Raw genomic sequence first — 116,034 nt, forward strand, 5'->3', positions numbered from 1 at the left:
CCTTCTTTTCCACCTCTCTTTTCTGCACCTCCAGGATGCCAGTCAAGCTTGGATGAGGAAGAAGGAGGCATCTCAGTCGAAGAACGAATGGCTCGCAGGGCGTTCAACAAGCAGGTATTTCAGAAACAACTCTTTTAGGGAACAGATGGTACTGCAGATACGTGGGCTCTGGAAGAAGAAAGAAAAGTGGTGATTGGTAAAGTTGCCTGGAATGTAATAAAAAAGGGCTCCCCACAAGCTTGGGAAGTTACTTTGAGAAAGAATGATTATAATGATATGCTGAAGCCATCCATTGAGCAGTGACTACCACTGCTTAGTTATAGCATATTAGATTAATTCAACTGAAAGGTCACTTTCAGAACTCTGCTCCCCGCCCGATCACTCATACACAAAGCAATACAAATCCTAGATGAAAATACCAGGATATCTAAAATAGATTTTATGCTATGCATTTTCCATTCTAAATTTTTTGACAGTTCTACCAAGTTCTGTAATTGCAATTAATTATACAATTAGTTCCTTTGTACGCTGACTGCACAATTTTGCAATCAGTGGCACAATGGGTTAAACCAGTGGTTCTCAACCTTCCTAATGCTACAACCCCTTAATACAGTTCCTCATGTTGTGGTGACCACCACCAATAATATTATTTTCATTGCTACTACATTACTGTAATTTTGCTACTGTTATGAATCGTAATGTAAATATCTGATATGCAGGATGTATTTTCATTCACAGGACCAAATTTGGCACAAATACCCAATACACCCAAATTTGAATACTGGTAGGGTTTGTGGGATTAATTTTGTAATATGCGAGTTGTAGTTGCTGGGATTTATAGTTCACCTACAATCAAAGAGCATTCTGAACTCTACCAACGATGGAATTGAACCTAACTTGGCACACAGAACTCCCATGACCAACAGAAAATACTGAAAGGGTTTGGTGAGCATTGACCTTAAGTTTTGGAGTTGTAGTTCATCTACATCTAGAGAGCACAATGGATCTGGACAAAACTTGGCATGAATACTCAATATGCCCAAATATGAACACTGGTGGAGTTTGGGGGAAATAAACCTTGACATTTGGGAGTTGTAGTTGCTGGGATTTATAGTTCACTTACAATCAAAGGGCATTCTGAACCTCACCAAGGATAGAATTGGGCCAAACTTCCCACTCAGAACCCCCGTGTGACCAACAGAAAATATTGTATTTTCCAATGGTCTTTGGTGAGCCCTCTGACACCCCTCGCGACTCCCCAGGGGTCCTGACCCCCAGGTTGAGAAACGCTGGCTTAAACCCTTGTGCCAGCAGGACTGAAAGGTATGTGGTTTGAATCCGGAGAGCGGGGTGAGCTCCTGTCTGTTGGTTCCAGCTTCTCATGCTGAGAGAAGCCTCCCACAGGATGGTAAACATCTGGGCATCCCCTGAGCAACATCCTTACGGACGGCCAATTCTCTCACACCAGAAGTGATTTGCAGTTTCTCAAGTCACTTCTGACACAATTTTTTTTTTTTGCTGTAATAAGGATTCAGTATTTTATATTCATACATGGCTCCATTTTTTAAAATGGAAGAAGTGGACAAAATCTTGGCAAAATCTGAAAAATAGAAACCTAGATCAAGAAATGCAATTTGGAATGAAGCACATGCTGTACAATTGTATTATGGATAATACAATTCCAGATAATTCATCCTCAGACTAAACATCAATATTGTACTAAAGTTATCTGCATTGCATTGTCTTGTTTTGTGGTCTCACCATCATAGCAGTCTGGCGTCTTCAACACACCATCAAAGCATTGGCTCTCAGCCTCAAAGCTACAGGTTTTGTTTTGGCCGCGGCAGAAAAACTTGACAGTTTCTCCATGATGGACCAGACCAGACGGGATCTCATTGATCCAGAGCTTGTGTCCGTTGTAGATCACCCGACTACGCTGGGCAGAGATTGGACAACGGGCTGGAGCAAGAAAAAAAAATCCTGTTAAATTAGTGCAATAGATCTATTATTATTTACCTCTGAAATGGCAAACACAGAGGGAATAATATATGGGGTTGAGTATGTAAATTAAGGGAGTGTTATTAAAAGGGTATGTGAATTTAGAAGGGGTTACCTCTGCAATGGGGTAACTGGGACCAGCTTCCGTTTTCCAAGCAGACCACTCTCTCGGAGCCATCTAAGTAGAAGTCCTTGTTGCACAAGTAATAGATCACGGTTCCCACTGGGTGTTCAGGCTTGTGCACAGCAACTAGGGTTGCATGAGCAATATTGGGTGGTTGGGAGCAATTAACAGCTAGAGAGAGAAAAACAAGTAAATTATAGATGAGTGTGGGAACACACAAGCCTGTGGACAGATGGAAAGAAAATGCGGTTAAGGCTTTTTTAAAAAAACCCTTTTTACAAACATACCAAAAATTGGACTAGCAGAAGCAAAATCCTTCACAGAGATAATTGATCTAATCATTTATCCCTATCAGTTAATGCAGTGGTTCTCAGCCTCTCTAATTCCTCATGTTGTGGTGATTCCTAACCATAAGATTATTTTGTTGCTACTTCATAACTGCATTTTTGCTACTGATATGAATCATAATGTAAACATCTGATAGGCAGGATATATTTTCATTCACTGCACCAAATTTGGCACAAATACCCTATATGCCCACATTTGGGGTTTGGGGGGGGTTGATTTTGTCATTTGGGAGTTGCTGGGATTTATAGTTTACCTATAATCAAAGAGCATTTTGAACTCCACCAACGATGGTATTGTACCAATCTTGGCACACAGAACTCCCATAACCAACAGAAAATACTGGAAGGGTTTGGTGGGCATTGAGTTTGTGTTTTGGAGTTGTAGTTCATCTACATCAAGAGTGCACTATGGACTCAAATAATGATGGATCTGGACCAAACATTGCACAAATACTCACTATGCCCAAATGTGAACACTGGTGAAGTTTGGGGAAAATAGGCTTGACACATGGGAGTTGTTGTTGCTGGGATTTATAGTTCACCTACAATCAAAGAGCATTCTGAACCCCACCAACAATAGAATTGGGCTAAACTTCCCACACAGAACCCCATGACCAACAGAAAATACAGTGTTTTCTAATGGTCTTTGGTGATCCCTCTGAGACCCCCCTGTGACCCCTCAGGTTTAAAAAACGCTTATCTGGAGAGGCGGGGGAACAAGTGAACAAGGCAAGTAGTGCGTGCTTGTGGATACAGAAGGCCAACTGTACTTACGACGGCAGGTTGGGGCTGCGTGTGACCATTCTTCATTCTCTTGGCATAAGAGTGTGCTGGCTCCTTCCAGCTGATATCTGCAACATATGAAAAAAATTAGCATTGATATTAGGAAAAAGGATTTATTAACTTTTAAAAAACCTTTTCTACCACTGATGTTCTTCTGCAAAGCATAGAAGCAAATAGCTGTCAGTCATCAATTTTAAAGACAAAGCATCTTTCACAATGAATGATATTTCTGTGAATGACAGGAACTCCCATGAAATGAGTTAGAAATTTTAACAGACCAATCAGTAACCCAAGATGATAGCACCATCCATCCTAGATGATCCTTGTATGTATGTTACAGGATATGAGTTATGGGAGATGGTGGAGAGGCAGAGAAATAAAGAAACTGTCTGGTTGTCCCTTTTGGTCAGAAATGTGGTGTTAATGGGAGCAGAGAAGACATCAGCTCGTAATGCAAGTAATACATGGTAATGGAGAATATGTGTGAGGATCAGGATTCAGGGTGCAGCCTTCAGTGAAAAAAATTAAGATGATGAGGTGCTGTTCTAGCAGCATTTTCTCCTGAAGGTTCATCTGCACCTGCGGCTTCTTCTGAACATGCCAGCCACAGATGCAGGTGAAACATGAGGAGAAAATGCTGCTAGAACACGACCATACAGCTTGGAAACCACACAGCACCCCTGTGATTCCAGTCATGAAAGCCTTCAACAATTGAGGATGATAGTAATCGACTTACCCATAGTTACACTCATAAGTTACTTCTTTTCCTACTTTGTAGGGGCCACCTTCATAGAATCCATTTTCAATTTCTGGAGGAGGTTTGCAAACTGATGAAAGATTAAGAATGTCTGAGGGATGAGAGGAAAGGAGAGACATATTAATCTATGGCAGCTATTAATGCATGGTAGAGCCATTTGAGGAAATATTGGGTGTATGTTGGTCATTTGGTACAGGTGTTGGATATTAGTGATGGGTTTGGATTGGTTGAAGGTTTGGGGCAAGTAGTGATTATCAAATGGATGGTCTTGGGAAGAAGCAGTTCATTACCTTCACAGGGTGCAGTGAAACTCCACTTTCCATCTCCTTGGCAGCGACTCATTGCTACATCCTGTCCATGATCCATTATAAATCCAGGGTGACATGTCACCCTCATGAAGTCCCCAAACATATTGGATTCCTGGGCCACCTGTGTCTCAGCGTTGTCTATCATCACTGGCCAAGGACAACTCAAACCTGAAATGAACACAGAAGGAAAGATGGTGGAAAACAAGATGACTTAAAGATCTTTGGAGCATTAAGAGCAAGGACCTGGCAGATTACAGCATAGGAGACTGAGATAGAGTAGTGATTCCTAGGATTGGGTAATCTGATTGCAAGAGGAACTGGGAAGCAGTATTTCTGTCATGATGAAATATGATATATGGTTTGAATCAAATTGTATGAAAGGTGAATGAATGAGAGCTAATAATATTGGAGACACTATTTTGAATATCAAGGCCTGCATTGACTAAATCATTAACTGCCTGGTTGCTGAACTGTAATTAAAAGTTGCTGAACTGCTGACATTGATAAGAACTGTGATAATGATTAACTGTTGAAGTTTTGGGGAAAAACAACATGTTTGCATTATCAGAAACAATGGCTCTTTTAAGTTAAGGAAATGTTTACAAGATTCCTTAAGTTAAGAAGAAAGTAAATACAAGGCTGCTTATGTTTATCAATACCAATTAGGAAAAGTCTATATCTGCCAGGAAACTGAGATGGAAGCCACAATACACCTATCAGGCCAACAAGTGACCATCACTCATAAAAACACTGAAAAACACAGCAGAAGAGACTTAAAAGCCAAAAATAAAAAATAAAAATAATATTACAACGCATGCACAAAACCACATATATACACATATACACATACATATACACACACAAAACACGTATACACATACTGAGCCACAGCAACGTGTGGCAGGGGACAGCTAGTATATTGTGCATGCATTGTAATGTACTTTTTTGTTTTTTGTTTTGGCTTTTTAAGTCTCTTCTGTGTTTTTCAGTGCTTTTATGCATGGTGGTCACTCGTTGGCCTGATAGGTGTATTGTGTCCGAATTTGGTGTTGATTCATCGAGTTATGTTAATCCCACGAATGAACATTACATTTTTATGTATATAGATGAGATATGGTCAGAGATGTTAGGGTAAGAAAGAGAGATGAACCTGGGAATTACAGATTCATATGGAATGAAAAATAATGGCTACGTGCTTGAATGTTTGGCCTGGAAGAAGTGGCATCTGTTTTAAAATCCATAGATACTGGATTCTATGTATGGTGGTTTCTGTATTCGATTAGGACAGAGTTAGGTGGAAATCATAAATACAACTGGATTCCCAATAAATATGAGTGTAAGTAACTGAATGTGGATGAGATGATTAAGGTGAGCTGGCATGAAGTCGTTGTCCCTTACACTTACCTGTAGGGATGCAGCTCAGTCCACAGTCCCCATCACATACACAGTTCCTATGTTTGGAGCAGCTGCGGCGCTCACAACTCCTTTGACATATGTGGCCCGTCAGTGCTGCAAAATTCTTCTTCCGAGGTGGACACTTAGGGTCTTTCATATTCTTGACTGGAAAAGTAAGCAAGGATGAATAGAGAGATGAGATCTGAGGGTGAGAATGAAGGGTGGTGTACAAGGGATTTGAAAACAAATGGCATTTTTGCCAAGTTCATTTTGTATCCCAATAATCAATATTTTTATATGTACCATTAAAAAGCAGAAATTAATACATGATTTTTTATATTATAACTCATTTTTATTTTGGGCAGCTTTATTTCTTTCTTTATAGTATTTATATTTTGTCCTTCTCACCCTGAAGAGGTCTCAGGGCAGATCACAATGCATACATGTGCGGCAAACATTCAATGTCATTTTTTAGGCATACAGACAGATAGACAGATAAAGGTATTTTTGGCATTTCCACTTCGGTGCCTGGAGATTATGCTGGATTTTGGCCGCGGGGTATGTGTGTGTGTGTGTGTGTGCTGTCGCTTCATCCACTATGATGTCATTTTGATCATATTTCCTCCTTGCTCTTTGACCTTCGCATTCACCACTTTAAACAGTCCCTAATTTCTCTACTCACAGCTCAGCTGTTTTCGAACTGCTTAGGTGAACAGTAAGCTAGGCTTAACAGTTGGGTGCTCAATCTGACCCAGGTTTCAAACTTGCCACCTTCCAGTCGGCAGTGATCTATTGCAGCAGGTGGTTAACCAGCTGTGCTACAGCCCATCCCACAATTAATGATTTTACCCTGGCGATTTAGTATATATGTATTTTATTTATATGTATTTTAATCTTGTATTGTTGTATGATATTTTAACTTGTATTAGTAGCATTGAATCCTTGCTGTAAGTAGGTCTGAGTCCCTCTACAGAGGCGAGAAGATGGGATATAAAAGTTTTAAATAAATAAATACATTAATAAATAATGTTATTGTGAATTTATTAAGTTCTTTTTGGTACTCATTCAACTAACTGTACAGCTCTCCTCGATATAAAATATTTAAGAATTATATCTATTTGTCTGTTGGAAAAACTGAGGTGGAAGAGGATCTCTGCACAGCAGTACAACCAGTTTGTTGTCTCAGTTGTATCTTTACATACAGTGTCTGCCTTCACTATGACCAAGAATGATCTCTGGGTTTTCCAAGTGAAGCAACAAAATATCACACACCATTTTACAATGCCAGTGTATATAATGGGTCTTGAACATCCACAGATTTTGGAGAGAGAGGGAGAGAGACAGAAGCTGCTTAATTGACAATTAGCTATCCTATAATGTTATTCCAAAATCTGGCACCTGGGTAGGTCATCTCATTATGGTAAATCTAGTCCTGCTTCTCCCTGTGGTGAATGAGAGCATATAGATGTCTTGCCTCATTTCCTCTTAAAGAGTGTTTCCCAAATGTCCCTCTAATTTTTAAGCCGTGTCTCATTACCCTTGCGGTGCCTCCGATTCCTGACATGTGAGTCTGTCCATTTAGGCCCACTGATAAGGAAGATATCAAGATGAACTTTAATCTGAACTGAAAACCACAATGATCTTTTACTTCCCCCAAACTATTGCAGAGCAACGAACTACTACTTAAATGTATCTGTTGAACCTGGGTTTAAAACAGTATTAGATACAATTACATAAAAATAAATAATAAACCTCAAACAAGCAAATGATGCAGTGATTTTAACCCAAAGACTGCACTTGGAATATATTCCATATGGAAAGGCAAGGGATTAAGAAAACTCTCTGTGTATGTATATGTGTTAAAAACTTGAGATTCAGGTTGTCTTAAGAAAAAATCATTTCATGCTATTCTAGGTCCCCCCTAGTGGCGCAGCAAGTTAAATCGCTGAGCTGCTGAATTTGCTGACCAAAAGGTTGCCGGTTCGAATCCGGAGAAAGGGGTGAGCTCCCACTGTTAGGCCCAACTTCTGCCAACCTAGCACTTTGAAAACATGCAAATGTGAGTAGATAAATAGGTACTGCTTTGACGGGAATGTAACGGCGCTCCATGCAGTCATGTTGGCCACATGACCTTGGAGGTGTCTATGGTCAATGCAAGCTCTTTGGCTTAGAAAAGGAGATGAGCACCACCCCCCAGAGTTGGACACGACTAGACTTAATGTCAGGGGAAACCTTTACCTTTACTTAGGCCCTTTCTACACTGCCCTATATCCCAGTATCTGATCCCAAGTTATCTGATTTGAACTGGAGTATATGAGCCTCCACTGCAAGATAATCTGGAATCAGATTCTGTGATATAGGGCCAGTGTAGAAGGGGCCTTAGTCTACCAAAATGAGCTGTGCTACTGCCAATGGCCACCAGATGGGGAAAATATTCTTGGCATTACAATATGCTTTCTAGTTTTATATACAAGACACTATTTATGACTACCTGTTATGCCTTCACTCATACATATACTGTTTACTTCATTCTTTTAGCCTGCATGATTCAAAGGCTCCATGGGAGTATATAAAAATAACACTGGCAATTATATTGTACTTTTGTATGGATTAAAAGTAAGCTATTTTGGCTATGAATATAACAAACAAACCAAAGAGCCATAGTAATAGTAGTAATAATAATAATAATAATAATAATAATAATAATAATGTATTTATATTCTATATTCCGCCCTTCTCCCCAAGGGGACTCAGAGCAGATTACAGCATATAAATACACAGGCAAAAATTCAAATGCCTTGTTACAATAAAATACAAGACACAAATAACACAGACAAAGGCAAAGGTGTCTCCTTTCATTTCTGGTTCTAGGGGCGGTGCTCATCTCCAGCTCTGGGGGAAGAGCCCATCACCATTTCCAAGCTGAGGAGCCTGCGTTGTCTGTAGACACCTCCTGGTCGTGTGGCCAGCATGACTGCATAGAGCATTTTTTTGCCTATTCCTACTGAGATGGAGCCCCCAGTAGCGCAGTGGGTTAAACCCCTGTGCTGGCAGGACTGAAGACTGACAGGTCGCAGGTTCTAATCCGGGGAGAGGCAGATGAGCTCCCTCTATCAGCTCCAGCTCCTCATGCGGGGACATGAGAGAAGCCTCTCCCCGGATTTGATGTTTTATCATCCCACAAGGATGATAAAACATCAAATCATCCGGGCATCCCCTGGGCAACGCTTGCAGACGGCCAATTCTCTCACACCAGAAGCGACTTGCAGTTTCTCAGGTCACTCCTGATACGACAAACCCCTCCCCCCCAAAACCAAGGTGGTACCTATTGATTTACTCACATTTCCGTTTTTGAACTGCTAGGTTAGCAGGAGCTAGGGTCAACAGCAGATTTGAACTGCCTACCTTCAGGTCAGCAGTTAAGCAGAACAAGGGTTTAGCCCCATGATGGTGAACCTATGACACACGTGTCAGCACTGACACGCATGGCTATTTTTGATGACACGCGGCCACATGCGGCCACATACAGAGAAGTACACCTTAAACTGAAAAGTCCCAAATTTTGTCACTGTTCTTTCTGATTTACATTGGGTAAACTGACCTGTTGTGCAAAACGTTCATTTGTGCAAATATGGAATTAGCTCAGCCTTCTCATCTGAATCTTTCATGAAAAATGAAGGGCAAAAAAGACCAGACTTCCCCAGAAAAATATTTTCTAGAAACCTGTTTGTAATGCTTATTATTTCCAGCCATTGGGTATCCTAGCTAGGAGGGACAGGAATTGTAGCCCACAGCATATCAGAAAGACAGCAGGTTGGTGAAAGCTAAACTCAACATATGGCAACTGCCAATCCTGCTGATCCGGATAGTGAGATCTAGTTGCATTGATTGCCTCTTGTGCAATCCCACAAACAAATTACAGTGCTGCTATGTCGTTTCTGCAATCCCATCTAGGTGACAGAAAATTATACTTTTTCATGTTGAGTGAGTGGGAGATGGGTAGAGTTTGTTTGGCCTTCCACAGAAGTGCTTAGTTGAATGAAAGGTGTTTGGCTCTTCCTCAAATCTGTTAAACCACTGCAGCAAACTAGTGACAACTGCGCATATGTAGTGCTAAAAATAAACATGAAGAGTTGGAAAGCACTGTTGTCTGTATTGTAATAGATATACTGAATCTACTTAATATTTAGTTAGACAGGCAGAGATAAATTGAGTTATATAATGTATACCCTCACCCTCCCCACTAAGGAGTTATAGTTATTACTGGATGGATAAAGACAAAAAATGAGTGTATGGTCATAATTATGTGGATAGAAATTAGAAAAACAGTGCAAAGAAGCAACTTCAACTACAGGCTAGGCAGGCATGGGCAAACTACAGCCCTCCAGGTGTTTTGGACTTCAACTTCAGTTCTTTTAGACAACATGTCTAGAGGAAGTAATTTCCAAACACTGGTCCTCCAAATATTTTGGACATCAGCTCCCAAAATCTCTGACCACTAACCATAGTGGCTGAAAATGCTGGAAGCTGAAGTCCAAAACACTTAGTGAACCAGAGTTTGGGAATAACTTCTTTAGAAAAGTGTATCGAAATGTATAACCCATCTCACCTGAAAATGCAGAAGGGATAACTAACTACACTTACAACAGATAAGTCATTATTCTGACCAGGCCTGTAGCAAGGGGGTGGTTTTAGGGGTTCAACCCCCCCGAAATGTTTCAGATTTTTTTAAAAAAACCTGGTTTACTCACGAATTTTAACTGGTTAACCAAATCCCCATGCTAAGTCTATGAGATGCAAAAAAATTAAGAGTGCCTCCAGAACTGTAAGCACTATCTCAAGCAAATATTGACAATTTATTCACGCTGTCATTACTTGCAGCAATAGCCGATGTAGTGAAGCAACCAAGTTGTGTGTATGTGTGTTGAATGCTCTCATTAAGGAGGCCAGACTTGGTGGAGGTGGTTGACAGGGGTGGAGCTGTGGGCTATTGAAGGTTGCTCTGCCTCTTTGCTTCAGTGTGAGCTAGGAGGCAGGTTTCAAACCCCCCCCCCCGAAATTTTCAACCCCCCCCCCTGAAATTTTTACCCCCTCTCCCCCGCCAAAATTGTCAACCCTCCCCGGAATATTTTTTTCTGGCTACGGCCCTGATTCTGACCATTCTGTACAGAGAAAAACTGAATCCAAGCCCAAGACTTTTGTTGTTGATTCGTTCAGTTGCTTTCGACTCTTTGTAACCTCCTGGACCAGCCCATGCCAATGCTCCCTGTCAGCAGCCATTGCCACCCCCAGCTCCTTCAAGATCAAGCCAGTCACTTCAAGGATACCATCCATCCATCTTACCCTTAGTTGGCCCCTCTTCCTTTTTCTTTCCATTTTTCCCAGCATCATTATCTTCTCCAAGCTTTCCTGTCTTCTCATTATGTGGCGAAAGTACTTCATCTTTGCCACAAATATCCTTCCCTCCAATGAGCAGTTGGGCTTTATTTCCTGGAGTATGGACTGATTTGATCTTCTCATGGTCCAAGGCACTCTAGAATTTTCCTCCAACACCACAGTACAAAAGCATCTATTTTCCTTTGCTCAGGCTTCCTTATGGTCCACCTCTCGCATCCATAGGTTACTACGGAAAATACCATTGCTTTAACTATGCACTTTTCTAGAATGGGGTTGAGCTGTAGTATATGTTACCCAGTCAACTCACCAAGATCTGAATCTAAAGCTTTAGCCCAAAACTCTAAAATGGAAGGAAAGCTTGGAGAAGATGATATCTGAGCTGGATTCGGGCCGCTGTTCTTTTCTTTCATGTTTCTTGGCAGGGGGTTGGATGGATGGCTCATGAGGTCTCTTTGAACTCTATGATCTTTGCCACAAAAACTGTCTAATTTACATTATGGAATTCCTTGTACTCGTACTTAATGATTTTGTCTAAATGGAGGAAGTGTTTGGAAAAATAAACAAATCAATGATTCCACCCCTTTCATCTGATTCTTTAATGAAAAATATGAAGAAAAGAAGGAATAAAAATGAACAGATGATAGCGCCCCTCTCCATCTTTAGCCTTTTCCCTCGAGACAGCCTATCATTTCCTCTTGTGGCTTGTTTAGTGATGTGCGGTTGATACGGCTGGCATTTTACTGCTTAAAATATTTAGGCAACACGGTTTTAGAGCTGTGCCTTGGGAGTCGGTTTTCTTTCATTCGTTTCATTAAAATATTTATATCCTGCCCTTTATCTCCAGACTGCAGGGCAGTAGATAATCACACCAGTTTAAACAGTTTTAAACAATATAGCACTTAAGCAACAAAAGGAATGTAAAGAGACTGAAGTAACATTGAAAAAAGTTAGTACATTAAAGCACACTTAAAAGGTTAAAACAGTTTCAAGTCATGTACATCTTCAGTTGAAATTAAACCCCTTTGGTCGTCCCATCTGAACCTCCGATCAGATACACTACCCTACTTTTCCATCTCACCCAGGGTTTTAAAAATTCTATCCGTTGTACGTGGCCCTGCCCACTCAGCTCAATGTTTTTGTTATTTACTACCTCTGAGGATGCTTGCTATAGATGCAGGCGAAAAGTCAGGAGAGAATGCCTCTAGAACATGGCCATATAGCCCGAAAAAAACCTACAACAAACCATTATTATTGTTGTTGTTGTTGTTGTTGTTGTTGTTGTTGTTGTTGTTGGAAAAAACAGCTGAGGGCCACCACTGAGAAGGCCCTGTCTCTCGTCCCCACCAGTCATGCTTGTGAAGAAGTTGGCACCAAGAGTAGGGCCTCCCCAGAAGATCTTAACCTCCAAGATGGTTCATAGAGGAGATACGATTGAATGGGTAAACTGGGCTAAAACTGTTTAGGGCTTTATAGGCTAAAGCCAGCACTTTGAATTGCGCTTGGTATCAGACTGGCAGCTAGTGGAGCTGATGTAGCAGGGGAGTTGTATGCTCCCTGTACGCTGCTTTGGTGAGCAATCTGGCTGCTGCCCGTTGGACCAATTGGAGCTTCCGAACAGTCTTCAAAGGCAACCCCACATAGAGCGCATTGCAGTAGTCTATTCAGGATGTAATCAGAGTATTGACTACTGTGGCCAAGTCTGACTTTCAAAGGTACGGTCACAACTGGTGCACAAGTTTTAGTTGTGCAAAAGCTCCCCTGGCCACCGACAAACCCTGGGATTACAGGCTCAGCGATGAGTCCAGGAGGACTCCCAAGCTGCAAACCTGTGGCTTCAGGAGGAATGTAACCCCACAGGCTGTAACCTTATACCCTTTTTGGCATTGCGACTGACCAGGAGTGCCTCTGTCTTGACTGGATTCAGTTTGAAGTGTTGAAGTGTTCTTTATTTTTGTGACACAAAAACATATTCCTTTTCTTCCCGTGTTATTTCTGTCTCTGATAACATTTCTTTTTTGCCAAATAAGTAATGTCCTTGAACACATTCATTTGGTTAATTGAGGTATACCTACTGAGAGTTGTTTGCATCACCATTGCTAGCAGTATCACCATTGATGCTCTGGCACACCATTTCAGAGACAACCCTATGCTATGATGAGTTGTTTTGATTCAGTAGAATTTGCTGGGTTCTGTGAATCATAGTTTTGAGATAGAGATGAATGGATGCCCCGGTGGTGCAATGGGTTAAACCAGTGGCTCTCAACCTGGGGTCCCCAGATGTTTTTGGCCTTCAACTCCCAGAAATCCCAGCCAGTTTACCAGCTGTTAGGATTTCTGGGAGTTGAAGGCTAAAAACATCTGGGGGCCCCAGGTTGAGAACCACTGGGTTAAACCCTTGTGCTGGCAGGACTGACGACTGACAGGTTGTAGGTTCGAATCCGGGGAAATCACAGGTGAACTCCCTCTGTCAGCTCCAGCTCCCCATGCAGGGTCATGAGAGAAGCTTCCCACAAGGATGGTAAAACATCAAAACACCCCTGGGCAATTCCAGACGGCCAATTCTCTCACACCAGAAGTAACTTGTAGTTTTTCAAGTTTCTCCTGACACATACACACACACAATTAGAGATGAATGCCAGGTTGGGGATGGGAGTTTAAGCACAGTAGTATAACCCCAAAATGTGTAGATGGACCTTGTTAGTTTTTCTCCTGACATTAAGTTCAGTCGTATCTGACTCTCAGGGTTGGTGCTCATCTCCATATCTAAGCCGAAGAGCCGGCGTTGTTACTAGACACCTCCAAGGTCATGTGGCTGGCATGACTGCATGGAGTGCCATTGCCTTCCTGCCAGAGTGGTACTATTGGTCTAATCACATTTGCATGTTTTCGAACTGCTAGGTTGGCAGAAGCTGGGGCTAACAGCGGGAGCTCACACCACTCCCTGGATTCGAACCTGCAACCTTTTGGTCAGCAAGTTCAGCAACTTAGTGGTTTAATGCACTGCACCACTGGAGGCTCTATGGATGGGCCATAGATTGAGAAAAATACCTACTTCACATGTCAAATGTCTCGTGGCCAACCTTTGACACCTCAGGTTGGAAGGATCAGAAGGACCTCCGCAAGACTTGATGGAGAAATAGTTCATTCTAAAGCAGAGCTTGGAACAACAACTTCCAGAATCTCCCACATGTCATAGCCATGCCTTATGCTTTGAATGTTAAAATGTAAGGCAGCACGTGAAAGGACAAGTGATTAAAATCCAGGAATATAAAGAATAGCAGGAGAAATAGCGTGCAGAAGAGGGACTCACCTCCCGTTTGTCCGGAGTCCTCTAGGAGTAGAAGAGAAGGAACCACGAGCATCAGCAACACTGCGGCAAGTCTGATCATGATGCCTGGAGAGACCCAATGTTGAGTTCCTTGGAGGAGTTTGAGAAGGCAAAACGACTGGATTCTCTGGGAGTGTTCAACAGGTTCAAGGAAAGTTTGGGGATTGGAGTCAAGAAGTTGTGATGTGCGTCTGAGCGTGAGAGAGAATATTCCAGATTCTGCTGCTCTGCAGGGGGAAAAGGTGAGATGTCTAGGTGATTCCCTGGAGAGTGGGATGCTGAGGCTCGTAGGTTTTGCCTTGAATGTTGGGACAGCCCGATAACCAGGATTTGAGTATCCCTTAGACATATATAGCCACCTGTCACATCTTGTGTCCGAGGTTGTTCATTAACAAGGTCCATAGCGAGACCCTGCCAAAGGGCAGCTTGTCTCCCAGAACTGTCACAGGGAACTCTGAACCTCCAAGTCAGAAAACAAAACTCCTGTCAGGAGGCCAGGATCTAGTAACATTAAACCCAAGAGCCATAGGTTTTCATGGACCTTCTTACACACACACACACACACACACACAGGCTCATCTCAGTGCTTACTCAAAACAGACTTCTTTAAAATCCTGCACGTCTCTATAGTAACCTGTGAGCACCCTCCCATTCCTTTGCTTTTCCAGGGAATCCGGAACTCCCTGATTCGGCTTCTTCCCAAACATCTATTTATTATCCCTGTTTTCCAACCAGAAGGTCCTATTAAAACAGGTTAAATATCTGTTTTGCTGTGAGTTTTCCAGGCTGTATGGCCATGTTCCAGAAGTATTTTTTCCTGACGTTTCGCCTGCATCTATGGCAGGCATCTTCTGAGGTTGTGAGGTCTTTTGGAAACTAGGCAATATATATAGGTTTATATATCCGTGGAATAATGTCCAGGGTGTGAGAAAGAACTCTTGTCTATTTGAGACAAGTGTGAATGTTGCAATTGGCCACCTTGATTAGCATTTAATGGCATTTCAGCTTCAAGGTCTGGCTGCTTACTGCCTGGGGGAATCCTTTGTTGGGAGGTGTTAGCTGGTCCTGATTGATTCGTGCCTGGAATTCCTCTGTTTTCTTGTTTTCAGCATATTATTTGTTGGGTTGTTTCATCCCTGGACTGCACAAGTCTCTTGTGTTATTAACCACTCGAACAAGTAGAAGACCTAGGATATCTGCAACATTGATTTAACCCAGACTTGGATTTGGTTTTAACTAGCGTGTTTAATCTATTGTTTTAATGAATTGTTTTAATGTTTATATGGTAATAGCATCGTACGGTGCTTGTGTGAGACGCCCTGAGTCCCCCCTTGGGGGAGAAGGGCGGGGTAGAAATGTATGAAATAAATAAATAAACGACCATGTCAGACTATACAGAGAAGGCTTTGATATCCACAAGCATGTGGACAATTTCAACAGAAAGCAGGAAACCATGAAAATAAACAAAGTCTGGCTATCAGTATTTAAAAAACTCTAAAATCAGGATAGTAATGAAAGAACACCATTCAGAAAACAAGGGAATTCCAGACATGAAACAATCAGGGCTAGCTAACACCTCCCAATGAAGAATTCCCCCAGGCAGGAAGCAGCCAGACGTTGAAGCTGAAAGGATCTTCAAGATTTGGCTGCTTCATGCCTGGGGAAATCCTTTGTTGGGAGGTGTTAGCTGGCTCTGATATATAAACCCCGCTTGCCTTGGTCCAGAAGCATTCTCTCCTGACATTTCACCCACATCTAATGCAGGCATCCTCAGAGGCTGTGAATTCTGTTTGAAACTAGGCAAGTGAGGTATATTTATATATCTGTGGAATGTCCAGGGTGGGAGAAAGAACTCCTGTCTGTTGGAGGCAAGTGTTAATGTATGTTTTTGAGGGAAGTCTAAAAAGCAGCCAAGCCTTGAAGCTGCAAGGCTATTCAATGCTAATGAAGGTGATCAATTGCAGCAGTCACACTTGCCTCAAACAGACAAGAGTTCTTTCTCCCACCCTGGACATTCCACAGATATATAAACCCCGCTTGTCTTGGTCCGGAAGAATTCCCTCCTGACGTTTTGGCCACATCTATGGCAGGCATCATCAGAGGTTGTGAGGTTTGTTGGAAACTAGGCAAGTGGGGTATATTTACATATCTGTGGAGTGCTCAGGGTGGGAGAAAGAACTCTTGTTTGTTTGAGGCAGGTGTGAAAGCAGCCAAGCCTTGAAGCTGCAAGGCTATTCAATGCTAAGCAAGGTAGTCAACATTCACACTTGCCTCCAGCAGACAAGAGTTCTTTCTCCCACTCTGGACATTATTTATTTATTTATTTACAGTATTTACATTCCGCCCTTCTCACCCCACAGGGGACTCAGGGCAGATTACAATGTACATATACATGGCAAACATTCAATGCCATAGACACACAACATATATAGACAGACACACAGAGGCTATTTAATATTCCAGCTTTTTCATGAGGGTATTCTTGCCACCAGGGGAGCTGTTGCTTCACCGTCCATTTATGACACTGATGAAGTACTTCCTCATTCTTTGCATGCTTGCTGGAGATTTTTATGGCATTGTAAATTAGCCTCCCCGCATAAGCGGTAACTAAATTTCCTACTTGACAGATGCAACTGTCTTTCGGGCTGCAAAGGTCGACAACAAGCTACACAAATAGGTCGGAAGCTCACTCCGACCCGCGATGGCTTCCAACTCATGACCTTTTGGTCTGTAGTGATCTTAATGCAGCTGACTCCCAGCCAGCTGTGCCACAGTCCCCGTGCATTATTTCACAGATATATATATATATATATATATATATATATGTATACCTCACTTGTCTAGTTTCAGCAGACCTCACAATCTCTGAGGATGCCTGCCATAGATGTGGGCGAAAGGTCAGGAGAGAATGCTTCTGGAACATGGCCATACATCGAGGGAAAACTCACAGCAACCCAGTGATTCCGGCCATGAAAGCCTTGGACAACACATTGAAAAAAGAGGGCTTTGCTGGGGAGAGACTCCTGAGTGGTGGTTCTTGAGAGTGGGTGCCTCCTCGTTCCCAGTCATTCCCCTTTAAACCCGGACTCCTCCTCCTCCTCTTCTTCTTCCTCCTCTCCCCCCCCCCCCTCCAATCTCTTCCTCCTCCTCCTCCTCATCTCCGCCAGCGAGGAGCAGGCTCAGCCGAAGCCCACAACCTGTTTGTTGCTCTCCTTCCTCCGCTCAGCTCCCCACCTGCCTCTCCTTTCCTCTCCTCTCCTGCCATCTGCTCTTTCCCTCTTCTCCTCACCTTCCTCATTTCGGTTCTTTTCCCCCTCCCTCCACTCACCGCCGCCTCACCCAATCCATCCATCCCTCTATCCATCCATCCACACCCTTCTTTCTCCATCTCCTCTACCTTCCTCTGAATCCTTTCAACTCCCGCCTGCCCATCAACCTTTCTCTTCCTTCTTCCATCATTTCCCTTCTCTTTCTACCTACCTGCCTTATTTATTCCTTCCTTCGTTTGTCTGCCCCCTTTCCCCATCGTCCTTTCTCCAGCAGCCTTCTCTTCTCCTTCCCCCTTTCCTTTCTCCATCCTTTTTCTTCCCTTTTCAGTCAGTTCCTCTCTCTTTCCACCTGCCTTCCTCCTCCTTTCCTTCCATCTCTCATTTAATTGGGTTGCCTCTTTCCTTATCCTTCTTTCTCCGGCTCCTTCACCTTTATTTGCCTATCCTTTCCTCCCCTTCTCCTTTCATCTCCCCATTCTTCTCCTTCTTCCCTTTTCTATCAGTTCCTCTCCTCTTTCCACTTTCCTTCCTTCTTCTTTCCTTCCATCTCTCCCTCTATTACTTTGCCGCTTTCCTTTTCTTCCTTTCTCCAGCTCCTACACCCTTTTTTGCCCATCCTTTCCTCCCTCTCTTCCCTCTCCCCATTCTTCTCCTCCTTCCTTTTTCTATCAGTTCCTCTCCTCTTTCCACCTGCCTTCCTCCTCCTTTCCTTCCATCTCTCCCTCCATTACTTTGCAGCTTTCCCTTTCTTTCTTTCTTTCTTTCTTTCTTTCTTTCTTTCTTTCTCCTGCATTCTTCTTTGCCCATCCTTTCTTCCCTTCCTTCCTTCCTCCTTTCCTCTTCCTTCAGCTCCTCTCTCTTTCCACCTGCCTTCTTCCTCCTTTCCTTCCATCTCTCCTTCAGTTGGTTTGCTTCTTTCCTTATCCTTTTTTCTCCAGCTCCTGCACTTTACTTTACCCATCCTTTCCTCCCTCTCATCCTTTCTCTTTTCCTCTTCCCATTCTTCTCCTTCTTCCTTTTTCAATTAGTCCCTTTCTCTTCCCACCTGCCTTCCTTCCATCCATCCATCTCTTCCATCCCCTTTCCTCATCTTTTTTTGTCTCCAGTCCCTGTATCCTTCTCTTTGAGCATCCTTTCCTTCCTCCTCTTCCCATCCCTTCTTCCCTCTTCATCCCCCTTTTTGCTTGTCTTTCCTGGGCACTTGGGCATCTCTGCCAGGGGGCACCCCACCATGGCACTGCTGAGCTCCCCGACTGAGACTGAGTGCTTGACCAAGCCACTTTTCTGCCGGAAGGGGGCACTTCGCCAGAAGGTCATCCATGAGGTGAAGAGCCACAAATTCACAGCCCGCTTCTTCAAGCAGCCCACCTTCTGCAGCCACTGCACGGACTTCATCTGGTGAGAGAAACCCCATCCTGGCATGCCACTTCTTTCTTTCCACCGAACCCCTCTCTCCCTCCCTCCAGCCCTCTGGCTTTGACTTGATCACATTTGAATGCTGTTTATACAGACTGAGCATCCCTTATCCAGATTTCTGAAATTGTCCAAAAATCCAAAATTCTCCACATAGGTGGCTGAGATAGTGGAACCTGAAAATCTCCCAAACTCCCAAATTGGTTCTTCACATGGGTGGCTTTTTATTTCATATCAGGGGCGACTTGAGAAACTGGTGTGAGGGAATTTGCCATCTGCAAGGACCTTTCCCAGGAGATGCCCGGATGTTTTGATGCTTTACCATCCTTGTGGGAGGCTTTTCTCATGTCCCTCCATGGGGAGCTGGAGCTGCCAGAGGGAGCTCATCCGTACTCTCCCCGAATTCAAACCTCCAACCTGTTGGTCTTCAGTCCTGCCAGCACAAGGGTTTAACCCATTGTGCCACATGGGTGGCTGAGATAGTGGGACCAGACATTCTCCAAAACTCCCAAATGGTTTGATGTAGTGGCAACCTTAGGAGCCCCCGATGGTGCAGTGGGTTGAACTGCTGAGCTGCTGAACTTGCTGACCAAAATATCGGTGGTTCAAATCCAGGACAGTGGGTTGAAATGCTGAGCTGCTGAACTTCCTGACCAAAATGTTAGTGGTCAGGCTGTTAACCCCAGCTTCTGCCAACCTAGCAGTTCAAAAACATGCAAATGTGAGTAGATCAATAAGTACTGCTCACACAAAAAGGTTGGCAGTTCAAATCCGGGGAATGGGGTGAGCTCCCGCTGTTAGCCCCAGCTTCTGCCAACCTAGCAGTTCGAAAACATGCAAATGTAAATAGATCAATAGGTGCCACCCCCACAAAAGGTCGGTGGTTGGAATCCAGGGAGTCGGGTAAGCTCCCGCTGTTAGCCCCGGCTTCTGCCAACCTAGCAATTTGAAAACATGCAAATGTGAGTAGATCAATAGGTATCGCTCCCACATCGCCGGCTCTTCGGCTTAGAAATGGAGGTGAGCACCACCCCCCAGAGTCGGACAAAACTAGACTTAATGTCAAGGGAAAACCTTTATCTTTTAGTGGCAAACTTTGCTTCTGATGTTTCACTGTCCACAGGCTTTGTTTCATGCATCAAATTGTTAAAAATATTATGTATAAAATTTCCTTCATTCTATGTATATCTTATTACATACATAAAAGGAAATACAGGTGTTCCAAAATCTAAAATCCCAAACACTTCTGGTCCCAAGCATTTCGGCTAAGGGATTTCCAATCTGCTTCCCCACTTCAACAACCCAATGGTCCATGTCTGTACTGAGAACAGCCTTATGTATACTCAAATCTACCTGCCTATGTTCTATGTGTCAACACACAGCTGGTTCAGAACAGAACTCAATATCTTTGGGTTTTATTTTGAAAAACTTTTTTTTAAAGTCAGGTTTATATGGATGTGAACATAGTCTTGAGCCATGCTTGCTGAATTATCTCAAACCAGAATGGTGCTTTGTAGGATTTCTAGTGGAGGAATGTTCCTCTTCTCTGTAACAAGTGAAACACAAAATGAATGATGCAAAAGTATGTTTTCTGCCCATCCTGAGCTGACCAGCAGATTCTCTCTAGGTCAGGCATGGGCAAACTTTAGCCCTCCAGGTGTTTTGGACTTCAACTCCCATAATTCCTAACAGCCTATCGGCTGTTAGGAATTATGGGAGTTGAAGTCCAAAACACCTGGAGGGCTAAAGTTTGCCCATGCCTGCTCTAGCTTCAAAGCTCCTTATTGACCCAAAGGCAATGTCTTTCCTAGCATTGTTGTGTATTTTCCAGGCTGTATGGCCATGTTCCAGAAGTATTCTCTCCTGACATTTCGCCTGCATCTATGGCAGACATCCTCAGAGGTTGTGAGGTTTGAAAGAATGCTTCCAAAACATGGCCGTACAGCCCGGAAAACACACAACAACCCAGTGATTCCGGCCACGAAAGCCTTTACAATGTCTTCCCCACCTTTTCAGATTTTCTGTAATAAGGAAAAATGATGGAAGAATCCGTGTGTGAAACGTAGGGAAGGTTGCAAATCGAGGAGTATGTTTCCTGTACCTCTCCTGTGATGAGGCAGGACAATTGCACAACTTACAAAAAAAATGTCCAGAGGCAAGTTCTGCCCTCCTTCTTAACTCCGAGGGAATCGGCACTGTGGATTTGTCCTTACTTTGCCCCCTTACTGACAATGCCAAGGTTCAAACTGAGGATTTTGTACATGCGGCTGTATTAAGAGTTTCTTTCCTATCATCTCTACTGACATAGTATAATCCTGTTGTTTTAATCCATTTCTCTGAAGCTCAACAGATAATAGGTTGCTTCTCTATAATCCTAAGAATATAACCCATAACTGTCCTAGTCTTATCATCCTTTAACTCCCTGTCAGTCCTTCTCCCTTTCTAGGTTCTGTATATAGAATGTTTCCATTAGCCACATAATGGCCTAGCAGGTTCAAGGTCTGGCTTCTTACTGCCTGGGGGAATCCTTCTGGTAGCCAGAGGAAACCATGAAAATGAACAAAATCTGGTTACCAGTATTTTAAAAAACCCTCTAAAATCATAACAGTAAATTAAAAACAGGGGAATTCCAGACAAAAAACTATTAAGGTAAAGGTAAAGGTTGTCCCCTGACATTAAGTCCAGTCATGTCTGACTCTGGGGTGTGGTGCTCATCTCTATTTCTAAGCCGAAGAGCCAGTGTTGTCTATAGACACCTCCAAGATCATGTGGCCGGCATGACTGCATGGAGCGCCGTTACCTTCCCGCCAGAGCAGTACCTATTGATTTACTCATATTTGCATGTTTTCAAATTTCTAGATTGGCAGAAGCTAGGGCTGACAGGGGAAGCTCACGCTGCTCCCCGGAAACAAACCTGCGACCTTTTGGTCAACAAACTCAGCAGTTCAGCACTTTAACCCACTGCGCCACCGGGGGCTCCAAAAAATCAATTAGGGCCAGCTAATTACCTCCCAACAAAGGATTCCCCCAGGCAGTAAGAAGCCAGAGCTTGAAACTGCTAGGCTATTAAATACTAATCAAGGTGGCCAATTGAAACATTTACACCTACCCCAAACAGACAAGAGTTCTTTCTCCCACTCCCATTCCACAGATATATAAACCTAGTTTCCAACAGACCTCACAAGCTCTGAAGATGCCTGCAATAGATGCAGGTGAAACGTCAGGTGAAAATGCTTCTGGAACATGGCCATACAGTCCAGAAAACGCACAACAACCCTTATGAAAGCTTCTTTTTCATAATTCATTACCCTATACCAGTTCGGTATTTTGGAGCAATAACCCAAACAGAGAACTCGGAAAGAGAAGAAAGACCAAAGGTTCCTCTGCCTTGTTCTATCATCCTATCTTTGTCCCCATCATTGTTTTGTTTCTATCCTAAAACCATGTATGTATGTTGTATCCTGTCCTTTTAGTAAAATCTCAGATGTCAAGGAAGGAAATTCTGCAATCGGAGATGAAATGTGTCAGAATATGTTATGCAAATTTGCTGTATTTGCATAAGATGCCTAGTTCTGGAGAATTCATCACATTTTTTTGGTGATTCAGCTGTGGAAATCATTAGAACTTTTATGGGAACAATGTGACGATGGATGGGGGTGAGCAGAAGGGAGGCGTGGAGATATGACAAGACAAACTCGCTTACTTTTTCTAACGTAGACTGCAAAGCCCAAGATGTCGAACCCCACACTAGAAATGGCCCTGAATTTATTTAGCCATCGCCCCTTGAATCCCTGATTCTTATCCTTGATCAAGACCTGATGTTCTAAGAAAAACATTATTGATGGCACGTATCTATCTCTTTAGAATTTGCACTTTTTTCGTGTCAGGAGGGACTTGAGAAGCTGCAAGTTGCTTCTGGTATGAGAGAATTGGCCACCTGCAAGGACGTTGTTCAGGGGAAGCCCTGATGTTTTACCATCCTGTGGGTGGCGTCTCTCATGTCGCTGCATGAGAAGCTGGAGCTGACAGATGGGAGCTCACCTTGCTCCTCGGATTTGAACTGCCGACCTTTCGATCAGCAGTCCTGCTGGCACATTGCACTACTGTGGGCTCCTAGAATTGGCACTCTCATGTCTAGATACATTCAGCTCATCTGAAGAGATATCCTTGGTCATGACTTTCTGTTCAAATGTTTTTTTGTTCCCAATTATCCCAAATTTAGGACTTTTGTCCCATGGTGCCTAATTCTGAGGCCAAGAGGTATGCTGTGTAGTAGATTTGCTGTGTTTGTAACCTGTCAAATGATGCTCCATCTCTCCATTCAAAACATCCATGGGGAAAATGTAGAGGTCAGCTGAAATCACGGGATAAATGTGGATATCTTGTCATTTAAATATATATATATATTACATAAACAAATACATTGTTGGAATATAGATCCCTGCTGCCTAATAGTATTTGCAGCTTTTTATATTGCTCCCTGGCAATTTCAGCTTTCATGGTGGGTATGACGCTCACGAAATAACAACACTATGCTTTATACTTCTAAAGAACGGGCCATTATTATTGCCGTATCTCTCTCTCTCTCTCCCCACCTCTGCCTTTCTTGCCCTCTCTTTTGAGACCATATTAGAGGGTTCCTATTTGCTGCCTCCACAAGCTCCTTTTCGCAAACATATTCTTTTTCGACCCATTCCTGAAGGCAGTAGGAGTGATGGAAATTTGATCCGACACACAATTTTGCCATCTCAAAGAACAAGCAAGAAGCCCGCCTCATAATACATTTTTCTGCTTATTATGAGCAGAGATTCTGAAGCATGAACAATCTATAAAAACCCTACTGCAGGAGGTGGCAAACCTTCAGCTCTGAGGATACTCTAACAACATTCTTCAAGGATTCGGAGTGGATAAATTGCTATGAACAGACAAAGAGAAAATTGTATTACTTCTGAGACTGAGTAGAGAACATAAGAGCTCAAGGAGGAAATAATTTTTTGGTTACAGTTTCCTAATCGCATAGTTCCCTCTTAATTACTTTATACCTGTATGTACGCTTATCTGTGACCATTGTGTTCCTCCAACTCCACTACTTTCAACCATTCATTGGTTACCTTATTGTCAGATCAAGAGCTTTCCTCCCAACACCTGTTTGATGATACCTTTCTTACCTCTTTCAAGTCCCTTCCAAAACCTCATATTTTCCATGATGTCTATGGCACAACCCTGTAACTCAGCGTTTCTCAACCTGGGGGTTGGGACCCTGGGGGGGGGGGGGGTTGCGAGGGGATACCAGAGGGGTTCAGTTCCCTCGTTGGTGGTGTTCAGAATGCTCTTTGATTGTAAGTGAACTATAAATCCCAGCAACTACAACTCCCAAATGTGAAGGACTATTTTCCTAAAACTTTTCCTAAAACTCCACCAGTGTTCACATTTGGGCATATTGATACTTGGTATTGGTACCAAGTTTGATCCAGATCCATCATTATTTGAGTCCACAGTCCTCTCTGGCTGTAGATGAACTACAACTCCAAAATTCAAGGTCAGTGCTCACCAAAACCTTCAACTATTTTCTGTTGGCCATGGAAGTTCTGGGTGCCAAGTTTGATTCATTTCCATCATGGTGGAGTTCAGAATGCTCTTTGAATGTAGGTGAACTATAAATCCCAGCAACTACAACTCCCAAATGACAAAATTAACCCCCCCCCAGCCCCACCAGTATTCAAATTAGGGCGTATCGGGTATTTGTGCCAAATTTGGTCCAGTGAATGAAAATACATCCTGCACATCAGATATTTACAGTACGATTCATAACAGTAGCAAACGAAAATAATTTTATGGCCGGGGATCACCACAATATGAGGAACTGCATTAAGGGGTCGCGGCATTAGGAAGGTTGAGAAACACAGCTGTAACTGCTTCCCCTCCTAAAGCTAAGCTTCATTGAAAGGGCAAGGAATCTATGATACTCCAAATTTTGTTTACTGGGACCGATGAGCCCTAGAAGATTCCAGCAACATCTGGCGTGTCACAATTTCTCTCTGTTTGCTTTTAAACATGCGACTAAAATCCAATGCTTATTTGCACCTAATCACCACCCTCCCTTTTTTGTGTCAAAATTTAGACTTTAATCTCCTTACAGTAGAGACCTGTCTTCTTTGCCTCCATTGCAAAATGCCTTTAAGTCTGACTTATGATGACCCTATGCTTGGCAAGATTTATTCAGAGGAGGTTTGCTACTGTCTTTTCTCTGAATCAGGGAGAATATTTCTTGCCCTAAGTCACCCAGTGAATAGGTTTCAAACCCTGGTCTCATAAATCCTAGTCCAGTTTGTGAGCCACTGCACATTGGCTCAAAACAAGTAAACAAAAATTATCCAGAATAAGGAATCAAAGGTTCAGGAATGTTGTGTAGTCCTGGAATCTGAGAGTGTAAACAAACAGAGACTATTTCAAAGCCAAATGCAATCTAGCTCAGGCTTTAATATGATGGGGATTGTTTGTCCCTTCTGCTTTTACTATGATGCCAGGACTGTTGTTAGGTCTTTAATATGGTGGGAAATAAATTTTCCCTTCTGCTTTTATTACGATGCCAGGACTGTCATTAGGTGGGTGAAACGGCCAGCATTGGTGGCAGATTCTGAGTGTCAGGTGTCGCAGTGATGCCTTCGCAGGACAGAACAGTGTGGACTACATACCCAGCTAAATACTGTTCAGAATAGCTGACTTTCCTCAGGTGTGGTGGAAGACACTATCTCTTGACAATACTGAATGAAGGTTTAACACTCCGCTCGGCTTCTATATATGTTGAAAAGGACACCATCTTGTCTTTCATCTCAGGCAGCCAAATGTCTTGGGGCTGCCGTTGGGCATCTTTATTCCAGGTCAGGCTGTACCATTCCCTTCCCCACAGGAATGCCCCATTAACAGGGCTGGTCCTACCTACTGCTAGGTAGAATGAGGCAGCTGATGTTAGGTAATACGAAAGGGCATCAAATTATTAATGTATTACTATTGTGTTTTTACTTTCAGGTAGAGGCACTGAAGGGATTTTCTTCTTCAGATGTCAAATTAAACCAGGGATTCCTCCATTTTTGGTCTGGCAGTTAAATGTCTTGAACTGTCCCTGCTGATTAGAATTGATCCTAACACTATTGATACTAATAAACAATATGTAAAGCACAAGTATCCAGAGAATGCAGTGCCCAAAAATACAGATGTGAGCACTGAACATAGGTGGGTTTAACAAGAGTTTAGACCCCCATCTTGAAGGAGGATGGATGTGTTGATTGGTCTGAGCTATGAAAGTTACTTTCAGTCCAGAGGTAGTTTTCACCTGAATAAGAGTTACAAAGAATTGGAAATAAGGAACCAACTGCAACACAATAGTTGATGAAACACATCAATTTATGTGTTGTCAAAGGCTCAAACAGACAAGAGTTCTTTCTCCCACCCTGGACATTCCACAGATATAAAAACCCCACTTGCTTTGTTTCCAACAAACAACACAACCTCTGAGGATGCCATACATGTGGGTAAAACATCAGGAGAGAATGCTTCTGGAACATGCCATACAGCCCGGAAAACCCACAGCAACCCACATCAATTAGTATTCTGTTTGTGAACTTCTCAGGGGCTGCTGGCTGGTTGTTGGAGGAAGGAAAATCCTCCTCTTTGGATCTATATTTTTGTGAAAAGGCAGAGAGGAAACAGGTTGGTTTCACAGAGAATCTCAATAATATAAAGAGATTCAGCAAATGTTGCTGCATGGAACAATTCAGTATCCGAGTCAGCCAGCCATGAGATTTTCCAGGATGTTCCCTCCCTATTCCTCTCCTCTTTCTGTTTTCCCTCCCTGTCAACAGATATTTGGTGGCTACTGAATCATGTTCTGTCCTCGTTGCAAGGTTTACCTCTTGCTTTCTGAGTTTTTTTTACAAGGGGAAAAAGGTATTTCTGCACATCTTGAGAGTTACTCCACACACTGATACCTACCCCTTGCATTTTCCAGGGTGGACGGGGCTGTTTTTGCTACAGAGCTTTTCATATGAACCACCTTAATTTGGTATTGAAGGGATAGTGATAGGTTTATCCACATATGGATGGATTTTGGAATGCAGGATGATCATTAACTTACTGGAGATACAATATTGCTTATATTATGGGTATATGCATGCATGTGTATTTTGTTTTAAATTGCCTTCTCATCCTTTCTCACGCATGGTCACCCCCTTCATCCTCATAACAGCCTTGTGAAATCAATTGGCTTATGAACCAGCGAATGACCCACTGCTCATATTATACTTTCCAGATAATTAGGAATGAAAATACATAGCTCTCCATTGCTAAATCCAGTTGAATTAGAGAAGGGATTCTGTAATTTGGATAAAATTGAGATTTCACTACTGCTGCTACCTTTCTCTTTTAATTCAAAAACTGCCAGCATTCAAAACACTGCTCTACATGGTTAATTCAGCAGAGGGAGGGGAAAAGAGAGGAAGGGGAAAATCACTGCCCTTCTGAACATGAGGAAGAACTTCCAGACTGGGAGAGCCGTTCAGCAGTGGAACTCTCTGCCTCGGAGCATGGTAGAGGCTCCTTCTTTGGAAGCTTTTAAACAGAGGCTGGATGGCCATCTGTCAGGGGTGATTTGAATGCAATATTCCTGCTTCTTGGTAGGGGGTTGGACTGGATGGCCCACGAGGTCTCTTCCAACTCTTTGATTCTATGATTCCCAGTAGTCTCAGGCAAAAGCAAACTGCTGTGGCATCTCGTAGAATATGTGTTCTTCCTTATTGCATGGCTACATGTGTCCGGTTTTCATGTCCAAAATACTGGAGGATCCATGTGTCATGTTGCCTAATTAAAACCATCTCTCCAAAGTTTGTATTTACCACAAGAAACAAATATTAGAAGTAATAGTATATTACACTATAAGACTAAGGAGAGAGGGCAATTTTCATTGGATATGTTGTGTACTCCTCTTCTAAGAAGGAGGTGGTAGAATAGGAGGCCGAAGATGTAGTGATTTAGGGCCAAGTGCTGAGGAGGAAGAAGAGGGCAAGTTCCTAACTCTCAGGAACGCCGATGGGCAGAAGAAGAAAGGAGAAAGTCAGCTAGAATTGCTGCAAGGATGCTGAGCAATCAGACCCCGCCTTAGGAATGCCTGTGCTGGGAGCTGAGGGCTATAAATCAGCAGTAAAGCAAGTGGTCAATGCTGGCAGCAACCATTCTACTCAGTGCTTCTGTGCTCCGGTTTTCTTGCTTGCAGCTCCAGCAAGTGCCTCACAAAGACTTTTTGCTAAAGACTCCGATTTCATGTCTGCTGCTAGACTTTTGTTTTGCTTTTGGGATTTTCCTTCTGCTCCTTTGCTGCTGTTTGTTAGAGTATTATCCTTTTGCTGATGTAAAGCTTTTTTAGTCGCTTTAACCCTTGCTGTAAGGCTGTTTCTGGGGCAAAACAGCACAGGGTAAGTGCTTATTGTATTCATATGTTTTTGTATTTTGGCGTGTTGTTGTTTGCATTTCGGTTTTTATTTTATTGCATTTTATTTTATTGTAATTTGTTGTTTGGGCTTGGCCTCATGTGAGCCGCCCCAAGTCCCCGTTGGGGGAGATGGTGGCGGGGTATAAATAAAGATTATTATTATTATTATTATTATTATTATTATTATTATTATTTCCATATAACTGGATTGTACATTGCGTCCCCTTGGCTAACCTTGTTCCTTGTGTAGCTGCCCAGCAAAATGGTTTGTGATTGTGTAGCTGCCCAGCAAAATGGTTAACGGTACTGTTCGGACAAGCAAGCAGACAACAAATAAAGACTCTTTCCAAGGAATAATCCTGCATGGTGGGGAGAAAGACTGTTGGAAGGGGTGTCAAACTCTGTTTGAAGTCATATGAAAAGGCAGCTGTGTGCCAGCTTGTGGGGAAACCTGGAGCGTTGGCACCCGCACCCCCACAGCATCAGGCGTTAGTGTCAGGCGGAGACAAAATATGCTAAACCCCTCATCTCTGCTTGTGACTCAGAGGGCACCACAGTCTTTATAATAACTAGCTCTCATGACATTTCTGTTCCCCAGTGGGGATGGGTCTGTCAGGGTCTGCTGCACAGGCATCGTATCTCAACCTGATACTTGTTTTGTTCTTTTTAAATGTATGAGTTACTTCCATAGGCTAGTTTATGAAAGTAAACTTACTACTACTACCACTACTACTACCACTACTACTATTTATTATTATTATTATTATTATTATTATTTGTAATAATAATAATAATAAGAATAAGAACAACACTTTATTCCTATTTTGCCCTTCTTCCCAAAGGGACTCAGAGTGGATTACTGTATATAAAGCAGATACAGGCAAACATTCAATGTTACAGTCACATACAATGAGATAAACAAACACAGACAAAGGCAAAGGGCTTCTCCTTTTATTTCCGGCTCATCTCTGGCTCTGGGGGAAGTGCTCCTCTTTATTTCCAAGCTGAAGAGCCTGTGTTGTCACCTCCTGGTCGTGCGGCTGGCATGATTTCTTGGAGCATCTTTTTGCCTTTTCCCACTCACATTTCTACTCACATTTGCATGTTTTTGAACTGCTAGGTTGGCAAGAGCTAGGGCTAACAGCAGGAGCTCACCCCATCCTGCGGATTTGAACTGCCAACCTTCAGGTCAGCAGTTCAGCAACACAAGGGTTTAACCCATGCCCCACCGTGGCAGTAGTTATACCTGTCTTTTCTTTCTTTCTTGAGATCCAAACATATAAAAGACAGTAAACATAACAAATAAAATAAAAAATACTATATAAACATTACAATATAAATATAGCAATACAGCACAGATTGGAAGTTATTAAACAGTTAGCTTTGTGACTTTTAGCTCTCTTTTCCCAGTCATGAAGATATAACCAGAAAGAGTGGTAGTGGTTTGAGTGGCAGATGAGGAGACCCACATTTGACTATGGAAACCCACTGGGTGATGTTGACAAGTTACATTATCTCAGTCTTGGAGAAAGGCAGTGGCAAATCTGCTCTGAACGAATCTTGTCAAGGAATGTTCCCATTTGGGTTAGTATAAGTTGGAAATGACTTGAAGACACACCTCAACAACTAGATTACCTGACAACTGTAGTTTAACAGGGAGGGACGTCACTTCTTTTGTAAGGTGACTGAAACTTTAATAGTTATTGGAGTAAGATCTCAGAAGGATGCTCTGGTTTTGCCTTTCACACCTCTCTTATAGGTTAAATCCTTGTGCCAGCAGGACTGCTGACCAACAGGTCAGCGGTTCGAATCTGGGAAGAGTGGGTTGAGCTCTCTCTGTCAGCTCCAGCTCCCCATGTGCAGACATGAGAGAAGCCTCCCACAAGGATGGTAAAACATCAAACATCTGGCGTCCCCTGGGCAACATCCTTGCAAATGGTCAATTCTCTTACACCAGATGCGACTTGCAGTTTCTCAAGTTGCTCCTAACATGAACAAAAGCCCTCTTATACTTATACTTATACTTTTATATCACAAGGCAACACTGTGGTGGGATGATGGTGATTCTATTCCACTTTATAAAAAGACCCCCTGTCACCACAGAACCCATATTTGTAATCTCTTTGGTGACTGGGAAAAAGTGCTAAGTCCTCCAGATAATGTTATGGTATGCTTCTCACAGTTGTTATAGAGTTATGTTGAAAGTACATTCCTAGAGAACATACCTCTCAGGGAATTTCTACACAGTGTGGAATGTAACTCACCACATTAAAACAGTGGATGTGGCTGTTAATGAGACATGATGCATTATCACAAGATGTCTACGCTCTACACCACTGGAGAAGTATACTGTTTAGTCGGTATTGCACCACCTAACATCCATCGGGAAGTAGAAGCCTATAATGAAAGGACCAAGGCATTGACATTTCCTGCCCATCCTCAGTTCAGATATCAGCCAGCAAGCCAATGCCTTAAATCAAGAAATAGCTTCCTAAGATCTACAGGCATACTCGCAGGAACACTTCAGCAAGCAAGAGTCCAAAAGTGGCAAGTTAAAACCCTGAACCTCAATCAGTGGCTTATGAGAAACTCCTTTCTGGGCACACAGAAGACTGGGCGACTTAGAAAGTGTTGAATAGGCTGCGTTCTGGCACCACGAGATGCAGAGCTAACCTTAAGAAATGGGGCTACAAAGTTGAGTCCGCGACATGCGAGTGTGGAGGAGAACAAATCAAAGATCACTTACTACAATGCAGCCTGAGCACTGCCACATGCACAATGGAGGGTTTTCTTACAGCAACACCAGAGGCATTTGAAGTGGCCAGCTTCTGGACAAAATAAATTTAGTATAATGCCAAGTTTGTAATTTTTTTTGTGGTTTCTCTATACATTATAACTCAATTCACTTCTGACATGATTAATAAATAAAATAGGGAATTTCTAGATCCTATGATATACTATCATACAAATCTAGCAGTTCAAAAACACACAAATGTGAGTAGATCAATAGGTACTGCTTTGGCGGGAAGGTAATAGCGTTCCATGCAGTCATGCCGGCCACATGACCTTGGAGGTGTTTGCAGACAACACTGGCTCTTCGACTTAGAAATGGAGATGAGCACCAACCCCAAATCGGACATGACTGGACTTCATGTCAGGGGAAAACCTTTACCTTTACCTATGATATACTGGGAGTGGTCAGATAATTTAATGGTGTTTGGCCATGTCCATGGTTTCAGGTAGCTATAGGAGTTCCCGGTGATGCAATGGGTTAAACCCTTGTGCCGACAGGACTGCTGACCAACAGCTCAGTGATTTGAATCTGGGGAGAGCACGGATGAGCTCCCTCTGTCAGCTCCAGCTCCCCATGTGAGAACATGAGAGAAACCTCCCACAAGGATAGGCATTCTCTGGGCAACTTCCTTGCAGATGGCCAATTCCCTCACACCAGAAACGACTTGCAGTTTCTCAAGTCACTCCTGATACAAAAAAAATGTAACTGTGGTCCAGACTGGAATGTATTCCCAAAGATATAATGCTCTTTCTATTTAAAAAAATCAACTAAGAGGCAATTATTCTAGTTACACAGTATAAACGGGAAAGTAAACAGTGTTCTGACAGTTACTAACCAACTACACCTACAAATGTCTGCTGTCATGCGGAAGATGGGAGTGAGCTTGTTTTCTGACTAGAACACAAATAAATAGAGGCGAGATTCCCACCTCAACGTTAAGAAGACTTATCTTGCAGGATGGAGGACTGTCCTTTTCGGAGGCTTTTAAAATAGAAGTTGGATGACTGTCTCTCAAGAGTGCTTTAGTTTATGTGTTCCTACATGAGGTTGGACCAGGTGGACCTTGTGGTCTCTTCCAATTCTTATGATTCAGTGAAGTTCAGCTGCAGAGGAAGAGCGAGCGCAGTTCCTATGAGGATGACTAAGATTACAGTCCTAGAAATGAGGCTGACTGCCTTTTGTGAGGCTTGTTTCAAGTACACATGCATAAGACTGGATTATAAAAAGAAGAATGGTTTGCTAGAGGTTGGAGAAAAGAGGAGCACATTCAGTCGGGAACAAAGAGGAACGGCTGGCTCATTTTTTCTTGGAAAGATAGAATCTGAGTTATCACACACTGGCTTGACCCAGCCTTTGAAGTCTTATTGAAACCAAATGTGAAACCCTTAGCCCAGATTTGTTTTTGATCTTAAGATAACAGGTGTGCTCCGTCTCCCAGGAGACTGGTTTGCCTTACCTTACAGTTGCTTGAAGTTGCTCCCCCTTGCATTTTCTCCCAGGGTTGCTGCAGCTCTGCAAGAGCCCTGAAAGTTAACAGTTTTAGAGACTGGAAAGCCAGCCTGCAGGCCTCTTTGCAACTATTGGCCTAAAGAGCAGTTCTTTGGGTTTAGAGCCCGCCCCTTCTCCTGGGCTTGAGATCTCCATTTTGGAATCTCCCCTGCCTCTTTCAGTTTAGAGCAGCGTTTCTCAACCTGGGGGTCGGGACCCCTGGGGGGGTCGTGAGGGGGTGTCAGAAGGGTTGCCAAAGTCCATCAGAAAACACAGTATTTTCTGTTGGACATGGGGGTTCTGTGTGGGAAGTTGGTGGGGTTCAGAATGCTCTTTGATTGTAGGTGAACTATAACTCCCAGCAATGTCAACTCCCAAATATCAAGGTCTATTTCCCCCAAACTTCACCAGCGTTCTCAAGGTCTATTTTCCCCAAACTCCACCAGCATTCACATTTGGGCATATTGAGTATTCTTGCCAAGTTTGGTCCAAATCCATTATTGTTTGAATCCATAGTGCTGTTTGGATGTAGGTGAACTACAACTCCCAAACTCAAGGTCAATGCCCACCCAATCCTTCCAGTATTTTCTGTTGGTGATGGGAGTTCTGTGTGCCAAGTTTGGTTCAATTCCATTGTTGGTGGAGTTCAGAATGCTCTTTGATTGTAGGTGAACTATCAATCCCAGCAACTACAACTCCCAAATGACAAAATCAATTCCCCTCCAACCCCATCAGTATTCAAATGTGGGCGTATCAGGTATTTGTGCCAAATTTGGTCCAATGAATGAAAATACATCCTGTACATCAGATATTTACATTACGATTCATAACAGTAGCAAAATTACTGTTATGAAGTAGCAACAAAAATAATGTTATGGTTGGGGGTCACCACAACGTGAGGAACTGTACTAAGGGGTCGCGGCACTAGGAAGGTTGAGAACCACTGGTTTAGAGGAAAGACTTCAGACGTGTTGATGGTCAGGCAGGTAGCTTTGGAAAAACCATTGCAAAAACTATTGAGTTAATATAGATAGTAATTGAGTATTAAGCTATATTGAGATATCATAGATAGCTTAATTGAGAAGATTGAGTTATATAGTTATATAGAGAGAGATTTCACTGCTTTGTCTCCAGAACTAACCTTAAGCTATAGATAGGGAAAAAACCTGCTTTTTTCTAACCATAACAGCTTAGGGTTAGGGTGAAAAGATTCCAGGATCTTCTCTACCTTCTGGGGAAAAGTCAACTCAGTGACAGGAGGAAAAGAGAAAGAAAGAATATCTCTGTGGTTTCATCTATTGACTGTTTGTTTGTAACTTTGATAAGCTGTGCCAAGTTTGCAAGGACTTTGAATAAATAAATATCCTTTTTAGATGTTTAAAACCAGTAATAGCCTCAGTTGCTGAGTGTCTCAAGCTTCTCAAGAAAGACACCCGCAGTTCGCTCAGACATAGAGAGAAGCACGTTGCAGTTTTATTTTTTATAGCATCTGGGTGGACGGCACAAAGTGGAAGGGCATATATGGTTGATGAGGCTTCCTCAGCCAAGCATGACGATCCAGAACTACTGCTGTGAATTGGTCTTTCAAGTAAATCCGAAGTCACTACAGATGGGTCCATACACACCGGGGTGAATCACGCTCTTTCCGACTCCTGCCAGATAATGAGCAAGTCTGTTGCATTATGCACTAGCTGATGCTCCTGAGCCATTTTGAAGGGCAGCCCCATGTAGAAACAGCACATCAGAAAACAAAATGAGAGACTACTGTTTGTATTAGAAGTGGCAACGAAACGAAGCATCTCTCTCGATACCATTTTATTTCTCTATCAAAATGCCCGTTCTGCACCTTGTTAGACTGCCAACACAGTGTATCTAGACTCTGGATATTTGCTAGATTGTGTTGGAGAGAGAGCAAAAAACGTGACTTGAAGGGACAAAAAACCTGTGCAGGTTTTAAAAATATAGACATTTGGAAAATGTACATTATCATGCTATAGTCCTGAACCCGAGAATGTCAGTGGGAAACTGAGAAACTGACAGGTTTTCACATCCCTATTGTGCATTTCAAATCTATGCATCCATCACTTTATTTATATCCCATATTTCTCATAAACAGGAACAAATCAGCCTACAAAAAGCATACAGTTATAATAAAGGGAGATGTAGCTGAAAACATAAGAACTGTGAGATTAAAATAAAAACAGAGTGAAAACTGCGGAAAATATAGAGTATGTCCTTTGTATCCACAAGGGATATGTTTTCAGACTTCATGTGGATTCCTAAAAACATGGATAATAGCAAACCCTCTTGAAATGAAAGACTTCTGACTCATAGAGTCATGTTAGAGGCTCTAGAACAGTGTTTCTCAACCTTCCTAATGCCATAAAGTTCCTCATATTACGGTAACCCACAACCATAACATTATTTTCATTGCTACTTCATTACTGTAATTTGGTACGGTTATGAATTGTAATGTAAATATCTGATATGCAGGGTGCATTTTCATTCACTGGAACAAATTTGACACAAATACTAAATACTCCCAAATTTGAATACTGTTGGGGTTGGGGGAGGGTGTGTGATTTTATCATTTTGGGAGTTGTAGTTGCTGGGATTTATAGTTCACCTGCAGTCAAAGAGCATTCTGAACTCCATCAACGATGGAATTGAAGCAAACTTTGCATACAGAACTCCCATGACCAACAGAAAATACTGGAAGGGTTTAGTGACCATTGATCTTGAGTTTTGGAGTTGTAGTTCACCAACAGCCACAGAGCACTGTGTACTCAAACAATGATGGATCTGGACCAAACTTGGCACAAATACTCAATATGCCCAAATGTGAACACTGGCGGAGTTTGGGGGAAATAGGCCTTGACATTTGGGAGTTGCAGTTGCTGGGATTTATAGTTCACCTACAATCAAAGAGCATTCTGAACTCCAACAATGGAACTGAACCAAACTTTGCACACAGAGCTCCCATGATCAACAGAAAATGCTTGGAGTTTTTGGTGGGTATTGATCTTGAGTTTTGGAGTTGTCATTCACCTACAGCCAGAGAGCGCTGTGGACTCAAACAATGATGGATCTGGGCCAAACTTGGCACATATACGCAATGTGCCCAAATGTGGACACTGGTGGAGTTTCGGGAAAATAGACCTTTGGGAATTGTAGTTGCTTGGATTTATAGTTCACCTACAATCAAAAAGCATTCTGAATGCCACTAACGATAGAATTGGGCCAAACTTCTCACACAGAAATCACATGATCAAGAGAAAATACTGAGTTTTCTGATGGTCTTTAGCGACCCCTCTGTCACCCCCTCGCGACCCCCAGGTTGAGAAATGCTGCTCCAGAAAATGCCTGAAGGGGACATATTTTGTTGGACATGGATCAAGGAAACCACCAATACAGGAGTTATAGTGTACTTTTAAAATTAAGATTGAAATTAATACAGCACCTCAATGCCTTCTCTACTTAAAAATTAATTCCCAAAAGCTTGCTGGAGCAGAAAGGTCTTGACCTGCTGCTATGAAGACGGTAAAGAAGGAGCCATCCTATCATCCATAGGGAGGGAGCTCCAAAGTGTGGAAAACGTCACAGAGGCAACCATATTCCCACAAAACATGGCTTGAAGGCAGTAAGAATTGCTTCCTCTGCACATCTTAGATCCTAGACAGGCTCGGGTGGGAAGATATGGTTCTTCAAATAGACTGGACCAGCCTGACCTGAGTCTCAGGGTGCGTCTACTCTGTAGAATTAATGAATTTTGACACCACTTTAACCACTATGGCTGAATGCTATGGGACAGTGGGATTTGTAGTTTGGTGATGCGCCTCTCAGGCAGAAAATGTTACAGACTTTATAAAATTGCAGGTCCCATGATTCCATAGCACTGAACAATGACAATTAATGTGGCATCAAACTGCATTAATTCTACAGTGCACTTACTTACTTAGGCGATCCCTCGTTGTCCGAATAGGATTGTTTTCCAAGATCGCCGTATTGGCGATGGGTACGTAGGTGACTGTGGAGCCCTATTCTTGACCTGCATTTTCTCTCGCAGTAAGAGCATCAGTTTCCAGGTGGAAGGCGGTCCCGGTCGGGGTTGGTTTGATGTGCCTTCCTCTTGGCATGTTTCTCTCTTTCGCCCTCCATTCGCGCTCCTTTAAATTCTACAGCATTGCTGGTCACAGCTGACCTCCAGCTGGAGCGCTCAAGGGCCAGGGCTTCCCAGTTCTCGATGTCTATGCCAGAGTTGTTAAGGTTGGCTTTGAGCCCATCTTTATATCTCTTTTCCTGTCCTCCAAGATTCTGTCTTCCTTTCTTGAGTTCAGAGTAGAGTAATTTCTTTGGGAGACGGTGGTCGGGCATTCGGACGATGTAGCCGGTCCAGTGGAGTTGATGGCATAGGAGCATCGCTTCAGTGCTGGGGGTCTTTGTTTCTTCCAGCACGCTGATATTTGTCCATTTGTCCTCCCAAGAGATTTGCAGGATTTTTTAGGAGTTAACGCTGATGAATCATTCTAGGAGTTGCATGTGATGTCTGTAGATAGTCCACATCTCACAGGCATATAGCAGGGTTGGGAGGACAATAGCGTTATAAACAAGCACCTTGGTATCCCTATGGAAGTCATCAAAATGTGGCATCAAACTGCATTAATTTTACAGTGTAATTGTACCCACAGTCTTGTACTCATACCACTGATGGCCTATTGCAACTGCAGTTGTTCTAAGGGTTATGGTCAAAGTCTAAGTGGGTACTGAGAGCACAATGAAATCAATAAACAGCCTTTTCCCACACAAGGAGCAAGCTGCAGAACCCTAGATGTAAATATAAACTCCCTGGGGTTCAGGGCAGCTGTGCCTGAATTTGCAGAATGAATCAAAATGCAAAGCCGTTGCTAAGCAGAAGTCAGCATTGCTAAAAGGGTGCATGGTTCATAGGTAGGTTTAGCTGAAACATAGGAGATCACACCCTCTAACATTTTGCAGAAGAAATCCAGGACAGCTGTGGCCAAACTACATCAGGGTGCGGTCAAGCTGGGCAGAGCAAAAACACACCAGCCAGGCCAAACTGGGACAATTTGCTTTTTCCTGAAACTACTGGGCAAGGTTTCATACCACCTTTTCTATCTCCTGCTGCTTAATTATTTGATTGCAAACTATCTTAGTACTTTGATTTCAGGTTGCAGCAATTGAGGATAACTGAGTATGAAAGGAGAAAGTAGGCCAGTGTTTCTCAACCTGGGGGTCGGGACCCCTGGAGGGGTCGCAAGGGGGTGTCAGAGGGGTCACCAAAGACCACCAGAAAACACAGTATTTTCTGTTGGTCATGGAGGGTTCTGTGTGGGAAATTTGACCCAATTCAATCGTTGGTAGGGTTCAGAATGCTCTTTGATTGTAGGTGAACTATAAATCCCAGCAACTACAACTTCCAAATGTCAAGGTCTATTTTCCCCAAACTCCACCAGCACTCATATTTGGGCATATTGAATATTTGTGCCAAGTTTGGTCCAGATCCATCATTGTTTGAGTCCATAGTGCTCTCTGGATATAGGTGAACTACAACTCCCAAACTCAAGGTCAATACCCACTAGACCCTTCCAGTATTTTCTGTTAGTCATGGGAGTTCTGTGTGCCAAGTTTGATTCAATTCCATCGTTGGTGGAGTTCAGAATGCTCTTTGATTGTAGGTGAACTATAAATCCCAGCAATTACAACCCCCCGCAGGGCAAAATCAATACCCTCCCCCAATCCACCAGTATTCAAATGTGGGTGTATTGGGTATTTGTGCCAAATTTGGTCCAGTGTATGAAAATACATCCTGCATATCAGATATTTACATTTCTATTCATAAGAGCAGCAAAATGACAGTTATGAAGTAGCAATGAAACTAATTTTATGGTTGGGGGTCACGATAACATGAGGAAGCGTATTAAGGGGTCGTGGCATTAGGAAGGTTGAGAACCACTGAAGTAGGTGGACAAGACAGAAGTGGATGACTGAGGATTAATTGGGCTGTACCTGCCAAACTGAGACAATTGGAGAGTATGGGGTCATTTAAACTGTGTGTTGTCCAATTTCCCCAGCTTCTTCTAAAATGGGGAAGGAGGGTGTGTGTGTGTTTGACTTCCCAGTCAGCTAGGGCAAAAGCAAACTGCTGCAGTCCATCCAGCCTTGTGTGTGGTTTTCCTCATTAATAACTTCTGCCATCTTAGCCTCCTGTGATGTTTCTTGGCCACATGTGTTCCAGTTTTCGCTTTTGAAATGTTGAAAAGGATGTGGTTTGATCTGCAGACATCACAAGCAAGGGAAACCTTTCAAGGCATGGAGAGAAATGCTATCATCTTGCTTCAGAGCAAGCTGCTGTTAGAAGCAAGCAGGTCAATGAGACCCCCCCCTCCCCCCCGCCACACACACTTCCACATCTATTTTAATACTGTTTTCCAAGATTATGTGTGCACTCCAGCAAAATTCAAATGTGGGGCACACATCTGGCAACATGTAGATTTGGAAATACAAAAAATGCACTTCTGTATCCTAACACACACCTGCCCCTATTTTTAAAAGAAGACAATTAATCAACATGGTAGGAGGAAATTATGTTAAATCCACATGAATCCCCCTTTTTCCCTGAAGGGTGAAGTTGTTGAATGCATGATGATATCAGTAAGTATGAGACTAACATTTTCCATTTCCTTTGTTGTGCAAGCCAGCTTTTTCACTTGTCTCCAAGGCTCTTATTAATCTTGAATATAGGCTTGAGTTTGAAATAACAACAGTAACAAGGCAGTAAGAAGCCAGGCCTTGAAACTGCTGGGCCATTAAATACTAATCAAGGTGGCCAATTGAAACATTCTTGAACAGACAAGAGTTCTTTCTTCCACCCTGGACATTACAGAGATATATAAACCCAATTTTCTTACAACAGACCTCACAACCTCCGAGGATTCCTGCCATAGATGCGGGCGAAACGTCAGGAGAGAATGCTTCTGGAACATGGCCCTACAGCCAAAAAACTCACAACACCCCAGTAACAACAACAATCCTGCTTTTCTCTCTAGACTGAGACCCAAAGCGGATTCGAGACCCAAGGCTGGAAATATTAGCCTTTCAAATTACAACTCCCAAAATCTGGGTTGTTGTAGGTTTTTCCGGGCTATATGGCCATGTTCTAGAGCAGGGGTCTTCAAACTAAGGCTCGGGGGCTGGATACGGCCCTCCAAGGTAATTTACCTGGCTCTCATTCAGGGTCAACCTAAGTCTGAAATGACTTGAAAGCTCACAACAACAACAACAACAACAACAACAGCAACAACAGCAACAACAACAATCCTATCTCATCAACCAAAAGCAGGCCCACACTTCCCATTGAAATATTAATACGTTTATATTTGTTAAAATTGTTCTTCACTTTAATTATTGTGTTGTTTTTTAAGTGTTTTTGTGCAGCCTGCATAGGAATTCATTCATTTTTTTCAAATTATAATCCATCCCTCCAACAGTTTGGGGGATTGTGACCTGGCCCACTGTTTAAAAAGTTTGAGGACCCCTGTTCTAGAGGCATTCTCTCCTAATGTTTCGCTTGCATCTATGGCAAGCATCCTCAGAGGTATTGCCATAGATGCAGGCGAAACGTCAGGAGAGAATGCCTCCAGAACATGGCCATATAGCCCGAAAAAACCTACAACATACCAGTGATTCCGGCCATGAAAGTCTTCGACGGTACTCCCAAAATCCATTATCCTGCACAGCATTGGCATGGTTAAGGAATTCTGGGCATCATAGTAAAAAGATAAATAAATAACTGTACCACACACACACACACCAGAATAAGCTATGGACTCTCACAAATCTTGTTGCCTAACAGAGGAGACACTCGTCTAGAATTTGTATAATGTGTATAATGTGTATTAAGGGAGCTTCCTTTATCACAATACAATTGCAATGATAAGAAACAAAGACTTCCCCTTACCAAATGATGTGTCTGCCTACACTCAGTTTACACTCTACTATCATTAACTACCTGATTTTTATATCTTTAATGTGACAGATAGGAGTAGCATATTGGAGAGTGTTTGCAGTTTGTAGGAACTTTTAGGGAATTATGAATCCCTTGAGGTGTTACTGCACTGCAAATCCTAGCACTTCTCACCATTATGGTTGCCAGGTATTCCTTATCACAGTCATGGGCAAACTTGGGCCCTGCAGGTGTTTTGGACTTCAACTCCCATCATTCCTAACAGCCTCAGGCCCCTTCCTTTTCCCCTACCACCGCTTAAGCGGCTGAGGGGGAAAAGGAAGAGGCCTGAGGCTGTTAGGAATGGTGGGAGTTGAAATCCAAAACGCCTGCATGGCCCAAGTTTGCCCATGCCTGCCTTATTATAAGGCACGCTCCTTAGTCCAAGGGTTTCCTCAATATCTGACAAGTGTCCCTTATTGTAAGAAGTGTCCCTTATTTGAAAGTTGGGAAACTTTCCCCTTTAGACAGGCTGAAAAAAATTCCATATTTTGGGGGTGAGGACCTTCATTACATTTTTGTATCACATCATGTATGGCAATGGACACTGTGTTAATTTTACAGATACACAGTTGGATACATTCATTGAAATCAATATTTTCATTTGGTGTTTCGGAAGAGCCCAAATTTCCTACCTTTCTGATGGTCAATCTTGCCTGCCATTAATTTCAGCATTGCTAGTTTGATAACCTGGAAGCAGTACTCACCGTTACAAATACTGGTACTGTTTTCATGTCAGGAGCAACTTGAGAATCTGCAAGTCGCTTCTGGTGTGAGAGAATTGGCCATCTGCAAGGATGTTGCTCAAGGGACGCTCAGATGTTTATCATCTTGTGGGAGGCTTTTGTCAAGTTCCTGCATGAGCTGGAGCTGACAGACAGGAGCTCACCCTGCTCCCCGGATTCGAACTGCCACAATGAGAGTTGCATTCCAGCAGTATCGGGAATGCTTTCATATGATAGTCTTCAATATATTGTTGAAGGCTTTCATGGCTGGAATCACTGGGTTGTTGTAAGTTTTTTCGGGCTACATGGCCATGTTTTAGAGACATTATCTCCTGATGTTTCTCCTGCATCTATGACAAGCATCCTCACAACCTCTGAGGATGCTTGCCATAGATGCAGGCGAAACATCAGGAGAGAATGCCTCTAGAACATGGCCATATAGCCCAAAAAAACCTACAACAACCAAAATAGTCTTCCTTTCATACGAATATGTGAAGGGTGTGTGCGTCCAAATCTTATTTTGGGATGTAACTCTTATTTAATCCCCAGATCCTCACTCAATCATCTTCTCCACTTTTATGTCAAATAAGGAATTAAGATTTGCAAAATTGGAATTGGGAAGGGAACAGCGTTCAGCCTTGTTAATCATCATTTAAGTGATCTCGAATCCCTGTGCCTACATTGCTTCTCTGTGGGAAGAAAAGCAGCGGATGGAAAAGCAGCGGCTGCCAGATGTTCTCCTGTCATGAAGCACCTAGCTGTGAAAGTTAAAGTGGTTCTGACAGAAAAAGAGAAGTTGGCAACCCTGCCGAGGGTCTGCGTCGTTGCTCTGTTCTCCTCACAGAATTCAAAGCCTGCAATTCTGGGCTATATCTCAGCATCCATCCTGCCCTCCTCCTGCTCCGTCTTTGTCCTCCCATTTGAAAAGCTGCTAAGCTGCAGCGTAGCTTTGATCCAGTCCTGGAACATAAAGAGACGAGGAAGCTCAAAGACATAGGTTGGTATCTCTAGGGAAAAGAATAAAGTACAATAAATACCAGCCAGAAACAGATAAACCATCCTTTTTCTTTTCCTCTATCCTGCCTCCCCCACTAGTTTTTCTTTCCTCAAGGGAAAGCAGAATGCATGTATGTTTTCAGCATCTTCCCTTCCATGCCTCTCCAAACATTTATTAAACCTGATGGAATGGGGCCCTGTTTTTCCATCACTTAAAAAAAATATCTCCCCACAAACTCTGGGTTGATTTTTCTCGTTGTTTTCAGATCTGAGAAGAAGCTTTCTCTCTCTCAAGTATAAATGCTCAGCAATTCTCCTTGATGCAGCATGTATTTAAACTAATCTTTCTTGTCCACAGCCATGGGGATAAACATAAGTTATTTGCTTCCAGTTCCTTACCCAAAAAAAAGTTTCCTTTTAGAGTTTTGTTGGGTAAATTAATCCAATCCTACAGTCAGAAATTTTGAGTTGGGATGGCCTGAACATATGAGGGTGGCCAGCAGCTTAAATAAAAGAAATTAAAATATAACATATGGCATTTGTAAATAACAGCATGCAAGATCTGTAAATGCAGTATGGTATTTGTAAGCGTAGTATGTATTCTTTGATCTATTCAGTTCCACAAGGAAATAAGTGCAGGTTGAGTAGTCCTAATCTGAAATGCTTGGGCCGGTGGTTTAAACTGCCTGCTGTAGAAAATCATCTGACCAAAAGGTTGGCAGTTCAAGCCCGGGTCGAGCTGAGCTCCCGCCATCAGCCCAGTTTCTGCCTCACCTAGCAGTTCAAAACAGTAATGTAAGTAGATATATAGGTACCGCTTTGGTAGGAAGGTAAAAGGCACCCTGAAAAATATGCCGGCGAAAATCTGACCAGGAAAGGAGTCCATGGACGACAGGCTCCTCAGCATGGAAAATGAAATAACAGCACCTTCCCATGGCTGAGTTGGACACAGCCGGATGACAGAGATGAAAACAGGGAAGACTTGCCTCTGTTTATGTACTGTCTGTCTCTGTCAAATGCATAATGGCACTGAATGTTTGCCATATGTGTACCTGTAATCTGCTCCGAGTCCCCGCAAGGAGATAGAACAAAATATAAAATTATTATTATTATTATTATTATTACCAGAAGTGTCATCCACATTTTGGATTTTGGAATACCTGCATATATATCATGAGATACACGTCTCTTGGAGATGGGACACAAGTCTAAAGACTAAGGTTTCATGTACCCATGTATGATTCCACATCAAGCTGGTTTCAGGAAAGGGAAAAGCTGCACAACACAAGTTTTGAACCTGACTCAGCACATAGAAGATGGTTTGAAATGAACTGTCTTCATAGACCTGTCAGCAGCATATGATGCTGTCAATCATTGCCTTCTCCTGAGAAAAAATCACAATATTACAAAGGATTACCACCTCACTTGCTTCATAGGAAACCTGCTACAAAACAGGAGCTTTTTTGTTGAGGTCCAAGGTCAGAGAAGCAGATGGTGAAAACAGAAGAATGGCCTGCCTCAGGAGAATGTGCTTGCTCCATCAATGTTTAACATTTACACAAATGACCAGCCACTGCCAGAAGGGACAGAGAGTTCCATCTACGCTGATGATCGTGCCATCACTAATCAAGCAGGATGCCTTGAAATGGTTGAACAGAAGCTCTCCGAAGCTTTAGGTGCTCTTACTGTCTATTACAGCGAAAACCAACTGATTCCTAATCCATCCAAAATGCAGACGTGTGCTTTTCACTATAAGAACAGACAGGCATCTCGAGCCCTGACTATTACCTTGGAAGGAATCCCATTGGAGCATTGCAGCACACCAAAATATCTGGGAGTTACTCTGGACCGTTTTCTGACTTATAAGAAGACTGCTTGAATATCAAGCAAAAAGTGGGAGCTAGAAATAATATCATACAAAAGCTTACTGGCAAAACTTGGGGATCAGAACAGATATAGTGAAAACATCTGCCTTTGCGCTTTGCTACTCTGCTGCTGAATATGCATGCCCAGTGTGGAATACATCTCACCACGTTAAAATGGTCAATGTGGCTCTTAATGAGACATGCCACATTATCACAGGATGTCTACGTCCTACACCACTGGATAAATTGTACAGTTTAGCTGGTATTGCACCACCTGACATCTGTTGGGATGTCGCAGCCAATAATGAAAGGACCAAGGCATTGACATCTCCAGCCAGCCTTCTGTTTGGATATCAGCCAGCATGCTAATGCCTTGAATCAAGAAACAGCTTGCTAAGATCTACAGAGATGTTCGCAGGAACACCTCAGCAAGCGAGAGTCCAAAAGTGGCAGGTTAGAACCCGGAACCTCAATCCATGGCTGATACTGGATGAGAAAGTCCCTCCTGGGCACACAGAAGACTGGGTGACTCAGAAGGCACTGAAGAGACTGAGCTCTGGGACCACAAGATGCAGAGCTAATCTTAAGAAATGGGGCTACAAAGTGGAGTTCACGACATGTGAGTGTGGAGAAGAGCAAACTACAGACCAACGACTACAATGCAGCCTGAGCCTGGCCACATGCACAATGGAGAACCTTCTCACAGCAACACCAAAGGCACTTGAAGTGGCCAACTTTTGGTCAAAGGAAATCTAGTATAATGTCAATTTTTAACTTTGTTTATGTTTTTAAAAATACATTATAACTGTATCTTCAATTCGCTTCTGACGCGATAAATAAATAAACGTACCTTAGACAAATAGCCTCAAGAAAAATATTTTTATAACAAAATGTGTGTGCACTGAACCATCTGAAAGCAAAAGTGTTACTATCTCAGTCGCCCACGGGAACAATTTTGGATATTGGAGTATTTTAGATTTTGGAATTCTGTATAAGGGATGCTCAACCAGTATGTGTACAAGGAGGCCATATAAACCCTGGTGAGATCCAGATCTGCTCAGTACGGGATGTATCCAAGCCCCATGCTTCTCCCCTATGGCTAGATGCATGAACTTGCCATTAAATAGTTTGGTGAGGCACTTGAGATCTCTGGCTGAGGGTTCTTAATGTTCCACCTAAACTGCAAATTCCAGGATTCGATAGGTTAGCACTGTATTTGTGTAATATGGAAGGACTCTGGAGTATACGTGATGCTGGATTGCCTGCCACTTTCTGCCCAATTGGACTCATGGATGTGCAGTCTCCCAGTGAGCTATGTTACATGGCAAGAGGCAACAATAGCAAAGATTTGCCCTACTGAAAACTGGAGAGCCCCTGTACTTTTAGTGGTTGTATAGAAGAAGGAATCTCAACTAGATAACAAGTAATACCTAATGGAATTCCTTTGTCTACACAACCTTTAAAGGTAGATGGGCCCTCTCCGGTTTTCACTTTGACAACCCTAGTTCTCTCAGGACTCATTTGCTTTTGTTTTGGATGGACCTGCAGCAAATGGTTTGTTCAAGACCTCGTTCTTCTTTCACTCCCGAGAGTCGAGGAATCCTAAATACCAGTGTTCACCCTTGCCTGACATACTGCTTTTTTACTTATTTCAAAATTACATTTACTGCACTTCCACTTGCCAGCTGAGATTGCCCTCTCCCCCTCTGCAAAACAACAACATATAATTTAAAATCCGGCACGAGATAAAATATGGGTTTGTTTGTTTATGGCACAGCAGGGATATTATTTACAGCTCTCTCTTCTAGCTTCTTGATTTCCCCCCTTCTTCCTTCAGCGTTCTGAATTGTTCCTGTCATAACCTGCTTGACTAGCTTATTCCTTCTGTGCATTTTAAATTAAATCCCGAAGTCCTGAACCATACGGAGTGGGGGAAAAACATTACAATTGGTATTCTGATAATAGCTAAGAAAAGTGCAGATATGTGTTTCCTCATGCATGGTGAAAGAAGTTTAATTAACTCCCCCAGCATCTATCAAAGCTCAGTGGAACACTAAGAAACTATCTGTCAGTTGCCAGAGATGATAGTAGGTTGGGGAGGGGGAAGATTTGACTTGCAATGCCCACATATATAACTTGGAATTGTGGTTGTCTATAAAGCCCAGATGCTCTTACCAGGGGCTGCTACCTACTATCCAACCTTTTAGAGTGGTCCTTCCACATTTGCTGCGTTTAGGGACACAGGATGCCCACAAAGTGGAAAAATGTGAATAAAGCCCCCACTATTTTTTTTCATCCAAGAGAAAATTGTAGATAATAATACTTACTTACTTAGGCGATCCCTCGTAGCTCGAGGATGATTGTCTTCCAGATGTGGTGTCTTGGCAGTGGGTCCATAGGTGGCTGTGGAGCCCCATTCTTGATCCACAAGTTCTCCCACAGTGAGGACATCGGTTTCCAGACAGAAGGCGGTCTCAGTCAGGGTTGGCCTTCCTCTTAGTGCATTTCTCCCTTTCGCCCTCCATTCGTCCCTCTTTGAATTCTGCAGCACTGTTAGTCACAGCTGACCTCCAGTTAGAATGCTCAAGGGCCAGGGCTTCCCAGTTCTCGGTGTCTATGCCACAGTTTTTGAGGTTGGCTTTAAGCCCATCTTTAAATCTCTTTTCCTGTCCACCAACATTCCATTTTCCGTTCTTGAGTTTGGAGTAGAGTAACTGCTTTGGGAGACGGTGATCGGGCATTTGGACAATGTGGCCAGTCCAGCGGAGTTGATGGCGTAGGAGCTTCAGTGCTGGTGGTCTTTGCTGCTTCCAGCACGCTGACATTTGTCCACCTGTCTCCCCAAGAGATATACAGGATTTTTAGAGGCAGCGCTGATGGAATCTTTCCATAACAACAACAACAACAACTTTATTTTGTATCTCACCTCCATCCCCTTTGACTTGGGGCGTCTTACATGGGGACAAGCCTGATCAACACAGTTAAAATATAACACATTAAAATTCATAAAACAGTGTCCTAAACTAATATAAAACAAACAACAGCATGACACAGTATAAAAGCAACCGGCAAGCAAACAACTGGTGGCCTGAAGTAGTAAACGGTTTCTGGGCTCTGGCAGGCAGGCTGGTGCAAATCAGTTGTGAGGACATGGCTGATGAATAAAGTACAAATGCAAGATGACAGAATTAGGGAATGGAGGGCAATATGAAGTAGAACACTATATCTCTGGGTGGGGAACAATTGTAAAGTGCAAAGGACTAGATTTTGGGACATAGCTGGGGACCAAATTTTTTTCTGGGGAATTGTCTAATCAAAAGCACAGTGGAACATCCACATTTTTAGATCTTTGTGAAAGATGGACAGGGTGGGTGCAAGCCTAATCTCCCTGGGGAGAGAGTTCCAGAGTTGAGGAGCCACCACCAAGAAGGCCCTCTCTCTCATCCCCACCAACCGTGCTTGTGACGGGGGTAGGAGTGAGAGGAGAGCCCCCACAGAGTATCTTAGAGATTGTGCAGGTTTGTAGGGGAAAATGCAATTGCAAAGATAGTAGGTGCCAAACCATTTAGGGCTTTATGGGTGATAACCTGCACCTTGAATTGAGACCGGAAACTTATCGGCAGCCAGTGGATCTTCAAGTAGGACTGTGTGACCAACTTCTATCAGAATGGCTATGAAGTACCTACAATCCCTAGAGATGTCTTCTTTCTAGAAATCTATAGGTCCTCTAGCACAACACTAGAGGAAATTCCTAGAAAGGACACATCTCTAGGTGTTTGTAAGTCCATAAAATCAAATCCACAGGTCAGACCTGTAAATAGGGAAGGCTGACTGTCTAGATGAAAACCAGGACACATGCAGCCGAGCAACGTCACATTGTGGTCAAAATGGCAAATGTTGTTAATAAGGAAGAATAGACAAGTAAGGCTTCCGCAGTTTGCTTTTGCTTGAGTCTCCAGGGAAGGGCACAGTTCTACTCTCTTCTTTCTTTTCCTGAGTTGATAGAATACAAACAACTTTGGCACTTTTGCAGTAATTGAAGTAAGTTGAGGACTACGACCTTGGAGGAAAGTGAGAGGAGGAGAAAGAAAGTGGGACATTGTAAATACAGTTAAAAAAATGGGACAATACAGGATCAATCTGGGCTTTTCCTACCAATCTGGGACAATTGGGGAGTGTGATACCATGGACTCCAGCAGTCTGTCCACACAGTAGCTCATCAGATATGTCTGGAAACCCCACAAGTAGGTCTTAAGCAGGTAGCATCCATTCTTTTGTTTATATTTCGTGGCAGATGCATTCCTTGGCAGGTTACTGTCAACCCCAGGTGTTGTTGTGAGTTTTCGGGGCTTTATGGCCATGTTCCAGAAGCATTCTCTCCTGACGTTTTGCCTGCATCTGTGGCAAGTATCCTCAGAGGTTGTGAGGTCTGTTGAAAACTAGAAAAATTGGGTTTATATTTCTGTGGAATTTGCAGGGTGAGAGAAAGAACTCTTGTCTATTTGAGGTAGGTGTGAATACTGCAATTGATCTACCTCAAATGCACCTACCTCAAACAGACAAGAGTTTTGTCTCCCACCCTGGACATTCTGCAGATATATAAACCTCACTTGCCTAATTTCCAACAGACCTCACAACCTCTCAGGATGCCTGCCATAGATGTGGGTGAAACGTCAGGAGAGAATGCTTCTTGAACATGGCCATATAGCCCCAAAAACTCACACCAACCCAGTGATTCCAGCCAGGAAAGCCTTCGACAATATAACCCAAGATAAGCTCTTAGGTTTCTGAGAAAAACTGAAGAATTAGTATGTGGCCTTGGAAGTCCAAAGCTGTCACGACTTGTTAGCAATGTTAACAATGTGTAACCTTATCCTCTCACCATGTGTTAACTTACCTGTGAGTATGGTTCACTGCACATGTTCAAGAAAATAAGGATTCTGGCATTGGTCACACATCCGTAACCACATTCAAAGTAATGAACTGGTATGCTTTGACCCATCATCTACTCTGGATTCCAGCTCATATTTATACAGAGTATGACTGTAGAAGACAATTTTATTCTGTTAATTAATCCATTGTAAATGGTTCTGGTTCCATACAGACATGGTGCCAAAGATCTCCTTTGTTTTCCAGAGGATTTGGCACGTCTAAATTCCATACATCTTCCATGTGGTCTAACCATTGCCAGAGATTCTCTTGACAATCAGGTGTATCCTCCATTTCCTTGTCATTAATATGTTTGTGAATGCCACATTTGAGAAATGTGCGGGCTTAAACTGGCATCCTACGCTTCAAGTGAGCTAACAACCTGCTTCTTTTCTTCTTCTTTTCTTTCGTTTCCTGCAGGGGAATTGGAAAGCAGGGGCTGCAATGCTTAGGTAAGAACCTTCTTCTCTCATTCCTCACTGAGTTGGTTCTTTGGTTCGTAATTAGAGCACCACACGTCATGAAAGTACAAACGGAGCTATGCACCAGGATCACAATGGGAAAATGAAATAGAATTTCATATAAGGGAGGTTGTGGGGGCTGGAGCTACACCCCCTTTGCCTTATGAGTCCAGATGGCGGCGGAGGGATTGCCCATAGCAAGTTTGTGCTCAGGGAGGCAACATGCTCGACAAATGCTCCAAATGCTCTTGGAAGCACTTTCCAATAGGCTTTCATCCACAGAGAAGGGTGTGAGGTCTCTTGGGCTCGGAGGAGAAGGGTTGTGGTCTCAAGTTCTGTTTGCTCATAGGAAGGTTCTCATAAATTCAGACCTTTCTTCCTTGTGATTTTTCCTCCTTTTCCCCCTGGTGGTGCAGTGGGTTAAACCACTGAGTTGCTGAACTTTCTGACCAAAAGGTTAGCGGTTCGAATCCAAGGAGCAGGGTGAGCTCCTGCTGTTAGCCCCAGCTTCTGCTAACCTAGCAGTGTGAAAACATACATATGTGAGTAGATCAATAGGTACCGTGGAAAGTAATGGCACTTCATGCCATCATGCTGGCCACATGACCTAGGAGACATCTACAGACAACGCCAGCTCTTTGGCTTAGAAATGGAGATGAGCAGCACACTTCTGCCAACCTAGCAGTGTGGAAACATGCATATGTGAGTAGATCAATAGGTACCATGGAAAGTAATGGCACCCCATGCAATCATGCTGGCCACATGACCTAGGAGACGTCTACGGACAACGCCAGCTCTTCGGCTTCGAAATGGAGATGAGCAGCACCGCCCAGAGCCAGACATGACTAGGCTTAATGTCAAGAGAAGTCTTTGCCTTTACCTATAGAAGTTGAATGTCCTCCCATCAGTACTGGATGTAGGGAGCATTGCCCATGTGGACTCCAAGAGCCAACATTTTTTAGTGCCAAATACCCCTTAGGGTGAATTTAGACACATTCTTCCATTCGCTGGATCTTATTTTTGAGCAGGAAGTGACCTAGAAGGCCTATCCTGGGGCTATACTGGTTTAAAGGGCCAAAATGTGGTGAAATAGTTGAATTCTGGAGGTGGAGAGAGTATGTCATTAGGGTACCAACTCATTGTTGTGTGTCCTCAAGTCCTTTTCCACAAACGGCATCCCTAAGGGGAAAGTATCATGAGTTTTTCTTTGCAAGGCTGATTCAGAAGGGGTTTGTGATTGCCTTCCTCTAAGGCTGAGATGTTGTGAGTTGCCAAAGACTATTGAGCGGGTTTCCGTGGCTGAGTTGAGGATTCAAACTCTGGTCTCCTAGTGTTCTTGTATATTGAGTAGTTTATGTTTACTTTTCTAAACTCAAAAGCAAAGATATGTGATCCTCATTTGGATTTCAGAGCATATAATCTGAATTCAGAAACTGGATTATATGGCAGTCTAGATGGGTAATAATAAAAATTGAAGCCCCTGGTGGTGAGATGGGTTAGACCCTTGTGCCAGCACGATTGAAGATCGACAGGTTGGAGGTTTGAATCTAGGGAGAGCATGGATGAGCTCCCTCTGTCAGCTCCAGCTCCCCATGCGGGGACATGAGAGAAGCCTCCCACAAGGATGGTAAAACATCAAAACATCCGGGCATCCCCTGGGCAATGACCTTGCAGATGGTTAATTTTCTCACACCAGAAGCTACTTGCAGTTTCTCAAGTCGCTCCTGACACAAATAATGATAATGATAATAATAATAATTTTATTTTTATCCCGCTTTTCTCCCTAACGAGACCCAAGGTAGCTCACAACATAATACAATACAAATCAAAGCACATTTAACATAAAGAAGTCAAAAATCACACAAAGCATAATAACGTCCAGAAATAAGATATAAACAAATATTAAGCTATTTATTTATGTTTTTGCAAATATTTATTTATGAATGTCTATTTATTTATAAGAAATAAATATAATATAATAATAAATGATACATAAATAAATAGCAAGATACCATGGGGGTGGGCGTGAAAAGTTTTAGAGAAAAGATACCTATGATAGTAGGGACAAAAAAAATCAGGCCTTTATTATGGATGAACCTGATATTTAAAATAAAATAGGCGATTGAAGGACTGCCTGGTAGTGCTTCCTAGATTCATCCAAGATCCCAGTTTTAGAGGCAGAGCAGAAGCAGAGATAAGCCAAAGATGTATCTTGTCTGTATACTTCTATTACTGTGCCTGAGCTCCAATATTTGCTTGGGATTTGCTCTACCATTCCTCAGAAATATTAACCTACATCTCTAAAATATGATTAGGTGGTAGGTGCTGGGAGAAATCTGAGTTCAAATCTCAGGCCAGGCTCAGAGCGCTCTGGCTTTTGGATCAATCAGCTTTTCTCTACCTCGCCTACCTCGCAGGGTTATATATTGGTCAGGGAAAAACACACATATACTCAATGCATTGTTGAAGGCTTTCATGGCCAGAATCACTGGGTTGTTGTGAGTTTTCCGGACTGAATATCCATGTTCCAGAAGCATTTTCTCCTGATGTTTCACCTACATCTATGGCAGGCATCCTCAGAGGTTGTGAGGGCTGTTGGAAAGTAGGCAAGTGGGGTTTATATATCTGTGAAATGTCCAGGGTGGGAGAAAGAACTCTAGTCTGTTTGAGGCAAGTGTGAAAGCAGCAAAGCCTTGAAACTGCAAGGCGATTCAGTGAAGGATTCACACCTTCCTCAAACAGACAAGAGTTCTTTCTCCCATCCTGGACATTCCACAGATATATAAACCCCACTTATTTCCTATATATTTTTAAAATTTCCTATATTTTACCCTGCCTTTCTCACCCCCGAGGGGGGACTCACTTACCTGGTTTCCAACAGACCTCACAACCTCTGAGGATGCCTGCCATAGATGCAGGTAAAATGTCAGGAGAGAATGCTTCTGGAACATGCCCATACAGCCCGGAACACTCACAACAACCCACATATATACTCATCTGTCCACCTTGGAAGAAGGATGGGAGAAAAAGATAAGCTCCTGGATTTTTGGGAGAAGTGTAGCAAAAGAGCTGAGAGTTAGGACTGGGACGCTATTTACTGAGGCGGAGAGCTGGATTGTGTGTGTGCTGGGCTGCTTCTAATTTCCCTAATTCCCATTTTAATCAAGCATTTCACACACATATGGCCCTTGAGCCAGGTTTTATTGTTTCACTGAACTAGATTCCTTCATCTATTTTAGGGCTGTGAAATGTCTCTCCCATTCTTCTTGTGTTTCATATACACTTCTGGCTCTTCCTCTACCCTTGTACCTGACACTTCAGTCCAAATTTACCTTCGCATTTGCACCTACTTCCAGTTTGCTCGCTCACTCCCTATTAGAATATATATGTGTATGTATGGGGGGGGGGGGGGATAAGCGAGAGAAAGAGAATAAGGAAGGGGGAGTGAGAGAGTGGGAAGAAGCTATATAATGATGCTGCACACCTACATTGGCATATGGAACACACAGAGACATATATATCTGTTTCCAAATGAGTGTAGCAATGACTTACTTAAACACACACACACTTGAAAAGTCAGCGCAAAATCATAGTGTTGTATCTAGATGGTCCTACTTCTCCTACCTTCAGAGGGATGCAGAGGAGATATGCACCAAGATTGCACAGATGAAAACTGACTGAGAAACATCAGGCTGCGGTCAAAACAGCAGACGTTATCAATGAGGAAGAACATTGCAGCAGTTTACTTTTGCCTGAGCCTTTTGGAAAGGGCTAGGTTGGTTCTGCCCTCTGTTCTCCTGCATACTTATACACCTAGGATTGATGTACACTGCCATATAATCCAGAACATCTGCTTTGAACTGGATTGCATGGGCCTACACTGCCACATAATCCAGTTCAAAGCAGATAAGATGGATTTTATATAGCAGTGAGATTCTACTGCCAAACCGTGTACTTAATTCACATTCAACAGTTAGTCTGATGGGACCCTGAAATCTCACTCTTCCCACAATGTATTGGCATAGGGATGGATCAGTCAGGTGTCAGTGCTAAAGAACAAGATGTTCAATTATGATACAAAGTTATTTGTGCTCTATTTTTGTTGTTGTTGAGGCTATCCAAAAGATACGAGACCAGAAGTATTTTGGGTGAATATGTCAATATGTGGATTGGCTCTTTTGCTGATATTTTCTCTAGTCTAGCTACCTGGGGCACAGTCCCAATGCCTAGAGGTCCCTGGCAACTACATTATTTGATCCCGTGGAACAATGTGTACTCCTGCCCTCCCAAACGTTATCTTTAGCATGGTTTTGTTTGCAGCCTCCTGATAGTGTGTTTTCCTGCTCTCAGATGTCACCGATCTGATCTTTGATCAGGTCTCAGAAAGTGGAAACAATGACAGGCTTTGCCAAACTCGGGGCAGCCAGCATTCAGGACAAGGAAATCCAAATATGTAAAACATGTCAATATGACAAAATCCAGAAATTTAATTTTTGGAAATTTAATTTTTTTGGAATGTACCTTCCAGAATCCTGGAAGTTAGTTTTTTTAGGAGAGCAGTAAGCCAAAAAATGATTTTTTTTCCAAGCATTTCTACATGTGTGTATGCGCAATCAGTAATCAGAGCAATCAGAACTGTAAGATCTGGGGCATATCAACACTGTAGAATTAATGCAGTTTGACATCATTTAGGACAGTGGTTCTGATCCTTCCTAATGCCACGACCCCTTAATATAGTTCCTCATGTTGTGGTGACCCCCCCGCCCCAACCATAACATTATTTTCGTTGTTACTTCATAACTGTCATTTTGCTACTATTACAAATCATAATGTAAATCTTGGATATGCAGGATGTATTTTCATTCACTGGACCAAATACCTGATACGCTCAAATTTGAATACCGGTGGGGTTGAGGAGGGGATTGATTGTATCATTTGGGAGTTGTGGTTACTGGGATTTATAGTTCACCTACAATCAAAGAGCATTCTGAATTCCACCAATGATGGAATTGAACCAAACTTGGCACACAGAACTTGCATGACGAACAGAAAATACTAGAAGGGTTTGGTGGGAATTGACCTTGAGTTTGGGAGTTGTAGTTCACTTACTGTGAACTCAAACAATGACGGATCTGGACCAAACTTGGTACGAATGCTCAGTATGCCCAAATGTGAACACTGGTGGAGTTTGGGGAAAATAGACTTGATATTTGGGAGTTGTAGTTGCTGGGATTTATAGTTCACCTACAATCAGAGGGCATTCTGAACCCCACCAATGATAGAATTGGGCCAAACTTCCTAAACAGAACCCCTATGACCGACAGAAAATACTGTGTTTTTGATAGTCTTTGGTGACCACCCTGGCACTCCGTCATGACCCTCCCAGGTGTCTCGACCCCCAGGTTGAGAAACACTGACTTAGGAGTTGTAGTTTTACAAGAACTTCAGCCTTCTTTACGGAATAGTGCTGTGCCTCACCAGACTATGACACCAATGATTCCTTAGTGTTAAGCCATGGCAATTAAATTGGTGTCAAACTATTCTACAATGTAGATGCAGCCTTTAGACAAGGTTGATGATATGCAGCGGGAAGCATGAAATGGGCATTCAGGACAGGAAAATAAATATCCCAGGAAAAGAGCTGGACAGACATAAAGGGCTCATGGTGTGAATAATGTCATGCATTAGAAGGCTATAAAATGCCAGGTTATATTCTTCCCCAGAGATGAGCAGTGTGATTTCCAAAACTAAGAGCTATCCGTTTTGTCTGGACAGGGAGCAGCAAAACTGACTTCTCCGTGCCATGGAGCTGAGCTAAAATCTGTTTCTGTCATCTGTTGACAAGGACTAGTGGAATTATACAGCTGTCTTCATGTATCTGAAAGGCTGTCATGCTGAAGATGGAGCAGACTTGTTCTTTGTCACTCCAGAGGGGAGGATTAGATGCCGTGTTGGAAATCGCAGGAAAGAGAATCTGGGTTAAACACTTTCTAGTTGTGTGAATTATTCAGTGTTGGATTGAACTGCCTCAGGTTACGACCGGCGTTCTCCTTTATGGGAAGTCTTTCAAACTACAGTTTCCGAAATCCCACAAGCAGTGTGACCACCCACCTTTGGCCACGTGTGCTAGGGAATGCTGGGAATTACAGCTCAAAAAAAAAAAGAATAATCATTTCCAAGCTTAGTTTCTATAGCCGAGGCCCCTTTTCATACTATACAGTTATAGCCTTAGTATTCTCTTTTCCCTGATATTGTAGTATCCTTTGAAATCCTGGGATTTTTTAGTTCATCAAGGCACTGGAACTCTGAGAATTCTCAATGCCCCAAGCAAAACTACAGATCCCAGGATCCCATAGGATGGAACCATAGCAGTTGACGAAGAATCATAGTCATACAAAAGTGCACTTAGAAGAAAGGTCTTATTTTTTAGACCAATCTGCACATGGCACTGATTCATGTGTCATTCCTTTAGATAATTTTTGCATCGTTTTCTACATTAAAAAAAGTATTTTGCATTTTTCCTTGGAGTTTAAGGCTCCATGTCCTGTCTGTCCTTGTCTAAGTGGGATTCCTAGGTAAGTAAGAATTTGCATTCAGGTTTTGCAAATTCACGTTCAAGAGAAGAGATAGACTGACTCCTTAATTCTTTCATTTTCATTGAATTTCAGCCTTAAAATATTGGGATTTGTAGTTTGGTGAGGCACTTGCTCTCTTTGGCAGAGAAGGCATTGCAAAACCACAAATTCATTATTCCTTAGCATTGATCCATGGTTGTTAAATTGGTGCCAAATTGCATTAATTCTATAGTGTAATTAAGTGCACTTGGGACCCTCTGGTGGTGCAGTGGATTAAACCGCTGAGCTGCTGAACTCGCTGACTGAAAGGTCGGCGGTGCAAAGCAGGGTGAGCTCCCGCTGTTATGCCCAGCTTCTGCCAACCTAGCAGTTTGAGAACATGCAAATGTGAGTATATCAATAGGCACTGCTGTGGTGGGAAGGTAATGGCGCTCCATGCAGTCATGCTGGCCACATGACCTTGGAGGTGTCTGTGAACAGTGCTGGTTCTTCAGCTTAGAAATGGAGATCAGCACCAACCCCAGATTTGGACACAACTAGACTTAATGTCAGGGGAAACCTTTACCTTTACTAAGTCTCAGGTTATGGCCTGGAAATCTTGGAACCTGGCACAATTTGAACTGACAACTCTGTACATGTGTGTACATGGGGCAATTCTCTTGCAAATATACTTCTTAATTCATGCACATTTGTTTCCTAACATGCATAACCATGTGAAATGTAATCAACTCTAAAATGGGATCATTCTAAAAATTAAATCAGGCACCTGGAAAACAAATGGAGGGTGAAAGAGAAAAACGTTCTTGCTCATCCATTGCCAGGCATAATGCATAAACACCAACTTGCCAATGCAAATAATTGTAATTGGTGGAGGAGGATGCATGGCAGGGGATTGGACTGGATGGCCTTTGTGGTCTCTTCCAACTCTAGGGCTGGATCTACATTGACCTGTAACCCAGGATCTGATCTCTGATTATCAGATTATCCCAAATTATCTGGCAGTGTACACTCATATAATTCAGTTCTAAACAGATACCACCAGCTGCAGAAAATCTTGCCAACTGGAAGGTCGGCAGTTCAAGTCGCAGATCGGGGTGAGCTCCCGCTGTCAGCCCTAGCTTCTGCCTACCTAGCAGTTCGAAAACAGCAATATGAGTAGATCAACAGGCGCTGGTTTGGTGGGGAGATTAAAAGGTGCCCATGAAGACATGCTGGCAATTCAATCACTGACAACAAGCTCCTCAGCATGGAAAATGGAACAACAGCACCTCCCCATGGCCGGAGTTGAGCACATCCTCTAGATGCTGGAGATAGAAAAAGAGAGGAAGACTTTACCTCTGTTTATGTACTGTCTCTCTTTGTTAGCTGTATTATAGCATTGACTGTTTGCTGTATATGTGTTTTGTAATCCGCTCTGACTCCCCTCGGAGAGATAGAGCAGAATATAAATAAAGTTTATTATTATTATTATTATTATTATTATTTTACCGACACAAAAACACAGTATGTCACAGCAAACGAGATCTACATGCTGGATTTCATATCACAAAATCACAAGTCGAACACTTCCCAAGCATCTAGGGCTGTGTGATGTATTATTATTATTATTATTATTATTATTATTATTACTGACGAAAGGTCGCAGGTTGGAATTTGGGGAGCGGCGTGAGCTTCCGCTGTTGGTCCCAGCTTCTGCCAACCTAGCAGTGCAAAAACAGGCAAATGTGAGTAGTAGTACCGCTCTGGCAGGAAGGTAACAAAGCTCCATGCAGTCATTCTGGCCACATGGCCATGGAGGTGTCTATGGACAACGCCGGCTCTTCAACTTAGAAATGGAGATGAGCATCAACCTCCAGAGTTGGACACGACTGGACTTAATGTCAGTGGAAAACATTTAACTTTGCCTATTATTATTATTATTATTATTATTATTATTATTATTATATTGTATAGATCAGAGTAGATCTAGACCTAAAGTTGGAAGAGACCACAAAGACCATCCAGTCCAACCCCCTGCCATGCATCCTCCTCCACCAGTTGCAGTCATTTGCATTGGCAGGTTGACGTTTGTGCATTATGCCTGGCAATGGATCAACAAGAACGCTTCTGTCCTTCACCATCTTTTCTTTTTTAGGTGCCTGATTTAATTTTTAGAATGATCCCATTTTGCATCTCACAAGCAGATTCTCGGTGGAGGGTTCTCCCCCTCTTCCTTGACTTGTCTTATATTCTGGAAAGCACATCTTCAGCTCTGTGTCCAGACCTGCCGGTTGCTAAGAAACCGCAGTACGGATGCCGCTAAGATCGCTAAGCAACCCCCCCCTCCCCTTCTCACTTGCCACTTCCATCAACACCTGCCAATCAATTGCAGTTCCATATTGTATTTTGCTTTTCCAACTGTGCATAACTCAAGCCAGCCGCAAGCATCAAAGCAGCCTTGTTCTTGCATCTGTTTGGCCTCTTGCATCCATTCACCGGGCCTGGTACCCATATGATCAACTGTACCCCATTGAATAGCTCCCCTCCTGTTCCATGTGTTGTAGGTCTCAGCATCCACCTACCCAACCCATATTGCATTTCCTTTTTTTCTGCTGGACATCACACGAACACACACTCTTCTCTTTCACACACTTTCGTTCGGAAATCCATTGCCATGGGAACCCAGAGCAATAGAGTGAAAGATAAGGATCCGGGAGAAAGTTGTCAAAATGGCTCGTAGAATATCAGTCGTGGCCTGTTCTTGTGGTTTGAACAATAGCTTGATAAGGAGGGAAACGGCAACGAAAATCATCCCCATGGGGTATTATCTTCTGATAGGACATAGCAGTTGAAGCTATGTCGTCTGCTTCTCTTTGTAGATCAGATACATGCTAATTTGAACTGGTGACAACTGACAATTACGTTGGCCACTTTGAGGGCTATTGTGGTTGTTTCAGCGGGATGCAGAAGTGAATAGACAAGAGCAAGCAACGTAGGAGATATGCATTGTCGAAGGCTTTCATGGCCGGAATCACTGGGTTGTTGTGTGTTGTGTGTAGCCATGTTCTTGAAGCATTCTCTCCTGGCGTTTTGCCTGCATCTATGGCAGGCATCCTCAGAGGTTGTGAGGTCCCCATTTTCCTAGTTTCCAACAGACCTCACAACCTCTGAGAATGCTTGCCATAGATGCAGGCGAAACGTCAGGAGAGAATGCTTCTGGAACATGGTCATACGGCCCAGAAAACACAAAACAACCCAATATAGGTGATGCCTTTAGCCTGATGGGTTGTAGAATACGATGCTTCAAAGAAAGGCTTGGGATGGGAGGAGTGGAAATGTTTGGCACGAGATGCCAAAGCATCCAGGACTCGCAGGGTCTCTTTGCATGCACTCTTGTGCAAAAGTCTTTCCTGTCTCCCTCCTTCTGACTCGGTTGGATCCCTCTTCCCTGCTGAGCTGGGTACTTGTGGATTCGTCCCCCGCCTGTTGCCATGGAGACCCATCTTCCAAATCTCGGGTCTGGATATGCAGAAGGCAAGCGAGAGAGAAAGAGGAAAGGGAGGGGAGAGCAGTCACCCCCTCACCCTGCTCCCACAGATTCACACCCACAATCTGTTTCCCTATTCCTCAAAGCCCACTCCACTGCCTTCCATTGATTGGACTTAACAGAAAGCCCCTGTATCCATGCTTGAGAGTGAGAGCCATATGTTTGTAGGATCTGTTTTGATATATGCAAAATATCTTCCATACAAACATAGGGTGGATCTACACTGTAGAATTAACGCAGTTCAATACCGCTTGAACTGCCATGGTTCAATGCTATGGGATGCTGAGATTTGTAGTTCGATGAGGCACCAGCATTATTCAGCAGAGAAGGCTGAAGAGCTTGTAAAACTGCAACTCCCATGATTTCATAGCAGTGAGACATTGCAGTTAAAGCAGTGGTTTTCAACCTGTGGTCCGTGGAACACAGTGGTTTGCAAGAACAAAAATATGGTCCGCAGCCTCACCATTACTGCACCGTTGCCTTGAAACCATGTGGCAATTAGAGCAACTGGTCTCGCAAAACCCTCTGAGCTGACTACCCACAAACGATTACCACTACCACATCAACTCTAGATTATTAAGGGTGAGTAGATGGTGACTCCTGGATGGCATATGTTCTGAATCGGAAACTAGCGCTGATGTGGTCTATCCAATACAGTTTTCTGAATCTGCACTCAAAACAACCAAACCGAATCTAAAGTTGACCAAAAACTGATTCATAACCCTTTTGGTACTAATGTTGGAGAGTGGTTCCTAGTCAAAGTGATCCTTGTTCAAGTGGCCCCTGGTCAAATTGGTCCCTGGTTTTAAAAAGTGTTAAAATGATGTCAAACTGGGTTACTTCTACAGTGTAGATGCACTCATAGACAGGTTCTTTTTATGATTTTAATGTGTATTGTCATTTGTATTTGTATGTTTTGTGTTTAATGTGGCATTGAATTTTGCCAAACTGGAAACTACTCTGTGTCCTCTTCGGGGTTGAGATACAGCGAGGTAAAAATGCAGCAAATAAATATATTGTTGAAGGCTTTCATGGCCTGGATCACTGGGTTGTTGTGAGTTTTCTGGGCTGTAAGGCCATGTTCCAGAAGCATTCTCTCCTGATGTTTCGCCTTCATCTATGGCAGGCATTCTCAGACCTCACAACCTCTGAGGATGCCTGCCATAGATGCAGGTGAAATGTCAGGAGAGAATGCTTCTGGAACATGACCTTACAGCCCAGAAAACTCACGACAACCTAGTAAATAAATAAATATTTCATACGTGGCATGGTTAGTTTGCAACCCATATTCTTTAAAGAATTTCCATACTAATTTCCATATTATTTCAGAAACTTTCCAGGGTCCCTTTCCTATTAATAAATTTGTATGTATTAGTTTCTCTTTATCAGAGGAATAGGATCCAATACTAATGTCTTAAAACACCTTACAAAACCAGTTCTTTCAACTTTGAAGGTTTACAACATGACACACACAGCACACAAAATGCACACAGGATCTTTAAGAATTCACATGTTATACATTGGGTTCCCAACTCATACCTTTCTCAGTGTCAAGCAATGTAGCCCTAGATAACAGCGCCTGGATTATATTATTGACATTTTATAAAATGTAGAATATATTGATTGAAACACTGAGAAGGATATGGGCTGGGAACCCAATGTATAACATGTGAATTCTTAGTTATCTAGGGCTCCAGTGCTTGATTTGTTGCTCTTTGTCAGATATCAAGAGGATCTAATGCAGAGTTTTTCAGCCTAGGGGTTGGGACCCCCGGGGGTTGTGAGGGGGTGGCAGAGGGGTCACAAAGACAATAAGAATACACAGTATTTTCTGTTGGTCATGGGAGTTTTGTGTGTCAAGTTTGGTTTAATTTCATCGTTGATTATAGATGAACTATAAATCCCAGCAACTACAACTCCTAAATGTCAATGTCTATTTTCTCTAAATTCCACCAGTATTCACATTTGAGCGTACTGAGTATTTGTGCCAAGTTTGGTCCAGATCCATCATTGTTTGAGTCCACAGTGCTCTCTGGATGTAGGAGAACTACAACTCCAAAACTCAAGCTGAAGGCCCACCAAACCCTTCCAGTATTTTTTGTTGGTCATGGAAGTTCTGTGTGCCAAGTTTGATTCAGTTCCATCGTTGGTGTTCAGAATGCTTTTTGATTGTAAGTGAACTATAAATCCCAGTAACTACAACTCCCAAATGACGAAATTGACCCCCGCCCAACCCCACCAGTATTCAAATTTGGGCGTATCAGGTATTTGTGCCAAATTTGGTCGAGTGAATGAAAATACATCCTGCATATCAGATATTTACATTAAGATTCATAATACTAGCAAAATTACAGTGGTGATGTAGCAACGAAAATAATTTTAAGGTTGGGGGTCACCACAACATGATGAACTGTATCAAGAGGTTGTGGCATTAGAAAAGTTGAGGAACACTAATAGAAAGCAATACCATATTCCACTCCCTCTCAGACTGGCATTGAATACCTTCCAACATTTCAGTGTGTGGTCAAAATTTGTTGATAAAGAGGAACAGATGGGCAATATTCCTCCCACTCCATCTCGATTCTCCCAGTTGGGTTTATTGAGCTAATTGAGTGCAAACCACTTCTACAGTTTGCACTCAGTTGGTGTTAATTGGAGTAAGCTGAGGATAAAGGGGAAAAGTGGGAGGAGGTGAGCGAAACCAGGACATTTTAAAGGCAGCTGAAAAGGCGGGACAACAAAGGATCAATAGGTCCAGTCCCTGCCACGTTGGGACATTTGGAGGGTATGACATTGAGCAGGGATAGGCAGGGTGGGATGTCTGGGATCTTCCTTATTTTAGCAATGCAACTGTAGTTATTTTATGTTTTCAAAGTGCTTTTTATCGATTGCGTATCACCTTGGGAGCCTTCGTAGGTCGAGAAGAAATAAACGAATGCCTTGAATAATAAATAATACTTGTGCCCATGAGTAGGCCTATAAATCTTTTTCGCTGTGCAGTCAGGTCTGCCACAAGTGCTCAGGTGCATATAATATCAGCTTCTACCCCACAGGACCATTTCAGGCAGGCCCTGTGCCAATAGTGAGGAGGTAATATAGGTATTGCATCTCTCCCTTCCCACTAACCCCAGGCTTATGAGTGATAATGCGATTCTAATTGGCTGTAGTGACTGTAAATGCCAAAAACCATATCTATTATCTATAGATAGTATAATTATCTTTTAAGAGTTACATTAATAACTGTCACCAGCAATTTAATACTTACACCGATAAATGTCACCAGTATCCCAGATCTTCTGCTAACTTATGGAGACATAATAAGTCACATTTCTTGGCTAGAGCCCCCAAGCCTGTCTTAAGAGCCAGTGGCTAGATTAGGTGAAGCCTATTGGTTTATCTCCTGATAAAGCAGTGGTTCTCAACCTTTCTAATGCTGTGACCCCTTAATATAGTTCCTCATGTTGTGGTGACCCCCAACCATAAAATTATTTTCATTGTCACTTCATAACGTAATTTTGCTACTGTTACAAATCATAATGTAAATATCTCATATGCAGGATGCATTTTTATTCACTGGACAAAATTTGGCACAAATTCCTGATACACCCAAATTTGAATGCTGGTGGGGTTGGGGGGAATTGATTTTGTCATTTGGGAGTTGTAGTTGCTGGGATTTATTGTTCACCTACGGTGGGGGCTGAGTTTGTTTCGGGGGGGGGGGGGTTGAGTATGGTGATCAGATCATGATATGAATAAACATAACAGTTTAAATAATGCACCATTAAGGCCTTTTCGCGACCCCCCCCCCCCCGGGCTACATGCCTGTCCCCATCAGACGTGTTTGCGAAGCCTGTGGGACCGAGAGCAGGGCCTACCCAGTAGATCTTAAATTATGAGGTGGAACATAGAGAGACCTTGAGAGTCACCTAGGCTGCTGACTCTTAAGGTGGACTGCTTATTTATTTATTTACATAATTTATATTTCGCTGTTCTCACCCCAAAGTGAACTCAGGGTGGATCACAGAACATATACTTGGCAAACATTCAGTGCCATTAGTCAAACAGGACAGACAACAGATAGACGTATAGGTCGGCATTTCCCCCACAACTTCGGCGTCCTGGAGGTTGTGCTCAATTCTGGCCACAGGGGGTGCTGTGGCTCCATCCTCTATGGTGAAGAGCCCTTGATCACAGACTTCCTCTATTCTTTGACTGCCATCATTTTCTGGTACTTCCTTTTTATGGTGCTGTAAAATACCTCCCTGCTTAAGCGGTGCCTAATTTCTCTACTCAGCTCACAGCTGTCTTCAAACTGGTTAGGTGGATAGTGAGCTGGGCTGAAGGTTGGGTGCTCACCCTGACCCAGGCTTCGAACTGCCAACTTTTCAATTGGTGTGAACTTTTTGCTGTTGGTGATTAACCAGCTGTGCTAAATTTATTCTAGTTTGCAATAAGACTGTATAATCCTACTGAATGGAGACCACTTTGAATTTCTAACTCAAGGTTACAAATTGATAACTGAATGCCAGCCTGTAACTTTGTGTGATTTTATTTTTTAAAGCTGCTTCCAGTCCCAAGAAGGTGGGATATAAATCATCATAATCATCAATGTAATGATAGTAATAGGAAAGGGACCCTGAGACGCTATTGTCAGCTTGAACAGATGTTACTTAGTTTGATGGCTTGATTTAATGGAAGGCAGTTCTTTTGTGTTTTGTGCTGTCGAAATCATGGTCTTGACGTAGAATTCTCTTCAATACAGAACAAGATTTTTTTAAAAAAACTTCCTTTTATTCTCAATTTTCCTTTCATCCTGACTTTTCCTCTTTCTCTTTCCTCTCCTATGTTATAGTTATCCCTTCCTCAAGTGTTGAATGCCAGCTTGTAACTTGGTGTAATTTGATTTTTAAGCTGCTTTCAGTCTCAATGAGGTGGGATCGAAATCATCATCATCAACATAATGGTAAAAATAGCAAAGGGACCCTGAAAAGCCACTCCCAGATTTTATTGGGTTTGGTAATAATAATAATAATAATAATAATAATAATAATAATAACTTTATTCTTATATCCTGCCTCCATCTTCTCAAAGGGACTTGGGGAGCTTACATGGGGACAAGCCCAATAATAATAATAATAATAATAATAATAATAATAAGAAGAAGAAGAAGAAGAAGAAGAAGAAGAAGACGACGACGACTCTGGCATAAACTAATAAAGGTGGTCCCAGTGCTGATCGGCACACTTGGTGCAGTGCCTAAAGTCAGTTACTCTGCATTTTGCAAAGGCTTGTTCAAAAAGCCACGTCTTGACTTTTTTCCCGGAATGTTAAAAGGGAGATGGTTGATCTAATATCTATAGGGACGCATTCCACAGCCAAGGGGCCACCACCGAGAAGGCCCTGTCTCTTGTCTTTGCCAAACGTACTTGTGACAAAGGCGGTAACGACAGCAGGGCCTCCCCAGACAATCTTAAGGTCCTAGGTGGTTCATAAGGGGAGATGCGTTCAGATGTGCAAGTTGGGCCAGAACAGTTTAGGGCTTTATAGGCCAAACTTGGCTTGATTTAGCATTTAGTTTTTGTGTTTTTTGCAGTCAGATTTCTGATACGTTTATGGTTTTGATGCAGAATTCTCTCTCAAAAAGAATAACAAGACTATTTTTTAAACTTTCTTTTATTCTTTTTTGTCTTTTTATCCACCTTTTCCTTCCTTTTTCTCCTTTCCTTTGTGAAATTTAGCACCCCCAACTATCCCTTTCCCCCTAATAAACTTTTCTCCCCTTCTGTATTCCCTTCTCAGTGTGCAGCTTTGTTGTTCACAAGAGATGCCACGAATTTGTCACGTTCGAGTGTCCTGGAGCTGGGAAAGGACCCCAGACAGATGTAAGTGGCACCCATACTGGGCACACTGGGACTTTGGGGTTCTCAGAGAGACGAGTGCAGTCTTAATGGGAAGAATTTTGTGGGTGGGGGTTGGGAACCAAGCAGCACTTTGGGTCTCTCCTCCACTCCAGGTGAGCGTCCCGGTTTCCTTGCTATTTATACAGCAGACAGAGGGAGCAGATATCTTCATGCAGCTCAGTGTCCCATTTCCCTTGTCCTTGACCTGGAATTCTAGGGAAGGATGACAGAGCTGGCTTGTCTCATCTGTCTTGTTCCTTCGATGGCACACATTTGCACAGCCAGCTCTGGACATGCCCTCAGGCATAGCAGAAGCACAAGTCATGCGACTTCAGAGGCCTCTGTGGTTGTGATCAGAGCTTCGGAGGAAAGAGTTATTCGGCAGATTTGTGATGTGGTTATGTTGAAATCTGCTTGGGAAAATGGGTCGTTTGTTTTTGCATTTACATTTCACATGATGAACTGTTTGCAGCTGCTCTGTTTCCCCCACTGTGATATCTCCTCATATGCATGTTTTTGTCTTCCAACATTTCAGAGAGGAAGACCAAAGCAAATGTGTCCAAACAAGCTCAAAATGTGTTCAAAATGGCAAAAAAATGTTAAAGAAGAACGCGCAATTTAGGATAGGTTGCACCTATTACTTTTGCTTGTGTATACAACAGGTTTCGGCAAATTTCAGCCCTCCAGGTGTTTTGGACTTCAACTCCCACAACTTCAACTCCCGGTAGGCGGTTAGGAATTGTGGGAGTTGAAATCCAAAACACCTGGAGGGCCAAAGTTTGCCCAGGCCTGACATACAGGGAAGGGAAATATTCTTCTCTCTTCTTCCTCTCTTGAGTTAACTGAACACAGACTATTTTTGATTTTGAATTCAGTTTGCAGCAATTGAGATAAGCTGTGGACAAAAGAGGAAATTCTGAGGAGGAGAGAGGAACTGGAGCATTATAAAAGCAGCTGCAAAAGTGGAACAACAGAGGACTAATAGCAATAGTCCTTCTCAAATCCAGACAGTCAGAGAGTATTCATTCACAACAAAACCACTACTGTCTAGAAGTTGTGAGAATGGAAGTGAGGAAAAGTCCCTATTATGTCTGTACACTAGAGAATAGATCCAGGTCTCATCCTCATTGTGATTTGCACCTGTGATTTTCTCTTTTTTTATAGGACCCTCGAAGCAAGCATAAGTTTAAGTCCCACAGCTACAGCAGCCCAACCTTCTGCGATCACTGTGGTTCCCTTCTTTATGGGCTGGTCCACCAGGGAATGAAATGCACCTGTGAGTAAAGCTCTCCGCGGAAGCTGTGCAGTCCTATTGTATCACAAAGGCTGGCTATGCCATGGGCAATCCAGAAGGGAATTTATTTATTTACTTACTGTATTTGTATCATGCCTTTCTCAACCCGCAGGGACTGAAGGCAGCCTTACAACAGGCAGCAATTGGATGCCAAACATACATGTATCAATGCGCAATTACAATGAAAACCAAACAATTGAAACATAACATCAATTAAAAACACATCATCCAAAATATAATCCAGGGCCGTTCCATTTATCAACACATTAATTCATAGTCACTGAATTGCATTGCTCCATTTATCTGTCAAAAGCTTGGTCCCAGAGCCACGGCTTAAGTTTTTTCCCCTGAAGATCAGGAGAGAAGGGGCTGATCTGATTTTGTTGGGGAGGGGAGTTCTACAGACGAGGGGTCACCACTAAGAAAGTCCTGTCTCTCATCCCCAGCCTGCGAAGGAGCTGGGACCGAGAGCAGGTCCTCTCTGGATGATCTTAATGTATCTCCCTCTACCTTCGCCACCTTCACAAGTGTGACTGGTTGTGAGAGAATTGGCCGTCTGCAAGGACGTTGCCCAGGGGACGCCCGGATGATTTGATGTTTTATCATCCTTGTGGGAGGCTTCTCTCATGTCCCCACATGAGGAGCTGGAGCTGATAGAAGGAACTCATCTGCCTCTCCCCAGATTTGAACCTGCGACCTGTCGGTCTTCAGTCCTGCTGGCACAGGGGTTTAACCTGTGTGTGACTGGTGGGGACGAGGGACAGTGCCTTCTCAGTGGTGGCCCCTCAGCTATGGAACTCCCTTCCCAAAGAGATCAAGTCAGCCTCCTCCTTCCTATCCTTTCTGAAAAAACTCAAAACATGGTCGTGGGACCAAGCCTTTGAGCAGTAGATGCAGCAACTAGACTGAGAGTGATTTTATATGATCGTCAATGGACTGACTTTGGAATATGATTCTAAACTGGAACCAGAATTCAGAACTTCAGCTTCATGCATCTTATTTTGCAGTTGACACACACACACTCATTGATTCCTTGCCTGCTCCAACAGAGAGTACTAACCAACCTAAGTCAAACTACAAATTCTAGGATTCTGCAGGATAAAGATATGACATTTGGAGTGGGATTAAGTCGGTATAACTGTGCAGTGTAGATCTTCTCTAGGATGTTCACAACATGGGAGAAATAATAATACTAAGCCAGCTTTTCTGTATCTTAGCATCCTACATATGTTTTGGACTGAATTTCCCATCACCCAGTCACCATGTCCCAAACCTGTGGAGCCTGGGGATTATGGAGATTGTAGTCCAGCACACCTGAATTTGCTGGGTTTGGAGGAGGTTGGTTGAGTATCACCATTACTCTCGCGTTGCAGATGCCTTAGTAGTTGGGAAAGCTGTATTAAACTCCCTTATTCTGCAGTGGTGGTTGAGACACATCTGTGTCTCTCTTAGAGCCCTTTAGAGAAGTGCTCTATAAATGTCAATTAGTCCTACAAAGTAGACTGATAAGGCGTTGATGATATTATGAAGGATGGTGGCCTCATTCTTGTTAAAATTAGTTGTGATTTAGGCTGGATCGTATATATATATATGCAGCGTGATGAGCTGGAAGATTCCTGAGGTGGTAGAATGGAGTGTACCACTTCACACTGCAGGTGGGAGATGGCGATACAGTTGTTGAATATTTCCCCAAAGAGACAGTGTGAAAAAGAGAAAGCAAGTGCATTAAGCAGAAAGATTCTTGCTATGCAGTTATACCCAGAAGGTAGTTGTCTATTTGACAAAAGTTTCTTCTTTGCTCCTCTCATCTGCAATCTGGAATGCTACAGTCAGCTCTCCCAATTTTTACTTTTTTGCACATACAGAAGAACTGTTTCATGCAATTAAATCGGATTTTGTAATGATTAATGTCAGCTAAACTGATGCCCATATGCACATTTGCTACAGCCATATAATCATAGAGTTGGAAAAGACCTGAAGGGCCATCCAGGTCAGCCCTGTTGGGTTTCATCTCTACACAGGTATCTTCTGTCATCAAGTTTCCAGACCTCAGTGAGTAGATAGATAGACCAGAAATATGATTAGGCTGTGGGATTCCTCCCCCACATTTCTATGCATGTTTACCAAAAAGGGCTTTGTCTTTCCTCCTCCTCCTTGCCACTGTCTCCTTCCCCTTTGAAGATGTAGCACTGCGATCTCTATGAAGGAACTTTCTTTATAAAGTATTTTTATTGCCCTGGGCCTGGCTATGTGGCCATTTTCCATTTTCCAGTCTCTTCTGCCTTTTTTTTCTTTCTAGTGAGGATGCACATTTTGCCTCTCTCCCTAGGCAAAAAGTAGCTGCATTGATTTTTTTTGTCTTTTTATCTTCTTAGAAGATGAGATTTAGTAAGCTTGTTAGCTCCAAGACCTTTTCTATCAAGAATGTATTTCTTTTACTTTAATAAATACTTTTTTACCTAAAGTTCTGACTCTGCAATCCGTTCCATCCTATGACGGGAAAACGTATCCTGGCTAGTTGTAAGTTTCTGCTGGTTATGAAGTTTGCTTCAGGTATTGTGCTATATTTATGGTGGAATCACCCCAACTGAGGGTTATTTTTGAGCTTAACAGCTCAGATTCCCCAACAAGCCACATTCCGTCATGCAAGAATACACAATCAAAGCACTCCTGACAGATGGCCATCCAGTCTCTGTTTTAAAAACCTCAAGAGAAGAAGATTCCACCACACTTCATATTTCACTCTTGAACAAAGCTTACCATTATTAAATTCTTTTTAATATTTAGGTCAGGCATGGGCGAACTTGGGCCCTCCAGGTGTTTTGGATTTAAACTCCCACAATTTTTAATAGCCGGTAGGCTGTTAGGAATTCTGGGAGTTGAAGTCCAAAACACCTGGAGGGCCCAAGTTTGCCCATGCCTGATTTAGGTGCAATCTAGAATTTAGGTGCAGTCTAGAATCTTATTTTTAGCATTTTTCACACTGTGTGGAGGGTGCTGATGTTGGCAAGATGGGAAGTGGGCAGTGACAGTCTTGGGCTTACAAATGGGAAAGGCTGATGTGTGGGACTTCTTGAAACTAGGGCTGGATACAGTAACGCTAAGCCGAATGGTGGCCTGCGTGATGTAGCCAGTCCACCAGCCTTTGGCTACTTGTCAGTGGCAGGTTTCTGGTACGGAAAGAAAGAAACTGTTGTAGCCACTGGGCATACATCTGGTTCCAAAGCCTGGCACAATGAGAAAACAGAACCCCTTGCTAATCCATCACATTGGCTCTTAGAAAAAGCTTTGAGCTATTGAGTATGTTCATAAGCAGCAGCTTATTAATATGCTCTGTCTTTCTGCTCCCATAGATTTAAGGTAAATTGTTGCAGTCATTCCTCCTAGAAATGGAGAACAGTCCTCAATGAACTTGCCAAATTTGATTAAATGTTCTCTCAAATAGGCATAAAAACACAGCCAGAATCGATCTTGTCTCTCCAGTGAAATGTCAGAAGGGGTAGATGTAATGTCTGTCGCGCCGCTGCATTTTAGTTGATTAATTCTCTGAATCTGAGTCCTGTAATCCATTTTATCAATTGATTGGAAGAAACCATTTTTAGAATATTTTCCTTGTACCTCCAGCGCCTAATTGGATTACTGATGTTCAAGCCTTCCTGTCCTTGAATGTTCTGAATTTCAATATCTTCTTCTGAAAGGATGGTAGCAATCCCACAGAAGTATGACTTAAATGCACTTTTCCTTTTGTTGATAAATAATTACATTCAGAAGATTTGTTGACAAGCTGGAAGGTGTCCAGAGGAGGGCAACAGAAATGATCAACACTCTGGAGACCATGAATCCCTATGAGGAGCAACTTAAAGAGCTGGGTCTGTTTAGCTTGCAGAAGAGAAGGTTGAGAGGAGACATGCTAATGTATAAACATGGGAAAGAGTGTCATAAGGAAGAGGAAGCAGGCCTGTTTTCTGCTGCCCTGAAGACTAGGACTCAGAGCAATGGGTTCAAATTACAGGAGAGGAGATTCTATCTGAACACTAGAAAGAAATTCCTGACTATAACAACTGTTCAGCAGGGGTACTCTCAGCCTCGGAGTGTGGTAGAAGCTTCTTCCTTGGAAACCTTTAAACAGAGATTGGATGGCCATCTGTCAGGAATACTTTGATTGTGCTTTTCCTGCATGGCATGTGGTCTCTTCCAAGTCTATTATTCTATGATTCTGTGTTGGTGGCCTCTGACAAATTGTCCTCTGCATTCAGAGTTTAGCATGAAAAAGATCTTCCATAGATGTGCTCAGTTTATATCCATGTAAATAAGTATACATCATAATAGTATGGAGCCCCCGGTGATGCAATCAGTTAAACTCTTGTGCTGGCAGGACTGAAGACCAACAGGTTGGAGGTTCAAATCCGAGGAGAGCACGGATGAGCTCTCTCTGTCAGCTCCAGCTCCCCATGCTGGGACATTATAGAAATCTCCCACAAGGATGGTAAAACATCAAAAAACATCCGGGCATCCCCTAGCAGACGGCCAATTCTCTCACACCAGAAGTGACTTTCAGTTTCTCAAGTTGCTCCTGACACGTGAAAAAAAGGTATTTATTTATACAACATATGTACATATTGCAACGGGGAGGCATTATATCCAAGGTGAAACAGTGAAAGAGGAATGCTTCTTTGAAATTGAAACTTCTACCCATAGATTTCCTAAATCTTGCACTAAAATATTTTTTAAGAAACTGCTGCCTGAGGAGCAGTTTCTTTAAAAGTCAGTTAATCCAACCAATTCATTATTTAATTAAATTTGCAGACCTAATATGAAATTTTGTTGTTGCCTGATCCCCTCTAACACCTTTTGCCCTTTACAGGTTGTGAGATGAATGTGCACAAACGTTGTGTCCATTGCGTGCCTAGTTTGTGTGGGGTGGACCATACAGAACGCCGAGGGCGCCTGAAACTCAACATCGAGACATTTGGGAGTGATGAGATCCGTGTGACCGGTAAGTGATATCCAGTTTAGCTGAATCGAGATAGGAATAGGATTCCCTGCTTCCATAGGAAGTCTTGTATCTTCATTAGATATCTTGCATTCTAGGGATTTTTGTGTGGAAAGATGGTCTATCTATCTGTCTATCTGTCTATCTGTCTATCTATCTATCTATCTATCTATCTATCTATCTATCTATCTATCGTGGTTCTCCAGCTATATAGAAAGATTGTAGATCTATTCTAACTTTTAAATAGCATCTCACAATGGTTCTGTATGCTCAGGTATTTGATGAGATAAACGAAGAACTTTTGCTTTCATGTTGCTCATTATTGCCTCTCATATTGAAGTATGTGTGATAGGGATGATGCAAGGCCATGGCCAACCCTCCTTACTGTGTAGATTCTTCATAAATAGGTTGTTGTCAATCATGTATCAGAAGTAGAAAACCTATGGCCTTCCAGTTATCTTTAGCTTGAAACTCCCATCTGACTCAGCCAGCATGGCCAATGAATAGGAAAGATGGCAACTTGAGTCCAGAAACATCTTAAAGATCCTAGAGAAGTGGTTCCTAACCTTTTTTTGACCAAGAACCAGTCTCCAACATTAGTACCAAAAAGATTACTAATCAATTTTTGGCCAACTTTAGATTCAGTTTGGTTATTTGAGGTGCTGATTCAGAAAATTGCATTGGATAGACCACATCAGCTGTAGTTTCTGATACAGAACATACGCCACCCAGTAGTTGCCATCTGCTGACCCACAGAAAACCATATTTATTTATTTTTATTCATTTAAAACTTTTATATTCTGATCTTCTCAACCTCTGTAGAGGGACTCAGACTGGCTTACAGCAAGGATTCAATGCTAATAGTACAATCTAAAAACATCATATAATAACGAGTTAAAATACATATCGATTAAAATTACAAAAATTACATATTTAATCATCTAGAGCTGATGTAGTCCATCCAATGCAATGCTCTGAATCAGCACCCCAAATAAACCCAGAAAGATGCCTAAAAACAAAGACACCAAGACGCCCCCCCCCCCTTACGCCACATGCTCAAGGGGAAGGAGGTGGAGGAGGAGCCATCAGGAGGCTTGTTGTTGCACCTTTCGTGGGTAGTCAGCCTCTCCCCTTCCAACATCCCTGTTGCCTTGTCACTATAAGAGGGTTTCGCGAGACCAGTCACTCTCATTGCAAGAGTGTAGTAATGGTGAGGCCATGGACCATATTTTAGTTCTTGCGGACCACTGGTGGTCCACAGACCACAGGTTGGGAACCACTGTCCTAGAGCCACAACTTTGGTCTATGACGTCCATATTAAATTGTGCTGTACAGTTGACTGTGGATTCAATCCAAAGGGGTTTCTGAGCAGAAAGCACAGGGTTGAAATATAATTTGTCTGAAAATTGTTAGCATTGAAAACATGGAAGATGAATTACACCCTGAGTCTACAGGAATTAGGAGTTGGCAGATCTGTGTGGGTCAAGGGCATGGTTTTGAGCAGTCATTGGGTTGGCATTTTTAGTGAGAAGAGGAACCCAATGAGATTTTTTAACTGGGAATTTTCCTCTTCATAAACATGTTATCATTTCTCAGTGCCAGAATCTGACAATCCTGGATGAATGGGTAGATGGAGAGATAAGATAGATAGTTCATGCAAACGAGGCAGGGTGTTCAAAGAGCTTGGAAATATTATTTCAGGGAGCTGAAGGGTCCTTCCACACAGCCATATATCCCAGAATATCAAGGCAAAAAATCCCCCATTATCTGAGTGTGGACTCAGATAAACCAGTTCCAAGCACATATTGTGGGATTTTCTGCCTTGATATTCTGTGATATAGGGCCGTGTGGAAGGGCCCTTAATTTCCAGAAACCCAAAGCCAGCAAAACTCCAAGTAATTTCTGGCATGATGAAGCCATTTTGCATCCCAATCTGATAATACTAGTGAAATAGTAGAGACTTCCAGTGATATGAAATTGGAATTCTGCACAGTTCTTTTTATTGTCACCTCATCACAGACAGGTACTGAATAAATTATATAAATACTCATTCAATTTGCATATTCCATGCAGACTGTTCTTCATATAAAGGTCACAGGATTCAGCTTAATTTGCCTATGGCACTGAGCCTACCTCGGTGAAGAATATTTCTGTATGTTTATGCACAAATGAACATCACTCTATGTGCCTTTTTTCCACACAATTCATTCTGTATATTCCTCTCTTTTTTTTTTTTTGCCTTTCTGTCTCAAAGTAACAGTGCTATATAATTACAATAACAAGAAAACAGGTTGGGCCAAGTCTTCTTTATTCTTAGAGTAGACATATTGAAATCAATGGGGTGTAAGTTAGTTGTTGAGAGCCAGCATGGCATAGATTTTGATTCCTATTTCAGACCTTGAGCAAAATGACTTATCTGAGAGGAAGGCAATGGCAAACCTCCTGTGGACAAACCTTGCCAAGAAAAGCCTTGGAGAGGATGGCTGTAAGTCAGATGTGACTCAGAGGACCATAAGTCAGGCCTGAAGGAACACAACAACAAAACTATACAGATTTAATCATCTGTGGTTTAAAATGTTATTTTTTAATTCCAGAAGAACAAATCTTGATTTTGCCATTTTATATAACCGATAGCGTTTTACTATATCATTCTATATAATGGAATTTGGGCATCCATGTATCTATGGGGAGTCCTGGAACCAAAACCCAGTAGATGTTAATGAATGCCAAGTTATTATGAGCTTAAGGCCTCTTGATATTGTTAGGGAAATCTACCCTAAAATATGGCAGAGCATCCAAAAACAAACAGGATACAAAAGTTGAGCATGAACTCACTAGCAAGCAAAGCATGAAGTGCTGTATGATGTGGTTGTAAAGAATTCAGAACTTAGGCATGCAAGATACAGAATCCAATCTTAAAAATCACAAAACGTTTATCTATATAAATAAAAATGTTATGTTCGTTTGTGGGATTAACATAACTCAAAAACCACTGGACCAATTGACACCAAATTTGGACCCAATACACCTGTCAGGCTAATGAGTGACCATCACTCATAAAAACACTGAAAAACACAGTGGAAGGGACTTAAAAAGCCAAAAGAGCAAAAAGATGCTACAGCACGTGCAAAAACGACTCCCTCGCCAAACAAAACACACAATAGCATATCCACACTCTCTTCCTAACTAGAGCTCCCAGCATCTCCTAGACAAGGCCCTTTAGGAGGATTATCCAAATGCACTGCTTCAAAGATGCAAGCTTTCTACTACTTGGATTTCTTTGGGAGCATCCCAAATCATGCATATTTCTAATTTCCTATTCCTGGACTGCAACTCCCAGCAATCCTCCAGATATATAGATTATATGGAGATAGATAGGTAGGTAGGTAAATCGATCTGGAGGACAGCTAGGAGTTGCAGTCCAAGAATAGGTAGAGAAGGAAGAAAGGGGAGAAAGAGGAATGGAAAGAAAAGGGAGGGAAGAGGGAGAGAAGGAAGGAAAGAGAGAAGGAAAGAAAAAAGGGAAGGAAGGAAAGAGGGAGGGATGGAAGGAGAGAAAGAAAGAAAGAAAGAAAGAAAGAAAGAAAGAAAGAAAGGAAGGAAGGAAGGAAGGAAGGAAGGGGGGAAGGTTGGCCACAGCAACGCTTGGTGGGTACAGTTAGTTTACAATAATAACAAACAGCAACTGCATTTCTTAATAATCAAGAACTGGGTCTGAGCTACTCAAACACCCATCTCTATTAAGGTTTTAAGAGAGGGACAAAATACCAATCACTACATCTCTCCTGATACACATGCAGAGAGAGATCTCAAAGAACACAGCACATACTCTGTGGAGTAAAGTGTAAAAAGGCAGAAGTCGGATTAAAAAAGGTTGCAGTAGAAAAGTATTTTCAACAACCAATCAGAATGAGAACAGAAAAAGAGAGAAGAAATAAGATATATTCTGTTAATCAGGGGACATGGGGGAAGGGAAACCCTTAGTCTATAGTAAATTAACTGCTCCTCATTGAGGTCTTGAGACTTGGGCAGTGAGGGGTTGAATCCCAACAGATTTCAGTATGTTTACTCTCCTTATTACTGAGCCATCTGCCACCCATTTTTATTCTCATGTTTATGATTAAGAGTCAGCTCAGAAGATAAGGCTGACTTGCTTAGGAAGCCACCTTGATGTTTTCAGAAGGGAAGAAAGTCCCAACAGGTAGCAAACTGCAAGGGAGCAATTGGGCTGGAGCTGGAGAGCTGTGATGATGATGGTAGTGGTGATGATGATGATGGATTCAGTGGAGGTCGGCAGCAAGGATGCTTGGCTTCTATTCCAAGCTGCAGAACTTGACATCCCCCGCCTGTGTTTTTCACACCTTCTCTTGCATGTTTTCTCTCTCTTTCTTTTCTCCCTCATCCAGGAATCTAGCATGTAGGTGGTGGGAAGAAAGCCATCACTGCAGTTTTCATGACAGAAGGGGATTTCCTCACCCATCCCTTTACTATCTCCTTTATGTCCTCTCCCACCCCACCACTCCGCATATGAAGGCGGTAGCAATTGCTGCCGCAGAAACTTTCTTGGCCCGCAGCAGGTGGCCAGGGATGGAAGCCAGGAGAACCTCCTCCCGCCGCCTACAAGAAAATGCAGGAGGCCTGTCTTCCCGCCTACTCATGTGTTCCTCTGATACTAACGCTGCTGGAAGCTAATATTCTGTTAAAAACTAATACTGTTTTCTCTCCCCCCCTTTTTTAAACAGTTTTGGAAGCACTGAACTTGATCCCGATGGATCCCAATGGGCTCTCGGATCCCTATGTGAAAATCAAGCTCATTCCCGACCCTAAAAACCAGACGAAGCAAAAGACCCGAACAGTGAGATCCACACTCAATCCAATCTGGAATGAAACCTTCATTTTGTAAGTGCAGGTGTTAGGAAGAGGATGGAAGCTGGAATTTTTGAGAGGTTTATCTGTTGATGCTCTGTGACCCTATTCTTCTATCCGACCAGCACCCTGCAGCCAGGTGACATGGAACGGCGGCTCTCCATTGAGGTGTGGGACTGGGACCGGACAACCCGCAATGATTTCATGGGAGCCATGTCCTTTGGGGTCTCAGAGCTTTTCAAGGGCCCTTTGGAAGGCTGGTAAGAGGACACTTGGGGGTCAGAAGCAAAAGTGGAAAAGAATGATTGGCAGCTGATGGGACACCAGTGGTTCATTTTCTCTCTCTTTCCCCCTCCGTCTTGGTGTCTTTTTGGGGTTTTATCTGTTTGCTTGGATGGCTCCATCATCTATCTATATCTATCTATCTATCTATCTATCTATCTATCTATCTATCTATCTATCTATCTCTGTCCTATCTATCTATCTATCTATCTATCATCTATCTATCTATCTATCTATCTATCTATCTATCTCTATCTTCTGTCTAATCTTACCCATCAAATCTCTCACTTTTATTTCCATCCCTTCTTCGCTCTCCTCCCACCTCCTTCTTTCCCTGCTGCCACTTTCTTCTTCTCCTCCATCCCTCCATCCTCTTGTTCACCTCCCTTCCTCTCCCCGCCCGGTGTCCCTGTCTGCGTTGCTGTCCCAGGTACAAATTGCTCAATCAGGAGGAGGGCGAATATTATAGTGTCCCTGTGGCTGATGCAGAAAACTGTGGGCTGCTGCAGAAATTTGAGGTAACCTTGTGGTTTTCTGGACACTCCTCTGGTTCCCCACTGTGTGCCAGCCCAGCTCCACCACAAAGCCCATACTACTTCACAGCTGGGGGAAAGGGATTGCTGCTGTGAGGAAAGGAGGAGAAGGGGTGGAGGGAGCACCTACAGACTGCTTTGCCTTTTAGGAGCTGGTGTAGGAGGGCAAGTGGGCAGCCTGGCTTGCTAAGTGGTGTTGAACCTGAGAGGGGGTGGGATGGAAGTTGCCAGATCATCACTCTAAGTCTTGCTGTTTTTGACTTTTCAGGCCTGCAACTTCCCTCTGGAGCTCTATGAGGTATCTACAGTTTCTTCAATTCCTTCTAACTTTTCCCTGGTACAACAAGATGGGGTGGAGGAGATTTTGCACTTGCTGACCAAAGGAATCAGTCCTGGAACCGTTTTCTAAAATAATAATAATAATAATAATAATAATAATAATAATAATAATAATAGACTCTGGCACAAACCAGTAAAGGTGGTCCCAGTGGTGATCGGCACACTGGGTGCAGTGCCTAAAGACCTTGGCCTGCACTTAAACACAACTGGGGCTGACAAGATTATCATCTTCCAGCTGCAAAAGGCCACCTTACTGGGATCTGCACGCATTATTTGCCGATACATTACACAGTCCTAGACACTTGGGAAGTGTCCGACGTGTGATCCAATACAACAGCCAGCACAATGATCTTGTTTGCTGTGGACTCATCTTGTTGTGATACTATGACTAATAATAATAATAATAATAATAATAATACCTTATTTCTAGACCACCATCTCCTCAAAGGGACTCAGGGCAGTTTACACACAGAAAAAGGCAATCATTCAATGCCTCAGGTGAATACAAAGGTATCAAAATAATACACAATAATGCAACAGTAATAACAGTGAGTTCAGAATTAAGCATTGTCATGAAAAATAAAACAAAACAATCCAATAAGTAAGTAAGTAAGTAAGTAAGTAAGTAAACTTTATTATGGTCAATGACCCAATCATAACAGAGAGACCCAGTCCCGCCCATCCATGTCAAACCCAAGGGGTTATATGCTTCAAACTTCAACAGATTTTAAAATCTAGACTAAAAACCATATACAAGTAGTTATTAAAACCCAACTCAACCCACAAGATCACCCAAAGGCAGTCTAAAGGGAGGTAAGACATAGTTAACCAAAACATAAGTAAACATTACAAAAAATACCCTAAAAGCAATATTAAAAATGCCTGACACCAGTGTTCATTTGAAATGTAATATGGCAGTCATATAGTACAGGTGGAACTAGCCAGCATTCCAAGTAGGTAAAGTGACTTAGTCCTCCTCCTCTCCATATGCTATAGTGCATAGGTGCGTTTTGAGAAATTTCTTAAAGGAGAGAAGGTTGGGGGCTGTTTTTACTTTTTTAGGGAGGGAGTTCCAGAAATGGGGAGCAATCACAGAGAAGGCCCACTCCCTCATTCCCACCAAACAAGCTTGCGATAGAGGTGGGACCGAGAGGAGGGTCTCCTCCATTGACCATAGTGCACGGGATGGTCTCTATAGGGCAATGGTTCTCAACCTATGGGTCCCCCAGATGTTTTGGCCTTCAACTCCTATAAATACTAACAGCTGGTAATCTGGCTGGGATTTCTGGGAGTAGACAAATAGCCTGGACCTGAACCGTTTATCGTATTAATACCCTAAAGGTCAAATCCCACTTGATCTTGGAAGCTAAACAGAATCAACACTAGTTAGCACTTGAATGGGCGACTGCTGATGAAGATTAGATTGTGTGTGGTATTTCAGAGGAAGGAACTTACACTACTATCTATAACCATCTCTTGCCCAAGAAAACCCTACGCGATTCATGAGGTCACCATAAGTCAATAGACAGCTGGACAGCAAAGATAATGGAGATGAGCATCCCTACTTGAGACCAGGGTTTATAGACATTGCAGAATGTATCATTTTTAGAACAACTTCCCCCACTTTTTGCTCTAAACCAGCTCAAGGTGTTCACATCTCTCCTCACCTTGTCCCTGTTCTTCGTTCTTTCTTATTGTCTGCTCTGCAGAAGGTTCGGCACGGCCCCATCCAGTCTCCATCTCCAAGCCCTACAGATTCCAAGCGTGGCGGATTCTTTGGTATCAACCGCTTCCACATCTCTGACTTCAACTTTCTTATGGTGCTGGGCAAAGGCAGCTTTGGCAAGGTGGGTTTGCTGTTTGACAACTGAGCAGGCGGTTGGTTAGAGGATGGATAGGTTGTTATCTGCTCAGGCAGAGATTGAGAAACATTCTTCTTTCAACTTTAAGACACCCAGAGGCAGCATGGATATTGGTAGTAGGTTGGATGCTGCAGGGAGCATTCTTGTTGGGAGATGTAAAACAACAACAACAACAACACTTGGTTTATATTCTGCCCTTCCCACCTTGAAGGGAATTCAGGGCGGATCACAGTACACATACACGGCAAACATTCAATGCTGCTTTGTATAGACAAAACACAGACAGACAGAACAGAAGGAGGTGCCATGGAAGGTTGGGCTTGAGTTCAGGGGGTGCTGTTGCTCTATGATGAAGAGCTGTCAGGACTTTCTCCTTCCTTTTGGTCGCCCAGCATTTTCTGATCTTCTTTCTTTATGACGTTGTAAAACTCCTCCCCCGCTTTTAGCAGTGCCTAATTTCTCTAATCACAGCTAAAGTTGTTTTCGAATTGCTTAGGTAAACAATGAGCTAGGCTGACAGTTGGCAGTTCACGCCAACCCGGGGCTTCAAACTTGCAACCTTTTGGTTGATAGATCTTATAATTGCTGATGATTTACCAGCTGTGCTAAACCTCCAGCCCATGATTTTGTATCACAATTGCATCAGTTTAGTTCTGTCTGTGACTGTTCCTTATGACATGACATTGTTGCTGTCATTGTTGTATTCTAGTTTGATTATTGTGGAATCAAATCTTTTCTGTATTAGAAAAATATCTATGAATGGTTCGCAATAATGCTACTGTCCAACTACTGCTTCTTGTTCGATTGTAGTTTTGATATTATTAGTCAGGTAATCAGAGAAGGTCCCCTAGTCGTGCAATTCTACTGCCTTGGGTGCTTGCAGCTGATCTAAGTGTGAGAGAATTGGCCGTCTGCAAGAACGTTGCCCAGGGGACACACGGATGCTTTACCATACTGTGAGAGGCTTCTCTTGTGTCCCCGAATAGGAAGCTGGAGCTGACAGATGGGAGCTCATCCCACTCCCCAGATTCGAACTGTCAATCTTTTGGTCAGCAGTCCTGCCGGCGCAAGGGTTTAACCCATTGCACTACCAGGGGCTCCTAAGAGATGATCACAGGAAAGGCAGACGAGCCAGGCTCTCTGTGTTTCCTTGCCTAGTTGAACACAAGACCCAAGACTTTGGGATTCTCTCTCCACAGGTGATGCTGGCGGAGCGCCGTGGAACAGATGAGCTGTATGCCATTAAAATCCTCAAGAAAGATGTGATCATCCAAGACGACGATGTAGAATGCACCATGGTGGAAAAGCGAGTCTTGGCAATGGGAGAGCGTCCCCATTTCCTAACCCAACTGCACTCTACTTTCCAAACTGTGGTAATCTCTGGCCACCTAGTGGCATTTCAATTGTATCTTGCCTTTATAATTCTATGATGAATTGAATCACTATTTATCAGCAATGTAAATCTCCACATAAGAGAAAACAACTTAGAGAATGAACAAACACACTTTCTCTAGTTTTTGAGGGTGCATTCTAGGGGTGCAATTCTTTGCTAATTTTCTTCTTGAAGGAGGTGATTTGAGGAATTTTTTCTCAAGACATGAAATCCCTCAAAAACATCAATTTTAGAAGACTACTTGCACTAGGGGACAGCTGCTAAAAATTCACATGCGGTATTTTATGCACAATACAGTATTTTTGGCATAGGAAACAGTCTTTTCTGTGCATAAAATACTATTTCAACACAGAAATGCTATGTTCTGTTTAGAGAAACACTGTTTCCTGTGCAAAACTACTATGTGTGAATTTTATGCATAATAAATCCTGAATTATGGGGATTCTCTTCAGTACAGGATGCACCTTGTTAGTGTTTCTGGCACTGATTCAGAACATATTTTGTAACAACAACAACAACAACAACAACAACAATAACAATAATAATAATAGACAAAGAAAAAACATGGATGTGGCTCACAAATGGAACTCTGAAAAAGGAGACAGAGGGCCTGATTCTGGCAGCCCAAGAGCAAGCTATTTGAACCAATGCCATCAAAGCCAGAATTGAAACGTCGACAACAGATCCCAAATGTAGACTCTGCAAGGAAGCAGATGAAACAATAGATCACATCCTGAGCTGCTGCAAGAAGATCACGCAGACAGACTACAAGCAGAGGCACAACACCATTGCTCTGATGATTCATTGGAACTTGTGCCACAACTACCATCTGCCTGAGACAAAGAACTGGTAGGATCACAAGCCGGAAAAAGTTACAGAGAATGAACACCCCAAACTCCGCTGGGACTTCTAGATTCAGACAGACCGAGTTTTGGAGCATAATACTCCTGACCTCACAATCGTGTTAAAAAGCAAAGTATGGATTGTTGTTGTCGCAATCCCAGGTGACAGCAGGATTGCAGAGAAACAACTGGAAATGCTGACATGATATGAGAATTTAAAGATCGAACTGCAAAGACTCTGGCACAAGCCAGTAAAGGTGGTCCCAGTGGTGATCGGCACACTGGGTGCATTGCCTAAAGACTTTGGCCTGCACTTAAACACAATTGGCGCTGACAAAATTACCATCTGCCAGCTGCAGAAGACCACCTTACTGGGATCTGCACACATTATTCGCTGATACATCACACAGTCCTAGACACTTGGGAAGTGTCCGATGTGTTACCCAATTCAACAGCCAGCAGAGTGTCTGCTGTGGACTGATCTTGTTGTGTTTCAAATAATAATAATCATCATCATCTTTATTTATATTCTGCCCCATCTCCCCAGGGGGACTCAGGGCAGATTCCAACATACAAAAAGGCAAACATTCAATGCCTCACTCAACAAACAAGTATTGACAAAATTATCAAGAATAACCCCACTTATGAAAACAACATTAGAACCTAACATCAATAAATTAAACAAAACGTAATCAAACAAAATTATATAGTGACACAAAACCTAAACATAAAATATCCACATTAATTTAGAGGAGCCAACCAAAGTTCACAAAGTCATATGGGTTGATTGTGTGGCCAGTGATGGCAGCTGGGCCAACATGGACTAAAAGAGCCTGAATACAACAATAGTTCTCAACTAGAGGTCCGGTAGTGATCTCTCATTACCTAATCCTCCTCTTCTCCATATGCTAGTGAGCAAAAATGAGTTGTTTTTGAAGGAGAGGAGGAAAATGGCCATCTTTATTTCTTTAGGGCAATCACAGAGAAGGCCCTCTCTCTCTCGTTCCCACCAATCTTACTTGAGATTAGGGTGGGACCGAGAGCAGGGCCTCTTCCACTGACTGCAGTGCCCAAAAGGAGATTGAATTGGTCAAATAACCTGGATCCGAGCAATTTAGAGCTTTAAAGGTATTGACCAGCACTTTGTATTTAGCTCAGAAGCAGACTGGCCACCAGTAGAGCTGCCGCAATATGGGAATGGATCTCTCCCTGTACGGGGCTCTTGTTGGTAATCTGGCTGCTGATCTTTGAATCAGTCTGAACTATCTTCAAAGGCAGCCCCACATATAGAAATATCTTGGAATATTATTTAAATTCCTAATGCATACATATAAGCACAGAGGTCAGCATAATTTAAGCAAAAAAGAAGAAAATGCCTTCTTTAAGTATTTCTGATCAAAGAGTGCTTTTTTAAAAAAGTAATTGAGACACATTTTTGATCAATTAGAATGGATTTAAATAAATCTACCAGTTAATTGAGTAGTTACTCTCCTACATACCCAAGTGTACAGGAAAGGAGATATCCTGTATTATTTGGAAGTCCTTTATCTTGTCTGTCTAGAGTACATCACATACTGTGGGTTTTTTTCTTCTTCAAGGACCGTCTCTATTTTGTAATGGAGTATGTCAATGGAGGAGACCTGATGTATCACATCCAGCAAGTTGGGAAATTCAAGGAACCACATGCTATGTACGTGAGTCTCCAGGGAGTTTCTTTGGGGTCCTTTCCCCTGCTTCCACCCTTTTTTTCCTCATTTCCTGCGTTCTTTTCTTGTGCAAGATTCTCTTTGATGTATGTATTCTGTTAGGAAACTCAACTACTGACCAAAGGATATGGAGGGGACTGGAGAGAGGGGGTATATCTCTACTATAGCATTCACACCATTTGACATTACTTGAACTGCCATGGCTCAATGCTATAGGATTCTGGGAGCTGTCATCTTACAAGGTCTTTTGCCTTCTTTAGCAAAGAGTGCTGGTATCTCACCAAGCTACAACTCCAACGATTCCATAGCATTGAGCATGGCAGTTCAAATGGTGTTAAACTACATTAATTCTACACTGTGGATGCACCTTAGGCTCTCTCTCTCTTGGCATGTTGGGAGGGACAGCTGTGGATGACAACTGGAGTTTGGAAGCTAAGAGAAGACAGGTGCCTTCATCCTTCTTAGAATCATAGAGTTGGAAGAAATCCCATGGGCCATCCAGTCCAACCTCCTGCCAAGAAGCAGGAAAATTGCATTCAAAGCACCCCTGATAGATGGCCATCCAATCTCTTCTTAAAAGCCTCCAAAGAAGAAGCCTCCACCACACTCCAGGGCAGAGAGTTCCACTGATGAACAACTCTCACAGTGAGGAAGTTCTTCCTAATAGTCAGGTGGAATCTCCTTTCCTGAAGTTCTGCATCCTTGTCTCCAGGGCAGCAGAAAACAAGCTTCCTTATGACTTTCCCTCACGTATTTATACATGGCCCTCATCATGTCTCCTCTCAGTCTTCTCTTCGTCAGGCTAAACATGCCCAGCTCTTTAAGCTGCTCCTCATAGGGCTTGTTCTCTAGACCCTTGATTGTTTTAGTTGCCCTCCTCTGGACACATTCCAGATTGTCAACATCTTCCTTAAATTAATGCTATACTGTAGCCTTAATGCAGTTTGACATCACTTTAACTACCAAGGTTCAACGCTATGGGATTCTAAGAGCTGTCATTTTACAAGGCCCTTTGCCTTCTTCACCAAAGAGTGCTGGCATCTCACCAAACTACAACTCCAACGATTCCATAGCATTGAGCTATGGCAGTTCAAGTGGTGTCAAAGCACATTAATTCTACAGTGTGGATGCACCTCAGGATACAGCTAGTGCTCTCTCTCTGGGCATGTTGGGAGGGAGAGCTGTTGGATGACAGATGGGGTTTGGAAGGTAAGAGAAGACAGGTACCTTCATCCTTCTTGATGGAGCTTTACTGTACCTCTTCTCCTTGATATGCTGAGGATTAAAATCACAGGAACTCTGTCCTTTACCTGAGCTGGCAACCGTAGTGAAAGCATTTTCCTTTCCTGCAAGTATAGTGTTCCCTTTAGCGCAGCGTTTCTCAACCTGGGGGTTGAGACCCGGGGGGGGGGGGGGGTCTTGAGAGGGTGTCAGAGGGGTCGCCAAAGACCATAAGAAAAGACAATATTTTCTATTGGTCACACAGGAGTTCTGTGTGGAAAGTTTGGCCCAGTTCTATCATTGGCTAGGTTCAGAATGCTCTTTGATTGTAGGTGAACGACAACTCCCAAATGTCAAGATCTGTGTTCCCCAAACTCCACCAGTGTTCATATTTGCTCATATTGAGTATTTGTGCCAAGTTTGAGTCCACAGTGCTCTCTGGATGTAGGTGAACTACAACTCCTAACTCAAGGACAGTATCCACCAAATCCTTCCAGTATTTTCTGTTGTTCATGGGAGTTCATTATGTCAAGTTTGGTTCAATTCCATTGTTGGTGGAGTTCAGAACGTTCTTTAATTGTAGGTGAACTATAAATCCCAGCAACTACTACTCCCAAATGACAAAATCAATCCCCTCCTCCAACCCCACCAAATTTGTTCCAGTGAATGAAAATACATCTTGCATATCAAATATTTAAATTACAGTTATGAAGTAACAACAAAAATAATTTCATGGTTGGGGGTTACCACAAGATGAGGAACTGTATTAAGGGGTCACGGCTTTACGAAGGTTGCAAAATACTCCTTTAGCGCCATCCTGAGGCTTTATTTAGTAAGAAAAGAAAAGGTTGATACAACTGTCCCTCCACATTTGCGGTTTTGACTTTTGCAGATTTGATCATTCATGATTTGATTGGAAATGTTCTCTAGGAATCTCTAGCTCCTTTATTGTGATTCTGTAGTCATCTTCCATCAATAATAATAATAATAATAATAATAATACTTTATTTATATTTTCCTCTATCTCTCTGGGTGGATTCCAAACAAAAAGGCAAACATTTAATGCCCAAACACAACAACAATACATCCATGGTAACGAAATTTGGCAACCCAACATATCAAAACAAACGTTGACTATAGAGTCAGGCTGAAAGAACTAAAAATTCTCTCAGGTTTCAAAATAGCAATTTGTTTGCAGGGTTTTTATAAAACTTTTATAAGGGTTTTTTGTGTGTTTGTGTCCCTAACACCAGTGACTGTGGAGGGCTAATGTAGAGACCAATGGTAAATTTGTGGTGAAATCTGTAGTGTTGCCTTTACCACAAGGTCAGTTTGGGAGGGTGAAACAGATGAATGAAGAATGAGGGAAGAATGAGTCAGTGGGTAAAAGCCCTGGGATGATGGAATATCCTGCATTGCTTCAGATATTTAAATGCCACCCTATTAAAATTAACAATGCTCTGCTAATGGAAATTATTGCAACAGGGAGGCAAACTGGAGAAGTTTTTCCCCTACTGGAGTTGTTTGTATGTTGAGGAGCTTTTGCGATGCCACCAAAGAGGTTGTATCACTTGTTCTGTTTATTAACATTGGACACCAGGGCTCCGTTTCATGGAAAATTATTGTACTCCAGTGACATTGTGTAACTGAGTGACCTCAATGCAAAACCACCAAGCTTATTATTATTATAAATCAACATGTATTTTAGGAGCCCCTGGTGATGCAATGGATTAAACCCTTGTGCCAGCAGGACTGCTAACTGAAAGGTCGGCAGTTCAAATCCGGGGAGCAGAGTGAGCTCCTGCCTGTCAGCTCCAGCTTCTCCTGCGAGGACATGAGAGAAGCCTCCCACATGATCGTAAAACATCTGGGCATCCCCTGGGCAACGTCCTTGCAGATGGCCAATTCTCTTACACCACAAGCGACTTGCAGTTGCTCCTGACACACGCGCACACACAAAACATGTATTCTGATCAAATATATATTTTAGGGATTGGGGGATGGTTATCTGTCCTGCTTAGAAAAACAATGAAAAATATGTTTGTGCTACATTTGAACGAGATGGGAGTGTGAATGCATTGTTGCAATAGACTCATTCATCTGAAAAATACATGAGAATGCAATGTGAGACTGAGGGTGCAGGCAGTCACCTGGAAGAGAAAAACAGTTTGTTTACAAAAGTTAAAATCATACTGCTCTTAACCAAGTCTGGCCTGGTGAGAGTGGTTTGCTCTCCTCCATGTATTCCTCGTCAACCTTATACCTGTAGCCAGCATTATTCATCCTTCATATGTATTTCCTCCTGAAAGTATGGCACTTTATTTATTCATGATAGTTTTCCCACCACAAAAGTCAAAGTGGAATGCATGATCTCAGACCCATTTTATTTTCACAACCCTGGAAAATAGTCTGGACTGAGAAATGGCAATTTCCTTCAGTGACCTTCCTGGCTGAAAAAAATACTATATACCCTCTATGTACTTTTAAGTGGAACAGATGCCTGTCCTTCCCATTTATCCCTGATTATAGCTTCCTTCTTCTTTTTTATTTTTTTTGCAGAGGTACGTATTAATTTCATTCTGAGGTGTATCTATATCAGATATGGGCAAACTTTGGCCCTCCGGGTGTTTTGGACTTCAACTCCCACAATTCCTTACAGCCAGAGGGCCAAAGTTTGCCCATGCCTGATCTATACTGTAGAGTTAAGACCATTACAAATGCCTACTGTAAGCAAATGGTTCACACTTTGGGCACAAGTGATCCATCTTTCTTTGCCTTCCCATCGCAGACAAGGAAAGAGAAAGATTGGTGGGTATCCAGACAAATGGTGTCCTCTTTCACACATTTAGCGCACACAAAATCCTATCTGAACTCAGAAGCTAAGCAGGGTCAGCTTCAGTTAGTTCTTAGATAAGAGACCTACAATGAGTACTACTGCAACATGCTCTATGTGGGGTGGCTTTTGAAGACTGTTTGGAAGCTTCAAATGGTCCAACGGATGACAGCCAGATTGCTCACCGAAGTGGGGTACAGGAAGCATACAACCCCCTGTTACATCTGCTCTACTGGCTGCCAATCTGCTACCGAGCACAATTCAAAGTGCTGGCTTTAGCCTATAAAGCCCTAAATCAGTGGTTCTCAACCTGTGGGTCCCCATATGTTTTGGCCTTCAACTCTCAGAAATCCTAACAGCTGGTAAACTCGCTGGGATTTCTGGGAGTTGTAGGCCAAAACACCTGGGGACCCACAGGTTGAGAACCACTGCCCTAAATGGTTCTGGCACAGTTTACCTGTACGAATGTGTCTCCCTCTATGAACCACCTCGGAGGTTAAGATGGTCTGGGGAGGCCCTGCTCTCAAACCCACTTCCTTAGCAAGCGCGACTGGTGGGGATGAGACACAGGGTCTTCTCAGTGGCACCTAGTCTATGGAACTCCCTCCCCAGTGAAATTAGATCAGCTCCCTCCCTCCTGACCTTCAGGAAAAAAACTAAAAATACGGTTGTAGGACCAAGACTTTGGTCAGTAATTTTTCGACCAGTGCAATAAGGAAATATGAAATAGTGCAATGATGAATGGAAAGGCTCTGATTTATGATCTTAGACTATGTGATTTTAATTATTTGTTTTAATGTTTGATGTTTTTTTATTTTTGGGATTTTAATATATTTGTTTATTTTCTTTGTATGTATTTGTGCGGTGTCGAGTTGTTGCCTATTGTAACAACCTGCTCTGAGTCCCCTTCGGGGTGAGAATGGTGAGGTATAAATGTGGTAAATAAATAAATAAGTATTGCAGGCTAAGTTTCAGAGGAAGGAACGGACAAAACAACCTCTGAGTATTCCTTGTTTGGGGTCATTCTAATACAGTGGTTCCCAACCTGTGGGTCCCCAGGTGTTTTGGCCTACAACAGCCAGAAATCCCAGCTAGTTTACTAGCTGTTAGGATTTCTGGAAGACCAAAAGTTTTGGGGACCCATAGGATGAGAACTACTACTCTAACATATTGAAACTATTAATACTCCCCACCAACAGTTTTCACCAAATGTGTTCCTTAGTAGAAAAGTACTTCCATCCAAAAATGTTAGCTTAAATATGTCAAATTTTAGATCATAAACTGCTTGGGACTGGAATCTGACATCTCGTTACTCTGTACAATATAATGCACATTCATGGAGCTAAATAAGAAAACAGTGGGCCCTTCAATACATGAGATACAACATTTGCTGTGTTACCTGTGTAGGCTGGCATAAATATTATACTCAGGTGGCCTTCAGTATTATAATATCAATAACACACACGCCAGCCAACCCAGGTAATGGTGGCACATATGTTTTGAAAAACAAAAACAACCTAGATACATAGCAGGAAGCCAGCCTACACTCAGGGTCCCTGCCACTTCCATCTGGAATGACAAGTGTTCTCATTGTGATTCACACAGTAGTTTCACAATTTTTGATTTCTGATGCGAATTTTAGTACTTGACAGGGCATACGTCAAGTACGAAGGAGCCACTTGCTATTGGAGTGGTTTGGCTGCCTAAAGAACGCGCCTGCCTGGGTCTTTCAAATGTAGCACAAACTGTGGGTGTTAGAAGCACTCCAAGTACTCCTCTACTAAGGGGATAGTTGCCATTCAACTGCCCACTTCATCCTATCTGTGCCACATTGTCGCCTTCATCTTTTCTGCTACAGGTTTTATGCTGCAGAAATCGCAATCGGTCTCTTTTTTTTACATAACAAAGGAATTATATACAGGTGAGTCTGTGACAGCAATTTCATCTACCTGTCTTTCCAGCCAGCACATGAGAGGCTTGGGGCTGTTACTTACAGCAGAGTTATAGTTTTATGCTTCTACTTTAACTTGCCATGGTTACATCCAATGGAGTCCTGGGATTTCCAGTTTAAGGAAGGAGTATTTAGATTCTCAGCCAGTGCCCCAGCAAAATTCAAACTGTTGTAATTCAGCCTGTTCAGCTTGTGATTGTGTCTGATATTCATGATGGGAATGGGGATGATGTTCCTAATGGAAATGGGGGTGAGGGTTTACCTGGGCCTGAGTTAAGCTTGGATGAGAGGCCAGAGCTGTCTCAGGAAGATTCACAAGGCCGAGGCCGCATCCCTGGGAGAGGCCCTTCACAGTCTTTCTCAGAGTATGAAGATGATTTGTCAGGTGTTGATGCTAATGAGAAAGTAGATAGAAGGTAAGGATTTTGTAAACAGAGACAGAGTGCCCAGGCACAAAAGAGATCAGTTTGTTTGCAAGAAAAGAGAGATAAGCAACCTTTATCTGGTTGTAAGGTCAAGAGAAATGTTTTCTGGAATGTGGGAAAGCTTTATATTAATTCATGGGGAAAAGTTGCCTCAGTTGGGTCAATATTGGAATTTTATGACCGTCTTGCTTTCAAGTGTTCTTAGTTTCATGTACCAAGTTTTTGCCAAGTTCCTGATTTATGTATTGGATTCCTCATGGATTTTATGTCTTGTTTCATGGATTTCTGTACCAACGAATCTTGTTTTGTTTTGGAACCTCACGGACTATCCTATGTTTTGGAATTTTACTATTTTTGCTCATTTTACCACTTTGCCTACATATATTCTTTAATACACTGCTTGCTGATTTTACCAAGCCAGTGTGGTATTTAAGGTTAGAGGTGTTCCTGCTCTGGCATACAACACAAACCATGACACCAAAAGTGTGGTCTAAACTGGGGATTCCCTAATTCGGGTTCTGCATTGAGTGTGTGTGGAGTGTATGTATATAAACCTAATGGTTTATGGAGCTTCTTCTCAACACTATAATTCTGTAATTGTGTCATGTGAAAAATCCCATATCCTAGCTCTTCTAGCTTGTCCATAAAATCTCATTCTGTTCCCGAGAGTCCCAAGAGCTCAGGGTTTCATCCCCCATTTTCTACTATTCCCATCGGCAAAAGCAAACTGCTGCAACATCTCCTTAACTTTAATACTGAACACATTGTGATATGATTTGGCCCCATATGCTCTAGTTTCCATCTGTGACATGTTGGGGGATATGCTTTCATGATCCTCCCTGTGTCTCTGGAGCACATTTTTCCTTCCAGTGTAATGAACTTAATGGGCAGGTCAGGATTGGCCTCTTGAGCCCCATCAGCCTAGATGTAATCTAATGCCTTCCATTGGGAGGAAGTATTCCAATTGCACACTTTGTTCTTTTCTGCCTAGGGATTTGAAGCTGGATAATGTAATGTTGGATGCTGATGGTCACATTAAGATTACAGATTTCGGGATGTGCAAAGAAAACATTTTCCCCGGCATCACCACCCGGACTTTTTGCGGAACGCCTGACTACATTGCTCCAGAGGTACGGAATCTTTTATTCAGAGTTTCTCAGTAAAGCATTTGTTTATTTTCCAAAGGAAACTCAGGTCTTTCTGATCTAATCAAAATTCTCTTCCAGGCATCATCTAATTTTATGGTTGACCTTTTGCCATGTGAAATCACCAGGGCCCTGGTTGCACATTCCTAATCGCTATGCGTTAAAACGAGAGGTGCTGTGGGCATTTACATTTATTCGCTCCGAATTCTAATTTTGCACAATGAAATGTGAATAGGGGTGATTTGAGGATCTGAATTCTGTCTTATTTTATCTTGCTCCATTTTTTCTGTAGCTCAGGTCGCATCCAGTATTGGAGGTGCCCATATCATATTTAGTTTTGCAGCTAGTTCCTTATAAGGAGCAGAACACTAAATGAATGAATTCCATTTGACTTTTATTCTTTTCCCAGTGGACTTGTGAGTCCTGGTTACTGACTCTAGATTATGGCAATGTTGCCTACATAGGGCTACTCTTGAAAAGTTTGCTGCAGTTTTCTGGAATGCAGTTGCTGGGCTATTGACAATAGCAAGCCAATGGGAACATATCACACCAGTTTTGAAGCAACTTTGTTTTAGGCATCTGATCCCGACTCAAGGTGCCCTCACTGAATTTTGAAGACCCTGAGACATTATGGACCATCTCCTTCCAGAAGAACCTTGCCTCACAGCACACACATTTGATTCCCAAAGTTTAAAAAACGGTGTCACAATAAATAAATACATAGGTTGTGGAGCCCCCGGTGGCACAGTAGGTTAAACCCTTGTGCCAGCAGGACTGAAGACTGACAGGTCGCAGGCTCGAATCCGGGGAGAGCACGGATGAGCTCCCTCTATCAGCTCCAGCTCCTCATGCGGGGACATGAGAGAAGCCTCCCACAGGGATGGTAAAAACATCAAAAGATTTGGGCGTCCCCTGGGCAACGTCTTTGCAGACAGCCAATTCTCTCACACAGGAAGCCACTTGCAGTTTCTCAATTCACTCCTGTCATGACAAAATAAATAAAAAAATAAATAAATCCATAGGTTAAAAACATATTGCACCATGGAGGTAAAACCAGTTAAAAACAATAGATATTAACAAGGCCACCTGGTGGCGCAGTAGGTTAAACCGGTGAGCTGCTGAACTTGCTGGCCAAAAGCTTGGCAGTTCAAATCCAGGGAGCGGGGTGAGCTCCCCCTGTTAGCCCCAGCTTCTGCCAATGTAGAAGTTTGAAAACATGCAAATGTGAATAGATCAATAGGTACCGCTTCTGCGGGGAGGTAACGGCATGCAGTAGCATGCAGTCATGCTAGCCAAATGACTTTGGAGGTGTCTATGGACAATGCCGGCTCTTCGACTTGGAAATGGAGATGAGCACCCCCTTCCCCCACCCCAGAGTCAGACACGACTAGACTTAATGTCAAGGGGAAACCTTTACCTTTTTAAAAAATTAACAAGGCTAAAAGACCACCACCATAATGAAGTAGTCACCCATTTTCGAAAGCCAGCATCCACATCCAGGTTTCTAAAGTTAGCTAGAGATGGCGCCTGCCTGATTTCTTTAGGGAGAGCATTCCAAAGCCATTGCAAATTTAAGTGGAATATAGTGCTATGTAATGTGACGATATAACAAGCAAGTATTTTCTTATTATAGAATACATTATTATACAGTAATTCATTGGAATTATTTATGTCAGGGAGTAGGATTGAAGAAAATATTTTCTATTTCATTCTTGTTTAGATTATTGCCTATCAACCGTATGGGAAGTCTGTGGATTGGTGGTCATTTGGTGTCCTTCTGTATGAAATGTTGGCTGGGCAGGTAGGTGTGTTGCGGGAGGAGAATGATTTTGAAGTAATTAGTTTCTTTCCCCAGTAATGGAGCAATTACATTGCATAATGTCAACGTGTATTATCAAGAAAACATATAATATTCTATTTACCAAAATCCCCAGTACATAGCTCAATTCAGTGGTACACAGAAATCAAAAGGAGCAACCGCTCTCAAACGTAACAGTTCTGGGTTTGGATAGGGATTCCACTGTATGTAGGCTTCAGGGATACATTCAATGAGAAAAGTCACAATCTTAGTTGCTTTTGAGAAAGTACTGTATATATTTGAGTATAAGCTGACCCAAATATAAGCCGAGGCATCGAATTTTACCACAAAAACTTGGAAAACCTATTGACTCGAGTATAAGCCGAGGATGGGAAAGGCAGGAGCTATTGGTGAATTTCGAAATAAAAATAGATACCAATAAAATGACATTAATTGAAGCATCAGTAGGTGAAATGTTTTTGAATATTTATTAAAACTGGAATTTACGATAAGACTATCCATCGCTGATGAAACCACTATTCTAACTTTCTTCAACGCAAATGTGCTTACGTATCCTTCCAATAATAATAGAGTAAAATAATAAATGTAATAATAATAGAGAAAAATAATAAATGGAATAATAATAATAATAATAATAATAATAATTAGAGTACAATAATAAATGTAATAATAATAAATAGAGAAAAATAATAAATGGAATAATAATAATAAATCCGAGTTAAATAATGTAAATGTAATAATAATAATAATAATAATAATAATAAAGTAAAATAAAAAAATGTAATAATAATAATAACAGAATAAAATAATAAATGACTTTGACCCGAGTATAAGCTGAGCTGGGCTTTTTCAGCCTAAAAAAAAGGCTGAAAATCTCAGTTTATACTCCAGGATATATGGTAATTCAAGGGACTATAATTGCTATATGTTACTTTTAAAACTAACTTTCCAGGCTCTAGGCAAGAAGTTGCTTAGTTCAATAATTAAGTCATTCAATTCTTTGTAGTATCCTGAGTCAGTGGCTTCTGGTTCTGACAATTAAATTGTAAAGTAGGGAAAGGAACAGCAAATCCAGGATCCTTACAAAATTGATCTCAGTGATAGCTCAGTCCTCTGGGAAATTTATGTGTGGATATTTTAGGATTTTCCTAAGAGAATAGTCCCAGCAGATGCAAGATCTTGATCTCTCATAAGATATGTGCACATTGTAGCTGTGCACATGACAATGCCCATAGGATTTTCATTAAGAATTGACTTCTTTGCTAAATGGATTCTGGGAGTAGGTTTCTCTAATGCCAACTATATTGGATCTAATGGATCTAAGAAGAATACAGATCTAATAAGAGGAGACCAGCATTAATATATGTGTGAAGCTGGTTCCTTACTGAATTTGGAAAGTCCTGGATTTGAGAGGTATTCCCTAAAAGACAGTGTAGTCAACCTGATGTTTTTCCTAATGTTTCTCTATAAGAAAAGAATGGACTCTTTCATTTATTCCTTCTGTTCTCACTATCCATAGCCACCCTTTGATGGAGAAGACGAAGATGAACTCTTCCAGTCCATTATGGAGCACACCGTCTCCTATCCCAAATCACTTTCACGGGAGGCTGTCTCTATCTGCAAAGGGGTGAGGTTTGGATCAGAACTCTCACAATCCAAAGGGGAGAAAACAGCTTCCCACGTCCAGTTCCTCCTTGAATAGTTATTGCAGCATTTCTCAACCTGGGGGTCGAGAGTTGTGAGGGGGTGTTATAGGCGTCGCCAAAGACCATCAGAAAACACAGTATTTTCTATTGGTCGTGGGGGGTTCTGTGTGGGAAGTTTGGCCCAATTGTATTATTTGTGTGGTTCAGAATGCTCTTTGATTGTAGGCGAACTATAAATCCCAGCAATCACAACTCCCAAATGTCAAGATCTATTTCCCCCAAACTCCACCAGTGTTCACATTTGGACATTTTGAGTATTCATGCCAAGATCCATCATTGTTTGAGTCCACAGTGCTCTCCAGGTGTAGATAAACTACAACTCCAGAACTCAAGGTCAATGCCCACCAAAAACTTTCAGTATTTTCTTTTGGTCATGGATGTTCTGGGTGCCAAGTTCAGTTCAATTTCATTGTTGGTGGAGTTCAGAATGCTCTTTGATTGTAGGTGAACTATAAATCCCAGCAACTACAACTCCCAAGTGTCAATCTTTATTTCCTCCAAACTCCACCAGTGTTCACATTTGGGCATATTGAGTATTCAAGTTTGGTCCAGATCCATCATTGTTTGAGTCCATGCTACACTCTGGGTGGAGGTGAACTACAACTCCTAAACTCAAGGTCAATGCCCACCAAAACCTTTCAGTATTTTCTTTTGATCATGGGTGTTCTGTGTGCAAAGTTTGGTTTAATTCCATCATTGGTAGAGTTCAGAATGCTCTTTTATTGTAGGTGAACTATAGCAACTACAACTCCCAAATGACAAGTTCAATCCCCCCAACCCCACCAGTATTCAAATTTGGGTGCATCAAGTATTTGTGCCCAATTTGGTCCAGTGAATGAAAATACATCCTGCATATCAGATATTTACCTTACGATTCATAACAGTAACAAAATTACTGTTATGAAGTAGCAACGAAAATAATATTATGGTTGAGGGTCACCACAGCATGAAAACTGTATTAAGGAGTCATGGCATTTGGAAGGTTGAGAACCACAGAGTTATTGGATTGGAGACTGAATGTCCTTAGAAGCAAAGCTCATAGATCTCTTTTTCTTTCTATTTACCCAGTTCTTGACCAAACACCCACTGAAGCGCCTGGGCTCAGGGCCAGAAGGAGAGCGGGATATTCGGGAGCATGCCTTTTTCCGTTGGATGGACTGGGAGCGACTGGAACAGCTAGAAATTGCTCCACCTTTCATCCCCAGGCCAGTGAGTAGCGTTCCATTCCCAAATAGAATTGGACACCGTCAGAGAAGTGACCATTTCCTCACCTTAGTTTCACTGCATTTCTCAATATTCCAGCTTTCTTTTTCTCTTTGTTTCCTCATGGGTTGATATTGCCATTGGGAGAGTTGCATGGAAATTTGGGCACATTAATATTTCCCTAAATATGCACATTTATTTACATAATCTGTGCATGTCTTACCAGCGTCTTTTTCTCACGCGAAGCCTAAAGAAGTACAAATACCATGACTTTTCTCAATAATGTGGTACCCAACAAACTTTTTAAACTCATGCCATATATGCTGACCGCATAAGCATTTTATACCTGGTCAGGTACTCTCCTGTTATTCTATACACCTGTTAATAATCCATTTTATTTACTTATATATTTTAGTCAAAGCCCCCTCCCCCTCCAGGGTGGCGCAGCAGGTTAAACTGCTGATCTGCTGAACTTGCTGACCAAAAGGTTGGCAGTTCAAATCCAGGGAGCGGGGTGAGTTCTCACTGTTAGCCCCAGCTTCTGCCAACCTAGCAGTTCGAAAACATGCAAATGTGAGTAGAGTAATAGGTACCGATTCTGTGGGAAGGTAACGGCGCATAGTGAGTGTCATGTTGAAATGTTTGCTTCTCAAATGCTATTTTTTCCTTTCTATATTCTAAAATATTGTGCTCTTTCAATAGTTTTCTTGTTTATCTCATGCCAGTTGAATTTCATGAAAGTTTCATTTCAATTCCATTTGTTTTCCATTGTCTCTCACATTATAATCATTGCCCATTAAACTCCACAACTTTTCTCATAAGTGTAAATATAAAGATGAGAATTCAATTTTGTATGTGCCTGCTCCGATCTTAGCTCTACTGAATTCAAAGTGCCCTAGTTCCCTGTATGCATATACAAGATTGTATTTATATAGGAAAGTAAAATGAAAAAATAGGAAAAGTTGTGTTATAGTTTGATAGATAACTCTTCTTTCTTTTTTCTTCTTCCTCCCTCCCTTCTTTTTCCCTCCCTTCCTTTGCAGTGTGGCCGGAGTGGCGAAAACTTTGACAAATTTTTCACGCGGGCACCCCCTGCCCTGACACCCCCCGACCAGTTGGTCATGGCGAGCCTTGACCAGAGCGAATTCCAAGGGTTCACCTTCATCAACCCTGATTTTGTGCACCCCTCCACCTTGCGGCGCGGCAGCTTGTCCCCAACTGGGTTGCCCATCTCCCCGACGGGGTTGCCCCTCTCCCCGACAGGCATCCTGCCCTCCCCAACTTCCCTAGTGTGAGAATGGATCCTCTTGATACCCCGGGATACTCATCGTCCCTAAGTCAAGCCTTGCCTGTAGAACTCTGCTCCCGAGAGCATGACTCCAGCTTGAAGCCCGGCCCTAACCCTGAGCTTATACAACCTCTCCTCCATTTGCATTCTGTTGATTACCTCTTCCGGTGTGTTGCTTCCTTCCTCCTTTACCTCCCTTAGGTGAGTCCAAACTGGTGAGGTTAAGAAAGAAAGCACACACACATGTATACACACACATACAGTCACTATATATGTATTTCTAGAGAAACAGAGGCCAGCATTCACTAAGTCATTGTAAGTGGACTTGGGTCTGCAGGAAAAAAGAATTGAGCAGTTTCACAGTGTCCATACTCAGCAAGAGGTTGACTTTACGTAATTCAAGCGAAATGAGTGATGTTCATTGAGACCACTGCATCAGGACCAATGCACAATCGGTCCCAATGCACAATGGTGGCGATTGGGACACTCTTGCCAATGTCCTGTCATGTCTAATCACGATTCACTACCAGAGTTCCTTCGCATCTCAGCTAGGTAGCCAAGTATGTAAAAAGGCACTCAGTGTAGACCATGATACAAAATTCTGGCCAAAGTTTGCATACGCTGAGTTACAGGAGTCCTTCCTAAGTGACAGGGGATCTTTTTGAACATCCCAAAGTTTCAGTGACAAGAGAATCCTCCCACAAGGATGGTAAAACATCAAAACATCCGGGCATCCCCTGGGCAACGTCCTTGCAGACAGCCAATTTTCTCACACCAGAAGCAACTTGCAGTTTCTCAAGTTGCTCCTGACATAGAAAACCAAAACCAAAAGTGATGTTGTGTTATCTCAAACACTGCATAGCATTACTGTGTAAATATTCTGCAGGAACATCAGTGCTTGCATCACAAAGGTGCCCCACAAGCCTGGTCAGGGAAGGTTGCCCCGAATGCCCCTTTTTAAAAGGCCAAAAAAAGATGATAGTTTTGCTAAAATCTAGATTTGAAGAAAGAGACAGAGCTATATTTGTTTTTTGAGAAGTGGTGGGTAAAACGGATGAAGTCTGACACGGGGTGGCTCAGGACTTGGCCTTTCGTCTCATTCCAAAGTTTTCTCCCAAAGTTGCCTTTGGAAAATGAAATGAATTTGTGACCGTACTTCCATGAAGTTGTGTCTTCACAGCTGAGATCCAACTCTGCAGCAGTCACTTTACTCTTTGGGATTCTGTCATTTCTTCAATTTAAATGTAGGAGATGTGATTAAATTAGTAGAGTACAAGATTAAGAAATAATCAAAAGGCGATCAATAATCATACATGCAGATCTGTGAATTATTGCTCCATTAAGCTATCTCATAAAGGATGGAGGTCCAAGGGTCAGTATTTAGGTAGCGGAACTCCTCACAGGCCAGACCAGCCTGGAAGTGCCCAAAATTTCATTATACTTTTTTTAAAGCAAGTAAAGAGAATCTATTGTTGCAAATCAAAACAAAGTGTAGGTGGCCTACATATTGTTTTAAAGCAGTGTTTCTCAATCTGGGGGGTCATGAAGGGGTGTCAGCGGGGTCGCCAAAGACCATCAGAAAATACAATATCTTCTGTTGGTCATGGGGGTTATGTGTGGGAAGTTTGGCCCAATTCTATTGCTTGTGGGCTTCAGAATGCTCTTGGATTGTAGGTGAACTATAAATCCCAGCAACCACAACTCCCAAATGTCAAGGTCTATTTAACCTAAACTCCAACAGTGTTCACATTTGGTCATATTGAGTATTCATGCCAAGTTTGCTCCAGATCCATCATTGTTTGAGTCCACAGTGTTCTCTGGATGTAGGTGAACTACAACTCCAAACTCAAGATCAATGCCCACCAAACCCTTCCAGTATTTTCTATTGGCCATGGGAGTCCTGTGTGCAAAGTTTGGTTCAATTCCATCATTGGTGGAGTTCAGAATGCTCTTTGATTGTAGGTGAACTATAAATCCCAGCAATTACGACTCCCAGATGACAAAACCAATTCCCCCCAACCCCACCAGTAATCAAATCTGGACATATCGGGTATTTGTGCCAAATTTGGTCCAGTGAATGAAAATACATCCTGCATATCAAATATTTACCTTACAATTCATAACAGTAGCAAAATTACAGTTATGAAGTAGTAGTGAAAATAATTTAATGGTTGGGGGGGTCGTCACAACATTAGAAACTGTATTAAGGAGTCATGGCATTAGGAAGGTTGAGAATCACTTTTTTAAAGCAAGATCACAAACTCTAGACATTTTTACCTGTGGTGATGGTCTACAGCCAGTGGTTCTCAACCTGGGGTCCCCAGATGTTTTTGGTCTTCAGCTCCCAGAAATCCTAACAGCTGGTAAACTGGCTGGGATTTCTGGGAGTTGTAGGCCAAAACACTTGGGGACCCACAGGTTGAGAACCACTGGTCTACACTGAAGCGGTGCAGGAATGTCCTGTGTTGGTGTTGTTTGTCTTAGTTGCACATAACAAGCTTTCCCAATCAGGTCCTGTCCATGCATGTAGGACTACAACCCCCAGCATTCCCTGCCAGCATGGTCATTGAAGGGCACCTCTTCAGAGAAGACGTGTCTGCATAGGATGAACTTTTCTTCATAGGTTTTATTAAAATATTCAGGGGCAAATTTTTGTATGTTAAGTTCCTTTGGGGATCCGTCTTTAATTGGGAAAGTATCAGAAATCAACAATTCCCTACTTTCTCAATCAAATTATCATCCCAGTCGTTTCCCAATGGTATTTCCTTGTCCTGTTCCCAGATATGAAACCTAAATGTCCCATCCATGGTACTGTTTCAAGCCTCATCTACTACAGTGTAATGACGTAATCTCAAACTAGATATCTCTAACACAGCATCAGTCCCTAATTCCTCATCGTAAGGATGCCTGACTCCTGTGAAATCCCATTCAACCCTTTCCTCAGTCGTCCTCCTCGCTCTGTGTGGCACAGTCCTCACCTTTTTGGGTCCGGCTGCCTCCGCCTCACTCACTGACGCCTTTGCCTCGCTTCCTCAAACATAGCTGCCCCCGTCATCCGCTCAGCTGCTACAAAACCCAAACTTTGGTAGGAAGTGATGACAGCGACGGAGGTGGCGCTAGACTCCGAGGAGAAAATATTTCCCTTCTTCCATTAACACAGCATGTCCAAATGCAAACTTTTCCTTATCTTTGGTGCATGGACTATTATATGACTACTATATATATATATATTTATTTATTGCTACGTATCTTCTGGATTTTTGTCCTGCTCAGATGGGCACCCAGCCGTCTACGCTTCTTCTCCCAAGCTGTACCTGTCAGTTTCTTTCCATGTTTAAAATGAAGGTGTGGGCAACTCATGATGGCAAATTCCCAAATTCTCCAGAACTGCCCACTCCTGATTGGAATCCATAAACTCAGAAATGGGTTTTCACTTTACTGTTTGATGTGGGAAAGGTTTCCCGCCCATCTTGAGCATTGAAGGCAAGAAACGTCTGGGTAATTATTTATGACTTGATCAGAATTCATCAGGGATGAGAATTCGTCCCAATGTGGCCAATATCAGTATGAGAAGACACATTTAAAAAGCAATGTTGACCATGGGTTGCTGCGAGTTTTCTGGGCTGTATGGTCATGTTCCAGAAGCATTCTCTCCTGATGTTTCACTGACATCTTTGGCAGGCATCTGCAGAGGTTGTGAGGTCTGTTGGAGACTAGGCAAGTGAGGTTTATATATCTGTGAAATAATGTCCAGGGTGGAAGAAAGAACGCTTGTCTGCTGGAGGCAGGTGTGACTATTGCAATTCGCCCCCTTGAGCCTGGCTTTGAGGGGTCTGTCAGAAACTAAGTAAGTGGCGTTTATATATCTGTGGAATGTCCAGGGAGGGGGAAAGAACAAAGCAGCTGAGGGGGGAAAGGAAGGTATCTGAGGCTGTCAGGAATTGTGGGAGTTGAAGTCCAAAACACCTGGAGGGCCAAAGTTTGCTCGTGCCTGGGTTAGATGCATCTTCAAAGGCACAGAGTCCCATCAGCCACTCATGTTGGAGGAAAGGGCCTCAAACCCCATGTAACTTTGTACCTCCATGGGTGGAAGGGGACACAATCAAAACTCCTGTACAGAGCTTGGAAAAGTTAATGGTCTTGGCAGAATACTGGGAATTGTAAACCCACCCATCCCCAAAAAGGTCACTTTTCAAACTTGGCTCCTGGATTCATGAACGCTGATCAATGTTATTACAAAGACCAGAAAAGGTGCCAGTATGTTTTCCCATCTGAAGACATTGCTGTTGGGTTGTTTTCCCTGTGATCTTCTCAGTCCTTCCAGCAAATCAGTCTTCCATCCGTTTCCTGCCTCAGTCCTTTCTCTTTGCAAACTTCCCCATCACAGCTCGGGAATAACCAGACATCTCCCACATTGACTTCTTCCCTTTGGTTTGTGGTTCCCTGTAGCCAGTACCATAGACTGATCCACCTATGCATTTCAGTATAAAATATATTTATCAAACCTACTGTGTCTCTCTTTGGTCTTTCCTTTTATTGCCTTCTTATTGCTTCTGTAGCATGCTTGTTTGAGAATTAAGTTTTGCCAAAATCAAAGAGGATGTCGTACACCAGAACAGGAACCCCTCTGACCTTAAACACCACACCAGCTTGGTAAAATCAGCAAGCATTTTATTGAAGAACATATGTAGGCAAAGCAATAAAATTAGCAAAAATGGTAACGCTCCAAAACAAAGGATAATCCATGAGTTTCAAGGGAAAACAAGATACAAAAATCCATGAAATAAGGCACAAGAATCCCTGAAACAGGACAGCATGAAAAATCTGATACACAAATCAGGAGCTTGTCAAAACTTGGTACATGAAACTAAGAACACTTGAAAGCAAGACCATTATGAAATTCCAACATTGACCCAACTGAGGCAACTCTTTCCCATGAATCAATATAAAGCTTTTCTTGATCCCAAAACTGAAAGGAAAGCGTTTCTCTTGACCTTACCACCAGATAAAGGTTTTTTATCTTTATTTTCCTATAAATGAACCAATCTTCTTTGCACCTGAGCACTCTATCTCTTTTTACAGAAAGCTTGCCTTCTATCTACACTCTCGTTAACTTGACTCTCATTAACTTCTGAACCTGACAAATCATCTTCAGACTGTTGCTCTGAGAAAGACTATATCTCCCAAGAATGTGAATCTTTGGGTCTGTCCAGACAGTACCTTTATCTCAGGAGCTTCCATAGCAAACAGGAGGGTGGCCAAACGCCATTCCCTACAAACATGGAAGCAATCGCTACAAAAGGCAAAAAAATACAAGATTTCCAGCTGTGGGAATGTTGTGGTTTTGAGCCAAATATCTGCATCTTTGAATGTCTGTATGTCCCTGCAATCGGAAACCATGGGAATTTTTTATCTAGGTTTGGTCCCGGGTTTTAGATGTTTGTTCCTGATTGGTTGGTTCCTAAAAAGAAGGTGACACTTGAGTAGAAGGTAAAAACTTTCTTTGTGTGCCAGAAACTTCATGAAATGTGTGGTGGGCACAGTTTCCATGGCCAAAACAATGGAACTTTTGCAATGGTCCACATATATTGCTGAGGTTTCTGACAGAAGTCCCACTACAGCCATCTTGGGAGCCTCTAAATCTTGCAGCAAAGCATCAAGTCTGGTCAACAAAGGCAAAAATCCCAGGACCAACAGGTCTGTATGTGGACCTCTCCCGAAGTCCCGTTATTTTTTGCCCCAGTGTAAAACCCGTGATTTTGTGCTGTCTGGAAGTGTCCTTCCTGAGATAGCTTGGACCTCTCGCCTAAGCATAACTCAGGCCCAGACAAACCCTTATCCTCATTGTCAACAGATCCAGGCCCACCATCAGGAACATCATTCCCATTCCCATCATGAATATTACCCACAATCACAGCCTGAACAAAGTGACATACAACAGAGGACTGGAATTCACGTGGGCAGCCACAAGTGAATAACTGAAATTGAATGTTTTACATTCACAATCCTTGCATATTCCCTAGTTCATGAACGTTCCCCAATTCTCACCAGGCAGCAACTGCTGCATATGACAGGGGTCTGTTCCCCATCAAACGGGAAAGAGAAGACTGACGTTCCCAACCCTTCCTAGGGGTTTGTTTTGTATATTTTAATTCTTAATGCTAATGTGAATCCTTTTATTTTTGACGTCCTATCCTCTGGAGTAGCAGAAAGCAAGCTTTCTCCATCTTCTACCTGACAGCCCTTCAGATATTTAAAGATAGCTGTCATATCATTTAGTTTTCTCTTCCCCAGGCTGGATGTGTCCAATTCTGTCATCTGTTCCTCACAGGGCTTTTTTTTTTTTTAGACCTTTCATCATTTCTTTGCCTTCCACTGGACGCAAGACAGTTTGTCAATGTTTTCTGTATGGTATCCAAAACTGGACACATTCCTCCTGGAGAAGCAGACCAGAGCCAAGTTCTGCCTCTAATAGCTAATATCCCAGAAGACAGGAGCAGAATTCAAAATGATCTTAACAGATTAGAGAGATGGGCCAAAACTAACAAAAAATGAATTTCAACAGGAACAAATGCAAGATACTCCAATTAGGCAGGAAAGAATGAAGCGCAAAGATACAGAATGGGGGACCATGCCTGGCACAATGGCAGTATGAGTATGTGTGGAAAAAGATCTTGGAGTCCTTGTGGGGCAGAAGGTAAACATGAGCCAACAATGTGATGTGGCAGCTAAAAAGGCCAATGGGATTTTGACCTGCATAAACAGGAGTCTAGTGTCTAGATCCAAGGAAGTCATGCTACACCTCTATTCTGCATTGGTTGGACCACAGCTGGAATACTGTGTCCAATTCTGGGCACTGCAATTGATGAGAGATGTTGACAAGCTGGAATGTGTCCACAGGAGGGCAGCTAAAAGGATCAAGGGTCTGGAGAACAAGCCCTATGAGGAGTGGCTTAAAGAACTGGGCATGTTTAGCCTGCAGAAGAGAAGTCTGAGAGGAGACATGATGACGTCCATGTATAAATATGTGAGGGGAAGTCATAGGGAGGAGGGAGCAGACTTGTTTTCTGCTGCCCTGGAGACTAAGACATGGAATAATGGGTTCAAATGACAGGAAAGAAGAGTCCACCTGAATATGAGGAAGAACTCCCTAACTGTGAGAGCTGTACAGCAGCGGAACTCTCTGTTGTACAGTATGGTGGAGACTTTTAAACAGAGGCTGGATGGCCATCTGTTGGGGGTGCTTTGAATGCAATTTTCCTGCTTCTTGGCAAAAAGGGATTGGACTGGATGACCCATGGGATCTCTTCCAGCTCTATGATTCTTTTCTAGCCCTCCATTGCTCCCCTCATCTATTTCAGAGACAGAGAGATGTGGAGTCAGTAGAGATGACATGCAAAAGTTGACGATAGAAATTACTATGAAATTGCTGGAAGATTTAGATATTCCTAGAATGGCGTTTTCTTGAGTAAAAATAAGATCTGCAGTAAGAAGTCAAATCTTGAAGCTGCAAGGCCATTAAATGCTAATCAAGTGGCCAATTGAAACATCTACACTTAATTCCAACAGACAAGATTTTTTTTCTCCCACCCTGGACATTCCACAGATATATAAACCCCATTTTCCTAGTTTCCAGCAGACCTCACAACCTCTGAGGATGCCTGCCATAGATGCAGGCAAAACATCAGGAGAGAATGCTTCTGGAACATGGCCATACAGCCCCAAAACTTACAACAACTCAGTATGCATGTTTTCAAATTAACCACCCTCTCTTTCAGACTTTTGTTACAGGCGAAATTCATGGCAATGGCCACCAGAGGGAGCCGCAGGACAGAAAGTGGTGTACCTTTGTATTGCTTTTGAAAGGTCTACAAATTTTGCTGTAGATGCCAAATTACTACAACTCCTTGGATTTCATAGCACTGAACTGTGGCAATTAAAGCGGTGTCAAACTGCATTCATTTTGCAATGTTGTTGCACTCATAGATGTCACTCATTTGTGATTTACAACAGTGGATTTACAGCCACTGCTCCGATATGGAAATTATGTTGTTGAAGGCTTTCATGGCCAGAATAACTGGGTTGCTGTGAGTTTTCTGGGTTGTCTGGCCATGTTCCAGAAGCATTCCCTCCTGACGTTTCACCCACATCTATGGCAGGCATCCTCAGAGGTTGAGGGGGCTGTCAGAAAGTAGACAAGTGAGGTTTATATATCTGTAGAATGTCCAGGATGGGAGAAAGAACTCTTTTCTGCTGGAGGCAAGTGTGGATGTTGCAATTGGGCACCTTGATTAGTATTTAATTGCCTTGCAGTTTCTAGCTGTGACTTCTTACTGCCTCGGGGAATCCTTTGTTGAGCAGTGATTAGCTGTCCCTGATTGTTTCTTGTCTGGAGTTCACCTATTTTTGAGTGTTTTTCTTTATTTACTGTTATGATTTTAGAGTTTTTCAGTACTGGTAGCCAGATTTGTTCATTTTCATGGTTTCTTCCTGAAGCTGCTGATGGAGAAAAGGAAAGGCCTTGAGGCTGTTAGGAATGGTGGGAGTTGAAGTCCAAAACAATTGGAAGGCTGAAGTTTGCCCATAGAATCATAGAATCAAAGAGTTGGAAGAGACCTCATGGGCCATCCAGTCCAACCCCCTGCCAAGAAGCAGGAATATTGTATTCAAATCACCCCTGACAGATGACCATCCAGCCTCTGTTTAAAAGCTTCCAAAGAAGGAGCCTCCACCACACTCCGGGGCAGAGAGTTCCACTGCTGAACGGCTCTCACAGTCAGGAAGTTCTTCCTCATGTTCAGATGGAATCTCCTTTCTTGTAGTTTGAAGCCATTGTTTCGCGTCCTAGTCTCCAGGGAAGCAGTAAACAAGCTTGCTCCCTCCTCCCTGTGGCTTCTTCTCACATATTTATACATGGCTATCGTATCTCCTCTCAGTCTTCTCTTCTTCAGGTTAAACATGCCCAGCTCCTTAAGCCGCTCCTCATAGGGCTTGTTCTCCAGACCCTTGATCATTTTAGTCGCCCTCCTCTGGACACTTTCCAGCTTGTCAATATCTCTCTTGAGATAAAGTGATTCAGTGCATTAATCTACATTATTCTACACTTAGAAACCTGTGTATTTGTGTGTGTGTGATAAAAAAATTCATAGAAAAATGTAGACTTGTCTGTTTATATATTTAGTTAAGGCAGTTATTTATACTGATTGCCTTTGACTGCTACTGTGTACAACATGGGGGAGATGGATGGTTCTTACCAGTCCCCTTTAAGTCATTGTTGATCAATGGCATTCCAAGATGAATCCATCACACTGAGAGTATGGACTCCACCAGGGTCGCCCAATGGGTTTCCATAGCCAGGCAGAGAACCGAACTCTGGTCTCCGGAGGCATCATCCAAAACCTTGACCACTTCACCATACCAGCTTTGAGGGATGGCTCTTACCTCCATCTAAAAATGCATTGATTGTGCTGCATATCTTAGCATTTTTCTGGGTGCTGTGCATGTAAAGGATGCTGATTTTGTCTGCGTCTCAAGCGATATCTCCACTTTGAAAAGGCAAATGACATCCACTCAAAAAAATCATTTTTGTTTAAGCAGCAATAATAGTGGGAGCGGATGCCGGTTATATATCGACTGTTTCCCCATACCTTGTCAATGCGTAATGCGTTATTAGAGGGCTTACATTGTTCCCTCCACCGATCTTGCCGTGGCAAACAAAAGAGGATGACTCTCATAATACCCTCATACATCATTGTGTCTATGTTTATGCCTGCCCGCATGTAGGCTGCCTGATATCTCTGTTTTGCAGGCAGGTTGATATTTATCTGAGTACATGGAGGTGGCTTCCCATCCTTCAGGAGTGTCTCTCTGTAATCCGGTGGGCGGTTGTGTTGGTGTGCTTTGTCTCTCCCCATGTGGAAAAGATTGTGTGTGAGAGAGAGAAAGAAAAAGAGAGCCCATGGAGGGGGGAAAGAAGGGAAAGAGGGAGGGAAAGAGAGAGATTGAGAGAGAGAGAGAAGTGTTTATGTATCTGTGACGTCACTATCCGCAGTGGTTGTGCATTCACATTCCAGTCACCAACTCCTAGAACTACACTGAGACAGCTGGGCATTCCTCTGCCCTCTGTGTTTTCCCTGCAAAAGACGGGAAAATGCAAGAAAGCAGCTTAGCTCCAGGAGACAGAACTGGAGCAGAGCCATTTCATTTCGATTTTTTTGCAGGATAAGGATATGTATGGAAAGCAGAACTAAATAATGTCCAGGTTTCTGTTCTTGACATTGTTCAGTTCTGCTTTCCAAACATGGTTATGGCTCCGTTCAAGGTTAAATGGTGGAAAAATGGTTATGATTTCCACTTATTTACTCCATTACCTCTTTGTGGGCCTTCCCGTCAACCCGAAGGCGAACTTATGATGAGGTTTTTTGGGGATGAGAGTGTGCGACTCCCCCAAGACTGCACAGTTGGTTTCCAAAGCAGAGGCCCTAATCTCTAGAATCGTAATACAACACTCAAAGCACTACGCCACACTGGCTGTCACACCACATAGTATCTACAACAAAGTTCCAGCAAACAGATGCATCCACATTGCAGAATTATTTAGGCTTGACACTACTTTAAATGCCATAGTTCAATGCTATGGAATCTTGGGAGTTTTATTTTGGTGAGACACCATTACTATTTGGTAAGCTAAAGACCTAGTAAAAAGTACAACTACTAGGATCCCATAGTTTGAGCCATGGCTGCTAAAGCAGTATCAAATGGCATTAATTCTACAGCACAGAATTCTACAGGTGTTTCTCAAACTGGGGGTGGAGAGGGGTCACAAGGGGTGTCAGAGGTGTTGCCAAAGACCATCAGAAAACACAGCATTTTCTGGGTTGTTGTAGGATTTTTCGGGCTATATGGCCATGTTCTAAAGGCATTTTCTCCTGACGTTTTGCCTGCATCTATGGCAAGCATCCTCAGAGGTAGTGAAGTCTGTTGGAACTAGGAAAAAGACCTCACTACCTCTGAGGATGCTTGCCATAGATGCAGGCAAAACGTCAGGAGAAAATGCCTTTAGAACATGGCCATATAGCCCGAAAAAACCTACAACAACCCAGTGATTCCAGCCATGAAAGCCTTCGACAATACAGTATTTCCTGTTGGGCATGGGGGTTCTGTGTTGGACATTTGGCTCAATTCTATCGTTTATAGTTCACTCACAATCAAAGAATGTTCTTTGATTGTAGGTGGACTATAAATCCCAGCAACTACAACTCCCAAATGTCAAGGTCTATTTTCCTCAAACTCCACCAGTGTTCACATTTGAGCATATTGAGTATTCGTGCCAAGTTTGGTCCAGATCCATCATTGTTTGAGTCCACAGTATTCCCTGGATGTAGGTGAACTACAACTCCAAAACTCAAGGTCAATGCCCACCAAATTCTTCCAGTATTTTCTGATTATGGGAGTTTCTGGTTATGGGAGTTCTGTGTGCCAAGTTTAGTTCAATTCCATTGTTGGTGGAGTTCAGAATGCTCCTTGATTGTAGGTGAACTATAAATCCCAGCAACTATAACTCCCAAATGACAAAATCAACCCCCCCCCCCAACCTCACCAGTATTTACATTTGGGTTCTGTTACTTTAATAGTTGCTCAATGGACATAAAAGGAAAGGCACTCTCCATAATATGTTTCACTTGCAAATGTCTGCAGACCAGGCTGCTGTTATCCATAAAAACAACATTGCTGTTTTCACTGATGAGCTGATTGTCTTGTTTTATTTAGGAGCAGTCATAGGGTTGCCAAAGTGATAACTGCAGAAATAGACTCTATCTTTAAGGCAGTGTTTCTCAACCTGGGGGTCAGGACCCCTGAGGGGGGATCACGATGGGGTGTTAAAGAGGTTACCAATGACCATCACAAAACACAGCATTTTCTGTTGGTCATGGGGGTTCTGTGTGGGACGTTTGGCCCAATTCTATTGGTGGTGGGGTTCAGAATGCTCTTTGATTGTAGGTGAACTATAAATCCCAGCAACTACAGCTCCCAAATGTCAAGGTCTATTTCCCCCAAACTTCATCAGTGCCCACATTTGGGAATATTGAGTATTTGTGCCAATTTTGGTCCAGATTTATCATTGTTTGAATCTCTCTGGTTGTAGGTGAGCTACAACTCCAAAACTCAAGGACAATGCCCACCAAACCCTTTCAGTATTTTATGTTGGTCATGGGAATTCTGTGTGTCAAGTTTGGTTTAATTCCATTGTTGGTGGAGTTCAGAATGCTCTTTGATTGTAGGTGAACTAGAAATTCCAGCCACTACAACTCCCAAATGACAAAATCAATCCCCCCCAACCCCACCAGTATTCAAATTTGTATGTATTGAGTATTTGTGACAAATTTGGTTCAGTGAATGAAAATACATCCTGCATATAAGATATTTACATTACAATTCATAACAGTAGAAAAATCACAGTTATTAAGTAGCAACAAAAATAATGTTCTGGTTGGGGGTCACCACAACATGAGGAACTCTATTAAGGGGTTGTGGCATTAGGAAGGTCGATCACCACTGCTTTAAGGGTTTTACAGAAGAGGGAATTTCAGCTACCTGGTTGCATGACAACTGATGTCTACAGGTATAGAAGCCCACTCTAGTTTTCAATCTGGCAACCCTAGGAATGGCCGATTACAAGATCCCCACATTCAGTTGTTCTTGGATTCAGGACTGAGAGAGGCTTCTGTCTCTTTAACACAAACTAAGCATTTCATGGGTGAAGCATTCCTCATTGCTTTAAGTAAGAAAAAGCTCCTTTCATCTAAAATGCTTTGATCTGATCCTGCGGCATATGTTAGCATTTTTTCCTGGATGTTGTGCATATAAAGGGGTACATACCTTGGCTGCACCTCAAATTATATCACCACATTGAAAAGCTTAAAAACAGTAACTCACAGAACGATTTAATTCTGATGGCAATATTAGTGGGAGTAGATGATGTCTACTATTGGCTGCTTTCCCCCATTGTGTAAAGGTGCAAATTTATTTCTGACTTACAGCAACTCTCTCTTGGGGCCTAGTATCTATACTACCATATAATGCAGTTTCAGAATGCTGCCTTGAACTGGGCTACGGGAGTATATACTGCCATATAATGCAGTGCAATACAATTAAACTACATTAAATGGCAGCATAGGTGGGCCCACAGAGCTTCCCGCTCATAGCAACCATATCATAGAGTTGTCTCAGCAAGATTTATTGAGAGGGGAATTTGCTTTTGCTTTTTACTTCGGCTGAAAGAGCACAAGTAGCCCAAGATCTCCCTGTGGCATCCATGGATGAGCAGATATTTGAACCCTTGTTTCCCGGAGTCCTCATCTAACATTCAGCCCACGATGCCGCATTGGTGCTGTGAGCTTCCTACGAGGCCCTCTTATAAAAGACTGCAGGTTAAAGGGTATGCTGTGGACTAGAGTTCCCAGAAGTTGCTAGGAAACAGGACTCTCTGGGCTTGTATTTTCCTGACTAGCCTCTTCCTTGCGGTGCAAACCTCTGCCCGGACCAAAAAAAGCTCCCCTGCCCTGTTTATGTCTCGTGGTGTAACTGGAGAGGCCGAGGGCAGGACCAGAATAACCAAGGAGAGAGCTGTGTGCCTTGCCGGAGGAGAAGCCCCTTCTCCCTCCAATGGGAACGCCCTGTCCCCAGGGCCGAGATGCTGACAGGGAGGAATGGAAGCAGGACCTTTCGCTCCCAGCATAGCAGCACAGCACCCGTTAGAGAAAAACGGCACATGTTTTGACAGCCGGCACCTTGAATCTCTGTAGTTCTGTCAGGACCTCTGACAAAACTGGTGCATCCTTTTTTGAAATGGACACCACTGAGTGGACACAAAGAAAACATTATTGGCTCACATTGGTACACACTTTGGCACACTTTTTTTGTCGTGTCAAGTCACCTGGAAGGCCAAAGTATGCCCATGCCTGAGATAAAGTGATTTTTTTTGTCGTGTCAGGAGTGACTTGAGAAACTGCAAGTCACTTCTGGTGTGAGAGAATTGGCCGTCTGCAAGGACGTTGCCCAGGGGATGCCCGGATGATTTGATGTTTTATCATCCTTGTGGGAGGCTTTTCTCATGTCCCCGCATGAGGAGCTGGAGCTGATAGAGGGAGCTCATCCGCTTCTCCCCGGATTCGAACCTGCGACCTGTCAGTCTTCAGTCGTGCCAGCAGAGGGGTTTAACCCACTGCGCCACTGGGGGCTCCATTGGCACACATTGATGGACCTTGATGCATTTGAAAGGGAAGATGTCCAGAGACCAATCTACACTGACAATTTACTGCAATTCAAAGCTAGCTTCAAACCACAGCGGCTAGATAATGAACGCCCACAAAAGCCTGTTGGAGCATGCAAGGAACCAGTGAGCATGTGTATGTCAACTGCAAAAAGAGCAAACCACAGACCACCTACTTCAATGCAACTTGAGCCCTGCTACATGCACAATGAAGGACCTTCTTATAGTAGCACCAGAGGCACTCCAAGTGGCCAGCTACTGGTCAAAGGACATTTAATCAACTACCAAGCTTGCAAACTTTGTGTTTTGTTTGTTTGTTTGTTAAAAAAATGTAATACAACTGTTTGGTTTGCTCCTGACACAATAAATAAATAAACTGAAAAATAAGATGCATGAAGCTGATTGGATGGGCAATGCACAGGATGATGGCTGAACCTTGAACTTTTGGGTACTATTGCATTTTTGTTCATGCTCGAGCTATGCAGGTGCAGCAAGAAGAAGAGAGAAGCTTAGAGAGACAGATTGATTTGCTTCTTGGTTGTTGAAAAGGTTTCTTCATATGGATAAAGAAATACCATTTTAAATATCTCTAAAAGGACATTTAGTGAGTTGATGCAACTGAACATATTGTACATATGTTGTTTTGAACTAAGAAGAGTAAACTAATTGTTCTTCATTGTTCATCTGTGTGGAATATTTTCTTTCTCTGGCAAGGCAATGTGTGGGTCCAACATGAACTACACATGGTTTGTTTTACATTTTGCCACAAAGCCCATGAATGAAAGCTCGTAATACATATCAGTGCTCTGTGGTTTGTGTAATAATCACCATCCTAGAATCAAACTGGTTCCAGAATTTCACATGTAATTATCTATACCAGGCATCCTCAAACTGCGGCCCTCCAGCTGTTTGGGCCTCCAACTCCCAGAAGCCCTGGCGAGCTTGTTCAGTTGTCAGGAATTCTGGGAGTTGAAGGCCCAAACAGTTTGAGGATGCCTGATCTACACTTTTTTCAAATCCATTTGAAACCACATTGAATAAGTAGTGTAGATCAGTTATTCCCAACCTGCGGTTCATGGACCACCAGTGGTCTACAAGAACGAAAATATGGTCTGTGGCCTCACCATTACTACACTGTTGCAACAAGAGTGACTGTTCTCACAAAACCCTCTTATAGTACTGAAGCTTATTAAATATGGTTTTCTGTGGGCGAGCAGATGGCAACTAAATATGTTCTATATCTAAGCTGATGTAGTCTATCCAATGCAGTTTTCTGAATCAACACCCCAAATAATCAAACCGAATCTAAAGTTGACTAAAAACCAATTAATAAACCCACTAGTACTAATGTTGGGGGGTGGTCAAAGTGGTCTCTGGTCAAAGTGGTTCCTGGTCAAGTGGTCCCTTGTGAAAAAAAAAGGTTTAGAACCACTGGAGTAGATTTTTTTTGGTGTCAGGATTAATTTGAGAAACTGCAAGTTGCTTCTGGTGTAAGAGAATTAGCTGTTTGCAAGGACATTGCCCAGAGGATGCCCAGATGTTTTGATGTTTTTACCATCCTTGTGGGAGGCTTCTCTCCTCTCCCCGCATGGGGAGCCAGAGCTGATAGAGGGATCTCAAGCCACTCTCCCCTGGATTCAAACCGCTGACCTATTGGTTTAGGGTTTACATTAGGGTTTAACGCATTGCACCACTGGGGGCTCCTACTGGTGTAGATGGTGCCTATGTGAATGTCTTACCACCCAGGGCCAATATTATTTGGCAGCTTCTGTGGCTGCTTCATAACACCATGGCTGGGTGAAGTCAGAGTGTTTTCAAGCTCTCCAGCTTTCTACTCTTGTAACATCCATGAGAACTAGAAACTATTAGCAGCTGTATTAATACTGTTCTATATCATTTTAATGAATGTTTTACTTATTGTTTTAATTGTAATTATATTGCTCTGTTATATGTAGTGGCACCAAATTGCTGCCAAATGTAAATAGTCCTGAGTCCCCCATCGGGGGTTGAGAAGGAATGGGATAGAAATACAGGAAATAATAAATAAATGTTATTGTTATTTGAAGAAACCCAGAGTTCAACGTTTTCAGATGTAAAGAAGTTTTTTTTGTGGTTTGTGCACACATGGAGTTTTCTGGGGCTGAAAGTGTGCATCCCAATGGGTTTCCATGGCTGAGTGATTTCCAGAGGGTCACCTAGGGTAAGCTTATGGCAGAAATGACTTGAAGGTTTACAAAGCGACATGCATACACACATTTGATGGCGGGCTTTTTCCAAGGGCCATGGTGTAGGACAGTGTCCTGGTAGATCCCTCTCTCAACTTCCTTTTATTTCAGAGAGTATCAGAGTATCGTTCCGTTCCCTTCTCCAAGCTTGATTCCTGTCCTCCTCGTCACCTGGCTCACTGATGCTAAGACTTGACAGTCGTCTCTTCCTTTCAACCTGAGGCAACACATGAATTTTCAGGGAACGGAGTGTACCAAGGGGAAGAAAAAAACCCACCCCAAATGTAATCCCCATCCCTTTCCTTGAAGATATTTTTTAGATGAAAAGTGGAACAGACAGCCTAGCAGTGATTCTTTGGTGGCATGTTCATGTTACGGCTTAAACCGCACATCCCCAAAATACAGGAACATTCAGAGCTTTTGCGGATTACCCAAAAAGGTGTGTGTGTTTTGCTGCCTAAGGCAAAGGGCAAGATAGCACTGTGTCCTCTCCTCATTCCATGCACCGGCTGGCAGATTAATTTTACTTTAACGTTGGCTATTTGAACATCTTCAAGAAGCATCGTCTATCTAATTGAAGGGGTCTAGAAGAGAGTGGAAACCACAGCCTCCAAAACCGAAAACCAAGACATGTTTGGCTGAGCAATATCCGTGTGTGGTTGGTGTGACCAGGCAACAAGAGGTCAAGCATTATTAATGGGGAACAACACACAAAAACACTATTTTAAGCAAAGAAACACTGAAAGTTTTGTACAGGGTTTAGGAAAGCCACAGAAAGAAAATAAGAGCTGACTGTGGGTACATCTAGAATTAATGCAGTTTGACACCACTTTAACTACCATGGCACAATGCTATGGAATCCTAGGAGTTGGTATTTGGTAAGGGATTGGCTCTGTTTTGCAGATAAGGCTAAACACCTTGAAAAAACTACAACGTCCAAGATTCTACAGCAGTGAAAGTAGTGTCAAACTGTGTAGATGCACTCCAGAAGGCCAAGACTCTGCCCTCTTTTCCCTCTTGCTCAGTTAATTGAGTGCAAATGACTTCTTTACTTTCCATTCGATTTGCAACAAGTGAAGAACAAAGGAAGAAAGTGGAAGGGGAGGAGAGAAACCAGGACATTTTAAAGGAAACTGGGAAAGTGGGATAGCAGATTAATCAGAGCTCTTCAGTTAGAGAGTATAGAAAATGGCCTGTACAGCTGTCTATCATCATCTCCTACCCATGGGACATGTCTTACCTATAGCATGTGTGTTGAACCTGCAGCCTTCATAATGTTATTGGATTGCAACTTCCACCATGTCACCATTCTCTATGCAACTAAAGATATTTGCGGCAGGCTTCAGATTCCACAGAGCTGTTCAGACACTGGGAGTAGAGTCCACACCATCAGCCGGGCAAAATCTGGTTTGTCCAGCTGCATGGCTATTCTTACCTGGACAGTTGTCTCTGTAGCATCCGGCAGAGAGCTCCTTGCCATTTTTTTCCTGAGCAACAGATCTCTGTTGATCAAAGCAGCTGCTACCTGGTAAGTACAAAGGTGTGGGCTTTCCTGACCCTGTGTGGCCCCAAAGCTTATGTATATATAGGTAGCCCCCAAGTTACAACGTCCAATTTACAAACAACTCATAGTTAAGAATGGGGGGAGGGGGGACAACAGAAAATGAGAAAAATCGACCCCTTGAAAGGAAAATTCATTCCTAGAAGACTCATCATGGGGAAAGGAGGTTTTCACTGAAGCTTGATCCCCAATCCTTGTTTCCACAACAAGTCATTTTTTTTCAAAATCCAATGATCACAGGGACAGAAAGTGAGATGGAATCTTCTGAACAGAGGCACAGACGGCCAAAAAAACCACAGGGGTGTATGTGTGTATGTAAATGTGTGTGTGTATATACACACACACACACACACACACACATATGTATACATACATACACACACAGGTGTG

At 42.6% G+C, this 116,034-nt stretch overlaps 2 protein-coding genes across 2 annotated transcripts in view; one reads left to right on the forward strand and one right to left on the reverse strand.

Annotated features, from left to right (window-relative positions):
- The window catches only part of LOC132777886 (beta-2-glycoprotein 1-like), a 15,315-nt gene extending 539 nt beyond the window's left edge, over positions 1-14,776 (reverse strand). Inside the window, exons 1-8 of the mRNA XM_060780418.2 lie at positions 14,420-14,776; positions 5,722-5,877; positions 4,300-4,485; positions 3,989-4,100; positions 3,244-3,320; positions 2,114-2,293; positions 1,762-1,959; positions 1-168 (exon numbers count right to left, since the gene is read on the reverse strand). The exon at positions 1-168 is cut by the window's left edge and continues 539 nt beyond it. Of these exons, the coding sequence (XP_060636401.1) occupies positions 104-168; positions 1,762-1,959; positions 2,114-2,293; positions 3,244-3,320; positions 3,989-4,100; positions 4,300-4,485; positions 5,722-5,877; positions 14,420-14,498 (1,053 nt within the window). The 5' untranslated portion in view covers positions 14,499-14,776 and the 3' untranslated portion in view covers positions 1-103. The remainder of the gene's footprint in view (positions 169-1,761; positions 1,960-2,113; positions 2,294-3,243; positions 3,321-3,988; positions 4,101-4,299; positions 4,486-5,721; positions 5,878-14,419) is intronic.
- A 2,780-nt stretch (positions 14,777-17,556) lies between these two features.
- PRKCG (protein kinase C gamma) lies at positions 17,557-102,094 on the forward strand. Its single transcript, XM_060780416.2, has 18 exons — positions 17,557-19,104; positions 49,844-49,875; positions 65,785-65,867; positions 67,050-67,161; positions 72,044-72,175; positions 76,915-77,071; positions 77,164-77,298; positions 77,751-77,838; positions 78,122-78,151; positions 79,902-80,039; positions 81,254-81,427; positions 83,888-83,979; positions 89,908-89,970; positions 91,417-91,555; positions 93,291-93,371; positions 94,909-95,016; positions 96,164-96,304; positions 97,342-102,094. The coding sequence occupies exons 1-18, from the start codon at positions 18,938-18,940 to the stop codon at positions 97,591-97,593; spliced, it is 2,124 nt and encodes a 707-aa protein (XP_060636399.2). The 5' UTR covers positions 17,557-18,937; the 3' UTR covers positions 97,594-102,094.
- The last annotated feature ends 13,940 nt before the right edge of the window (positions 102,095-116,034 follow it).

This window comes from Anolis sagrei, chromosome 6 (assembly GCF_037176765.1).
Source record: "Anolis sagrei isolate rAnoSag1 chromosome 6, rAnoSag1.mat, whole genome shotgun sequence".
Classification (NCBI taxonomy): Eukaryota; Metazoa; Chordata; class Lepidosauria; order Squamata; family Dactyloidae; genus Anolis; species Anolis sagrei.

Coding starts and splice junctions, on each gene's coding strand:
- PRKCG (XM_060780416.2), top strand. CDS start 18,938: ATGGCACTGCTGAGCTCCCCGACTGAGACTGAGTGCTTGACCAAGCCA. Junction 65,868..67,049: donor GGAAAGGACCCCAGACAGAT/GTAAGTGGCACC, acceptor CTTTTTTTATAG/GACCCTCGAAGCAAGCATAA. Junction 77,299..77,750: donor AAGGGCCCTTTGGAAGGCTG/GTAAGAGGACAC, acceptor TTGCTGTCCCAG/GTACAAATTGCTCAATCAGG.